This window comes from Neovison vison, chromosome 1, assembly GCF_020171115.1.
Source record: "Neovison vison isolate M4711 chromosome 1, ASM_NN_V1, whole genome shotgun sequence".
NCBI lineage: Eukaryota > Metazoa > Chordata > Mammalia > Carnivora > Mustelidae > Neogale > Neogale vison.
Window position 1 is genome coordinate 274,849,608 of NC_058091.1, and position 141,876 is coordinate 274,991,483.

A 141,876-nucleotide genomic window follows, 5' to 3' on the forward strand; every position below is an offset into this window, starting at 1 on the left:
CAGGAAAACCACAAGTATGTTGTGCTAAGTCGTTTCCCCCCTAATACACATTAAATAAATATCTAGTTATTTAAAGATACTTAACTGGGCACCGCCTAGAAAGAATTCTCTCACATGCCAGCAAAGGTACATACACCACAGGAATCCTGGGAACAATGGGGTGGAGGACATAAGGCGGGGCCCAGGGACTCCCTGAGGAGGCTGTGCACCAGGCCAGGGACAGTGGCAGTGATGTGCCTTTGTGCCAGGCTTTGAGCTAGACCCCCAGCCCTGCCCCCTGTGGAGCTGGCAGCAAGTCCCATGGCCTCTCTGCACCTCAGCTTCCCCATCTGTAAAATAGGAACGTTATTATCTCCAATGTGGTGTTGCATGGAGGATTAAGTGAGAAAAGGCATGCAGAGGACTCCGTTTGGGTTCTGAGATGTAATCTAATACACGTTGGCTGTTCTTTTATTGCACAAAAATGTCTTGAGCTTTTATTGCATGGCAGACTCCGTACAAGTCAGAGTACAATGGGGGAAAAAGAAGATAGGGTACTCTAGCTTCACGAAGCCTTAAAATCTGGTCGGGGGAGCTGTGAATGATCACAAGAACCATAATAATAACAGTGTGATTATTTATAAATGTTAACAATGAAGATGATTTCAGAGAGAGGGGACAAGGCTTCCCATAGGGTGTACGGGATGCGGGGAGGGATGCGTGGGAGAGGAACTTGGGCGGAAGAGCTGGCTGGGCTGGGCGGCAGATGGAGAGTGGGTGTAGAGGAAGAGGGAGGAGCCCAGGCTGCAGGCAGGTTTGTCGCTCTGGTGACAGGGAGACTTTGTTCATAGAGATCAGGAGTACATGGGAAGGAGCAGGTGTCCAGAGGAGTAGGGAGATGAGTTTGATTTGGCTTCCGCAGGAGGGGAGTGTGTGTCAGCTCCATGTAGGGGGCTGGAGAGCGGAGGAGAGCTCCAGGCTGGAGAGAAAGGCTTGAAAATCATTTGTGGAGGCACAGGGAGGGGGTAGACAAGATGCCCCGGACGGGCAAATAGAGCTTAAGACAGGGCCAGTGGCCATGGACACTGGCTAGAAACCCTGGCATTTACAGATCTTGGCTAGCAGAGTCCATCACTGCTTAGCTGTGTAATGCAGGCAAGTATGCACCTTCTGAATCTCATCCTATCGGGCAATGGAGAGAGAAGAACCCCCCCCCCCCCCACACACACACACAGGCTGGCCATGAACTGTGAGAATCCTGAGATGTGACGCAAGTCTGGGGACACTGGCGACCTCAGGGCTTACGCTGACCTCATCTGCTGTGGTACTTGAACTGGAGGTCACTCCTCCGCACCGCCCCCACCCCCACCAGGTGGGGTCAGGCCTCCCCACCCCCCACCCCAGCAAGCTGGCCCAAGGCCTCAGCCTCCGGTTGGCGCTGTGCCAATGTTTTGTGGTAGGCAAGAGGAAAGATAAAGGCATTACCAGGCCCTGGGGCAAATCAGTGCCAACCAGGGAAAGGCAAACAAGCATCAGGATCAGAAAGATAACAGGCACCTGTTACAGCAGCTCGGCGGCAGTGAAATGAGCACAAAGGAGCCAACCTTCTCCCGGAGAAGAAGTGAACACCTGTTCCACGCCGGGTTATTCATGGAGGGTGTTGAAATAAATCACCAAGAAACACTTCGAGAGAAGTACTGCTGTTAGACCATTTCAGAAGTGAGGAAACTGAGGCTCAGACAGGTGAAGTGACTTGGGCCTACGTCACGCAGCTAGTAAGTGGCAGGGCGCCATCTGGACACAGCTCTGGCACCTTGACCGTGAGGATGGGGTGGATACACAGAGACATGGGAGGAATGGCTCCTGCACCTCTCTCCTCTCTGGACTTTTTCTCACTCCTCAGCTGCTGCCAGATTTCCACACTAGAGTGTCACACAGAATCTTAGACTCTCATGAAGAGTCAGTAGAATTCTGAAAAAAACCTAACTGGCCATGTGACCTCGGGCAGGTGCCTTCTGTACTCCTAGTCCGTTTGCCCCAAGGCACGATGGCGGGGTTGAGCCAGATGGGGGCAGGTCTCATTGCAGGATGCCATGATTCTAAGCCCTTGGAGCACCGCTCCCCGCCCCCAGCCACTGCCACGGCCACCCACGCCATGACAGAGCCAGATGGCAACAGGCAGAAGTGGGCGTGGGGGGGCAGGGCTCCCTCTGATACCCCACAGGAGCCTCGCTGCGCTCTATCTCTGCTTCTGTTTTGCTGTATTTGACGGTGGCCACGGTTTCCAGGAAAGAAGAGAGAGGCGGAAGAGTTAACTTTCCACCACCCACACAAATATTTTTGGCCGGCTTTGTCTTTGGGCTGCCAAGCCAGGAGGGAGGGGTTGGCAGGAGCACTCCAATGCAAGTCTGCCTCCCAAAGAGGGAGGACTCCCAAGCCAGCTGGGGGGCCTGGGCAGGCCCCTCGCGGCCTGAGTTCTGGAACACCCACTGAGCTCGGGAGCCCCGAGCAGGGGCAGGTGGTCAGGACCCACAACAGGAATGACAGCTGCCCCTTACTGAGCATCCCCTAGTGCGTGGCCACACCTTGCACCCAACACTCCTAGATGGCAGGTATGTGGGTGCTGTCTACAGATGAGGAAACTGAGGCAAGCAGAGATAAATTCCAAATCCAGAAGCACACCATGGCTGAGTGGTAGAGCGGGACATGTGTCCAGATGCTGGGCTCTGTGCTCTTACCCTCTGCTCTCAGTGACTGCTGACTAACTCCAGGAACCCCCACAGAGGGCCTGCCTGTGTGGGAACATCTCCAAGGTGGACAGGCGAGAGCCTGCTCCAGTCTCAGCAGAAACAGGTGGGGAGGGGTCTTCTAATTCTGGCTCCCTCAGACCCACATCCCTCGTCATGGCCACAGGCTCCAAGGGCATGGAGCCTCAGCAGGCAGGGGTGACACAGAAGGCACAAATCTGTTGTCCTCTTATCAGGGAGGGCAACTTTCAGCCCAGAGCCACGGAGAACTCCCCCAGGTTGTCCAGCAAGTCAGACGCCAGGCCGGCACTAGGACTCAGGCGCCCAGGCACCTGCCTCCAGCTAAGCCCAGCTCCACCCTGAGGGAGCTTTCCCTGCTCCCTCCCCTGACCTCAGGGAGCCCAAACAGGGTACCCAGCTGAGCTGATGGTCGGATGCTCTACAGTCCCTGTCCACGAAGTCTGAGGGCCTGCCCAGATCTTCCGAGGGTAGGCCCAGGGAAGATGGCCTTGGCAGCCTCATGTTCTTTCTGCTGTTCGCTTTGTGATGGGAGGGAAGGGCACTGGCTTTGAAATCAGATCTGGGTTCCAATTCTGACTCTACTATTCAGTGGCTGCCTGACCCTGGGCAAGTCTCTTCATATATTCGAGCTTCAGCTTCCCCAGCAGCAAAATGGGTTAAAGTAGGGCCGACTTCAAAGGGTTGATGCCGGGATTTATTGAAAAAACACAGGCTCATTCTTTCCTCCGCAGGAAATGAGGGAGCACTGTTGTGTGCAGCTCAGCAGCTGGACGCTGGGGGTGAATGTTAGCACAGTCTGGCCTCCCCAGGTTCCCCATCCACAGTGCCCACAGCCTGCTGCAGGGGAAGGTGGAGGGAGTGAGGAATGGTGAGTTTTGGGCTTAAGTGGGTACATTGCAGGGGTCAGGGCACGGGGTCCCAGTTTTGAGTCTCCCATTGACTTGGTGAGTCATGTCGGGGGAAAATCACAGGCTCTGATTCCACAGTGGAGAGACGGAACTAGGTAGGAGGGGAGAAGCAGTCCAGAAAGACTAGACCCTCATTCCTCTGAAGGCCCTTTTGCCCCAGAAGTCTTCATACCTGGCCTCCCCACCTGCAGTCTTCCTGTCTCCATCCTCTCCTGGGTCTACTCCATTCTTCTAAAGTGCAGCCTTGAATGTGCTCACTTGCTCAAGGACACTCCATGGCTCCTCATTTCTCACAGAATAAAAGAAAACAAACAAAACAAAACCAAAAACCCCAGTTGCCAACAAAGGGAAATGCAGATTCAAAGGCAGATCTCATGATTCTTGGCTGAAGGCAAGGAAGGAGGGCTTCCTGGGGGTGACATTTCAGTTGGATTTGAAGGACCTTGACAGGAAGTGCTCGGCATTCTGATGGATGGAAGGTACTCCATCTACCAAGGCCCAGTGAAGGCAAAAAGGCAGGACCGTTTGGGGAGGAATCTGGAGAAATGTGATGGCCTGGATAGGCTGAGGCTAGGTCATGTGTGGCAGGGCAGCAGGAGGTAAGGTTGGAAGACAAAATCCCCAGGCTTCAGCTGCCTGGACGCTCGTTCCTGCTGGCTCCAGAGATGATGCAAGGGCAGCCCGATGGGATGTGGGGAACCACTGCAAGGCCCAGTTCTTGGGGGGTTGGGCTGGGAGGAAAAGGTGGGAGCCTGAAACCAGGGCTGGCGTGCAGGGATTCCTGCCAGAGGAACGCCTCAACGCCTGGCTCAGTGCCAGGCACATAATAACAAAAACAATGATAATAGCTGATGTTTATGAAGTGTTTACTATGTCAGGTGCTGTTCCAGACACTTAGTGTGCAGTAACCCATCCTATCTTCATCACAACCCTATAAGGAAGGTACTATTATTATCCCATTTTACAGATGAGGAAGTTGTCACACAACTAGTAAGTGGCTGAGTCAGGGTTCATATCCTGATGGTCTGGCTCCAAATAGCACTCTTATCCATAAGACAATACTGCCTCAGTAGTATGATTGTTACTGAATGAATGAATCAATGGGAAGGAAGGATAGGAGGAGGGAAAGTTGGAAGGGAGAGAGGGAGGAGATTATTTCCAACACCTGGTACATTGCCTGGCACATAGTAATCACTCAATAAATATTTATCAAGTAGGGTAATGAGGGCAGGGTGACAGAGGCATTAACTGTGTGCATAGCCTAGGGGCAAAAATGGAGTTCCCGTGGGGAAAGAAGTCAGTCAGAACTCATCCAGATGGCTCAGGGTACCTCTGCTCACCCCACCCTTGCCTGACAGCCCGTCAGCATCAGGAGTGGGTGAGGGGACAGTGTCCAGCCTGTCAGGAGCCGAGTTCCTCCTGTCACTGGAAAGAGAGCTTCTATTGTCCTCAAGAATCTGAGCTGAGAGTACGTTCCTGCCTTAACATTTCTCTCCCAATGAAGCGATGGGAACCAAGGTAGGGGGGTCCAAAGGGGAAATCCCAAGCACCCCCAACCTCTGGAATAGGTGAGCATGAGAAAGCCCAGCATTCACGATTACCCTGTTGTATGTTCTCAGAAGAGTCACTTCCTTACAGTGGGCCTCAGTTTCCCCAGCTGAAAAAGGCCTTGGGCAGAATGGTTGGTGGGGGTAGGAGCTGCCAAGATTGAAACTATCCCCGAATCCTCCCTGAACTGGCCCTGTGCCTGCATTTTCTGGTGAGTGAAGTCAGTTCTAGAAGGATATGCAAGCGTGACCACACATTACTGACCCTTCCCTTCAGTGCTGCAGGACAGATGGACCAATCCTGCCTTCCTTTCTTCCTTCCTCAGCCTCCAGCCATCACTGCCCTCGCTGCACAGCCTGCTCTGACCTCTCCTCCTGCCTCCCTACTTCTCTCCATTCCTCCGTTCCCGTCTACCTCCTGGGACGGAAGGAGCCAGTGGCGATGGGGAAGGGGTATCATGTGAAGGTGGGGAGCTCCGGAGGCATCAGGAAACCATCCCTTGGTGAGAAGGAAGAAGGGGCTGGGAAGAGCCCCCCAAGCTGGGCACACTGGGTGGTCCCAGGAGGGATGAGTGTCAGCCAGACCTCAGTTCAGCCTTCCTATAGCTGGGTAACAGGACCAGTCACATCATCTCACCGGATTTCAGTTGTTTTTTTTTGCTAGAATGGCGACTCAGTCATTCATTTGTTCCTTCATTCATTCAACACGTACTCACGAATGCCAGCTATGTACCACTGGCTATTTTAAGCACTGGTGGTACACAGTGAACAGAAAAGAGAAAAGCTCTGCCCACGGGACGCTCACATGTTAGTTGGGGTGGATGGGTAACAAGTAAATAAGAAAGCATGTCAGATGGTGATAAGTACAATGGAAAAATAATTAAGCAGGAAAGGGAAGCAGGGACTGCTCTGTATTAGGAGGACAGAGAAAACAGTGATATTAATATGAAAAACCTTGACAGATGCCATTCTGTGTTTTTATGGCATATGTATTTCAAGTTCACAATTATGTTAAATTCTCATACGCAATTATAAATACATAAAATCAACATTAGGTGGCAAACTCGGGAACAGAAGCCTTGCAAACCTCTGGGAGATTTATTTCTTATGCTAATATTTTGATTATGCAATTGTTCATTTCATCTTCCACTACGAACAAACCTACCGTTTAGGATTGAGTATTTTTATAATCCTGGATATAAAAATACGACTTTGCATATTAGCATTATCTCTTTGAAAACATTCTTTTCCAAGTTCATTAAATTGAGAGTGTCTCCTCCATGCAAAACACGAACTTGAGGATAACAATATTGATGTCACAGTGTTGTGAAGATTTAATCAGGTAATATGTGTAAGTACTTGATAAGATGCAACTATTGGAATCATTATTATTTCTGTTCGGGGGTGACTGCGGACATAATCAGAGCAAAAGCTACCATTTATTGCGTATTAACTATGTACTGGGCACTGAATTCATACATTATATCAATTATGATCTTATTTATTCCCCCCAATAACTTTATGAGGCAGGTACCTACTATTATCCCCATTTAACAGAAGAGGGTAATGGAGGCCAGGAAGATGAGTCTGCCCGTGATTCCAGAGCAGAAAAACCACTAGCCAGGACTTGAGGCTGTCTGGGACCTGAGCTGGCCACTGGGGGGCTCCCTGAGGGTCAGTGAAAAGAACCCCTCATTCTGCCTCCTGCCACGCCTTGTGTGACCTGGGCCACATCCCTCCACTCTGGGGCCTCGGTGACCCCCTCCAACCACACAGTTGCAGGGCTGAGCTTGGGGGCTCCAAGTGGCTCTCCTGCTGCAGATTGCCCATGGGTCCCAGCACCCAGGATGCTGGAGGACTCAAACCCGTTCCAAATGGACGCCTCAAATCCAGCCTGCTCACAAAATCAGCCAAATCCCATGCACGTCACATCTATTTCTGCCCTGCTGGGTTTATAAATATGTGGGCCAGGGAACCAGCTTGGGCAGAACCAGAGGGACTGAAGTCATGGCTATAAATACAGGGCCAAGGCTGGCTGGGGTCAGGAGGGGGATGCCACAGGGTCAAGGCCGGCCTGGAAAACCACACCCCGGGGCGTCCTGTGTGCAGTCCAGTGTCCTGGAAATGCAAGAGAACAGAGGCCCCAGGGATAGGTACTTGCCCAAGGCCACATGGACAGTGAGGGTCTGAGGTGGGTGGGCTTGGAGTACAAGGCTCCAGGCTCTGAGTAGAGCGCCACCTACTGTCCTCACTCGTAAATACCCCTCACCCCGCCCTGCAGCTCTCCCCGGTTCAACAAACCCATTATATTAAGATTTAAGCTTCGGCTTAAAATAAGCAGAAAATTAAAAAAAATAAGCTTCTGCTAATAACATACTTCTTTTTATGTATGATATATTGGGGTTCTCAAAAATTTCAGTTGAGAAAGAGTTCTGTGACTAAAAACTCAGGAAATGACTAACTGTAGCTACCTCCCTTTCCATCCGACTCTTCCCACGCAGCGTGGCCTAGCCCTGCACTGAAGCAAGCCATACCGACCCAACAGCCGACCTGTAATTTCCTCCCAAGTCTGCACTTGGCGACATAACTTTGATAGCTCGAAAATGGCTGCGGGGCGAATTGTCACACCATAGAGACAGGCAGATGCTACAGATCAGGCTTTTTTTTTCCCCCTGGAGAGCCAGTTGTCAACATTTATCAGTCCACCACTGCTTACAACCATGACTAGTGAATCCCTACTCTGCCTGTTTCCTGGCTGGCTGACCTCGGGCCAGTTCTCCATCGGAACTCTGCCAGCCTCCATTTTTTCCATCTGCAAAGTGGGAACAATAACCACACCGACAGCATAGCAACTGTCAGGCTAAATAAGCTTGTACCCCTAAGGATCAGCACAGCGGTTTCCAAACCTGTCTGCATGTTCGAATCCCCGGAGTACTTTTTACACACGCCAAAGCCCCGGCCATCCCCCGAGCCAACTCAGTTACAGCCTAGGGAGGTAGGATGGGAGCACCCGTGTATTTAGAAATTTCCCGGGTGATTCCAACATGCAGACAAGGTTGGGAACTGCTGGCTCACATTGCCTGCCTCTTGGCAAGCACTCAGCAGCTGTCCAGGAACTAGGAAAGAGAAGGGGGCAGTAGTGGGGAGTCTTGCTTATTTGTTTGTTCTATTTAAAGGCCCAGTCTGCCTAAAATGTGCAGGAGATGCTGCCTCCAGGGACCACGGAAGGAGGGTCTTGGCCCTCTCCTTTCCAGATGTGCTCTTGGACACCCCTCCACGCTCCAGAGCAGATGGGCACAAGCTTATAGACCCCAAGGAGGCCTCACTTCATGTGGTACTCAGCTGGCCAGCTGGGAGATGAACAGGCCTCAGCCAGGCCTCTCCCTCCCCTCCTAGGGAGGATGAGCCCAGCTCTTCTCAACCCACAAGCCAAGGATCCATGAAGTTTGGCTTAGCCTGGGAGACAGCGAGCTGCCGATTTGGAAGATTCAGATTAAGAATAGAGATATTCGGCTTATGCCAAGGGCTTGGGGCCTCAGCCCAGCTTTGCCCTGGACCACTGAAAATGAAAGCAGTAGTAAAATGAAAATCAGTAGTAAAAATATCCTGGCCATTATGTACTGGATTCGTCCTATGCACTAGGACGTACCGCATCAGGCCCTTGACAGACAGTCTGGTATGGAGCTGTGCTCTCCGATCCCGCGGCCATGCGCCACCTGTGTTACCGAGCCCTTGGGATGCGGTGAGTTTACCTTGAGTTGTACTGTCAAGGAAAGATACCACAAAGGTTTTGTGTACCCAAGGAAGAATGTAAGATATCTCACTGATAACTTTCTAAGGATTTATTACATGATGAAATGATGCTATCGTGGACTTTAATAAATGTGTATTATTAAAATAAATCCCCTGAGTTCTTTTTTCCCCACCTGTTGCTTTTTACTTGGGTAGCGTGGCTGCTAGGAAATTTACAATTACATAAGTACTTGCATTATTTCAATAAACAGTGCTGGCATGGAGGTCAGGAGGACATAGTCTCCCATGCCATGGCCCTGGGCTTTGAGTCCTATCCTGTACTCTGACACTTACCAGCTGGGAGGCCTTGAGCAAGTTATATAACTGTGCCTCGGTTTCCTTATCTGTCAAATGAGGATAATAATCGTAATTACCTCTTGTGACTTTGGTGTGGATTTAGCGTCCTGGCGCGGACAAAGAATCCATTAAAAATCAGCAATCAGAGGACCATCTGGCACTTGGCTAAGTGACTTCCTTGGATTATCATGCCTCATTAGATGCCGAACTCCCTGTCACTGGCGGTGACCAAGCAGAAGCTGGGAAACTCCTTGGCAGGCTGCTCTAGAAGTGGCCAGAAAATTGAGTGTGGGTGGGGGAGGCACTGTGAGATGATCTTTGAAGATGGCTCCCGGCTCTGACGCTGCCTCGCTCCACCATATCCTTCCCTTTCCCAAATTTTCATTCAACCCCACTAAATATACTAAAGACTTACATGTGCCCCTGGGGGCCAGAGTCCTGCAGGACACTATGGGGGAAAAAGAAGGTAAAGCAGACATGGTTTTGCCTACAAGCAGTCCAGTGTGGACAGATGGCCTGAGGCAGCTGGGCTATCACAAGGGCTTCCACAAGGGTTGTCAGTTTTGCTCACCGTTTGTTCATTCATTCATTCACTCACTCATTCATTCAGCAAGCCAGCAATTTTGGAGCACATACTGGAAGCCAGGGCTGCTCTGTGAGCGGCGAGCACAGCCAAGACAAGTCACTCCCCTGGACGTGGAAATGTTGAGAGCAGGGAATAGAGGAAAGAGCACCCCTTCTGCTCTAATGTGGCAGATATCATCCCCAGGGCCACAGGCCTGGCACCCAGTAGGGGCTCTCGCAATGCCTGCTGCGCAGATCTCAAATGAGAGACACTGTGGGGTGTGGAAAAGGGATGGATTGGTTCCGCCTAGAAACTTTCTCTGACATGGGGAATCAGACTGTCAGTCCATCAGTGGCCTGGCGAGGCAGGGAAGCAGGTACCTGGGTCTGGAGACCCGGGTACAAGCCAGAGTTATGATCTGCCATCTCCTAGGAGCCACTGACCTCAGGCCAGCTCTTTCTCCTCTCTTGCCTCGGTTTACCCCTCCCCAAAGTGAGGAGGCTGGACAAGATGCTTGTCAAGAGTTCCTTCAACTCTGGTAAGTCTGTGGGTCTTCCTTATCCAAGATTCTGTGCCTTGATCCCAGAGGGCAGTGGGTTGGGGAGGGTGGGGACTGTGTGGCATGGACACAGCTGGCTGCGGGAACATACCCAACCCCGTCTGGGGACCCCTCAGCTTCAGCATCCCCTGTGGGAGGAGCCAAAGTCACGAGACACTGGCGTACAGTGGCCTTGCTGGCGTACAGTCAGGAGCCTTGCTTTCCCTAGGGGAAGTTCATTCATTCCATCTCGAGTGCCCCTTTTCTGTTGAGGTGAAATCTCTCTTCCGGCAGCCCCTTTCACCCCACCCCACTGATCATAATCCCATCGTCTGAGCGTGATGGAACCACTTCGGCCCCCTTTTCTAACCTTCCTCCAAGCTAAACCTCAGTCCCGTCAAACACTCCACCAGGAACAAGTTTTCTGAGCCCCTCCCATCCCGTTCACCCTCCTCTACCATCAGCCCAGTCTATCAGATTCTCGGAAGTGAACTGACCCCAATATTCCAGGAAAACCAAACCAGTACAGACCATCACCGCCTTCGCTTCGAGCATTCCATCATCACCAACGCGGCCAAGCACATTAGCCTTTTTTCCCTTTCTTTCCATAGCCGCATCTCCACTGTGTCACACTGTCCTCATGGATCACAAAGACCTCCCTCTACAACTGCTACTTTCATGCCACATCGCCCAGAGCGTGGACCTGCGCGGGGCCATGGCGAGCCCAGTGGCAGATTCTGATCTGTATTTTGGCAAGTTTGACCATCCGTGGAAAGGTTTCTCTGTGAGTGGTGGAGTCAAGTTAAAAGAAAATAATAATCACCACCAACAACCCACCCCACCCCACCCCCCAGCTGCCAGCACATACATGCACATACAGGATAAAATAAAATAATGGAAGGGAAACATGTTTTGTCAACAGTTATCCAAAACTGTTATTAAGGAAACTCAGAACACGCTTATCGAGGCAATGGCTGGCTGGCTGAACAAGCGGGAGGTGTGGGGGCCCCGGACGTATAGATCTAGGGCAATAGGGCGACAGTCTCAGGGGTCGGGGCAGGTGGCAGAAAGGGAGCTGTGACAGAAGATGCGGAAGGAGGAGGCCGGAGGTGCTGAGTCTGACTTCTGCAGATGCGGTGGTCTGTCCCTCCCTGAACCCCCACTTCTCCTGGCCCCTGAAGCCTCTGCTCAGCTCACACCAAGTCATCCAGCCCCGCACCTTCCACTCTCTGTGACCAAGGGCAGGGGACTTCCCTTCCCTGGGCCTGAGAAAATGGGCCACCTCTGCTTGCTGCTTCACATGGCGAGGGCAGAGGGGGCCAAAGTGCTGAATACGGTGCCTGGCCCAGAGCCACAGCCTAGCACCTCCCAGAGACAGCGGGGGGTAGCGCTTAGCCAACGGGCCCCATGTGCTGGGGGTCTGCTTTGTGGGGGCTGGGGGTCGCTGGAAAAACTGCACGACGTTGTCTGAATCAGTTTGCCTCTCGCATCTGTTTTCCCATAGGCAAACCAGGACTAATTACAGTGCCCCCACCTCAATGGGCTGCTGTGAGGATTGAAACCAGTTCATATAAGTAAAGGGCTTCGAGCTCACCAGTAAGTACAAGGTATGTGTTATTGCGGCTGCCGCGAAGGGCTGAGCCAGGTGTTCCAGAAACTCTCTATCTCAGCACCTGCCCTCCAGCTCAGAGCTGCCGCACCACGTGTGTGCGTGTGTGCGTGGATCTGTCTCGTGTACATGTGTGCATGTCTCTCCAAGTGACTATATGCAGGGGTGAGTCTCCGTGTGTCTCTCTGTGCACGCCTGGTCTGCACGCCTGTGTGCAGCTGTATGTGTGTCTGTCTCTGTGTGTGTGTGCATGTGTGTGCGGCGGCTGGGGAGACCGTGTGCAATGCTGCTGGGAGTGGCCTAGGAGGTGGCTCCGCCAGACCAAACAACCCCAGTGCTCCAAGCTCCAGGTTTTTCTCCGACTCTATTTGCTTTCTCTCTCTCCTTTCCGGTTCCCTTTAGCCGGTTCCTGCTTCCAGGGAGCAGAGCTGGAGGGAGGCCCTGGCAGGGTAGGTACAGGGCCCTCCCCTCTCCCTCCTCACAAGGTTTTCTAGCCCCTGCTTTGCTGCTACAACCCCACACAGGCCCCTTCCCTCTCTGAAGGGGTTCTCTGTCTTCCTTTTCCCTCCTGGAGGAAGGCACCCCACGATCCTGCTGGCCATGCTACGGAAGAGCACGGCTAGCCCTGCCACTGCCCCGGATGGGGCACAGCGTTTCCCCAGGAGGGGTTTTTGGTAGTGTCTGTGGCTAGATCCAAGGCCAGTCCCCAAGCAGAAGCCATCCTCGGGCCTCCCCAAGCTTCTGGCTACCCACTATACTACCTGTAAAGGCTGTGGCCCCGTCTCGGGACCAGAGGGACTGTTTGGGGGCATTCTGAGGGACGAGGGCCCCTGAGACCAGCCAGGCCCCAGCCCCAGGGCTCCAGGTCAGATTCAGCCAGGGCGGTGGTCGCTGAGCCCTTATTACCTGCTGGGTTGGCTCGCTGAACCCCCACAGACATCCGGCGAGGCAGGTGCTGTCACTACCCCAATTTTACAGAGGAGGAAACTGAGACTCAGAGAGGTCAGGAGGCTGCTTGAAGTTACAGAGTGGGTACAGACAGGGCTGGGCCTGGAGCCCGAGGCTCCGAAAGAGTGAGTGCTCTCCTCTCCTCCCAGGGGAATCACTTGCGGTCCATTCTCCCCTTCGTGAGGTGGTGGTGACGCCCTCTTGCGTCAGCCAGCCGAGTCACTGATGGGCCCAACGACCCTGGCTTCTGCATCGTCAGCTCAGGTTCCTGACAACCCATTTCACAGATCAGGAAAGCAGAGCTGAGAAAGGAGCAGCGACCCGGCCAGGTCCCTCGGCCGCAGCAGGAGCAGAGCGCAGGCCCCCCTGACCCCCTTTCTTCCTTCTCTTTTCTCCTAACCCCACGGCAAATGCACGCTTTTCCCTCTGCCTGAAGTTGTGTCATTACCGGTTGACCTGGGCGCGACTCTGCTGGGAAGGAGCCTTGCTGTCACACAAACTCTGCCTCTAGAAATCAAGGTGAAGTCTAAGGAAGTGGAGTGCTCAGGGCCTCCCTGTGGCTCGGCAAGGGTTACGTGTCTGAGTGGACGCTGGTCGCATGAACAGTTTCGTCTTCTAAATGGCAATGTTACTTTAGGAAATGTTGTTGTTGAAAGCCCATTGCTCCCAACGCAGCAGGCCCCACCTCCCGCTCCCTGGCCAGGCAGATCTCTCTATAACGACGCCCAGAAAGCTGCCCAGTGCCTCATAAAGTAGGCTTCTGTTTGTCCTTGGCCTTGGGTGTAGCTGTTGGTAGTTCCGCAGGACCCACAAGGCCACTGAAGGCCGCCTGGGGAATGTGATAAGTTCTGAAAGCAAGGTCTGTGCCCCTGACCCTGGCCGGCTGCTTGTCCAGGATTTGAAACAGCTGGTCCAGGCCCCAAGCGAACCTGGTCCAAAGGAATGCGGAAAACTCCATGTGGCCCACCCCTGCTCCAGGGAGCCCAGCCCTAAAACTCCCAACCTTCCAGAGAAACAAGAACCCCCTAGAAGTAGATGGAGGTCGCCCCATCCTCAGGGAGAGCTAGGGAATGACTGCAGCCTTGCTGGGAGCAACGTCTCCTGAGGCTGGTGTGGATACTGAGGCCCTGGGAGTGCAAGGAACTTGCCCTGGGCTCCTTCCTCTGCACCTGCTGTCTCCCCAAGAAGGGCTCCCAAATCCACCCCCACCCACAGATGCTGTCCACATCCTGGAGCCGATCTGTGGGACCCTCTGCCTCTTGCAGGATGAGACCAGAAAGGACAGTCTCAGAAGCTGTGCCTCCTGCAGCCAGGCAGGGTCGTGCTTGCCTAGAGTTACTGCTGAGACCCATCACCAATGAAGCTCCATGGACAGATAGTCGTTGCCATGAGTAACAGTGAGAGCATCAGCCAGCCACATAGAAAGGAGGGGATATGCGGGGGCACATCCTTACTGGCACTAGCTCTAAGCACCCCAGCCTGGAGAAGTGATCAGGGGCTCCACCCACAGGCTCCCCACATGCCCTGCATCCTCCCAGGGCACCTCCCCCCCTGCCAGGGCAGTCCTGGATTGGCACATAAAACACAGCTAAGTAGCCAGGGTGTCAAGGCTGAATAGCAGGAAGGCTAAAGCCAGGGTGGCCCCTCGCCTACCCGCCCAACCCTATGATTCAAAGCAAGGCTGAGGCCAGATAAAGCCCTTGAAAATGTCAGTCAGGGAACAATCTCTTTCCCAAACTCTCTGCCTTTGACCTTGGGCACCCAGCCCTGACTTTGGGATGGGCTGATCTTTTTCCCAGGTCTGCCCGTTCCATTCCCTGTCCCTTCACACACACACACACACACACACACACACACACACACACACGCATACACAGTATGTGACAATTGGGCTTTTCACTCTTATCACAGAATTATAAAACTGCTAGTTTGTGGGGACCAAAGAATGGTTTATAAACAGATCACACTGAGTCCTAGACACCCTGACCAAACATTCTTCTGGGGATTTAAAATGAGAGAAGCACCAAGAGAGCTGTTGCCAAAATGAACAGGACCCCAGGAACCTTCCCCTGTCTTCGTTCACTTGAGTAGTTCATACTTTCATCTAATATGTTTTTATGTATTTTTCCCTCGTGTAGGTGGGAAATAACACACAAGCTTTGTGAAAACCAAAATTAGCGGTCCACGTGGCACTATCCACAGTCTACACTTGGGAAAATACTGTCTTGGCCCAAATCCGCCATTGTAGGGATGGGGAAACTGAGGCCCAAGGAAGGGAGGAGACCTGTCCAGCCTCCACAGCAAGGTTGTGTGGGGCCACCACCAGAATCTGGAGCCCTGCTTCCAGCAAGTCTCACTCTTTAGGGAGAGAGGATCCAGGACTCAGGTCACTGGTGCCCCCAGTGCCCCTTTTTGCCACAGCATCTGAGGGCAGCCCCCAGCCTCTTCCCCGAGGCCTGGCCCTTGTCCCAGTTATTTTCCTCTGACCCCTTCTGGAGCTGCCAGCCTCCACTACTCTCTCCCTGATGCTGCTGGAAAGCTGTCCCCTCTCTTGGACTGGCTTTCCTCACCTTCCTTGGCTACAGGGAGGATGCCACGTGGCTGGAACTGAGCCCTCTGGAAAAGAGGACCACAGACGTGGGGGAAGAGGCCGTTATCAGCCCCTTGCTCTGTGCCTCAGTCTTTCTCTCTGGCAAATAGGCAGAGGTTTGCAGGTGTGAGGAAGGCCGAACTGGGTAGGAGGAAAAGAAAAGAAGGGGATGGCAGTCACGGGGTGTCCCCCCCATAGAAGGACCAGCACCAACTCAGCTGGAGTGCCTCCTCACCCCAGGGGACTCCTCCAGGGGGCAGCTAGCAGGCTCCCCGGTGCTGGGAGATAGGTAGGAATCTGCCCAGGACTCTGGCCACAGCAGGCCAAGAGGGAGGCCAGTCTGGCCCTGTGAACAGGGCCGCACTGACCTACAGACGTGCTCGCACACACATACTCAGCCATGCAACAGGCACACACACAGAACTCAGACATTCACACACATTTCTTGACGTGCCCTCATTTGTACAGATGCAAATGACCCCAACCCTTCCTACCCCACCGCCCACCCTGGGCACACAGCGGGGCCAGTCTGCCTCTTTCCTCCCGCCCCCCCGCCCCCCACCCCCAGTCCCCAGCCCCAGGCTTGGCGGCGTCTCTGTCCCGCTGCCTGGGAGACACATGTGGTTTCAGTTAGCAGCAGAGCGGGCATTTCCGTCCCAGACAGCCGGGCCCTGCCAGGGCCCCGGCCCCACAGGCGCCCACAAGAAGGGCCACCTCAGCCCCCGCTCCTCCACTGGCCATGCCGGGGACCCCAGAGGGCCCTTTTCCCTGGAAGACCCCTGATCTCCTCTCCCACAGTCTCCCCCTCACCTGGAGCCAGAATCTGCACCCACTCGCGCAGGCACTAGCTGTGCCCGGGCCTCCAGCCACGACTGCCCGCCTGCCTCTTCGCTCTCGCTCTGCCTCGGAGCAGGCTGAGCGGGATGGAAGGAGGGCAGGGTGTCAGGGGGGCGGGCGGGTGGGAGGGGAGGGGGCGTGTGGAAATGAAACTTTAATAACAGAGCCCCTTTTGTTTCTGAGCATATGGGATATTTCATACATACTGAAGACATTAGCCGTCTATATTTTTAAGGGCTCCTGCTAAAGGATGGATAAATACAGCCCATATTCCACTCGGCAAACATGCACATGCCAAGTGCCGACTTCTGGAGCATTTCAAAACCCAAAGAGAAAGCCCCCAGTGACACCGGACACTTAAAAGTAAATATGTTTCCAAAACCTCAGGCTCGCCTTGCCCTTCTTATAACCACCTGGAGGCCTTGAGGCTCCTTTTCTCCCCCCACCCTCCCTGCATCCCCGCTACCTTCCACTTCAGAGCAGGGAAACAAGCCCCTGGAATCCAGCCTCCATTCCAGTTCTCTTTCCCAGGAAGCCCTACCCCCCCCCACTTCCCTCAACTCCCAGAAAGACCCCAGAGTGTCCAAGTTCCAAAAAACCTTAGAAATCTTTGCCTTGTCATTTCTGAGAAAGGGCACCAAGGCCCAGAAAGGGGCAGGGACTTGCCTGAGGTCACACAGCAAATCAGGATCTTGAGCACAGGGGCAGTGCCTTCTTCTTTCGAGAGAAGGGATCCCCCACTTCCCTACCTCGGGGTGGGGGTGGGGAGACCCCAGGACCCCAGAAGGAGGGCCAAGGTATGGGCTGGGAGCGTGCCCGCCTGCCTTTCCCACTGGAGCGCTGCTCTGGGCAACCCCCCCCAACTCTGGGCACGCATCCAGTGGAGACGTCAGCAGGGCTGGGAACTGGGCCGGCCCCAGGAAATCCCCTTCAGGTCGGCAGATCCCAACAGGCCTGGAGACCTCAGGTGAGGAAGACTCCCTCCCTGACAGCTCAGCTCTCAGTCCCTTGTGCCCTCCATCTGTTCTCCCCGAGGGAAAACGGAGGCCTCGAGAGGGCTGGGCCTTGGCCAGAGTCACATGGCAAGATAACAGCCGAGTGGGAAATTAAACGGGCCTTGAACAGGGCTTTCAGACCCTGTGCTTGCTGGCATGTTTTGCTGGTGGGCTGTTCCCCAGCTCTGGGACTGTTCTGCAGTCCCCCTGACTGATGTTTCTTCACCCCCAGCAGTGGCCTCTGCTCCCCGCTCCTGTTATGCTCAGTCCCTTCTCACCAATGGTCTCACTAGCCATTTAATTGAATACACAGAGCAAGTGCCCATAACAAACGTGAATGATCCATTATGATGACATTGACTGAGTTTCTATGGGGCTCCAAGCCCCCCGCCAGGTGTGGGGGCTATGACATTTACTGAGAGACGGGTCCACTCCCTCCCAGGGCCCATGGAAGAGAAAGAGCAGCCCCTGTGGCAGGCAGCTCAGCACCGAAGGGAAACTGCGGCCCAGAGAGGTTCAGATGTTTCTCCAGGCCACACAGCCAGTAAGTAACAGGGCTGAGCCTCCAGCCAGGATTCCCTGGTTCCAGAGTTAGTGCCTCTAACCCTCTAGGGCCTCACTCATCACCCAGACCCCACCCTGGTCCAAAGACTGCAGAGCTCAGCTGTTCTCGAAAGCTTCTACATTTAATAAGCATAGGCAGACAGAGCTCCCTCGAACCATCCATGAGGAAGGGGCATTGACGCAGGAGCTAGAGGCCTGGGTTCTTGGCCTCACTGCACCACTAACACCTAGACAAAGTCCCTTCTCTAGGGACATGACTTTTCTCCTCTGCAAAGTGAAGAGAACCATTTCGCTGAATTATGAAGATCACAGGATATAAAGGATGGGGTGGGGGGGCTTTGCCAAGTACGTGGTGATTTTCCTGTCTGGAATTTCATGCTGTGGATGGATCCTGGCATTAAATCCTGTCTGGGTTCCAACGGGCCCTGACTGGCTTCTTTGCCAGCCAGTGCCCCCTCTCCGTACCATGCGTTAGCCCCCAGAGTCAGCTTCCTGAAGAAGGCCTTGCGTCTTGCCACCCCCCACAGTGACCCCTCAGCAGTTCCCACTGGCCCAGGGCAGCCACTGAGTTAAGACTCCTGGGAACCTGGTCCTCACCTCTGCCTCCTGACTCTTTCCCAACCCAGACCCATGTCAGCCTGGCACCCTCAGGCCTCGGGAAGCTTCCTGCACCAAGTGATCTGAACTAGTACCACTCTCACTTCCACCATCACTTACTGGGGAGAATGGCCCCTGGACTTTGGTGCAAATACTTGCTACTTTACTGGCAACTGCTCAGGGGACTTTTTTTTTTTTTTTTAAGATTTTATTTATTTGGGAGAGAGAGAGAACACAAACAGGGGGAGGGACAGAGGGAGAAGCAGACTCCCCACTGAGCCAGGAACTCGATGCGGGACTCAATCCCAGGACCCCAGGATCATGACCTGAGCCAAAGGCAGATGCTTAACCCACTGAGCCACCCAGGCACCTCTCAGAGGCCTTTTTAGAAAGGAAGCTTTCTATGAGTTCTTGGCTGGGCTGTGGAAAGTAGGAGGGTTTCCAGGTAAGTGAGAAGGTCTTGTCGAAATGCTAATTGTTTCATCGGGTGATAATAAAGCGGCCATGCATGGAGCATTTTACTCTGCGTCAGGTACCATGCTGGGGTTTACCATGCATTGCCTGCTTGTTCCTGACAATCAGACAACCGTTTGAGGCTGGTAGGGAGGCTGAGCTGTTTGCCTGACGCCCTCCTCACTGCCCCCCACCCCGGCCGTGGCAGAGCTTGTATTCAAGCCTGGCCTGCCCGGCTCCAGCTTCTGTTCATAACTGGCTCTCAAGTCAATGTTTTCTATCCCCATCAACGGTGGAAGCTCCTGGGGGAGGGATATTTGGCCTCAGACAGCAGAACTGAACACAGGGCTGTGTTCTTAACGGGCATTAGTGATATTTGCTTTCTTGAACACTGGAGCGGTCCTGGTGAGATTCAGTGATGCAAGGAGGTGGAGCGTGGATGTGTGCACATGTGTGTACTACCCCCTGAGCCTGGCAAGCCCAGCCCAGGTCATGCGGAGCCCATGACCATGGTAGGTCACCTGGAGCGCAGGAGGTACTCATAGGCGTGATTCCGCTGCTGATACCCGTGACTCGCTCTGTTTCCAATCCTTCGGCCAATCTGGTGGCCCCCAACTCGCGGCCGTTACTAAACTGATAGGTGTAGCTCATTTCATCCCAGAACTCTAGGGCTCAGTGACCCCTCTGTGTATGTGGATGGTGAGGGCTGGGAAGGTTTGATGTCCAGGAACACAGTTCACTAGCAATGGGATCAGCACAGGAGGTTTTAAAGCAATTGGCTTTTTTTTTTAGATTTTATTTATTTATGTATCAGAGAGAGAGGGCGAGAGAGCAAGCACAGGCAGACAGAGTGGCAGGCAGAGGCAGTGGGAGAAGCAGGCTCCCTGCAGAGCAAGGAGCCCGATGCGGGACTCGATCCCAGGACGCCGGGATCATGATCTGAGCCGAAGGCAGCTGCTCAACCAACTGAGCCACCCAGGCGTCCCAGCACAGGAGGTTTTAAATGCAGACTTGAAGAAAGAGGAAACCCCAAAGCCCATTGCTTCCCACTTGCCAGCTTAGCAGAAGCTGCAGGAAGACAGCAGGGATCACCTGAATTTCCCAAGGTGGGCATCCTGGGACACAGCACTCCATCCCTGACCCTCACTGCCACAGCCTCACAAGTAAACACCAGCCTTTACCATCCAGGCTCCCTGCTAGTGATTGGAACGTAAGGAGAAGCCATATGGGTTAACACACTCGCAGATTCCACAGCTGCACACGGAGCCAGACCAATTGGTCTAAAATTCAAACCCCATCTTCCTTCACCTTCCAGCCTCTATGTTCTGACTCACGTCTTGAATGGACAGGGGCCTGATCCAGAGCGGGACGTGGCAGCTCCTTCTATGTCCCCAACCCCCTGTTCAGCAAGACACTGCTCCCTAGGCCCTGTCCTCCTATGGGCCCAGGCGGGCACCCCAGCTGTGAGAAGGGTGGACCACAGGTCCAGGAGCCCTCATTTTTGGCAGACCAACCTTCACCAGGGCCCCCTCTGACACATGAGACGTCCTGATCAGATCTCCGGTAATTGAGTTGCTTTGGGGGGTAAATTCCATCCAGATGTGGAGGGCGGGGTGGACTTCCTGAGCAAAGCAGGGGCGGGGTACTGAGACATGGGGGCCATGCAGCCAACTTGCCAAGCACCCAGGGGGCCTGGGCTAGAACATTGTTTTATGATAAAGCCAGAAGGAGAATTTCAGTGCCAGGACACGAATCTAACCCCCTCCCTTAGTGGATAGATGGGGAAACTGAGGTGTGAAGATCCTAGAGAGGAGAAGAGATTGGTCCAACATTGGCTGGTTGGTCTCACATCTCCTATCTAGCCTGATTTCTTAAGTCTGGGAGTTTTTATGGATGGAAGGAGGCAGAGTAGCCTCTTCCCCAGAGTTTCCCATCGGCCCTTGGATTAGAAGGTCAGGAACTGGGGTCATGGAGTAGGGAATCTGCAGGTGGGGGAAACTCTAATCACCTCCAGCTTACATCCCCAACCAGAAAGTTCTGTTTCATTTGCAGGGATTGGGGGGAGGGGAGGGCAGGAAGGGAGAAGGCTCCAAGGACAAGCCTGTAAACAACATGTCCCCTGCACCCCACCTGGCCCTTACTGGTGGTGGGAGAGCCTGGGCCTCTTTTCCCAGGGGAAGCCCCTCCGTACTTCTGTCCTTTGACCTCCTCCGGGCCACATACCTTCCTGGCTCCTTTGGGCTGGCTTACTGGAAAGCAGGAAGAGGCCAGCCAGGCGGGTGGGTTGGGTTGGGGGGGGGCATGAGAACTTGCAGAGAATGAGAGGAAACAAGGGGGGGGGTTAATGGGCTGGGGGAGGACAGATTAAGAAGGGAATTTTTTTCCTCCTGCCTCATGTTTTGGCTGCCTTAGTGTGAACATGTCTAGGCGCCTTATCACAAAGGCCGGCATGGTCTGCACGAGAAAGAAAATAGCGTACAGTGGGAAAAATGACATCTTGATAAACTATCCCTTTGGAATGGCATTGTGGGTCTCTTATCAGCAGGCGGCTGGACCCCAAATACCTCTTGTCTGACTGTCCCCAGGCCCCTAGACCCCTCTTCTTTTTCCCCTTCCCTGACCCTCTACCCCACTGCCTCTCCAGAGTGGCCTGTGCTGAAACTGGGACAAGTCAGGAGACCCGAGTTCTAGTCCCGTCTCTGCCACTGAGGCTGGGTGAGCTGCGCCAAATCCCTTCCTCTTTCTGGGCCTTGGTGTCCCTTCAGTAAAGTGTAGGTAGGCATGGATGGACCAGATAGTTTCTGAATATTCTTCCACCATGAATACTTCCTGATAACCACCTTCACACTTTGCCACTCTATGCGTTGTGAAAATTCCCAATTTCCACCCAAACACCATCACACATTAAATGTTTCTGATGAAACAAAAACAAAAACAAAAACCGCAGGGAAGTGGGTGGGGGATGGGGTAACTGGGTGATGGGCATTTGGGGGCACTTGATGGAAGGAGAACTGGGTGTTCTATGCGACTGATGAATCTCCGAATTCTACCTCTGAAACTAGTCATACACTAGATGTTCATTTAACTGGATTCAACTAAAAAGTTTTTTAAAAGTGCAAATCCCCTTCATTTCCATTAGACATGGGAAGCTCTTGCCTGAACCCCAAGTAAAGCTATGCAGCTGAGAAAGAGGGTTCTTTTCAATTCTCACCCAAGGAGTCCAAGGAGAGCATAAGGCTTTCATTTCTCTTTGGATGCAAATATTGTCCCCACAAAGTACTTCCTACATAAAAATCCTTGTAGAAAACAGGTAAGAGAAACGATGGATGGATCGTGTCTTCTCTGACCCATGCCCTCATCCCCCCTCCCCCCACACCGGGAGTGTGCAAACCTCCAGGGTGGTAGCTGGAGGTCTGGATGCAGCCACGGGAGCCTGGCTCAGCCACTACCTCCTGGTGTGAACTTGGAGGACCCCTGCCTCTCTGCACGCCTCCGTTTTGTCATCTGAAAAAAATTGGAGGGGAGCGCCCACCACGCCCACCTCACTAGCCACAGGCTGTTGGGAAGTAAACTAAGCAGGAAATAGGAAAGTGCTCTGTCTGCCAACTGTTAAGAGCTTCTTATCAATGTGGGACCTGGAGGACTCAGAGGGACCATCTAGCCCGTTCCTTCCTCACAAGGCTGGAGAAACAGAGGCCCAGAGAGATGCACAGGGACTAAGTCACACAGCGAGATAGCAGCAGAAACAGGGGCCAGAGGAGAGAGCTGGGGAGGTGGCAGGACCCTCTTCTCTGACCATCTGCCCTCTCTGAGGATGGCCTGTCCCAAGGCCAGGGGGCGGACTTGTGGGTTTTTGGAGACCCTGCCTGGCTTGAAGATTCAATACGAGCCCTCTGAGCTTTCCCTTCACTCAGCCTCCCAGTCCTGAAGGGACGGGGAGAAAGCCCCTTTGTGTAGCCGCTGGGCCCCAGCTCTGACCACGGTTTTGTTTCCTGAAGACCTTCCCCACCACACCCCCTTCACAGAGAAGCCGCATCTGCACCCCAGCTCCACCCAGCCAGTCCCCCTCCCCCGCTGCCTTCTACAGCAGCCTCTGGCCTGTGAGTCTTGGCCTGAGCTCAGCACTCCACAGAGCACCTCTGTCCTCTGGCTGTCTGGGTGGCAGGGTGTGAGCCAACACCCTGTGCAAGTGTGCAGGCTGGACCAACACGGGCCGGGGCCAGCTTACCCGCACAGGGTGCCTCCTTGCTCCCAGCAGGGACAGCCCCTCCCCCATATCTGACTTCACAGATCACCTTGTTTTGTCCTGCTTTGTGACTTCAGAGCAGAGTCCCAAACAATCAGAACAGCCACAAGCGTTTTCACCTATAAGAATAGATCTAGCGGCTCCAGGTGCATAGAGCAGAGGAAAGGCCCAGAAAGGAGAGGAGGCTGGCCCGAAGCCACACAGTGAACTAGAGGCTGAGCAGAGACAGACCGCAGGTGTCCAGGGATCTGTCTGCAATTCGGGCAAGCTGGGCCTCTGCAGGGAAGACACTTCCCTCCCGTCCCGGTTCTGTCCCCACCTCTGCTCCCAGCATTGCCCACGGGCAACCTCTTCCCTGCTCTCTGACTATAGATAGTGCACAAGTCAGGGCCACCCCAGTCAGTGTCCCCATCCCAGGTCCTAAGCCCTGCCCTGCAAATGAGGAAGCCAAAAATCAAGCCGTCAGATGTAGAGTTCAAAGAAATGGGAAAAGGGTCTGAACAGACTCTGAGGGCTTACCCTCATGACTGACAGATCTCTGAAGGACTGTCCTGGCCAAGAGCGGAGCACTTTGTTCAGAGGGCAAAGGTGAATCTACAGAAACCCAGCAGAAGGTCAGATTTCTGTTCAGGCTAAAGAAGGGCTTTCTCACCACCAACACTGCCCAAAGATGGAAAGAGATGTCTTAGGAGGTAGTGAGCACCCTGTCACTGGAGAAGTGCAAGTGAGTTTCAGATTCCCACATGGGGCAGGCAGAAGCTAGGGGAGGTATTGGAGGAGACTCCCTCAAAAGCCCTTTTGTGTCCTGAGATGGTGTGATTTGAGCAAACGCATAGTCACTCATGCTCACAGGCCACAACTACTCAAACACATGCCTGTTTGTGGGCTACAAGCAGGGTTAAGACTGCACCCCTGTGGAGGGTCCTCTGTCCTCCCAGCCCTGGGGGTCACGGGGGATGGGGGTGCAGAACTGCATTCATTGGTCCCTGGCTAGGACCCAGGCACCACACCCTCTCGCTCAAGGAACCTTCCAGAATTTCCCCCAAGGGCATTACTCTTCCCCACCTCCAAATCCCCATGCCGGTATGCTTGTTGCTTGCCCTCATTCCACCTGGAATCAGGACAGCTTTTCTCAAGATTATTTTTGGTGGCGCGGGGACACTGCATGGAAACAGCTAATCTCCCAGCAGTGAGAAAGTTATTCCTTCAAAAGCTGTCTTTCATTCATCAAGGAGAGGGTTGCCAAATTTAGCAAATAAAAATACAGGATTCCCCATTAAACTTGAATTTCAGATCAAAAACAAATTTCTTTAAGTATGACTATAGTCTATGCAACATTTAGGATATACTTATATGAAAATATTATTTCACTGTTTATCTGCAATTTAATTTTAACTGGGCACTTTGTATTTCTTCTGACGGCTCTAATCAAGGAGGCAGTCTTAGCTGGGTGCTAGCCTGTCTTTCTCTCACATTGGCTAATCTCATTTGTTTTTATCAAAGAGAGAGTATGTCTCAGGCTAACTAGAATTGAACAAGATTGTTTTGCTTTTATTTTATTCGATGTTGTCACTCTGAGGGGCAAGGGATGGGAGTCTTGCATTTGCAACAGCAGGACAAAGTTCTTTTCTAAAGAAATGTATTCAGATTTTTTAAAGGAGACAATTTAAAGAAAAATGTTAGATAAGTGGAATCACAGGCTAAACAGATATGACAAAAACCAGGAAGGCAGAGCCCAAGGGACTAGCTAAGAAGATGTTGACCCTCTTCCCCATCTGTGAGCTCCTAGGCAGGGTCCCTTCCTCCCTGCCTTGGTCCCCTGTGCCCTATGCCCTGTGCCCTAGAAGTCTCCAGCCCCCGGGGCAGGCCCTCAGGAGACGTAGAGGCTCAGTGGCCTGGGCCATGTGTTGCAATTCTTGGGGCGAGCCTTCAGCCTGTCCTCCATCGCTGAGGTCCCCCGAGCCCCTTTATATAAAACAGCCTCCCCAGCCTGGGCTCGACTTCAGAGAGGCTGTTTCTGAGGAGGCAGCCGCCAGGGACTTCTCAATGTGTTTCCAAGTCAAATCCAAAGCTTTTCAGCTTTGCCAGGAAACCAACCCCCCCTTTCCCACCCTGGCTGCCTCCGGGAGGGAGGGCTGCAAGGCCACATCCTCTCAGACACGGCTCCCCTGCCTCTTGAGCCTCCTGGCCCAGACCCCATCGGGGCCCCACCCCACGCCTGGCACGGTGTTTCCATCCGCCCCCACACCCTCCAGCAGAGGCTCCGAGTCGGAGGTGGGGAACGAGGGGAGGAGCCTAGGAGGATCTCATTCCCCAGAGATGGCCGAGGTCCCTGCTTTGAGCCCACTGGACAGCGGTAGGGCCTTGTGTCAGCAAGGCTACTCCTCACGAGCCTCTCCGCTCAGAAACCCCTTCCCCCACCCCATCACCAACAACAACCAGGATAGGAGCTGTTCTTTCTGAGACTCTGCATCAAACGCGATCCAAGTGCTTGCAGGAATCTTCTCGGTTCCCCTCACAGGGACCGTCGGGGGTGGGAATGTCATCACCCTGTTTTACAGAGGAGAAAGCTGAAGCTGGGAGGTGTTAAGTAACTTGATCGAGGTCACACAGCTCAAAGGGACAGAGCCCAGCATTTGAACCCTCCCAGAGGAACTGCCCCTCCTGCCTCAGTTGCCAACAACACGTTGGCCCCAGGAGGGTTCTGGGAGGCAGGGTGGGGAAGCTGAGGGACCAACATGGCCGCCATGTTCGGTCAGTCACAGGAGAAATCCCCTTCCTGGCCTCCCCCCGAGTCTGGACAGCATCTGAGAGGGGGCACTTCACCAATTTTGTGTGCAGCCTGGGGTAGCCCCTTGCCCCCCTCTGGGCCTCTGGTCCCCTCCCACCACAGGGGCCTGGGCCAGGCAGCGATGGTCTTTGCACTCTCCCTCCGGGAGCCTGTGGTCCCAGCACGCGTGCAGCTGGGGGAGCACGTCAGGTGGGCAAGGCCTGGGGACCATCGCAGCTTGACTCCCCTCTTGATCCTCAGCAAAGATGCTTCTCCCCGAGGCAGAGCCGGCTCGGCCCAGACATCAAAGGGCCTGCACGGCTGGTGCTTTGATGGGAGTCTTGTAAAGTAATAGGAAACATGAGGATGACACTGCCCCAGCCGAAAGCACAAGACTTGGAGAAATGAAAAGAAGAAACTCTTGGCAGCCCTCCGCACGGGTTTTGGCTGAACTCGGGCCCCTCACAGCTGCCGACAGCCTGTCCTCTCTCCACTAGGCTGCTTGTGGCCCCTGCGGGGTTGCGAATCCTGGGCCTGGCGGTGGGCCTGGCGGCCTCCCCCACAGCAAAGGAACACGTTCACTGGGGCCCCTTCCTCCCAGGATCCCTTGGGCATTGCAGGGAGCCCCAGCGCCCAGAGCTCACAGGGGCTTCCGAGGAACCCTCCCTTGAGGATCTTCTAGCCCCGCCTCGACCTTGAGACGGTGTGGCTCCTAACCGCATAGCCTGCTCTTTCCACCCCCTCCCTCAGAAACAATCGACCTGAGTTTAGAAACCTGTCACCCCCTGTTCAAAACTGGCCGGGGGCAGCTTGGTGCTGCCGTCGGAGTGCCGAGGGCTGGTTCCCTCCGACCCAGCACAACCACCTCTGGGAATGTAGGTGGCTTGTACCGGCCCACGGGCTCAAAGGTGGACGCACGAGGATCTGTTCATCCCAGGATTGTTTGTGGAACCAAAGGCCTTGAAAATTTGTCACTGTTAATTAGGAGGGACTGGGTAATGAAGAGCAGTGTCCACACGGCACAGCAGCGCTGGGCAGGAAACGACCTGCAATGCGTATTTTGCAACAAAACGGTGTGTCCCATAGGCTTCCATTGTGTCAAAAGGAGGGGTGGATCCATTGAATAAATGTAGCAGACACTATCTCTGGGAGGATCTACAAGACTTAACAATAAGGGTCACTTCTAGGGAGGGAACTTAGGGGAGCATTCAGTTGTACCAATTGCTTTTTTTTTTTTTTTTTACAAGGTATATGCAATAGGAATTTTTTTAAGATCAAAAAAAAAAAATGGGAAAGCCTTAACAAAAAGAAGTTTTCCTATTTTCTAGAGGATAAAGTCCAGAAGCTTCAGTCTGACTTTATGGCTCCAGGAGTCCCTGTGACTGCTAGTCCAGCTTCCTCTTCTGTCCTTTGCCCCCTTCCTGCACCCCACCCCATACCTGTGCCATGGCGCTGTTGCCTGAGTCCATCTCTGGCCTTTGATAAACACACACATACACACACACACACACACACACACACACACAAACCAGACTCCCCTCCTCTTCTGATTCCCACGGTCGGGTGTCCAGGGCCTCTGAGTACACTTAACCCCCACTTTCTTCCAGGGCTACCGCAAAGCCCCCTTTCTTGCCAACATGTAGAACCCATTTTCCTTGAGGCTGGGATCAAACCAGCCCAGGTCTGCCTCTGAGAGGCTTCTCCCCGACTAAACCTACCCCTCCCCAGCTTCAGGAGTTGGGATTACAGGTGTCTAGGCGGGTGTAAACGTTCTAGCCAAGAGATGAGGAGCCAGAAACGCGGCCCTACAGCCTCTTCCCTGGGGAGCCCCAAGAGTGCTAAACCAGGCCCAGAGGTAGACCTGAGGGCCAGCTGGCTCCTGAGGGAGATGGAGGCTGCTCTTCCCACTCCAGATCTGGAGCCTTAACTACCCTCCAACCCAGCGGCCTGGCGTCCGCTCCGACAGCTCCAACAGGCTTTGAGAAAGGTGTGGGAGGGTATCTGTACCCAGATCTGGCCTTCCCAAGAGCACACTCACAAAAAGAAAAACTTAGATTTTAAACCTTTTCTTCTAAAGAGGAACTGGAGGCCCAGTGACTTGTCCTGCATCACATAGAAACCATGGGAAAGACGGGGCTGGAACACGGGACTTTGACCCCTCCCCAGAGGCTGTTTTGCACAGTGTTTAGGAAACAGGGATCAGGGGTCACCTGATTTGCTGTGTGGTCTTGGACAAATCTACATCACTTTTCTAAGTTCGTCTGCTCATCGCTCATAAGAGGGAGCGGAGCTCTGTAGTTGCCCCTTCTAATCATGATGCTGAGCTCCTCTATTCTAACAGGATAATGCAATTTTTAAAAGTAGGACGTCAGCAACCTGGAGTTTTATGATTATTAATATTTTTAGAGTCTAACACTCCAAACTTCCACCCAGCCATCCTTTCACGTGCACCTCTGTCCCCCGACCCACCCACCCACCTACTCACCCATCCAACACCCATTCATGAACACCTTCCACACACTCACCCTTCTACTCACCTACCCATCTGCCCCATTGCACGTGAGCGCGCACGCGCTCACACACACACACACACACACACACGCACGCACCTGCCCACTCACTCATTTGTTCAACAAATAGCTCTTACTATACGCCGGGGCCTGTGGACCCTGATGAACGGGAATGACTCATCTCCCACCCTTTCGGAACTCGCAGTTAGAAGGGGCCCAATAGCCATCACCTAATCCCACAAATGAGAACATAACTACAAACAACGCTAGGCAAGGCCCCAGGTCTAGAAGGGCCATTCTGAAGGAGTTCCATCAAACCTCCAGTGTATGGTAGGAGCTGGAGGGGAAATACTGAGCAGCTTCCCCAAGGAGGGGTTACCCGAGCTGGGAATGGCAGGAGGAGGCGGCGGTGAACCAGAAAGCAGGGTGGAAAGGGAAGGCTTGTGTGTTCGGAGGTTCCTGACGTAATCGCTCCCCGTTCCTGCCACAGCGCACTGGATTCTAACGCCTATGATTTGGGGATTCGACTGAGCGCCTGAGACAGGGCTGGTCTCAGCTGCCCTGCCTACCCTAGACAGAGACGAGCGGCAGAAGTGGAGTTCCGCTTCTCCCTGCTCCATCTGCCAGCCTCTGGCACTCACCTCCACCAGCCTGGTGTCTTGGGCTGCAGTTGCCCCATGTGTCAGGGAGCTTGATGTCCACGGGTCCCGAGGACCTTCGGGGTCTGGTTCCTGCTCCTGTCCTGCCAGTGTCCCTCTCCAGGGATGGCGCAGTCACTAGGGGCCTCTTGGCTCCTCCTTCCACAGCACCTGGTTGATGAGAACTTTGCCCAGCTCAAGGTTTCCTGGGGCTTCTCTGGGGCCAATCCTGTACAGTTCTTAAGAGCACTCCAGTCCAGAGCACCAGGGCCAAGTTCACGCATTAGACCCTTCTTCAGGAAGGGACCAGAGGGATTTCAAGAGTTCCCCTCAGAATGGTCTGTTCCCTTGTTGGTGCCGGGGCTCACAGGTATCTTGGCTTTAAGCTGTACCCACAGGATGCTTGCCTCTCTCCTCCCATCCTTTTAAAAGCCTGCTTGAATCCCAGCTTGCCAAAGCCTTCACATGTTGGGTGACACAATCCCTTCTTCATCCAAGGCTGTATGGCCTCATGACAGAGCTTGGGTTTTGGAGAAAAAGGCCTGGGTTTGAGTTCTGACGAGCTGTGCGTCTTGGTTTCCTTCCCTGTAAAACGGGGGAAACACGTAATAAGAGTACCTATCTTCTTGGGTCATCAGGAAGAGTAAAAAAGAGAAAGCGTACAAAATGCCTGGAGCCCACAGCATCAATGGTAACCCAGCGGTGCGACAGTTCCTGTTCACGCTGCTCTGTAGGAGGTCCACGTCTGAGCCCCGTATCCAGGGTATGGACAACCATTAGCTCTCGTGGTTGGGCCCGAGCTTGTCTCCCCAAGCAAAGCCCTGACCTTGGCTTAGGAGACTTGGCTCTTAGGCCTGGCTCTGCCACCCACTCCTGGGGTGACCTTGAGCAAGGGTATCCTCTCGGCCTCATAGGACCCGCTAAGCTGCCGGTCCCTCGATGATGGGAGCCTAGGCTACTCTCCCCGCCGAGGCCCAGTGGTAACCTCAGTGCCAGGCACACGGAAGTAAGGCCTTAAGGCTGGCTTGAGAGGGCAAAGGAGGAGAAAGAGGGGAGATGAAGGGAGGGAGGGCGTGTCAAGGAAGGGACGGTGCCACCCCTTCCGGTTCAGAAGCTCCGGTCTGGGGAAAGTGCTTGTTCTCCCTGAGAAACCAAGACAGTGGTTAACAGCTTGGATTTACTGTGTCTCTGGCTGCCTGAGTCTGGACAAGCCTGGTCTGTTCAGCTGTGTACCAAGGGCTGGGTGAGGAGGCTTAGAGGGACTCAGGCGGCAAGCCCTCCCTTCTTGGCCCCCAGCAGCCTGGGCAGGAATACAGCGGTGGGGAGCCAGAGGGGGTCAGGGTGTGTACCCGTGGGAGTGTGAGTGCAGGAGAAGGGCCCCCTGTGTGCCCAGGGCGGGGCTCTCCTGCTTACCACCTCTGTGACCTTAGGCAAGTGACCTCACCTCGTCTGGGCCATGAGGGGGCCTGTTCCTGGGGGCATTAAATGGTGTATGGGAGGAGCCCAGGACCTAGGAAATGCTCAATAAATGTGCTCTTACAATAATTGTTATAGTGTGGATGCTTCGGTGACTCAGTGGATTAAGCCTCTGCCTTCAGCTCAGGTCATGATCTCAGGGTTCTGGAATCAAGTCCCGCATTGGGCTCTCTGCTCAGCAAGGAGCCTGCTTTCCTCTCTCTCTCTGCCTGCCTCTCCACCTACTTGTGATCTCTCTCTGTCAAATAAATAAATAAAATCTTTTAAAAAGAATTGTTACTGTGTTGTTAGTACTGTGTATTTGAGTGTGACCAAGGGTGTGTGAGGCCAAGTGCAAGATTCAGTTTGGGGAGAGTGGGGGTGTGTGAAAGGGAAGAGAATGCTGGAACGTTGTCGGGACTAGCTGATGGTCGGGTTTGCGTGTGAAGTTGAACGAGTGCGTACACGTGAATACCACAAAGGGTGCTGGTCCCGGGCAGTTCACAGGATTCTCGGGTGCCAGGAACCATTGAGAGGCCACCTCCAAATCCATTCCCCTCCATCGACGCTTCCCGCCGAGGTCACAACTCGGGCTGTGTGGTCACGCATCCTTCTCCCCAGGGACCCCAGAAGCGAGGCCTCTGAAGCCCCAAGGGTAACTGTAACCCTAACCCTAACCCCAGTCGGGTCTTCTGGCGCTGCCCAGTGGTAAGCAGGCCTGTCCCTGCACAGAACTGTACCTGCCGCAGTCCCCACGCCAGTTGTGAAAGTCTGTGCCACCAGGTGGGATTATAGAAGATGCGCTATCGTTCATGGTCCCTATGTCCCTGTGAACCGGAGAGAACCGGGGTGCTGGCTCCGCCAGTTTGCAGACGGGCAAAGTGAGGCCCAGACAGGATTTATCCATGTTCTCCTCCGTTCCAAATCAGGACTCCCCCTCTCTTTGGGGTCTGCCAGAGAACATCAGGGAAAGATGTGTCCCTGGGCCCGCGGTCCCAGCCAGGTATCCAAGTGGGGACCAAACACCTCCTCCAAAGGTGGGGCCGGGGCAGCATGGCCACGGAAGGCAGCCTCCAGGCTGAAGTGCATGAGCGGCGCTGGGGAGGGGGAGGGCTCACGTGTGCGAGTTCAATTGTTCAGCTCTCACTGGGTCATCTGGGACACATGTCCCTCAAAGCCCCCATATAACATACTCTTCAACCCACTGATTTTACTTCTTGGAAGGTATCCCAAGGAAATCATCTATATGTGTATAAAGGTAGAGAGGTAGAGATTCGGTGCTGAGTTGTCCATTTTAGGGAAATTCTGAAAATTGCCTAAAAGGCAAACAACCACAGGGCAGCTGTGTAATGAAGAGTTGCCAGCAAGGTTGATGGGGACCTACGTTTCTGAATCCGGGCAGATGTTCACAGCGTGCTGCCGTGTGGAGGAAGGCAGGTTACAAAGCCAGACGTGCATGGTGAACCCACTTATTTGAACAATAAGCATACATAAATATTTATATCCACAGATTCAGAATACCAGTAAAGACGAATTTACACCATGTTAGCAGTCAATCCATCATATACAGCGAATCTTGGGGTAATGTTTAGTTCTCTCTTTTTTAGTTGTTCCTTGTATGTTGTTTTTCTTGTTTTCTTTTAATTATTATGTATTTAATATGAAAAACATTAGAAGACCTGAGATGAGGCTGTGCTCTTTGTTGCAATCATGGTTCCTTTTTTTATTTTTTTTTTAAGATCTTATTTATTTGACAGGAAGAGATCACAAGCAGGCAGAGAGGCAGGCAGAGAGAGGGGGAGGAGCAGGCTCCCCGCTGAGCAGAGAGCCTGATTCGGGGCTTTGATCCCAGGACCCTGAGATCATGACCTGAGCTGAAGGCAGAGGCTTAACTCACAGAGCCATGCCCCGCAATCATGGTCCTTAAGAGGATTCTATGGGGCAATAAGCCTTGGGTGGATCTTAGCACCTGCAAGTGGAGAACCACCTTCTCGCCCAGAATCTGTCTTCAGATCTACTCCCTGAACCGCAGATCCGGGGACCTCTCTTGGATCTTCCCACAGAAGGTCTGGGCCCTGATCACATCTCTGTCTGTGGCTCTGGCCAGAATAACACAAGAGCCTTAGGCAGGTGAGATACTTTCCTCTCTGGAGCTTAAAGCTATTTTCTGGGCAGCTATGTGCCTCATCCAGTAGGACAGGGAGGGTGAGGACCGCCATCCCCAACTCTGAACTGAGTCAAGGCCCAGGGACACAAGGCCACTGGCCAAAGGTCAAACAATGGAACCAAAGCCACCTGAGCCCAGCTGTGGAGGAAAAGGAGGTAGAGGCTCAACATCTGGGCCGCTGCCCCTGGCCCACTGCTGGTCTTCCCTGCCCCCCGCTCCCAGCTCCCCAAAGGCCAAGAACATCTGGCTGCTGGCCTTCTTCCAGGAGGGGCCTCCTTCCGCCAGGCCTTGCTGCTGTGGTGCAAGGCACATCAATCAAGGCTGCAGGGCTGGCTGGTGCTAGGAGGGGGGCTGATTCGCTCCCCACCCCCTCCCCAGACATTCCTGCGTAATGGAATCTCCTTTCCTGTCTATTTATTACCAACCCACAGAGCTCCGCCAAGCTCAGTCTACAGATTGAAACTCCACCAGCCCTGACTTTTCTTGGGGAAAGGGGTACCCCACGGGGGACCTGAGAGGAGCACCAGACCCTAACCCTCACCGGTATGTCCCACCCTGCTCTTCCATCCTGCCCATGGGTTTGCACAAGGGGCCAGAACTGAGTTAAGCACTTCATGTAGCGGTTTTGTGTTTCCAGAGCTGGGAAATGAGCACTTTCTCATTATCCTCATCTTAATAAATGAAAAAACTCGGGCTCAGAGAAGTCAACTCACTTGCACGGAGTCACACAGCAAGGCAGAGTGCATCTGATCTCCAAACGCAAGCTCTTTCCTGGCTCTATATAGTATCTTCCTGCTGAAAATACTTATTCTTTCTCCATTAAATGACCTTGGCACTGTTGCTGAAAATCAGTTGACTACAGAGACATGGGTTTAATTCTGGAGTCTCTGTTCCGTTCCACTGATCTAAATGTTTAGCCTTGTGCTGGTGCCACACTATCTTGCTCACTGTTGCTCTACAGTGAGTTCTGAAACTGGGAAATGTGAGTCCTCCTACTCTAGTCTTCTTTTTCAGGGTTGTTTGGTTTCTTCTGAATCCCTTGAAATTCCATATAAGCTTTGGAATCAGCTTGTCAGTTTGTACAAAGAAGTCATTTCGGGTTTTGATAGAGATTGCGTTGAATCTGTAGATCAGTTTAGGGAGTTCCATCATCTTAAGAATATTACTGGAGTTGGGGCGCCTGGGTGGCTCAGTTGGTTAAGCATCTGCCTTTGGCTCATGTCATGATCCCAAGGATCCTGGGATCAAGCCCTGTGCCAGGCTCCCTGCTCAGCGGGAAACCTGTTTCTCCCTCTGCCTGCCGCTCCCCCTGCTTGTGCTTTCTCTCTTGCTGTATCTCTCTCTCTGTCAAATAAATAAATAAAATCTTTAAAAATAATAATAGTAATACTATTACTGGAGTCTTCCAATTCATGAATATATGATATCTTTCTATTTATTTAGATCTCCCCAGTCTATTTCAATAATGTGTTGTAGTTTTCAGACAGAAGTTTTGCACTTCTTTTGATAAATTTATTTGTGTGTATTTTGTTCTTTTTGGTGCTGTTGTGAAATAATTGCTTTCTTAAATTCTTTTTTGGAGTGTTCATTGAAAATGTATAGAAACACAACTGATTTTTTAATATTGCTCTTATGTCCTGCGACCTTGATGAACTCATTTATTAGGTCTAATAATTTTTTAGTAGGTTCCTTAGGGTTTCCTGTGTATGAGGTCATATCACCTGGAAATAAAGATTCGTTTTACTTCTCTCTTTCCAATCTGGATGCCTTTTTTGGTTCTTTTGCCTTGCAATTCTGACTAGAATCTCCATAACAATGTTGAGAGAAGAAGTAAGAGCAGACCCTTCTCTTCTTCCTGGGCTACATCTCACCCCTTCCTTTCTCATGCTTCCTTTTTCTCATCTCCCATCCCAAACAGTGGGTGAGGGGAGGGGCTATCAGGAGAGAAATATATACAAGGAAATGGCAAGAATAATATGAGAAAGAGGAAATCAATGTATTGGATATCTGAAAGCTCAAGAAATAGACCTTGAGCCCCACGATAGAACTGAGAAAACTGAGACCCCCCCAAAAAAGATGTAATGATTAACATTTATAGAGCACCCACGAGGTACCAGAGACCCAGGATAAATAGATGAAACAGACACTGAAGGGTTAAAGATGGAACTCAAACTGAGATCAAAGTTCAAGGAGACCCACACCGGTCATCTTATAATGGGGGAAGATACAAAACAATACTGTCACACCAAAACTTCTTTCAGTTTCTAGAAGTGGCAGGCTCAGAGTTGCCATAAAGGCAGCATGAGAAAGAGTCTGATTCAGGTTGGACCCCTGTTCCTTTGCTTCCCAGCTGTGGGATCTGGGGTGCACAGTGAACTTCCCTTCCTTTCCTTAGTTTACCCTTCTGTAGAATGGGAAAAATTCTAGTAGCGCCTGCAGTGGGCTGTTGTGAGAATCAAAGAAGTTAATAGTGAAGTGTTTAGTAGAGGTGTGTATTAGGGCTATGTACTGGTTCTTCTGTGCGTTTGGCCACCACAGATGCCAGCCTAGTTGTCTGGGAAGCTGGGAGGTGGGAGGTGGGAGGTGATGAGGCTACCCATGCTGGGGTCTTGGGAAGGGTCCTGTCCTTGCTGCTTGAATCCCGTAGGAGTCATGGAAGATATTGTCATGACTTCTGCTCCCATAGTGTTTGCCAAAGGCTCACTATGTCCAGACCTGCTGTTGGGGGCTTCTGAGAGAAGATGACAATAATCATCATCATTATTCTTTTTTCAGCTTGCTCTGTGTATCAGTCGGGGTTCAGCCAGAGAAACAGAACCTGAAGGGACACAGTAAGAGATATATTGCAAGATACTGGCTTATACAATGGTAGGGGCTGGCTAGACAAGTTGGAAATCAGTATGTGATGGTTCATTTTATGTCAATTTATCTGTGCCATGGGGTATCCAGATATCTGGTGAATTGTTATTCTGGGTATTTCCCTGAGAATGTTTTTGAATGGATTAACATTTGAAACAGGAGACTGAGTAAAGCAGATTCTCTTCCTTGATGTGGGTGAGCCTCATCCTAGCAGTTGAAGGGTAATAGAACCAAAAGCCTGGCCCTCCTGGGTGTAAGGGAGACTTCTTTCTGCCTGACTGCCTTTGAACTGACACACCTTTGGCTTTCTTCTGCCCTTGGACTTGAACTGAAGCATTAGCTGTCCTGGATCTCAGGCCTTGGGACTAGAATTGGAATTATACCAACAGCTTGTGTATATGTATATATCCTTATATAACCAATAGACTGTATATATACATACACACATATACATTCTACCAGGTGTGTTTTTCCGGAACCCTGTCTCACACAGTAGGGCAGACTGTCAGGGAGGACACACTCCGAAACTGCCAGGTAGAAGCACTTCTTCAGGGACACTTGGGTCTGCTCTGAAGACCCCCGACATGATTCAGTCAGGCCCATCCAGATCACCTAGGACCATCCCCCTCATGAAAGCCCAACTGATCATGGACTACAGCCTCATCTGTAAGCTACCTTCCTGGTAACGCCTAGATCAGCGCTTGACAGGGTAGCTGGACACTGCAGCCCCGCCAAGCTGGCACATAAAACTGGCCGACACAGCATGGGCCGAATGGGATACCAAGCCCACGGCTGCATGTCAGCCCATTTATTTCTCCAATAGTCCCACGAGGAAGGTTTTTAAAAACTTTTTTCTTTTTTTTTTTTAAGATTTTATTTATTTGACAGAGCGAGACACAGTGAGAGAGGGAACACAAGCACAGGGAATGGGAGAAGGAGAAGCAGGTTTCCCGCTGAGCAGGGAGTCCGACGTGCGGCTCGATCCCAGGACCTTGGGATCATGACCTGAGCAGAAGGCAGACGCTTAATGACTGAGCTGCCCAGGTACCCCTAAAACTCTTTTTTCTAGAATAAAGTGACTTGGGGTGCCTGGGTAGCACAGTTGGCTGAGCTCCTGACTCTTGGTTTCAGCTCCGGTAGGGATCTCCGGGTCATGAGATCGAGCCCTGCATCGGGCTCTGCTTGAGATTCTCTCCGTCACCCTCTGCCCCTCCCACGCATGCTGTCTCTTATTTAAAATAATAAATAAATAAATCTTAAAAAAAAAAAAAAAAAGAAGAGAGCGAGAGAGAGAGAGAGAGAAGAAAGAAAGAAAGCTACACACCCAAGGTCACACAGCAGAGAGGGAAGGAGCTGGGGTTTGGAGCCGGGTACCTCCCAGCAAAAGCTCTTCACTGCCCAACCCCCGCCACCCCCTTCCCCCGCCCCCGTTCAGGGACCCCCCTGCGTCACTACCTGATCACCCTTAGCCCTCACACGGCCCTCTCTGGGCTTCTTCTCGCTCCTTTAGAAGGAGAAGAAGGCTCACAGAGGGCAGATGGCCACCCTGGTCAATCAGTCAGGAAGTGGAGGACAGTTCCACCTCTGCTCAGACTTCGCTCCTCAAACAGCCGCCTTCTCACTGCCCTTACCTCAGCTGTCCACCCCCAGGGAAAACGCTGACCTTCTGAATGCTCTGTGTGTCTCAGGCACCTTCTTCCTCCAGGTTTTGGCATTGTCCTGTGTAAGGAGCGGCAAGGCTCTTTTGGGTTTGACGTTGAAGGGTCTGGACGCCTTGTGGAGCCCAGCCAGGGACGCCTATCTCCAGGGAGCTCCTAATCTAGGGCTAGTCCCACCCATGGGGATCCCCCAAGGCCATCCTGTGGGAGACATCCCGCCATGACCAAATGCCCTCAGAGTATCTCTGTCAGCAGCCTCAGTCTGGACAAGGCCTGAGCTGCCCAGTAGAAAGTGCATTCCTTGGGAAACCAGAGCGCCTTCTGGGACACCAGGACCCTGAAGGGTCCTGGCTCAGCCAAGACTGTGGTCAGTGCTGGCCACAGCCTGGCCTGCACACCCCTTCCTGTGGGGGCCTGAGTGCCAGGGAGGCGGCCTTGTGAACAATGGACAGCTCTGTTCTGGGCCTGGGAGGCGGTGGTTAGTTCAGTCACACCTCACACCAGCTGGGCATCCAACGCTCCCCTGCTCACCTCTACTAACTGGAGCCTTCAGGCCTCAGAGGAAACACAGACACCCCACACTTAGCTCCCTCCCAGCTCCCAGACAGGCCACGACTCCGAGGTCAGGAGTTAGGACCAGAATGACTTTGGGAATTCTAGAGAGGGCATCTCAGCCGAACCAGCCATGAACCCCTAAAACCCTACCCAACCGATGTCTTTGCTCAGATCCTCTGAGCAGGCCTCAGTCCTCATTTGGTGAATGAGAAGGGCTCCAAGAAGCTAAGCAGTTTGCCTCGGGTCACCCAGCTAGGAAGCAGTGGAAGTGGAACTCAAACCCAGATCCATGAGCCTCCAGAGCCTACGGTCTTCAACACTGCCCCAAACTGCCCTTTAAAAATCCCCAAGTGACAATGAGTCTCAGGGTTCAGGGTGACCTGCATAGATTTCAGCACACAGAAACACACACATGTACACACGTGTGCCCACACACATGTGGAAACACACACACACACACACACACACACACACACACAAGCACCTTTCTTACCAGACAACCCTGCCAAGGACAGCCTGGGAAAGGGCCCGGAGACTGTCCAGGCTCAGTCCCCGCCCCGCCCCCCCGCCCCACCTGGAAGGGGCCTCTCTTCTTCCCCAGTCCCCGGGTATGGGCCCAGGGGTCAGGGTCCCCTTGGTGTGTCACCAGTGGGGCAGGAGGTCAGTCCTGCCCTGGAGCTCCCCTCAGCCCAGCAGGCCTGGAGGTTGGCGGGACCTCCTCCCCCAATCCTCCCAGGGCCCACAGGCCCCCAGCCAGGCCTGGCTTCCGGAGCTGCCGCCACCTTGGCCGGCTGCAGCACACATGGTTTCAATCAGCAGCCTGCGGGATGAATGGTGCCTTGTGAGAGCTCCGCAGGGCTCACCTCGCACAGGGCAGCCAGGTGGGACAGCCTCGGGGAGGCAGGAGTGCAAGGGGACCTGGGGATGGAGGGCATGAGCTAGGGGCGCGGGCCTGTGGTCACACAGAGAAGAGTGGGGTCCCGGCCCTGCCACCCACAACTCACGAGTCATTTCCAGGCCCCCTTCAAGGGAGTGCAAGGATGCCGGGAGATGGTGCCCAGTGCTCAAAAGGGCCTGGCACCCACTAGGCTCTTTGTTACCTGGAATCCAGCCTAGCCTGTCAGGGAACCCCGGGGGCGGGAGACTCACCAGATCGACTTAATGGCTAAGGGAGAGGACCACCCCCCACCGCCCACCCACCGCCTTAGAGCAGGCGACTTCATTTGCAAAGGGAGAAGGCTGGCACCCACTGCTTCCCCCAGCTCCCTCTGCACCTTGAAGGGGCCTTGCAAAGGGAGCTTGGGAAGTGGGCCTCAGTTCCACGAGAGGGGCAGAGCCGTCTTATTACTCGTCCGTCCTCCGCCTCCTTCTATTAATGCTTCCATTTCACATATAATTTAACTATGACTCAGAAAGGGAAAGTAACCAGGCTGCAGCCACACAGCCGGGGAGAAGGCAAGCTGGAGTGCGAGGCTGCGAGATGCTGCCCCAGAGCCCCAGCTCTTGCCTTCTCCCCCACTTGCTGCCTGGGTGGCCGGCCTGGAGCACCCATCCACAGAGCTGAGAGCTCCTTTCCTGAAGGTCTCCAGCAGACAGGCCTGGTGGGGGCAGCACTCCTTGGTGACCCTACTCGGCCTCTTTCCCCACCCACAGAGCTTCCAGAGACCCAGTCCAAAGGGCCCAAGGACCCATGTCCTCCTCCCCACCTCTCTCCCACCAACAGCTGAGCCTGGCACAGAGAAGAGGCCTCTGGGCATTTAAGAACAGAGGGGGAGGGAGGACGAGAGGGAGGAAATGTCAGGGAGGGGCAAAAAATTCATCGTGTTTCTTTGTACTGAACCAGCATGCGAGTCCTGTCACCTGACAGTCACGTGCAGTCTCCTTACTCCTGGGACAAAGGCCCATGGACCCTGCAAAAGCTTCCGGCTTCATCACCCCTCCTTCCTTAACCACCACCACCCCCAACCCCACCAACTCTCCACTCTCCAGGCTGAGGCCCCTCAGGTGCTCGGTAGCCCTTAGCTCTCCATCCCTCCCCTCCAGGCTTTGCCCATAATTTCACCTGCCAGGAGCCCTCTCGTCCCCGGTCCTGGCTAGCTAGTCTTCCAAAACCCCTCCAAGCCCTCTATGCACCAGGGTGCCCAGTCCTCTGGGCTCCAGAACATCCTCCCAGGTGTTTCTGGGAGCACAGCCCTAGGGCCTCATGGACTTTCTCTGGAATTGGCCCCAAATTCAGAATCTATCTCTGCAGAGGAAGGAGATGCTTCCTCTCCTATCCGTTGGAGATAGGACACCACATTTTCGGCCTGGTTTTCTCTTGTTTTCAACAGTCTGTGAAATCAAGGGAGATGCACTCATGCGGCTATGTGTGGGACTTTTAGTGGTTCCACTGAGAAACCAACTCTGGAGCACAGTTTTAAGAACAAGCCCTTCCTGCTGTCTTCTGTATGGACAGAGTATCCCTCCTAGGCAGCACCAGCTTACCCAGGAGCTGGGTGTGCATGTCTCCCTGGATGCCCCTTGCCCTGCCATCCTCAACCTCCTTGCCCTTCAGTGTGATGGGTCAGGGAGGGCCTCTGGGGAAAGCAGTCCCGTGGAAATAACTATGGACATCTTTAGGGTTAAGAGGCAAATGTGTTCAGCATGGCTTTGTTTAGGAGACTAAAAATCTAAAATAATGCTTCTTTCAACTATTAAATAAAGTGTGGTATGTTCACAAGCTAAACCCCATGAAGAGGAATTTTTAATGACACCAGAAGATGGTCATCATTGATTACTAGAGGGGGAAAAAAAAAAAGCAGATTATGAAACATTATGCTGGAAGAGGAAACCCAGCCTCCAGGCAGATATGTAAATGAAGGAGGGGTACAGGGTAAGACACAGACTTGGAAACTAGAAGTCCTGGGTCCAAAGGCAGACTTTGGCACCCTGTAGCCAGGAGACGACAGATGAGTCTGGAAACCTAAAAGCTGGCCTTGCAGCGTGTGTCAAGTAGGAAGGACACTGGCCCTCTGGTACATGGCACTGAGGGCACTGAGACTGGGACAGACCAAGCATCTAATAAACATGAGCTTTAATGATTACTTACAGCGCTGCTCATTGCTTCGCTGAGATATTTTCATTTTTCTTAGGTTGGCCCATTTGTCTTTTTATTTTTTTTTCTATTTGTCTTTTTAAAAAATGTCTGCAACAAATGTGAATGACTTGTATTAAATAAGAAATATAAACAAACATGACTATATAAGGAAGCGGCCCCAAGGAACTCATGCCTGAGTTTGCCAGCATGTTCCTGAGAACGTCCGTCACTGTGAAGCACGGATGAGATTTTCTGGAGAAACTGATCTGCTTGTGGTATCCGAAAGTTTCCCGGAACACACTGGCTGCCTGTGGGCGTCAAGCCATGGCGATGTGCTCACCCTCAGTGTCCAGGGAGAGGGGGTCATTTACATAAACTACGACCCAGGTTCTGTCGCGAGCATAGGACAGTGTGTGAAGGAGTCCCACCAAAGAGTCAGAAGCGTTACCCCGGGGACCAGACCAAGAGTGACACTCAGGCTTCAGAGCTTCTGCACCTCACCGGTGATGTCAATTCTTTCGCAACAATCTCATGTCACAATAAAAATGGAACGGCATCATTGGATGTAGCAGAAAAATGTTAATAACACGTAAACGTGTTGACAACTTATTATGATTAAAAAGAGGTTTGCAAAACAGAACGTTGGAATATTGTCATGTCTACAAAAACATCTTTACGCATCCGACAGAAGGGCAAAGTCCTAAGATATGAGCAGCGGTGGGATCCATTTCAAAAATTTTCCTCTCATTTGTCTGGATGTTCTCAATCCCCCCACAATGGACAGCTATCACTTTTGTGATTTTTTTTTTTTTGAAGTGTGTTTTCTTAAAAGGAAGGATTTGGCCCCAAATGTTGCCAGCATTTCTTAGCCTTTGTCTTGCCTCCACTTTCTCCCCTCCCCCACGAGCCTGTTCTCTCACCTGATTTTAATTGACGCCATTTTGCTGTCCCTTCTGTGTCCTTGAAAAAGGCCTGAAATCCTAGTTGGAGTGAGGCAAGGCAGAAGCCAGGGCACAGGTCCAGCCCTCTGCTCCCCGTCAGTGGTCCCCCACCACCATGCGCCACCTTCTGGAGTATTGTTCTAATTAGCGGGGACGCAAAGCAGACCCAAAGGCGGAACTATAAACACCAGAGGCAAAGACCCATAAACAGCTGGTAACTGACTCCAGCTTGTGCAGATGGCCCTGGCCCTCTTTCGCACTAGGGGCTAGATGGGGGCTGGGCTGGCCACTGAGGACTCCCCTCTGCCTCCCCTCCTTAGACCACAAGCTGCTATGAGCCAGGTAGTTAGAAATTTGGGAGGTCTGACATGGGGGAGCTTATATCTACATGAACAGGCAGTATGGGGACAAAGGGTCTTCAAGATCATGAGAGCCCCATTACCTGCCCCGGGGCCTCAATTTACCTATCTGTAAAATAGGGAAGAGAAGAGCCAAGAGACTAAGTGAGCCTTCTTTTTTTTTTTTTTTTTTAATTTAATTAATTTATTTACTTGAGAGAGAGGAGAGCATGAGCAGGGGAGGAGCAGAAGGAGAGGGACAAGCATACTCCATGCTGAGTATGAAACCCAGCATGGGGCTCAATGTAGAGCTCGACATGGGGCTCAATCCCACAACCCTGAGATCATGACCTGAGCCTAAATCAAGAGTCAGATGCTCAACTGACTGAGCCACCCAGGTGCTCCCTAAATGGGCCTTCTTAGCTCTACTACATCAGGCCTAAAAATACGCCTTGGGACTAAATGCCTATCATCTACCTGATAGTATAATAGTATAATAACAATATATACCATTTGATAACATAAACATCCACTATAATAAAATTATCTGCAACATAACCCATACATCATACTATGTATTATTGTGTGATACTCTTTAATATTTCCCTTTTTTTTAAATGACCATCTGATCAATATCTGGGATCAGAGGCAAGCCAGGAAGACTTCCTGTATGAAGAGAGATTTAAGGGCTACAGATTTGACAGACAGAGGGAATAAGCCTCCAAAAATGTCATAATGGAGGGGAAGGGAGAGTCTTGAAGGAGAGGGAATTTATGGTGCTTCTTGGGAGGATGTCTGGGGCTGGGATCCACACCTATGTTCTACCCCAGAAGCACACAGACTAGTGCTGTAGAGGGCAGGAAGAAAACACACTGGAGGGGCACCTGGGTGGCTCAGTCCTTAAGCATCTGCCCTTGGCTCAGGTCATCATTCCAGGGTCCTGGGATCCTGCTTGGTGGGAAGCCTGCTTCTCCCTTTCCCACTCCCCCTGCTTGTGTTCCCTCTCTCACTGTGTCTCTCTCTATCAAACAAATAAATAAAAATCTTTTAAAAAAGAAAAAAGAAAAGAAAACACGCTGGATTGAAGTGACCAAGACTTGTCAGCCTCTGGTCACACAACATAATACCTGGGGAACTCGTTAAAACACAGGTTCCCGGGCCCTTCCTGGAGTTTCCGCAGCAGAATCTGGAGCAACACGGCCAGGTAATTTTAAAAATCCGCTCAGTTGATTCTGAGTCAAGAAGTGTCCATGTCTGGCACAGGTGGGTGTTCAGGAGCCCGGGGTCCAGAGTTCCCGGTGGCTAGAGATAGAATGTGGGGGAGGGTAGAGTGTCCTCTCCTGCCCTATGCCCGGTCACCAGCACAGTATAGGCCAGGGGGTTTCCGGCTGTGGAGTCTCCCAGACCAAGGACTCCAGCTGTGTGATCCTGGCAGAATTACTTTACCTTTCTGAACCTCAGATCCCTTATGTATATAATAGGAATGATACTAATACTTAACCTCGGAGAGTTGTTGCAAGGATCAAAAGAAGTAGTCCTCGACAAGCAGAAGGCCTGCCTGAGAAGTGAGAAACGCTTTTTAGTATTCATATAATTTAACTGATTGATATTATTATTTGTAATATTATTACCCCTCCACCAGCGACCCCCAGCTGCGGTGGAGGTGTTCTGTGGAGAGGTTCTCAGGGACCCTAGCTGTGAGAAGCTGAGGTCACACTGCCCCTTGCTGGACAAGTTATAGACTGCATCGAATAAGCCTAAATTCAAGCTCCATTTTTCTCCCTTTTACCCAAAAATACTTCAGCGTGCACCTAAGAAAAATTCTATTATTCTTAAATAACAGTACAATCATTAAAATGAGGAAATCTCACACTGATACAACACTATATCCAATCGACACAGTCCGCATCCGCATTTTGCCAGTGGTCCCTCTGGTGTCCTTTATAGCTGATTGTTTCCTGGCCCAAGACCCCTCCCAGGGTCACAGGGGACATGCGATTGCCAGATGTCTTCACTTTCCTTTAATTCAGAACCATTTCTCAGCCTTTGTTTTTCCATGACCGCGACATTTTTAGAGTTCAGGCCAGTTATTTTGCAAACTGTCTCTCAGCAGAGATGTACCCGCTGGCTAGATTCATGTTACACTTTTGTCAGAAACTTCACAGGCATTTGGCGGGGTCTGTCTCACACCGTGTGGGGTTGTCCAATTCTGATGATGTGGGCTCTAACTCCCCCACCTGTTAGCATGTGGGAGCTGGGCTCTGCAGACCAGACAGGGAGGGGAGACTTGCCTCTGGTCTCACATCGAGTCTGGATCCTCGGCTCGGGATCTTTTTTGTTTTGTTTTGTTTTGTTTTAAAGATTTATTTATTTATTTGACAGATAGAAATTACAAGTAGACGGAGAGGCAGGCAGAGAGAGAGAGAGGGAAGCAGGCTCCCTGCTAAGCAGAGAGCCCGATGCGGGACTCGATCCCAGGACCCTGAGATCATGACCTGAGCCAAAGGCAGCGGCTTAACCCACTGAGCCACCCAGGCGCCCCCTCGGCTCGGGATCTTGACGATAGCTCAGGATAGCTGTGACAAGGCAAGAACCGCCCCCAAGCTCCACTGCCCCGAGCTCTGATGGGAGCCCAAGGGCTGGGCCAAGGACACCTGTGCTGCCTTCATGACATCTTCCCTACAACAGTCTGAGCGCCTGGAGCTCCCTTTCTGCATCACCCATTTCTATGTATTTTTTTATGAAGACTTTCATTCCTCAAGTGATGCACAAATATCCTGTCTTTGTTTTTTAAAAAGTGTTGCAGCAAAAGCTTAAATCCCCTTTGAACCTTTGCCCTCTTCCCGGTCTCTTCTCTCTCTCCAGAAGTAACCAGTTACCAGTTTGGGGTGAGAGGGATGTTATCTACATTCCCAGGAAAAATACACACCATGTAGCATTCCTTTCAAAAATGGTCACACTGTAGGTCGGTCTCATAGAAATTTCCCTGGCAGGACTTGAAGACTGAGTTAGTTATTTTCATTATCACATACCAATGTGTGGCTACACTAGAAGCTATGTAGCTGATCCCCCATGGATGGACATCTAGGCTGCTTTCAGCATTTTGCTATTATGTAACACACTGCCCTAGGCACACGATCCATGGCTTCTGAGGGAGATGCCTACTTCTGGGAGCCTAGACTGCTCTTGGAATACCTGATTCCTTGAGTGGACTCCTCAGTTTTTTATGACTGCCTTTATTCACTTAACCTATTAGAAATGCAGACTCTTGGGGCACCTGGGTGGCTCAGTGGGTTAAGCCTCTGTCTTCGGCTCAGGTCATGATCTCAGGGTCCTGGGATCGAACCCCACATCAGGCTCTCTGCTCAGCAGGGAGCCTGCTTCCCCCTCTCTCTCTGCCTGCCTCTCTGCCTACTTGTGATCTCTGTCTGTCAAATAAATAAATAAAATCTTTTAAAAAAGAAAGAAAGAAAGAAATGCAGACTCTTGGCACGCCCAGGTCGCTCAATCATTGAGCATCTGCCTTCGGCTCAGGTCATGACCCCGGGGTCCAAGGATTGAGCCCCCCCATCAGCTCCCTGCTCAGTGGGAAGCCTGCCTCTCCTTCTCCCACTCCCCCTGGTTGGATTCCCTCTCTCACTGTGTCTCTATCAAATACATTTTTTAAAAAATATTTTAAAAAGAAACGAAGGAAGAAATGCAGACTCTTGGGGTGCCTGGGTGGCTCAGTCAGTTAAGTGTCTGCCTTCAGCTCAGGTCATGATTTCAGGGTCTTGGGATCAAGTCCTGCTTTGGGCTCACTGCTTAGTGGGGAGTCTGCTTCTCCCTCTGCCTTTCCCCTTGGCTTGCACTCTCTCTCTCTCTCCCCCAAATAAATGAAATATTTAAAAAGAAGAAGAAGAAATGCAGACTCTTGGGACCTCTGAGAACATCTGGGCTGGATTTTCACACTGTTTCAAGGATTTGGGGGTTCTGAGATAATATGGGGGACCAAGAGGAGGAATTAGCTGGTGAGAGCCCAGACCCTGACCCCATTCCAACAGGAGTACTCCTGCCTTTACCCGGTTTTCAATGTTTCTTTTTGAAAAACAAATACCGGCTATTTTAAAATTCAAGAATCTGATGTGGCCAGACTGGCCCTAACTGGCACGGGAACGCTTCTGTATCGTGCCTTCTGGAGCTGCTCCCATTACTGTAGCCTCCAGCCACGCAGTGTGGGCGATGCCACATGGCCCGTCCCAGGCTCCCGGCTGACGACCCGTGAGGTCTCCGCCAGTGCTGCTCCCGTGCACCGGGGCTGGCGTGTTGGTGTTCCCAGCTGTGTCCTCGCACGCCCCCCAGCAGCTGTCCACGCTCCTCTGGCCCTTCTCTGCCTTGCACTCAGTGGCCTGGGTCAGTGTTCCCAAATCTTCCCATGCATCAGGGACTTGGTTAAAAAGCACTTAGCTGGGTCCCACTCCCAGAGGTTCTGAAAGAGCACATTCTGGGGAGTCCGGGGAGGTACATTATTTTAAAGCTTCACAGAGGGTCCTGAGGGTTTCCCAAAGTGTGGTGCCTCGGCGTGGAGAGGTTAAAATGCAGACGGCTGGGTCCTACCTCACATCTGCCAGTGGTGACTCTCTGGGCCTGCAGCCTGGGGATCTGCATTTCCATCAAGTTCTCCAGGAACGGCCACTGCGTCCAACTTCTTCCACACCCCTCAAGGACGAGGGAAACGGGATCAAAGAGTAAAATGACATCCCCGCCATACACAGGGGCGGCCAGATTGGCTGTGGTGTGAACCTCCCTATGGCCGCCTTCCCTACAGGCCTTTCTTAAAGTTCAAAGACACACAGACATGACCAGTGCGTACAAATAGAACCCCACTTTATTAGCAGTTAGTTCGAGATTGTACATTAATGGAGGAAGGTTCCCACTTTTAACACAACCCAAAACGGCTGGTTCGAGAGCCCTGATCAGGTGAGCTGGGCAGCACCCCCTCTCCCCCTTCTCCCAACCCCCACAAGGGAAGGAAACCTGTCTGCTCCCCTAGCGTGCCCCCCCACCCTCTCCAGTCAGCCCTCTCCTCTCCCCAGGAAATGACATGAATTTCATGCAAATTACAAAAGGAGCCCTCTTGCTGATAATAAAAGCTAGCACAGTCATAGAAAGCCCTCTCCCCTCCTTCATTCTCCTCAAGGGCCAGAGAGAGGGAGAAGAGAGGGAGGGATGAACTTATTAGGATAAAACACAACCAGAGTCTCCCCAGAACCTTGACACTGACCCCTCACAAAGCCCACGCCCCTTCCAAAAATCTCTGGCTGGCCGAGGTGACAAAGACGAGCCCTGGGGGGCAGCTGGCCCAGGGTTGCACACCAGGCACCCAGCATTGCCTCGAGGGCAGGGGTCTGGGCCCTCCACCCTCACTTCCACTAGAGCAGACCTGCTTTCTTCTTGGACATTTGAAAACCCCTGTTACAGCCCCATCTGCACATCTTATAAATGGGGAAGTTGAGGCCCTGGAGGGGAAACTGTGACGTAGCTACTAAACGTACCCAGTTGGGACGAAATTTCACATCTCCTGCCTCTGGCCCCGGGCTCTCCTCCTCACACTCAAGCTTGGGGGAGGCAGTTCCCCGCTTAGGCCCTTCCCTGGTGCATCCCAGGGGCCTGGCTCTGTTCCAGTGCACACAGACCACGGGCCTCCAGGAAGTAAAAACCGGGAGGCCACAAAACAGAGAGACAGACAGACAGACAGACAGACATGCTATTCGTTGCTCGGTGGCCCATCGCCAGGATCAGAGTGGGCAGCACAGGCTCTTCTGGGCCAGAGGCATCTCCTTCCCAGCAGGCCCAGCTGCAAGCGTTGCCTCCCTTGCCCTCCCCTGAGCTCCCGGGGCTCCACCGAGCCCTGCTGCTGGTTTGGCACTTGGTACAGGGGACAAGAGAGAGGCATCTCAGGCTGGAGTGAAGATGTCAAGTCAGCACAGAAGGCGGAAATCCATGCAGCCTAAATCACCCTGGACAAGACAGGGGCTAAAGGAGCACATTCTGTGACACCATGAAGAAATGATCACACAGATCCAGATGCGGGACTTCAATAGGACGGGGGCCTGCTCTCCTCAGAAATAACATCATTTAAAGAACCAAAGCAACCAGAGAGGGGAGAGACTGAACAAAAACCGCAGTTACAAGATGTCATGTATGCAACTTGAGCGGATCCTGATTCTAAAACCAGGCCTAAAAGTTATGGGGGTTGGGGAGCAAACATGGATTCAACAGCAGATGTTTTTAGGAAATCACTGTTGTCGCGGGTGTGATACCGGCCAAGACATAGCATGATGTCTTAACTCTCTGGGGATGCGGGCCGAGGCATTTTGGTCCAGTCTCATGATATCTGCAACTCACTTTAAAACTAGTTTGGAAAAAAATTCATACGTACAGAGAGAGAGAAATCAAATGTGGCAGAATGTTCATTTTAACTCTAGATGGAGGACAGTAGGTGTTCATAATAAAATAACTGGTACGTGTTTTCACTTGCTCTTTCCCTTACAAACCGGTGGGGACCATTCCCTCCTAAGGGCACCCATCTCTGTGGGTCAGCCTAGTCATCCTTCATGGGGAACAGATGGCTGCTCCCTCAGCAGGGCCCGAGGCCCCGGCTGCTTCTCCTCACGGGCCTGGAAGAGGCCCATCTTGAAACCTCAGACTCCTCCACACGCGAGATGTGCACTATGGGCAGTTCTAGCACCCCAAGTGGCTGAGGCAGTCACAGGGGACATTCCACCTGCGCCTGCCCCAAGCAAAGGCTCTCGAGAGGGATGAGAGAATGGTCGGCAGCGTCCACTCCATGATTTAAGCTGTTTCTCTCTCTCTGGCCAAACACAGTGCATTACGGGACACTGAGGATGCAGAGATGCCGTACCTACTGCCCTCTGGTTTGCCCTCTCGTGAGGAAGATCTGTGTGCTCAGTAGTTGGGGGCCCCTAGAGGGATTTGTCTGTCCCCCTCCTCAGCAGCTACAGTTCCTGGCAGCGGGTCCACGAGCAAGATTCATGAGTTGGAAGGGAAGAAGTAGCAGGGACCAGACAGACTCAGAACATGTGGCAAGTCAAGTGCCCAGCCTTCCAGAAGGACCTAGACAACATGCCCCACCACCTCCTCTGCTCCCACAGGGGTCCGCTGGGGCCTCCAACCCACCTGCTCCTTCCTCGGGTCAGAGGCAGAGAGAAATAGAGCTGCCAGTGCACCGGCCATTCCAAGCTCCCAGAGAGAGGGGCAGGTGTCCAGACACAGAGGGTAGATCTCAGCAGTGGGAGCTGTAAAGGTCTAGCATAGGCCACGGAGCCCAAGCCCCTTGCCGCAAGATGGGAAATGAGGCCTGGGGTCTGCACTGTGGAAGATGCTGCCCCCTTCTGCGCGGGTCAGGTTCCACGGCACTGGCAAGTCTTCACAAGCATACAAGCAGGCGTGCCACCCTGTCCCCAGACACTGTTCCTCATCCCCTGCGGGCTTGACGCTGGGTTCCCAGCCTCGAAGGCCCCAATGAGAAGCATGGTGGGAAGGCTTCTCTCGGAAGACAGTGAACCCACACGCAGCCGTCCCGCTGAGTATCCCCCTTTCTTCTCCACTGCCGGCGAAGAACTTGAGAAAAGGGCTTGGGTTCAAAGGTCAGACAGACCCAGCCTCCCCCCCCGACCCCCAAAGACCAGGGGAGGACCTCTCAGAGAGAGCAAGGCAGACTGCATGTGCAGACCAGGAACGGAGAAGGCTCAAAGGCACCCTGGCTGGGAAGGAGTGGTTTGTCCCCTATCCTGGATGACCACGGGTGTGACTGAGGGAGGGACAGGAAGCTGGCACAGAGTAGGGTCCCCAGGATGGGCTCAGAGGCAGTGTGGCATTGAAAGAAGAGCACTGGACCCAGAATCAGGAGCCTCAGGTTTAATTCTCCTCCCTGCTCTCACCCAGTTCTGAGACGTCGGCCAAGGAGGCCGCCTCGCCTTTCTGTTTCCATACCCGTCAAAGGACCCTTCCAGCCCCAAGATGCTAGAGTCTTCCTAATAGGACAAGGCTCTCCAGAAAGGGTTTTCTGGATGTTGGCTGGAAGCTGACGGGCAGTGGGAGGGGCCGGGGAGAGGCACCCAGCCTTAGTCACTTCACATTGTTAAAGAGGCGGTGGGAGCCGACCCTAACCGGAAAACAGCCCCGAGATCCCGTGGTCTACAGGGGGCCTGGAGACAGTTCTGTGGGTCCTGGTGGGCAGCCCAGCTCCCAGGGCGGCACCCAACCTAGCACCATGTGACAAGGAGGGGACAGGCCGGCCTCAGCCCCCTGGCCTCCCGCCCCAGCCCTGCTGTCTCCTTTGGCCAAAATTCCTCCAGGGTCACTAAGCTTCATGAGACCAGCTGTCCCGGAGAGAGCGGGTCTTCCCTGGGCGCTTCACCACCTCTGTTCAGCTGCAGTAGCCCCAGGGTAGCCACGACACTTGGGAAGGGAACAGACACCTCTCCAAGAGGCACCTGCACAGTGTCTCCCCAAGGCCCAGACACACCAGGACACGCCCTCCCCTCCCTTCCATCTCATTCTTGAGCACTGAGATAGGACACTGGGGCTTGCCACCATTTTGTATGACTGAATTAAAAACAAACCCAACCAAAAAAAAATATAATATATATATATACACATTATATATATATATATAAAAACACAGTGCGACCCCAGCACCCAGGGTATAAACTCTGGCACCAAGAAAAAAAAAAAAAAAAAAAAAAAAAAAAATATTAAAATACTTTAGCTTCTTAGTATTTGGGGGTGCGGGTTAAGGGGGTCTAGGAACCCTTGGCCACAGGTAGCTGGGACAAAGCCATGGATGGCAGTCTCACCCACGCTGCCCAGGGTCTGCCCAGGGGCCAAGGTTGGGGGTGGGCATGGGGACAACATATGTACATTGGGACATGTATACTGGCAGACTCCTGAACCGCCTCAGTCTTTTACCACAGGAAATACCACACGTCATATCCCAGGATGAGGAACAGGGCAGGGGGGCCTGGGTCTCTGGGTCCTAATGGCATGGCAGTGCCCCGGGGTCCCGAAGGAGACCCTGAGGACTGGGTGGATACTGTAGGAATCAGCGGTTCTTTCCCCAGAAGGGAAAGTGAGATGTGAAGGTATTAACCGGAATGCGTGTAGAGGTGCAGAGTTCTCTTGAAGGCCCCCCACCACATCCAGCCCAGTGACTTTGGGCACCCAGCTGGCCCCTCTGAAGTGCCTGGCTCAAAACAGTCAGGGAGGCATCCAGTCTCTCTCCCTAGTTTGGCAAAAGGCCCAGCTGGGCTCCTCTCCCTGTAGTCTGGAGGACAGGGCAAACATGGCAGCTAATACTGAGGGGAGACCCCGCCGGTGCAGGGAGTGATGGGATGAAGGGGAGGGCATGGTTGGTAGGACACAGTGAGGGACAGAAAAGGGAGTCTCATGGACTCCCTCTCACCAGGAAGTGGCCTTCCACCAACAGGGGGCGGCCTCCCCACGGAAGGCCGTGCACGGAACGGACCTCTGCTGGCGAGGGAGGTCCCGGAGGCCACAGACCCAGCGCTGGATGCTCTGAGGCGCTTGTGGACCCGCCTGGGCTCTTCTCCTGGCCCTGCCTGGGCCTCAGCGGAGTATTGCTTGGAAGTGCCCGGCCAGCCCAGGCCCAGCTCCCCACTCTGCGGGTCAGTCTGGCTCAGCATGCGGCGGGCCGTCCAGGCCGTCACAAACGTTCGGTCTGGCTGTGGTGGCCGCGGCTACCTGGTGTTCTGGAGGTCCTCCCGCAGCCAGGTGGGCAGCGTCTGGCCCATCTTGTACAGCAGCTTGGAGAGCTCGATGTTGTGGTCCCGATAATAGTCCTTCAGGAAGGCGCGGGACTGGAACAGGAGGAAGAGTTCAGACCTCAGGGAAGTGCTGGTTCTAGAGGGACCTCTCCCCTCTGTAAATCTACCACTGTCAGCGTCAACCCACACACCTATCATTTATTCACCACCATCCTCAAAATGGCAGCCTCCGAAATAAAGTGAGATGGTAGGACACCAAAACATAGTCCACAAGGTCAAAACATACTTCACAAGGTCAAGATTGGGAGAAAAGAAGGAATTCGTTAAAATCAGGACTGAAAGGCAGGATGTGTGACCTTTGACCTATGTCCTTCGGACATGCCATTCTCTCCCGCAAGAAGGCTTATCCCCCATCCATCCATACCTTGGGCCAAACGCTGTCCAGGCCCAGCTCCGAGCCCCTCCCCCTCTGGCTCCCCTCCTAGCTTCAAGTGCCATCTCTGGTTGGAAATCGCATGCAGCTCTCTAACTGCAGGAAGCACGTCCTGCCTTATATTCTTCCTGGTGTGTGTGACTTATTTCCAACCCCCACCCCTCACCCAGTGAAGGCAAAGACACGTCTGATCCATCCTCAAAGCCCACAGCATTCAGCCCTAGGCAGAAGATCGTAAATCGTCACTAGACTAAATCTTTTCTAATCCACCATGTCCCAGCTTCCATTCCCTCCTTGTAAGAACATCATCCAAGAAAGGCCAAGGCCGTTAAGGTACTCAGTGCAGGGTCAAGAGGAGAGAGGATCCCCGCTGCTCAGGGACACTCCCTGCCCCCGGGATCCAGCTGCCACAGGTGGTGTGTGCACTTACATCCAGGTCCATCTCTGGGTATTTCCGGCCCTTGCTTTTGCCCAGACACTTGGTTTTTCCTCCTTCGAGCAGCTGGCACCAAAATCCTTTCTTTGGATCAAACCTGCGGATGTGGGGAAAGCCTATGGATGGGAGCCAGCCCAGCCCATCCCCTTCCCACCTTAAGGCCAAGTTCACAGACTCCAGGAGTGGCAGAGCCTGGACCACAACCCACTCCCCTAAGCACACTCTGGAACCCACAGATAGATAGATGTATGGGGGCTGGGGTTTGCTGCTGCTGGCCCTGGGCTACACTAAACACGCCTGCCCCCTTCTTCCCAGCAGAAAGCAGCTCACGTGCTGAGTTGCTCTCATCCTGGTGGGGCAGCCCGAGTCCCTCCAGCAAGCAACCCAGAAGAAGAACATCTGCCATTCATCCTTCGGGATTCAAGGAAACCTTCCCTGAGCGCTCTCCTACTCGGGGCCAAGCACCTTTTTTCACCCAAGAACCCAATAGGGAAGCAAAAGCTTAGTGGCATTGTTGTGGGTGTGTGTTCTAATAAACTGTCGATTTTTCAAGAAATGCAATGTCTGCACTAGTACTTAAGCATAGCCATCACTGAGAAGTTCTGGCTTTTAGAGTAAACTTCAGAAATGACAGAGCCAGACTGCCTTCAGGATGCAAAGTCATGCTGGGCCTTCAAAGGTTTTTTTCTGAAGGGAGGGAGGAGATGAGATCTGAAGCTGCCAAGGGGAGGGGAGGCACACTGGCATCAGAACTCAGCCCTAGATTAGGGCTGAATGCTTCCAGCATGAGGACAGTGGGAAAGCAGAATTCGCATTTGGCAGGTGTAGGAGACAGGGAATTCTGACTGGGTCACAGGGCAGGCATAAAGGAGGAAGATGAGGATGATGAAGACTTAAATGATCTCTGAGCATCAGTACATGCCAGGCACGGAGCTAAGAGCTCCACATGCATGCCTCATATAATACAGGGGCCCTCAGGAAGCAGGAGTCATCACCTTTATCTCCAATGTACAGATGAGGAAAGTGAAGCTTGAAAGCGCTAAGACACTTGTCCAAGGTCATACAGCTAAAGACATAATGGTTCTCCTAACCCAGGCGTCTCTGATGCCAACAGCCCCACACCCTTAGCTGCTGCTCCTGTCTGCCTCGAGGTAAAGGATTGCTTCTCTTCTTCCCCTTCTACCTCCAAGACAGTGAAAAGGGGACATTCTTGCTGCATGACTTTCCCAGGAAGGTAACCAGGGAAGGTGATTTTATTCCTCCCTCTCTTGAGACCACCTCCTCACTCCATACAGCTGTGTGAGTCACTTGTCTGTGACATGGTTAACACATAACTCCCTAGCCCTGAGCTTCTGCCACACAGGCTGGCCTCTATCCGTCTTGGGAGGGCATTCTCAGTGGACCTGTACCAGGTTCTGCATGAGTGCTATTATAATCCATCGACAATTATCTGTAGCTTCCTTTTCCTAAAATTATATTTAAATCATGACCTAATGCTAAGAAGCCTTTGTGGGAACTAAAGCTGCCTAATATTAGTCAAAGTTAGTTTAATAAAAGATTCTAGAAATGTTCAGCACAGACTAAAAAGAAAACCCCAGGGGCGGGACTGACCAGAGTGAAACATATTTACCACCTCCCTTTTTTATTGAGTTGATACCTTTATTAATATGACCCAAATCATATTAATATTAGCTTTTCCACTAAAGAGCCATTGGGAATATGCACACTTTCTAACTCTGATTTATCTGTGTCTCCTCCATAATTATTCAGGCCTTTTGCTTTTGGGTCCAGGTCCCTGCTCAGAAAATCACCCCACTGAAAAGCCAAGACACTCACGCCAAGGTTTTGTGGTAGTCAATAGTGTTGGTCACCCCAAGGAACTTTTGCACTGTGTCCATCACTTTGGCAGGTTCTGTTCGCAGCAGTTTGCCATCCAAGACCAGAATCTGGAGAAAAGAGAGAAGAGACAAGGATGATCTGAACCTGTATTTACTACAAGGGCAAACAGGTTCCCGGTCTTCTGGTCAGCAGCCATGGTTACAAACTGGGGACTCTTCACTCCATAGTCTCTGCCTCCTCTCCCACCCCTGCATGGCAGGTGTCCCTACACCTCGGGCTTCTGCAGTCCAACTCCCTGCTCTCTGCCGGCTTCCCTCTCCTAGAGAGGAAGCTATCACTCCACTCCTTCCTGCCTGTCACAATCCTACCATATCCCTCTCTGCCTCTCTCTAAGAATCTGGCCCAATGTCACTCTCCCGCCTCAACCCTCCAAGAGGTTCCCTAAAATGCCTCATGTGATCTAGCCCTGCTTACCTCTCCACTCAGGTGCTCCACATCACCACACCCCTCTCAGGAAGGCAGCCTACCCCAGGGCTTTTGGGGTCCCCTCAGGGACACAGAGCCTGGTGACAGGACATGGGCTCAGGGAATTTTCACACATTAGCCTTGGGATGAACAAGAACGAAACTTTCAAAGACCCCAAAGATCTAGCTCGCCAATGAGGACATTTTGGACCCCATGACAAAAGAGATTTGAGGCTCTCTGCCAGCTTCCACAAGCCAGAACTGTTGAGTGCCCCCCCCCACAAGGGCCAGGGATAGGCAGCTACCTGGTTGGCATGAAAGGCGCTGAGCCAGCGCTCAATGTGGGTGGCGTACCAGCCGGGGACCAGGCAGCGGCTCTGGAGGGCCCGCAGCTTCAAGGACGCATCAGGCCCAGCCGTGATCACTTCGTGGAAGGTATACTTCAGGGCCACTGGGTCATCATGGGCTCGCTGGTGCTGCAGGTAAGGGAGGAGGGTCAGTGTGTCACATGGGGGCACAAAACAAGAGGCTCTCTTCAGCAGCCACGAAGGGGCCTGAAGACCCTGCCCGGAACCAGCAGCCCTGGGTTCAAGTCCCGGATCTGCCTCTCACTACACTTTGACTTTGGGGAGTCATGACCTCTCAGAGCCCTCGTTTTCCCATCTTTGCAAGACAGGAGTCGAACTAGATCAGAGTTTCCACATACTGACTGTCTTCCCGTCTCCTCTCTGATGTCTCCCATATCCACAAGCCACCTGTGTGTGCCGAGGTCCACACACTTTATTCCCACTGACTCATCTTTCTTATTCACATAAAACTATTTCAAAATAAAACTCACTACTGCCTCCATAAATAGAAGACCAGACTCAGCTGTCACATAAAGAAGGTGATCATTCATACATACAATAAAAATAAAGCAATGTTCGCAAATGCCAGCCAGATACAAATAAATGTCTGCTACAGGTCCTGAGCCCAAAGCTTGCACTCTTTTTGTTGAAAACAGAGCTTAGCAACGTTAGAAAGGACTTATACTAAACTGAGAATTTGTCCTCTGTAGAAATTAGAACGTGTTATTATGGATTGAATGTATATGTCCCCTCCCCAAAATTCCTACGTTGAAGCCCTACCCCACAGTATGATGGTTTTTGGATATGGAGCCTTGGGGAGGTACCTGGGCGGGGAGATGAGGTCATGAGGGTGGGGCCACCACGATGAGGTTAGTGCCCTTGTAAGAAGTGACACCAGAGGGAGTGCGTGCTCCCACTCTTGCTCTCTCTCTCTCCCTCTCTGCCTTGTGAGGACACAGTGGGAAGGCAACTGTTTAAAGCCAGGAAGAGTGATCTCATCTGGAACCAAATCTTCCAGCATCTTGATCCTGTCCTTGGAGACTCCATCACCATAAGAAATAAACTCCTGTTATTTAAGCCCGAGTCCATGATACTGTAATTATGGCTGCTTGAACAGACTAAGACAGGATAGGAAAGGAATCAGAAAATGCCATGTTTGAGCCACCTGATAATGCCATGGGCTGGTCCCATCCAGAGACCAGGAGCCTGCCCTCCAGGGGTCACACTGTTAGGCCTCCCCACTGCACTGAGGCTCACATATCCCTCAGGGTGGGCAGTCTGTGGGGAGCAGAGAGCAAGTAGGATCTGTACCTGGCCCGCCACCAGGATGGCAGATGCAGTGAGGCCCCAGAGAGGAAGGGACAGGCTCAGAGGGCTGCAGGGAGCTGCTGAAAGTGGCCAGGCCTGAGGAGGCCTTCCGGGACCAGTGGGTGGACAAGCTATTCACCCCCCACATCCTGGACCTGGACCAGAATCCCAGGAAGACTGGCAGGCAGGGGAGAAAACCTCCCAAAAGGCCTGATCCTAGGCTTTCCTGTAAGCCTAGTAGAATGGGTGCTCAGAAGAAATTAAGTCAGGTCACTGAAGTTAAAGAAAGTTCTAGTTCTTACATTGTTGAGTGGGGATGAGGAGTCATTACCTTCTCTAGCTCAGACTTTGTTACCTGATCAGGTGTCTGCATCCCCTACTATGAAGGCGGAGACCTAAGCCTTATCCCCCTCTGAATCCCCACCCCCTCCACCCCGTGCCTACCGAGGAGGCCAGTTAGTAAGATCACTGTTCACTGTTCACCCAATCTCACTTTCATCAAAGTGGAACCAGCCTCCACCCCTTGCTGGTGTCAGAATCAGAGGCAGGACCCCAGTGAAGCTAGCAGGGTGGGCAGGTGGGCTTAGTAAGTACCTGTTGAATGAATGTATGAGTAGCTGAGTGGTGGACAGAGCCCCATGCCCCTACCCAGGGCTCCACCCCAGCCCCAGCTCACCTGGTACCAGGAATAGGCCCGGTCCGCTGGGTTGATGAGGATGGTCAGGACCTTGGCCTTGGGTAGCAGAGCAGCCGCCCGCCGGGGCGCCACTTCCGAATCGAAGTAGTTGGCACTCTTCTCAAAGTAAAAGTCAGAAGTGGTGTTGGAGGGGATGGGGAAGAACTCCATGTACCTGCAGGAAGCCCAGAGGGAAGAGCTCACAGGCAAGACTCGTGAGAAAGGGGCCAGAGGAATGCAGCGGGAGAGGTCGCTGGGGTGGGAGTTCAGAAAGCCAGCAGGCACATGGATCCCAGTGACCCGCTCCTGGTAGAGATTCTAGATGGTCAGCCACTGGGCAGTCCCCCTTTGTGCAATCCATTCCTTTTTGGGGGACCTTGGAGTCAGGAGGATAGGAAGACTTACGGAAGTGATATGGGTTGTAAGGCATGGGATGGTGCGTGGTGTGTTTGACTCTTGAAGGAGGTATTCCCAGCTAAAATGACGGGGCATTAACCCAGTGCTCTAAGGGGGAAACTGGGACACCTCTGACCCCAGGAAGAGCCTGAATGGTCCCAAGAGATGCCCCCTCCTGCTCTGCCCCATCCCGAGTACAGGGCTTCTTTACTGGCCAAGAATATCACTTTCTAGGCTGTCACTGCAGACCAGGAGACAAAGCCAGGGGGAGTGTGTTACCTTTTGCCAGTCACACCCCTCCCTGGCCTCACGTAGGTCAGTCTGACAGCCTTCCAGAGGAACCTTCCATATCTCAGCCCAAGGGATGCCCATTCCAACCCTTTGGGACCAGCTCTGCAGGACCACTTAGGAAGCTAAATGAACACTCCAGAGCCTTCCAGGGGCTCCTACTCATACAGAATAGAGGGACAACTTCAGGGCTTCATGGAAACCAAAGCCCACAGGCCCACATTAGGTAAGGGTGTAGGATCCCTACTGGATCCTGGGAGACAGGGTTAACTCCAGACACCCCTTCGTCAGAACCGCCCTGGGGCTTCTGAGGCTCCTCACCCCGCCCTATACCTACCTACAAAACCAAAATCTTGGGAATGGGGCTGAGGAACTGCTAGCTCTCTCCTATTTCTGAATTTTATTTATTTTTAAAATTCTAATTACAACATACAGCATTCTGTTAGTTTCAATTTCTGAATTTTCTTTATGAAATAGCATCTGTACACCCACAGTCCATTGTCTGTAACACCGAAATTGAGAAAGCTCTGAAAACAGAAGCGTTTTCCCTCAAGTTTAGAGCAAAGCCATTTGGCAGCAAAACCGGACCTATTAATCTTAGTGTAAATAGTCACGGTCTTTGCTAGAAACGTGTTTGTGCGTGTATGTGCTGCTGGGGTGCTTGCTGATGGGGCGCTGCCCCAGGCCCTGCTGAGGTTAAATGTACGGTGTTATACCATGTCACCTCCCTAAAACCTGACAGAGGGCGGCATTCAGGGACCCCAGAGATAGTCCACGTGTTAGAGACAGAGACAGGTAGGCAGCTAGGCAGGCAGATGATAGACAAAAGAGAAAGAGAAAAAGTACAGAAACCAACAGAAGAAGGGCCATAATCTCTCCACCCAGGCAAACCACTGACATGAAAATAATAAGAGTAATACACAGATAGGGTAAGAAAAGGCGAACAGTCGAGAAAGATGCAAACTGAAATGACTGGAGCGTAAAACTATCACCACGTGCCCCACCCCCAACCCCTACTGCCATAACCTCTGGTGACAGGTTCTGGAAAGAAGCTGCGATTTATACCACCTCCCACCTCCCACCTCCCCAGGAAACTCCCCATAGGCTGGCAAGCCGCCTCTGACGGGCTCACAAGAACACCACCTGCTCCACGGTGAGGCAAGCAAAGTTCGGCCAGCACTCAGGGTCAGAACATTTGGATTTTAGCCCCTGCCCTGTCCCCAGCTCTTGGGACCTTGGTCAAGTCACTGTCCTCCTCTGGCATTCAGGTTGTTTTCCCATAAGCAAAGGAGGTGCTGGCTCCCACCTCCAGCAGCCTCTGACCCCAGGCGGTGACGGAAAGGGGCAAAGGGCTTCCTCATCAAATGTCCCGCCCGTGACAAGGCTCCAACATCATGACTCAAGGGTCACTGAGCTTTGTCCCTGTTTACAGAACTTCAGCTGTGTGTGAGCAAGGGCCAGCTGCTTCCTGCCATGAGCACGGCAGACCTCCTCTGGGGCAGACGCCATGCCAGCAAGCTCCCATCCAGCCCTGGATGGACAGGGCCACTCACCAGTCGATGCCTTTGTGATAATTGTGGCCGTTAAAAAACTGGATCTCCTCAAAGGTCTCTGAGCTGGGGTAGTTGCTGCTGAGGTCCGGGTGCATGCCCAGAAACAGGTAGAGGGCCGTGGTGCCTGCAGGGATGGAAGAAAGCTGAGACCAGGGCTCTGTCCCCCCAACAAACATGGAGGTGGGATCATGGATTCTGACTCCACCTCTCCATGACTCATGGAGAGATCCTGGGAAAGTCCCTTGTCTTCTCTGGGGCTTAGTTTCCACACCTGTGCAATCCAAATTAACTTCATGAAAGCCAGGACAGCAAATACGGGGCATGCACGTGGGAATCGCAACTCCTGCATCCACTGCAGACATCACTAATCCATCACGGCATCCTAAACACTAACCAAGAACTTGGCCTCAGAATCCTTCCAACCCCTCTACTCCAGGAGCCATGCCCAGTTCATTAGGGTCGTCTCATAATCCCAGAACTAGAAGATTTCCAGGTCTGGGCCTCTGTCCTCTGACACATGGGAGGAGCTCAGAGAAAAGGGAGCTCTAGACCCTGCAGTCTGTTGACGGGAAATTCATGAAGGGCTAAGAGATCTGGCTCAATGGCTTCTCCTTCTGGGAGCCCTTCCCTCATTCACACTGTCTGTCCTACTCGACAGTACAGTACCTACCCCTTCCTTCAGAGAGTTCATTCCTTTCCTATGCTGAGGCTATAATAAGACATCTTGGAGGAGAAGGAAACTCTAGAGTTTAGTTTCTTTAAGAGTATAAGCTTGGGGGGGGGTCAGAGAGATAAGGGTTCGAGATCTAGATCTGTCACTGACTAACTGAGTGTGTCAGGGGAGGTCACTTCACTTCTCTGATCCTCAAGTTATTTTATCTGTAAAATGGGCATACCCATTCATGCTTTACAGTATGTGTGGATGGCAAACACTTAGCGAGCATATCATTGCTCCTCCCCCTTATACCTCTGGCAGACATGACTAATTGATTGCCGTCCTCTTTGCCCTGAACCAGTTTTGCCTGGCACTGCTCAAACGTGTGGAACAGCTGATCTGGGCTTCTCTGCCTAGACTTAGAGACGCCCAGGAAGAGAGCTCCCTGAGGCTGTGGTTCAGGGCTGATAAGCAAATTCTACGCCCGTCCTCCGCCCTCTCCCCACTTTCATACTGACAGGCAGTTCACGTTCATCCCAACAATTCATATTCATTCCAACTTCATTCTCCCTTCTTGGGAAAGAGGGGGGCAGATTATCGGGGCCTGGAACCAGGGCAAGGTGGTCCCGAAATTCTGTGGCTGAGACAGCAAGTGGCGAGGGACCCTGGCCAAGAACAGAGAGACCTGCCTGTTTTCTGGGGGCCAATGATGAGGAGCTTTGGGAAGCGGTCACATGTCTTCTCCTTGGACCAGATGTCTTTGTGACGTTTGTCCTCACAGGGGTCCTAAAACAACAATGGAAGGAATGTGAGGCGAGAGGCCCAAACCCAATGAGCGGACTCTCACTGCACACAGATATGTGGCTCTTACAGCACTGGCAGGAAGGGTAACTATGTGTGTCCTTGTCACACCCCACCTCAGGACACTGAGCTGCTCGCAGGCAGGGACCACGTCCAGTGATTCCTAGCAAACACTCAGCCCAGTGCTTGGCACACAACAGCAGCTCACAAACATCTGCTGAGTTTAACTGGGTGAGCTGCGTCTGAACCAGGGGTCAGCAAACTTCTTCTGCAGAGGTTAGTAAATCTTGGGTAATTGTTTAGTAACTACTTTAGGCTCGAGTACTACCTGGTCTCTGTCCCAACTACTCAATTCCGTTGTTGTAGCATGAAAGCAGTCCTATATAGTACGTCCGAGAACGAGTGTGGATGGGTTTCAATAAACCTTCACTTACAAAAACAGACTGCAGGCCCCATCTGGCCCATGAGCCCTGGCCTGTAGACCCCTGGTCTGAGCTATGAGATGGCTTCCATTCCAACTTAGCTTCTCTTTCCAGATTTTGACAGTCCCTGGGGCAGACCCCCCCAAACCCTCCCATCAGTCCCCTTTCCCGTGTACAGAGCCTTCTAGCATGCGAAGGGACATAAAGGACTGAGTCTAACCAGGCCAGGCAGGTGCTTTGATCTGCCCTTGATCTACACTCTGCTCCTTTACAGCCTTATCAAGCATTTTCAGAAGGTGTGTGTGAGTGTGCACACATGCACGTCTGTGGGGGTGTGTGTACATACCTGCGTGTGAGAACATGTGAGTGTGCCCATGTAAGAGCACACCTGAGTTTGCACTCAAGAGTGACTGAGAGCGTGGGGCCAAGCCCACGCCTGGCATGTGTGCCTGGCAGTGGTGGGCCTTCCATTTCTGCGACAAGACACCCAGGCGACCCCCCGCCCCGCACCCACGCACCCACCCACCTGCCAGAGCGGGTCCTTCTCCTCGGAGAAGATCTGGAAGTACTTCTGTGCCAGCTGCACGGGGGGCAGCGTCTGCAGCCGCAGGTTGGTCCAGGAGTGCAGGAAGCGCACCAGGTGCTTGAAGGTGTACAGGCCCAGGCGGTCGTTCCCATAGTTGGACAGGTGCGTCATGAAGATGCTGATCTGCTCCGGGGGGGGGGAGGCAGGGCTGGTCAGCATCTGAGCCCCCTCCACTCCACTTTTGACTCTTCCCGTCAGGCCACAGCTTGCAGAAGTCACTCTATGACCATTCTGAGGCTCCCTGGGGCCTTTAGCAAACTCGCTGAGTGACCTTGGCCTAGGCACAGCCAGGTGAACCCAGGTCTGGCTGACTGATCACCGACTAGCACAACCCTGAAATGGGAAGCTGACCTATTGTGCAGTCATATGCGTGTTCTGTATTTTTTTCAGTGGAGTGTTCACAGAAGACAAGGAGGGCTCAGTTATCCCATAAAGCTGAATAACACCACTGCTTAGTATCTACTTAATGGTATTCAAGCATGGATGATTATTTCCATTTTACAGATAAGGAAAGAGAGGGCCAGAAAGCTCAGATGAATAGTTTAAAATATATGTACTTCAAAATAAATGTATATATGCAGATATAGTTTATGGATTAATGACTTACTATTTTTGTTAGTACCTAACATCCATACATTTATACACACATGCAGAGACTGGAAAAAGAACACAGACAAAAACGCTCACACTACTGCACTGAAGTACAAGATTCTGGAAGGAAAAAGGAAAGACAACTCGGATTCTCTTCCCAAGGTCACACAGCAGAGCAGGGTGAGAGCCAGGGGTGTAGGGCAGATTTCCCCACTCCCGGCCCTTGTACCGGCTGCCGCCCCCTCCTCCCCAGGCCCAGGAAAGCCAGCCCCGGCTGCAGACAGGCTGTCCAGCAGCGGCCCCTCACCCCCAGCCAAGGGCTATGAGCACTCACAGGATTGAGGAGCACGGTGAGGAAGAGCTCGCCCCCGTTGATGATCTTGTCCAGCTCGCTGGAGCCACCAGGGTACTCATTGTAGAAGATGGTGTGTGTGAAGAGGCCGCAGGTCTGTCGCGGGAGGACCTGGGGATGGGGCAGGGGAGAGCTCTGACCCTCTTATGTGACCACACAGCCCCCACCCTTGGGGTTCCTCTCCTCCAGTGACCTTCTGCAGCCTGCAACATTCCCTCAAGTGAGCCCGGGGGCCCTTGCCATTTTACGAACTTCGCCGCTACTCTCTGTTAACAAAATGAGCAGGCCCCAGAGTAACAGAGATAGGCAAGTGAGAACGCTTGCCCAACGAGGGTCCCTGACCTTCTGCAAAGCAGTCCTCCCGGTCACTCTCATAAGTCCCTCACAGCATTAGAACCTGCCCAGGGATGCTCCCAGTCACCGGCTGGCTTAACTGTCGATTCTGACTCCTCTCTTAAAACGGCACCCCACGAGAGCAGAGAACTTGCTTGTCTGGTCACCACCTCCTCCCCAGAGAGAATACGAATGCCTTGTATTGAGGCAGCCAGTGGAGGAAGGGAAAGAGAGAGGGGTGGATGGACAGACAGACAGATGGACAGATGGACAGATGAAAGCATGGGCCTTCCCACACATGCCCCATCTGGACTGTCAACAACTCATCTTTCCAGTGGCTCAGGCCCAAAACCCTGGAGTCATCCTGACTCATCTCTCTCCCCCACACCCTACCTCCAATTTATTAGCAGATCCCGTTGGCTCAACCTTCTGATTAAGTCCAGAATCTGATCACACCTCAACCCTGCACCCTAATGGAACCACCACTCTCTGATCTGGAAGACTGAAGCGGCCCCCCCCCAACTGGTGTCCCTGTTTCCCACTTTGTCCCCTGCGGTCTCTGCAACTCAAGGCAGCCAGAACAAGGGAAACCTTTTTAAAAGTATGAGCCTGATCATAATAGCACTGTATGCAAAAACTTCCCATCTCACAAAAAGCTAATGTCCAGCCAATGGCCTCATGTAGCCCTACATGATGTGGCTGGCCCATCACCCCTCTAACCTCCTTTCCCCCACCCCATACTCCCCTCTAGCCATACTGGCCTCCTAGTTGGCCCTCAAATACACCTAGCACAGAGCCTGCCTACCTCAGGGCCTTTGCCCTTGCTCTCTCTGCCTTGAAAGCTTTTCCTCATATAGCAGCATGGCTCACTCCTAGGAAGGCCCTTCTTGTTTCCCTTATTTAAAATGACTTCTCCTCTTCCCTGGCACTCCCCTTCCCCGCCTAACTCTTCTCCATGGCTCCATCACCAACTGGCCTCGCATTATGCATGTCACATATCTGTGAGTGCACTATCTCCTGCCACTAGGACGTCAGGTCCACAAGGGCAGGGACCTTCACTGGTTCTGTACACTTCTGTGTCCCCAGTGCCTTGAACATTGGAGCAGCTCATTAAAAGTGTTGAAGTAAGCAAACGAACGAGACAGAGGCCTGTTCCCAATCCTCACCAGAGGCCCCTTTAGAAAATGTTCAGCTCCCAATGCCCTGTCACAAAAGCTAAAAAGGAGCTCAGGAAAAGGGCCAGCCCAGCAGCCGATCCTCCCTGAGATGGAGAACCTTCCTTGGATGCCCGAGGGGACAGCAGAGCCTGGCCTGCGACCCTAACCCGAGCCCGTAGGCCATACTTCCCCAGATGGGCGGCGGGAGCCCACTTACCATGATGCCGTTATGGATGAAGCCGCGGCGGTAGCGGGCTGGCTTCAGGTGGGGGTACTCCTCCGTGCTGGTCACGCGGATGCTCCACACCTGCTTCCAGGCCTCATACAGCTGCACGTGCACGGGGTACACACCCGAGTGGTGGGGGGCCACCGCATAGCCCATGTCTGTGGGGATGCCGTGCTCCTGGGGAGAGGAGGCCCAGGCCAGGGTGAGCATGGGGCTCCTTCCCCACCGGGTCTCATTTCCCCTTTGTAGCACAGGAGAGAGAAATCAGAGGCTAGAATGGCAGGACAATGGGTCCACGCCCTCGTGGTACAGATGGGAAAGCTGAGGCCCAGGGAAGGAAAGGACTGGGCCCCGAGTCTCGGAGTGAGGGACTGAACAAGCTGGGGAACTCTTAACTCTCAGCCCCATGTTCATGCCCTCCAGCACCCCGGTGTGAGGAGCAAGGACAGGGGCTCTTCCTGCCTGTCGCACGGCCTGACTGGCTGGTGGGCCAGGCTGAGCCCGAAACTGGGCCTCATTCCCTCCTCTCCAAGTACCAGCTCCAGCTTCCCTGAGCCTCCCACTCTGGCCTGAAGACAGAGCTTGGGCTCAGGAAAGAAACTGGCCTGGCTTTAAGCCCTGTGGGCCCTCCTCTCAGCTGTTGGGGGTCCCCGCGCTTTGGTGTTTTAGCTCAAAGGGACAGTATCGATAACCGCCTCTCGGGGTCTCTGCGAGGCTTTAGAGAGACAGGGGCTGCAAAGACCCTGACAAAATGCTCTGCGATGGAGCTGCAGGACAGCGGCGAGAGGCCAGTGGTCGGGACCCCCAGCCCCCAGCCCACGCCATCCGCCCCGTGGGGAATCTTACTCACGACAGCGAACTTCTTGTTCAGAGCCATCTGCTCGGCCAACACTGACTGGTTGTGGAAAAGGTGCGGCTGCATGTGGCTCCACATGTGGGGGAACCACCAGAACTCCTTCACGTACGACAGCAGCAGGTCGTCCCCGGCATCCTCGGCGTCGGTACCTGCAGCCAGAGCGCCGGCCGCTCAGCCCGGCCCGGCCTCCGGGAGGCTGCGGCCCAGTCCTTCTCCTCTCTGGGCCCTGGGATCCCATGCGTGCCATCCGCGGTCCCAGCACTTTCTCCCAGCTCTGGGAGGCCTGCTCTGATCCGCTTCCTGTCTGCCTACTGGGCCGCTGGTCATCTGTCTTCTACGTCACGATCTGAGCCGCTCTGTATACAGACAGGACGTCTAGTCCTGTCTCATACTATGACCCAAACTACCTCTGAAATGCTGAGGACCAAGAATCCAAAAATGCGTTCAGATGACGCAGGATTGCTATGTGGCTTTGGGAGCCTGTTGCTGAATTCCCCCCACCCCCCACTCAGAATTGCAAAGTATTAGGGTTTTTCCTAGAATTGCAGAGAGGCTCTCCACACCGTGGCCCAAGCGGAAGGGAGTCTGGCCTACGGATGACAGTCTTTCCCTCCTGCTCAGACAAGAAGGGCAGCATTTGAGGAACTTGGGAGAGCCCAAAAGAAGAGGGAAGGCATGAACCTTGCCACCTGCACCCTCAACCTCAACCCTTAAGACTTGACAGTGAAATGGCAGTGGCCATCTCTGGGGCGGCAACAATTATACGGCACTCTCACTGTCCATGCGATGTATTCCTGCGGTGTTCTTAAAACTCACCCGATTACCTTTTTAAGCAGGCATAGTACAAATAATTTTTAAAGATGGAGGAGGGGGGAGACAAGAGGGAGAAGATGACCCCAAAGACAGCACAAGTTGAAGGCAGGGAGGGGTAAGTGAGGGCTTACATGTCTTATTGCGGCCCCCAAATGCCCTCTGCCGGGGGCTGTGACTGTCTGTGGGCTGTCGGATCAGGGGGAGGTCACCAGGGTCAAATGTGGCCCTAACATGAGCCCATTAGCCCCCCAGGCACAGTTCTCCAAGGATCCAGATGCTGAAGGCCCCTGGAAGTTGCTCCTGGGTACACAGCCAGGCCCGCTTACCTGTGTGGAAGAATTTCCCTGAGTAGCCCAGGTTGAAGGTGAAGTTTGGGATGTGCGTGCGTAGTTCATTCTGTGTATCAAACAGGGCCTAGGATAGGCAGAGGAGGAAGAAGAGGGTGAGGTGAAAGCCAGGGGCTCTGTTCTTCCCACTGAGGGCCCAGAAAGATCCTACTATTGTAGGACCAGCTGCAGAGCCTGCAGGGCCCAGCAAAAAATGAAAATGTGGGACCCTTGCTCCAAAATCGTTTCAAATATCAAGGCCAGGGCAGAGCACTAACCTTGTACAGGCCCCTTCTGTGTGCGGACCTGTGTACAGGTTCCATACCCAGGAAGCCAGCCCTGAGCTGCCACCTGCCTCAGGCCTCCAGCCAGAGAAGAACTGTCGCTAGCCCAGCTCTACTATGTGCCCCTAAGAAAGCTTCATGACTACTCTAGGCCTCAGTTTCCCCAAGTATGAAATGAAGGTAATAATTCCTCTTGGGCTGATTGAATGAGACCCTGCGTGTCAAACTGCCTGACATTTTAGTCAGCAGCATAAAATGGTGGCATGGCTATGTCTTTGGTCATGGCCTCTGTAAGCCTCAGATCCTCGTCCGTCAAACGTGGAGGGTCTCTCCTGGTGAGCGCCAAGACTGATGTCACAGGATCGTGACTTTCCAAAGACATATGGCATCCCCAGCCATGCGATGTCCCCAAGTATGGCGCACCCCACGCTGGGCAAGTCAACAAAGGGAAGCTGACGCTTGCAGAACAAACATACACTTGTACTCTGGAATCAGGACTCCAAAAGTCCCCACACCGCACAAAGCACACAAGGCTGCTAAGACACCTGTGAGAGCGTGCTGTCAGACCGTTCTGCAGACGGACAGTCTTGGGGCCCCCACTAGCATTTCACCAAGGCCAGGCACTGCCTTACAGACACGCATGCTCTAACCGTGTGGCCCTGGGCAAGTTAAGTCACCTCTCTGAGCCTCAGTGGTCTCTTCTGCAAAATGGGACTTAGGATGATACCCGCCTCAAGGGGCTGCTATGAGGATCCGCTGTGGCCACATACAGAAAGGGCTAAGCACAGAGCCTGGACTGGCCAAGCCCTGCATAAGCAGCTGCTGTCTGTGTGATTTAACCCACACCGTACAGCCAGCACTGTCCAAGTTAACCGGGTGACACTCATGTCTCTGGAAGAAAGGCTGAGTTGTAGCCTGTGCTTGGGATTAAGGGACGGGGGAAAGAAGGAAACCTCTGCCCCTTCAGACTCACAAGATGTTTAAAGCAAGTGGGACCCTGGCTGGCGAAGCAATCAGCAGTGTGCTCAGAGCTGAGCGCACAGAAGAGGGTGTCGCTATTAGTATCCTGGGACAGTTATAGCTTCGACCTGCTCTCTTCCCTCACTGCCAAAGTGGGGAAAATAAGAAGCAAGCAGGGCAGCCTCGGGGCTGGTGGGGGACGCCGCGAGCCTGATAGCCTGGTTTCCTCATGGGATCAACGCTGAACCAGTCTCAAGGACTCACCTGGACAGCAGTAAACACTAAGGGTACAGGAGGAGAAAGCAGAAGAGCGCCCTAAGCAGCAAACAGAGCGATCTACTTTGAGAGGTCGGCAATGGCACCGCATGAAGCCTCAGAGCCAGAAAGCCTCAACAGGCATCACCTCAACACTTGCTTTCAACAGGACAGCCCTTGAGAAGATGAACTCCCAGGAGCAGACACAATGTGCAAAGCAGATCAGAGCAACACAGCCCCATCCTATGAGATGCAAGCTGGGAGAGCTCCAGGCCTGCCCCTCTGTAAACTAATACCCCTCACCCCTGGTGGGGAAACAGCCTGAAAACTTCCTATCTGCCCCTCTTGGGAGTTCCCCACTGAGGCTCAGACATGGGAAGGGACTTGCCCATGAGTTCCAGTCAATCAGGGTCCAGCGGGTCTTGACTCCCCACACAGGGCCTGCCTCCCAACCCCATTTGCTGTTCTCCTCCGGAGGTGTAAGGAAGAGTAGAGCGTTCGCTCCTGCCCCTCTGCCTTCCTCCCAGGCCCCAAGGCCAACCCTAATTGTGACTTCAGGAGGACAGGGAACACAGTGCCCACAACAGGGCTCACTTGGGAGGAGAGCACTAAGTCTCTTTTGCCCCCTGAACATCAAAGCAAGGTCTGGATTTGGTGCTAATATGTTCTAACGCCTGCTAATCTCCTAAGGGAGGACAGGGTCATCAGGCAGCAGTATCTGTAGAATTGAATCCCCTGGCTTTGTTTTCCCTGGATCTGCTGTTGTGCCTGCCCTCTATTTATGGCAACCAGTACTGATTTCTAGTGATGCCGTTCTCTTTGCAAAGAACTCTGAGTAAAATAGAGGCTAGATGAAAGTGCACTTTCAAGTTTGCTTAATGGTCTTCATTTGTAGGCTTCTCTTCAGCAGTGATGCGTGTGTGTAAAATTTCGAGGTCTGCAAAATGCTTTTACATACAGTTTAGTTGGGTAAACACTTTTTGAAATAAACACATCCATTCTGCTATTTATACAGACCTTGGTTAGAATATGCCTGTGTATGATTCAAGCTCTAATTCTTGTTTTAAAAGTTTTGTGGGAACTCTAGGACTGACATAAACATTTTTGAGAGTGAAACATCGCATCTGGATTAAAAGGCAGATACAAAACCCTGCAGAGCTCCCATCCCTTGGCTTCGACAGTGGAATCTCTCCCACCGCGAATACCTTCCTGAGCTCCACACCCCAAAATTCAAGGCTTCAATATCATTTCCAGTGACACTTTCGTCTAATCGCTAAAGCCGCCTGGCCAAGGAAGGGGGATGCACGTAGCACCGGGGAGAGGAAGACCGCGAAGTCACGACAGGGAACCCCAAGGGTCGAAGGTGGCGAGGCCCCACCCGACCTCTGGCAGCTCCCCCCCATACCTTCACGTCCTCCACCTTCATGCGTGTGCCCTCCTTGCCCACAAAGATGTCATCGATGTCCACCAGGATGTAGCGGTCCAGAGGCAGCGAGAGACGCTTGCCTGTGAGGAAGGCCACGGCGTCGACGAAGACGAGCTTGTGCAGCCAGAAGTTGAGGTTGTTGCCAAACAGCACGCGCTGGATGCCGTCGTGGAGGCCCAGGTCCTGGACCACGGTGGCGTGCAGCGCAGCGTGCAGGCCAGCGTCCGCGCCCAGGTGTGGGATGGACTCGGACGAGCGCGTCTTGGCCAGCAGCACAGGCTCGTAGGTGGAGTGGTTGGACTGGAACACGGTCCAGTCCTCGCCAGGCAGCACGCCTTTCTCCACCTCGCTGGGCCGGGTCACGTAGAGCAGCGGGGACTTGGGGTTGATGCTGCAGTCCTTCAGGCCCAGGTTGGAGTGCAGGAACAGGGGGAAACCTTTGAGCTGCGCACTCAGCAGGCTGTTCTCGTTGGCCTGTAGCCGGGGCAGAGGGCAGGGAGAGGGCAGCAGAGCCGTCAGATCCAGAAGCCCCCAGGGAATGCACAATCTCAGGTGGGGACTGGTCACAATAGTGTCAATGGTATTCTCGGACATTCAGGGAGGCCTTATCGCATCCCTGGCCCTGTGCTAACCTAGCTGCACAGACCCAGCTCCGTCGGTCCCAGCAATATACCAGCAAACATGCACCACGTACTTCCCAAAGCCAGAAACCCGGTTCACGCCACTTGGCACGCAGGGATGCTATTAATCATCACAGTGACCCCACAACAGAGGCATCTCTGTCATTCCCATCTTACAGGTGAGGCAACAAAGGCCCAGAGAGGTTATGTAACTTACCCAAAATCACACAGTGGAAAGTCTAGCAGCTCTGAGCCTAGACTCTGCCCCCAGACTGCCTGGCCTCGGGCAAGTTATGTACCCTCTCTGTGCCTCTGTTTCCTCTGCTGTAAAATGTTCCTCATGGGATGCTAGAGGGTGATGAGTGTTCACCCTGGCAAAGTGCTTGGGTCCAGGCTGGCAGCACCACAGCTGCTCCTCTGGCCCCCATACCAGCCTCAGGACATGGTGCCTGTGTTATCGCACCTCATGGGGGTGGAAGCTGAGGCTACCCTCGGACGCATGGGGCCAGGAGGAGCCCCAGTGACCAGCCAGACCATCTGCCCCTGGAGCCCACACGCCCAGCCACCAGGTCCCTCTGCCTGGCTCTCCCTACACCATCCTGGCTCTTGCTACACCATCCTCTCCTTGGGAGAAATCTTAGGTGGATGCCAATGTAGAAGAGATCAGAGAGGAGGCATCTGCTGGGGGTGCCCCATAGCATCCCCAATCCTCCATATGTACTCAGCACTCCCAAGGCCACCACCTCACAGGAGCCCAGCTCCCTACACCTCCCTTCTCCTCTGGGGCCTGGTGCTGCCCAGCTATGTGGGATCTGCAGACAGTACCCACAGCACCCCTTCTCCTGTTCCCTAGACTCACAGCCCCCATCCTTCATACCAACCCCTGACCCTTCCTAGCCACCTGCTCCTGGATATGGTACAACTGGCCTTTGTCCCTGTGCCAGTTTCATTCTGTTTCCTTCACCTGAAAAACTCCTGTTCATCCTTCAAAACCCAGTGCCAAAAACCCTCCTTTGCACCGGCCTCCCTGGAACCAGGTTAGAGCCTCATCCACAGTACTTTTCACCTTGGCCGCTGCATTATCTGTTCAGGGTCTCTCTCCCACCAGTCTGCCCTCTTGAAGGCAGGCACTATATCATTTCTATCTTTGGAACCAGGTGCCCCTAAACAGGCTTGATACCCAGAAGAAGCAAACACATTTGATGAGCAAACTGGATTTTTATTTTTATTTATTTTGTTGCGGGGGGGGAGTAAGGGAGAGGGGTAGAAGTAGAGGGAGAGAGAAGCAAGACTCGATCTCATAACCCTCAGATCATGACCTGAGTGGAACTCAAGAGTCGGATGCCTAACGGACTGAGCCATGACTTAACTGGATTTTTTAAAAGAATAGAAAGGGACAGACAGATCCTTAGTACCTGGCCCCTGACAGTTGTTCAATATGGGTTTCATTTGTTGATTCCACAACTATTACTATGTTTCATGCCAGAGATACAGCGAGGGAAAACAGACACAGCTCCTGATCTCATGAACCTTAAAATCAAGCAGGGAAGAGAGAAAGCAATCAAAATCACAGAAATAAATACAAAACTTCAATGAGGCACATGCTACACAGAGCAAGTTCATAGTTCTAGAACAGTCAAAAACTGGCCACAGTTGGCTTAAGGAAGACTTTCCAGAGAAGGGACTTTCAAACTAAGGTTTAAAGAATGCTTAAGTATCAACTAGGGAAAAGTAGGGGCCACATTCAAAGGACAGCAAGCGCAAAGGCCCTGAGGAAGAAGAGAGCTCAAGGAATAGAAAGAGGCCAGCAGAGTGATCAAGAGGCAGAGAAGAAGATGAGGCAGGAAGGTCAGCTGGGACCAGACCTGGGATCCTGGAGGCTTCAAGGGGCAGCAGGAAGCCATCAAAAAAACACTATCAAAAGGTTTCAAAGACAGATGACAGGTTCCAATTGGCATTTTTAAAAGATCCATCTGGCTGCCGTGTGGAGAATGAGTGGGGCAGGGAAACACAAAGGGCACCACATGAGGGCCCCCAATGAGTCTGGAGAGGAAGTTAGGAGGGTAACCCAGGGCCACCCAGGAGAGCTGGCCAGGTGAGCACTGCACAGGACACTCAGCTTAGGACAGAGCCACGTGCCCCAAGTGGAGCTGTCTGTGCGCAGAGGATGTCTTTTGCTAAGAGCCCTCACAGAGGACTGCTTGTTTCTAATTCCCACAAAGGCTCTGCAGGGCTCTGGCCTCATACAATGCAGTAAGGACCTGCATGCACTTCTCCACATACCAGTACCTGCCAAGGCCCACCCTGTCCTCAACTAGCCTCGAGAGTCGAGACCCAATGCAGAGAACAAGCCCAAGAGGCCGCTCCACTCAGCCCCGAGGTCCACAGGACCCCTAAGCCAGCACTGGCCAAGGATAGGAACTACTTGGGCTACGTGGGGGCAAAAGCAGGGGGGCCCAGTGACACTCCGGGCCCTGTCCCTCACCTGCTATGGCCTGGGAGGTCACACTGGCTGGCAGGCACTGGGGGATCCCATTTCAAAGCGCCATTCCTGAGCTGACTGCCAGGCCCCGACAGCTCAGCCAGCAGCCCAGCTGGGGAACGTGGAGGAAGGCAGAAAGCCAGTCAGCAATGCAAAGGAGCCAGTTGGGGAAGGGAATGGAGAGCAAGACTCAGCATTGCAGGGAATGACCCCACCGGGGTGAGGTCTCAGCCCACCGGAGGGGACCCCCTCCTGTTCCTCAGCACTGAGGACCCACTCAGGAGACACCAAATCTCCCAACAGAGTCATGCAGGTAGAGGGAGGAAGGGCCCTGACCCGGGAATCAGGAGGCCCAATACACACTCTGTTAGTAACCAGATGGATGACCTTGGGACACCCCCCAAAGGGGTCTTCTGTGGGTATCAGTCCCCCAGTCCATCTGTCTGTTTGCACTGACATGCCCATGCGTGGCTGCGTTGGAAGGCAGGAGTGTGGTGGTTTAACCTCGGCCCTGACTTACTGGCCATGTTACTGCAAACAGCTACTCTGCTTGGAGCCTCAGTTTACTCCTGAAAATAAAATGCCTCCTTCACAGGGTGGTCACGAGACTTACCCAGGATAAGGCCCGCAAAGCAATGCATTCAGCATCTGGCACATAGTAAATGTGCGATAAAAGAGGTTGGGCAGACCTTGTCAGTCCCCTGCTAGGATGTGGTCAGCTCCAGGGCCCCTGGAGTCATGAGGTTGAGATACAACGATGTCAGGAACCAAGGCTATCGATGAAGATCAGCCCTGACCCCCCAGGGCCTCCCAGAGGCGTGTGCCCGTCAGAGCCACGAGACAGACAGAGGCGACCGACTGCCAGCTGTATTTGCTGAACATGATGATGACAAAGCAAGACTAGATGCCATTTAATGGGTGGCTCAGGGTGCCACCCACTGTCATCTTCAACACGGCCCCACTTCACAGATAGGTTGAAGATCCTGTCCCAGGTCCCTCTGCTTATAAATGACAGAAAGATGTGAACGAGGGTCCGGACTCTTCAGCCCCTGCTCTAACACTGATCTGGGAATCCAGCACCTGTGAAATTGGCAAGCGAGTGTCTCCAGACCTCTGGAGTGCAGAGACCCTTTGGGTTTGACAGGCCCAACGCACAGCACCAACGCAAGCCTTGTGCAAAGAGCCAAAAGATGGAGCCTGACCACCAGAGGGCTCTGTTTGAGCAGAAAGTCACAGGCCCCGGCTCAAGACCAAGCAGCAGTCTTGTCTCACGCAATATGGTAGAAGAGCAAGGAGACTGGAACTTCCACAGAGAGACAGTGAGCCTGTCCCTCTGCTCCCTGGGGCCCCATGCCCACCTTCTGTAGAGCCAAAAACTGGGGCTAGACAGGACCCAAGCTCTGATGCACCAACTGTGCCCCCTGCCTGGTCCCTGAAGACTACGGGAGTTCTGTGCTCTGATGCAAATTCTACTCCAAAAGGGGCATTTGAAGCCCTGGATTCATCACATGGTGGTTACGACTAAAGCCTCTGCAGCCAGACTGCCTGGGTTCAAATCCTGGATCTGTGCTTATTAGAGAGAGGAGTGGAAGCACATCTCTTCACCCCTCTTTGCCTCAGTTTCCTTTTCTCTTAAATCAGGACGATATCCACCTCCCCTAGAGGATGGCTGGCGGGTGTTGGGTGAGTTCATTCTTCACACGAAGCGCACGGACAGTGCACTGGGCTGAGGCAGCACTCAGTAAGTACCAGCCATTGTGATGTTCTTCAGGGCTGGGGCTCTGGATCAAACTTAATGAAGTTCATGGCAGGGAATGGAAGAGTCCACGAGAAAAGAAAAAACAGACAGCAGAGGCAGTCTGAGGTTCTGGCAGATGAAAAGCCATAAACCAGGCCAGCGTTTCCCAGAGGATGCTCTGTGAAATAAAGGCCTCTGTGATCAAATCAGCTGGGGAACAAATCTCACCAGGTTTGCTCCACTGCAGGACTTCTAAGGGCCTTCAATTTCTTGGCCCATAAAACCTTCTTTTAGTGTCAGAGCATCCTGCTGCACTCATGTGGGAAAGGACACACCGTGGGAACCTCCTCTGGACCAGGCTCCTCCCCACACCGGGTCCAGGGCACAGGGGTGCTCACGAACACCTGGGGACAGAGGGTGCCCTGCCGGCAGACACGTGCCCCTTCTGACCCACTCCCGCTCCTCTCCTGGCTCATGCCAACAAAGAACCTGCTTCAGGACCTGCATACTTACTAATGTCACCTCTGCCTGGAGGTGCCGAGAACTATGTGACTCCTTGTCTCCCCTCCTTCCAGTCTCTTTGTCAAAGTGGCCCTTCTATCAAAAACAGTGTCAACTGCCCATACCCATGACTTCCCTGTGCCCTTTCCTGGCTTTATTCCTTCTCGTACTTATCGCCATTTGCCACATGGTGTGTTTACTTGTTCATTGCCTATCACTGCCCCCACCCCACTGCACTGAAATGTCAGCTCCGTGACAGCAGGGACTCTGCACGCTTCGATTACCCCCATGTCCCCAGTGCCTAGCAAAGGACCTGGAACACAGTCAGCATGCAGTAATGTTTGCTGAATGTCCCCAAGCACCTACCTAGAGTCCCGACTGCCCATCTTGAAGCCAGAGCCTCTAGATTCCCCCAACCAGCTGCTCCCCATGGACAGCTTCTTCACAACACTTTCAGCAAAGACTCTGATCCCAGCAGTCATTCTGGGTGCCCCCATGGAGCCCAGAGCAGCTCACCTGCCCATTGGGATTTCTTTCTCCTCTTTCCTCCAATGCAAAATGGCTCTATTCAGGAGGTGCGTAAATGCCACAGCCCACCAGAGCCAAGAGGAAAGAGCACAGGATCCAGAGCCCAGACCACCTAAATTGGAGTTCAAATTCTGGCTCTCCCACTTCCAGGCTACCTAGCCTCAGATACATAACCTTCCCACACCTTGGTCTGCCCATCTGCAAAATGAGGGCACACCTCGTCCCTTGGGAAGACTGCCATGATGTTCACGGCAGCAAGCCTCTCCCACCTCACAACTGTTCCGGGGGCTTCCTTTAGGCAAGTCCCTGCTGTGTGCCGGGCAATCCCCCTGCCATGTGCTCCTAATAAAAGCTAACATATTTTTTTAAAGATTTTATTTGAAAGAGACAGAGAGTGCAAGCGCGAGCTTGCGCAAGCTGGGGGGAGGGGCAGAGGGAGAAGCAGACTCCCTGCTGAGTATGGAGACCAATGTGGGGCTCCATCCCTGGACCCTGCGATCGTGTGACCTGAGCTGAAGGCAGACACTTACCCAACTGAGCCACCCAGGCACCCCGAAAAGCTAGTTTTTAAAAAGCACTTAGTAGACAGCAGGCACTGTGTGCTCCAAGTGCTTTACAGATACTCACCCACTTCTCCTTCATGACAACCCTAGGAGGTAGGCGCTACCATTATACCCATTTTACAGACGAGAAAAGTCAGACACTCAGCTACCGAGTATAGATCGAAATGGGGACCCAAACTCAGCCAGACCTATGAACTGCTCGGGGCCCCCCCAGCCCCACATACCTTGAAGAAGCCAATGATGCCCACACCGTAGGCCACACAGTACTTGTCCAGCAGCTCCCGGTTCCAGGCGTCCAGGTTGACATACTTAAGGATGTTCTCGTAAATGATGAGGGCAAAGCGGCCACGGCCCTTGTCGGTGAGCGTGGGCATGTCCCCCTTGCCCGGTGCAATCTCCGTGCGATACTTGAAGCGGCTAGACTCCAGGATGGCCACAACCTCCTGGCCCAGCTGGGAGTAGAGGCTCTCCACAAACACCAGCACCAGTGGGTCCGTGCGGGAGGGCGTGGCTGCCTGTATGGGTTTGAGTGGCAGCAGGCGGCTGGGGGCCACAGGGGGCGGGTCCCCACAGTCTGGCTCAGGGGCATCCGCCGAGGGCTCCAGGCCCCGCTTCCAGCCATACAGGTAGTAGGCTGAGACGAAAACGCTGAACAGGCAGAAGACGAACAGCAGGAAGAGGACAGCCTGTGGGGACACGTGCCGACACAGCCTCCGGAGGCGCGCCAGGGCAGGCATCCTGGCCCCCGAGACCTTGGCCGCCGGAGGCCCACCTGCCCTGGCCACCCCCAGGCCCCACGCAGGAGGAGACACCAGAGTCGTCCACTGAGCAACAGTTTCACAGACACTGAGCAAGCGCAGCCCTCGGTGGGCAGCAGGAGTGGAGGGTCTGGGCCCCCGGCCCTTCCTCCCAGCCAGGGGCACAGTCCGCAGGCCGGTCGCGCTCCTTCCTTCCTCTGTGCCCCTTTATGTCACCATGGCAAACCCCCACGTGGTCCTGTGCACAGGAGAAGTGCCCCCAGGGCGTCAGGGCCTCCTGGGGGGGCTGCGCCGTGGGCCAAAGGACGCTGGGCTGGCCCGGGACTGCCACATGTCGCTCGCTCCGTGGGGCCCCCGGGGCCAAGGCTGTGGAGAAATGCGGAGAGCCGGGGGTGAAAAGTCAGAGAGTGGGCTCTCGGGGGTCTGCTGACTGTGGACACACAGGACCGGACCTTGGGGGGCCCACACTCAAGCACTGTTGCCCAACCTGGCTGCACAATGTCATACAAGCCTCGTAATCTCTCTGAGCCTCAGTTTCCCTGCTTGTGAAACTGGGCTGACAACGGTACCTGCCTCACAAGAGGCTCAGCGTGGAAGCCCCCTGTCCTAATGTGCATAATGGGGACAACACGGTGTCTGCGATGGTGGTTGCTATTCACTGTAATTACAGAGTCCAAGACCAGACCAAGAGACCCCCAGAAGCAGGAAGGACAAAGTGAAACAAACATCCGAAGGCCTGGGAGTCAGAGGCGGAATTCTAAATCACAGCTAACACCCCATCCTCACCATCTCCTCCTCACCCACAGTGCCCCCCACCCATTTCTCTCTCTGAATGGGCTCAGCCGCCTCATCAGGCAGCCAGAACTTGGGGTTCCTGGGTCCCCTTCAGCTCTATCCTCCGCCCAGAGCAGGCCACCCGTATTGGTCTCACTGGAAAGTCAATGGAGACCACACACCTGCACCCCTAACCTACAGCCCCCAGTCCCCCTTGCACATGAGTGGAAGCAGCTGCTGAAAGCCAGCAGGAGAGAGATGGGGACAGAAGGTGTGAGGGTCTGGGTGGGCACAGCCAGGGAGTGACTAGAAGCCTCAGGCCCAGACTAGGGGGTGAAGATGTTGAAAATCCCTCCCAGGCCCAAGAGACTATCTGGTGTGCTGAGTGTTGGCCCCAGCAAACCAGAGACCCAACAAACGCAGTTCTAGGAACTTAACGATCGCAGGGGTTGTAACTGTAGGCATGTGTGATGATTTCCCCACAAGAATCTGAATCCCCATGCTGCTTGTAATACCAAATGCCCAGCAACAGGGGACTGTCCTTAGCAACTATGATGCAAGCATCAGACAGAATCCCAGGCAGCTACTTACCACTTCTACAAGATGTGGAAGAAGGACATTTACTGACACAGAAATATAATTGCCACACATGTTGTTAAAGAGGAAAACGTTTATAAAAACAGTCTGCGTGGTCACATTTCTGTTAAAAATTGTTATGTGTAAGCCAGAAACTCGTACCAAATCCCAACAACAACAACAAAAAGCCCAAAATGTTAACGATGATTATGTCCGAATGATTTTTATTTTCTTCTTCTTGTTTCCTAAATTTTCTACAATCATCACTTACCACGTTTGTGAAAATTTTTTTTAAAAAATGTTTTTAGAAGATGTGCTCAGAAGCATGAGGCAGGAGTGGGAAATGAGAATGTGTCCCACACACCCGTGCCGCTCCCAGTTCTGCCAATGACGTGCTGTGTGACTCGGAGCACGCCCCTACCCCTCTCTGGGCCTCCTGCCTGTCAGAGAGAAGCTTGGGTCAATCTCAGAGGGGCTCTCCCACCTCCCATATTCTGCAATTCAGTCCCTACTATATGCCAGCACCATGGGGAACCCAAGGTAGCCAAGAAAACAGACACCTACAATGCAGGGGAGGAGTGTAGTAGTGGGAGAAGGGCATTTGAGAGAACTCAGGGGGACTTAACTCTTCAGGAGAAGTAGGATCGAGGAAGGCTTCCTGGAGGAAGTGGTACCTGAACTGACCAGGAGAACAAGTTGGGGGGAAGGGGGGTTCGGGTGGAATAGGGAGAGGCACATGCCTCAGCTTGGAGATAAGAGACCCAGCCAAGGTTTCCAGGGACTCCTTGTCACTCTAGCCGAGAGGAAAGCAAGAGGGAACAGGTTTCCTGGAACAGCTGGAGGGCTGGGGTGATAGTCCTGTTTATTCCCATTTTGCAACTTCATCCCATTTCCCACTGATAAGGGCAGCCCTCTGCCCTGTGGTCACAGCGAGCCCCACCTCTCGGCCTTGGGTCCAGGACCACAGCACAGTGGGTGGAGAGGTACAGCAGCCTGGCTGGTGCCCTGCCAGTCTACCACGCCTGGGGACATCTAGCCACTCCAGCCACCCAACCGTGCTTCCCCTGCAGGCCTGGATGCTATGATCACTGGCCCTTGGTCGATTGCGTGAACAGACTTACAGTGTCCCCGTTAATGATGCAACCAGCAGTCTCAGGCATCTGGGGGTCCTAGACCCCTATGGGAATCTGACAAGATTTTCCCATAAAGAATACACATATATGCTGCAAAATCCTGTAACAATTACAAGGAATCCAGACCCCTACCCTCAAACCCACCCGAGGACCTAAAGCACTACCGTAAGAAAGCCTTGCGGTTACACGCAGACTGGAAACAGGCAGCTTCATTCACACTCACGCAGCCTCCCAGCAGCCGTGTGACTTTGGGCAAGTTATTTAACTTGTTGGTGCTCCCAGTTTCCTAATCTGTAAAACAGCAAAGTCTGACATGCTCCCAGAGCTGTGAAAATTAAGTGAGTTGACACATAAAAAGCACACAGACCGTGCTGGGCACACAGCACCAAATTGGGGTCAGCCCCTCTCCCTGTGCACGTTAGCTGCTTGGTGAATGGAGGCCCAGTGTGGACAAGAACTAAGCCCACAAAGCTCGGTCAAGTCAGCTCCATGCTCTCTCAAGCCTCTGACAGCAAGTCCTCAGAAGCCCAAATCTCCATTTTCAGAGGCTGTGGCCTTTCCCTGGAGCCACATGGATGGGCAAAGGTCAGATGTGGTAAGAGGCCAGGAGGCCAGGGAGGAAGCCATGGCGAAGCCCGGGCCCAGGAGAGGGTAAAGGGAGAAAGTAAGTGGGTTGACTAGCCCGTCCCCAGAGAAGCCAAATACTCTGAAGTGGGGGGCAGGGGAGGGTGAGACGCTGCTGGCAAGAGGAGCCTCCAGCACTGGCCCCCACCACTGCAACCCCCATGAGGGCCTGGAGCCAGTCATTCGAGACCCTCCACATGCGCCTGCATTCCAGGGCCCCTGTGGTTCAAGGATGGGGAACTGGGGGGCTTCTAATCCCCTTGGAGCCACCAAGTCCTCCAGGACAGCTGAAGGCTGAGGTCTCGATGCCCTCCCTCCCCTGCTGCCCTAGCCCTGCCTGGGTCTTGCCGACATTGCCAGCGGTTTTCCTGAACTCCAGCCTCGCCCAGCCAGTCACCAGTCTTGGTCATGCATCTAAGCCTGTGCTCACCAAGTTCCCATTGCCGGAATGCCTCCCCATCCCCCTTGGGATACTTACTCATCCTTCAAGACCCCAGTTCCAATGTCCTCACCTCTCTGAAGTCATCCCCATGCACCACCCCCTTTCCTGCCCCCAAGTCCCATTCCGCAGGCTTCTGCCTGGCCCCATCCCCTCTCCACAGAGTGGACCTGGAAAGCCAGGCCCCTCAGGCCAAAACAGGATGCAAATGTGCATTCTTTGGCTAGCACAGCATTTTTCTTAAATTTGAGATTCATTATCAATATTTCAAAATCAGGAGATTTCACATATAAATTAGAACTTCTAACTTTCCTTTAAAAAGAGCATGTTCTGCTGACACTGGGCACTCATCCCCATAGGCCATACAGTCCCATAGCCGACCTCCTCCTTCCCTCATTTGACTTCCTGCCCAGTCCCTGGGTGCACCTGGGTGTAAGGTCCACACAGAGTGGACTCGAGGTGTTTCCATATACAACTCTGCACCCTGGAGCCACCAGATCCTGGAGCAGGAGGAGGACTTACTGACCTATGCTGGGGCAGGCCCTGCCTGGCATCTGGCAGCTGGCACACGGAGGGCCCCCTACAAATACTAATTTCATTTCTCCTCTTTCCCCACACGCCTGGGTGCCCTGAAGGGCAGGGACAAGTCTGACTCATTACAGCAACCCCCACCACTCTCCCCAGGCATAGGTTCTAATTAAGTATTCAGGGTATGAATGAGGCATAATGAGCTGTTATTACTCCCAATTTACAGATAAGGAGACTGAGGCTCCAAAGCGAAACGACTTGCTGTTACACAGAAAACCGCTAAATCTTGACTCAAATGGGTTTCCTTCCTAACTTCAAATTTGGTCTTTCATTCCTCCATGTGGAGTCTCCCTAAGGGCCTTCTATAATAAAAATAATAGCAACAGTGATAACGTCACAATCATCATCATTGTTATTTTTACTGCTACATGTTTCAAGCACTTACCACAAGCCTGGGCACTATGTTTAGCGCTTTTACACACCTAACCTCATCTAAGCCTTGTAATTACTAGTGTCATCATTTACATTTACCGTCAAGGAGAATGAGGCTCAGAGCGGTTAAGTCACTTGCCCACAATCACACAGCTAGTCCCTGACAGAGCTGAAATTTGAACCCAGACCTGGGGAGACAGAAGCGGCCGGCTCCAGAGCCTGGCAGGGACACCTTGCCTGCAACAGGGGACAGTGGGAGGGGGCCTCAGCGACCGAGACCTCGAGCCCTGAGCCAGGCTCCCACTGTGCTCTCCCAACCCTAGGCCCAGCTCTCTCTGCCAAGGTGCTGGGGATAATGAATGAGATGCTCTGGTCGTCATGGAGATGCCATGGCAACGGTGCACTTTCGGGAAATACCACGGTAACTGTGGCCACTGCTCTGGAGTTGAAAGTCACTCCTTACCCCTCACCCCCCCAACTCCAAAATGCTCTGCTTCCCCCACAATCCTCTCCAGGTCCTGGAGAGAAAGGAGGCAGAGGCCAAGGGCCTTCCAGAGACCAAGCTATCAAGAAATTAGGGTCTGGCTCTGCCCTAGATGGTCAGGTGGACTCCAGGAGTGAGAACGCGAGCTCTCTGAGGCTCAGCTTCCTGTGCCTTTCCTGGGGCAGGCGTACCTAATAAGCAGCCTTCAAAGACTCCACGTCTACTGTGTGCACCCAACCTCCTGGGAAGGGCAGCACCTGTCATTCCCTGTTGCATCCCACCCATTGGGAAAGGTGGCAGTGTGCTAGCTGCGGGCTTTATGGTGAAGGGCTCCAACTGGAGCCAGCCTCCCTGGGCTTGAACCTTGCCTCCGTTATTTACCAGCCTTGGGATCTTTGAGCAAATCCCTCCACCTCTCTGAGCCTTGGTTTCCCCAGGTGGAAAACAGGCTTCATACCAATTACTGTCTCACAGGGCTGCTGCCAAAACTAACAGAGACAATGTGTGTCAAACAGCTCAGGGCCTGGCGCAGGGTGATATGGCTTAATACAATGACTAGCCATTTCACAGATTTGGAAACTGAGGCTTGGGAAGCACCTGGCCCAAGGCCACAGATCAAATCCACAGTGGATCCAGGCGGAGAAGAAAGGAGGTCAGGTTTGGGAGCACACTGGAAGGTGGGGACAAGCAAAAAGCCCAGTCCCCATCCCCTCTTTTCTGTACTTATTAAGCGGCACGAGGCACCAAGCATGGTACTGGACACTGAAGATGTAGGCTTTTTGGGGGGCCCCGAGGTTTTGTGTCTCTGGTGTGCTGCTGCTGCTGGGCAGACGCAGGAAGGTTCCTGCAGCCCCGCATATTCACCAAGCCCCGATTTTATTTCCCGCCTCGGGAATTCCCAACACTGCCCCCATACCCCCATACTCACACGCACACGAATGCACAGACTCACAGGGTGCCGGTATGTTCAAGCGGTGTCATCTCAGCCATCTGGGCCACAGGCGCCAAGTGTGGGGTGGGAAGCAAACAGCTTCAAAAGTCTGTGAATGGGCACCCGGGCTTGGGGGAGGAGGGGTGGCTACCGGCCCAGGCCCGGAGCCCCACAGGCAATCCCAGGGCCACTCCCCACAGCTGACCCGGCCCCTCCCAGCCTGTCACACCCCCAGCACAATCACACCACCACCCACCACCCGGCCACACCCCGCAGCCACCCAGCTCCCCCAGCCACCCAGTCTCGGCCTGCCCCACCCACCACATACAGCGCAGAGAAAATCCTCCACATTTGCTTCCCAGCTGTGCCGGAGTCTCTCCAGCCCAATGACACCCCTGGGAGGCCGAACCAGAAGCAAATCCCTTCCTCTGCTGGAATTCACCGCACACCCCATCCCCCACAGGCCCGCAGTGCTGCCTGGCTGCGGGCCAAGCTGCTGCCCATCAGTCACCCCGGAGTCCAGGGCTGCCACCCAGGGACTGTCGGCAGTCTGGCTCCGAGTCTCGGGGTTGCAGAGTGTGCAGCCCACCCTGCTGTGAACACGCAGGGACACAGAGACCCCCCCCCAGAGAGGAAAGGACCCCCCTGCCAACACCCCCACCTACCCAGACTCATTTTCTTGTCCATTAAAACCCTGCCCATCCTCCTCCACGGCCAGCCTCAGCCACGGAGCTGGACTCCGCCGACTGTATTTCAAAGTCCTGGTGAGCTACCCCGCTCTGTGTCCCACCATGCAATGCTGGACACATGCTGCCAGATGCCGGCTGCTCCCCGACTACAACACAGGTCCCCCGACTTCACCAAAGGCTCTCCAAAGCAGAAGTGCTCTCCTACACACGGTGGGTGCTCAAGAGAAATGGGCCCCTGCCAGTTCCCTTCCCCGTTTTGGATCTGCCATGAGCTATCTCCAAGCTAAATGGCATTAATAATATGAACTTTCATTTATTAGACACAAATACGTCTGTGCTCTATGCTATTAACCCATGCCACAGCACCCCGACCTACCTTCCCCTCACATTACAGAAGAGGACAGTGAGGCCTGGAGGGGGCCTGGGACTTGCCCCAGCTCACAGAGCTAACGAGTGGGTGACTGGGATCCCACACAGGCCGCCCGGCTCCAGAGCCCGGTCCTGCACGGGTTCACCTGGCACGGCTCTCACCATTGCCCCGCACATCCCACTCTCTGCTCCCTTTGAATGGTGCTCTTTCTGTTTTTGTTTCCATCCATTTTATGTGTGTTTTAACATCAAAAGCAGCCTCTCCTGATCCGTCTTGGAAGAAGACTCACAAATCATCCATCAATCAACAACCGAACAAAGCATAAAGTGCTGGTTCCCTCCCCGGTTCCCAGCCTGGGATTTGTTCTGAGTTCCCCACAGCATGGAATGCGCAACAAAAAAGACCTCAGGAACTCAGACCCCACTTGTTGAGAATTTGTCTTTCCGCCAACAAAGCCTGAGTTGGGAGTTTACCTTTGCACTGGCTCTGAAGAAAGAAAGGGTTTACCAAGCGAACAAACCAACCAGCTTGTGGGGAGGGGCGGAGTGAGGAGCGAGACAGGTCAGGACCCACTGGCCTCCAGTTCCTGCTGAAGCTCCTAACACAGACGGGGGTGGGCAGGCCATCACAAGGCATGCTCCCCCCAAGAAGCTTCCCCAAATAGGGCTCTCTCCCCTCAACCCCCAAATCCATCTGTGACAGCGTCAAATCCATTCCCATTTTTCTTAGGCTCAGATCATAGGCACTCAAAAGAAATGGAATGTTATTTCCTTGCGAGTATCATAACCTCCCTCGCTGACAGCAGCCAGTTCTGGCTGAGCTCCTGGTAACTCACTGGGACTGTGCTGAGAGCTTCCCCTGATCTGTTACACCCAACCCTCACACCCTGAGAGGTGGGGTCACTGATACACAAACTTTATAGACCGGGAAACTTGGGCTCAGAGAGGCTAAGCAACTAACTGAAGGTCCCACAGCTGGGCAGCGATTAGGATGACCCCAAGCCAGCTCACCTTGGGGCCCCTGTTTGTAGCCCCTCTATAGTCCTCATGCCCAGCATTCCACACCATTCTTAACCCAGGTCTGAGGCCTAGGTTAGAGCACGTCCAGAGAGAGGCACGTCCAGAGAGAGGCCTCCCGCAAATCACCAGCCCCAGCTGTGTAAACACAGGCTGACCCAATTTCTCCAGGGATGGGAAAGCCTTCACTGGCCAGGAAGGACACCACAGGCTCCCAGAAAGGCAAGAAGACCTCAGCCAGAGGGCCTTCACCTTCCTTGTCCCCGGGGGGCCTCTGTCATCTCTGACAAGCAGGTATCTACATGAGAAAGGGGCCTGCCCCAATACCCCAGGCAAAGGTCTCATGAGAAGGAAGAAGAGAGAGAGGCAGGAGTGAGAGTCAGAAGCAGGAGATGTCAACTTGGAGAGCGAGCTCAGAGGGTAACAGTGACCATCTCACTTCACAGGTCTGGTGCGCACCAGGTACTATCATGACCTCATTTATTCACCATTTCTTCCCAGTGAAGTAGAAACAAGTTTATCATGCCCCATACACCTGCCCCACCCCGCCTGCCTCCCCAGCAGGAAAGCTGGGCAATGCCAGGCGGCCCCAGCCTCCGTCCTTCCGTGTGCCCACCCCAGGTCACTGGATGCCCCCTAAGAGATTCCAAGAACCAGGCAATGTCCGGCGGGTGGTGGGGTGGGGTGGTCTTCCATCTCACAGACGCAAAAGCCAAAATCCACATGATTCCTGGAGTCCACACCGGCATCCCAAGCCCTCCATGTGCTTCCCCATGCACCTCTGGACAAGACCCTTCCCTACTTCTAGCCCCTGCTCCCTCTGGACAATGAGGGATGTGGACTGAAACAGACATTTGTGACATCCTGGAGTTACAGAACCCTCTGAGAATCTGTAACAACTCTTAGTGAGCTCCCCCTAGACAGAGACCACACCATGTTCCAAACAAATCAGGATGGCTGTGACTGTCACCCACCACACAACAAAACAAGGACATGGGAACTTTCTCGGAGGTCCTTCTGGCTTTGACATGCCGTGATTTGCACAGTGCGGACAGGACCAAAGTCACGAATGTGACTTCCTGAGCCCCCTGGGACCTCACTGTTTCAGCTACGCCCCACAGCCCTGCAGTCAGCCTTAAGTTACCTCTCAGACCTACTGGCTTCCAGGGGGCCCACGGACTTGTCCTGCTCCAGTGAAGCTACAAGGTAAAAGCTAAATAAAGATAAACGGAGTCCTTCCTTCCCACCACTTCTTTCTACTCCATCTGGAACCCACCCCGTCGGCCCCGAACCATCTCTCTGGGGCGGCCCTGGGGGCTGGGACACTTGAGGAAGCTGCTCCGGTCCTAAACGCAGGCAGGGTCCAGTGCCCGGCCTGGAGGCCAAGCGGCCCCCTCCCCTGTGGCTGTGAACATGCAGGCGCACACACATCCTGACAGACCTGGGAAGACTGAACAGGAGGGAGGAGGCGAGAGGCCCCGGTCAGAGGGTACAGGAAGGCCGGGGAGAGAATGACGAGACCCACCAGATGTCCAGGGAGCAGCGCTGGGCTCCGTTTCTCTTCAGTGCGCCCTCTTAATGGCCACACACTCCTCACTTAACACCACCGCACCTAATCCCTGAGCTAGGACAAATGGCATTACTCTCGGCCCAGCCCTCACCCTGGGAGGGAGAGAGGGAGGGGTGGCCCTGGGGCGCCCTGAGCCCAGCCGCCAATGGAGATCCCCGCCATCCCTGCCAGAAGCCTCCAGGCCCCTCACTAACCAGTTTCTGGCTGGAGGCCACCAACCCCCCTCCCTCCTGGACTTCAGGAAGAGGACGTCCTGCCCAATTCTGCCCCACACCCTGGCAGAGCCGCCCTCTCCCCAAGAAAGGCGCCTTACATGGAAGGGGAGAAGGCACGTCCCTGGCCCTCGGGCTGATGGGCCCTCCAGACGCTCTCAAGAAAGGCAGCAGCCAACACCCGAAGAGAGAAGAGACCGTGCCGGTGCAGCTCTGCCCGGCTTCCAACGTGATCCAAACAAGGCTCTTCCCCCTTCAGACCTCAGTTTCCCCACGAATCCTGAAAAGGAGAGGAAGAAGGCCTGATACGGTCTACTGGCACCAGATGGCGGTCAAAGCATTTGTGACCCCGGCTTCTGGGCCTGGCCCCCATGCCAACTTAGCTGGCGGGTTCTTCCTACTGCCCCGGCCAGCAGAGGGAAGAAGCAGGGTAACTGCCAGGTTATAGAAGGCCTAGAACCCACGCCAGCATGTTGAGGTGTGGGGTAAAAAGGGCCTGACATAGCCCAGAGAGGAGAAGCAACAAGGCCACGGTCATACATGCAGCTGCAAAGGGGCAAGGCTAGCTTGGCTTTGTTCGGCAGCAGCAAACATGTGAGACTGCCCACCTGTGAGGGAACCTGCCTTGTTGGAGGACACCAAGGAAAGCACAAGGCTATTTGCTAACAGCAGGATTTCAGGCCCTTTTTCCAGTAGGGAAAAAGATGGAGTGTTTTATGTGTGGGCCTGGGATGGAGGCTGGGCTGATTATCCAGGTGCCCCCATGTCACCTCACAACGGTGGCCCAAGACCCTTCCAGCCCTGCGTGAAAACTGAGAACCCCTGCAGGGAGAAGAGGCCTTGACTACCTCTTCATGGCTGCCCAAGGCCCAGCCAACAGGCCCAGCAGAGGTGATGGGGAAACTGCCCCCCATGGGGGGCATGGACTAGGCTGCCCACAAGACAAGAAAGCCTTAGGGAAACCGAAAAGGCTCCAGGCCCTGTGGCCAGAGCCGAGGGCAGCTGGATGTGTTGGGGGCAATAAAGAGGAAAGGAAAGCTCTGAGTCACTTAGCGTGGCACATGCTCCCTGATCTCCTGGAGGCCTGGTGGGCACAGCGCAGGCCTGCTGAGACCCAGGAGGCTTCACTCGGGACACACATGGAAGTGGCCTCGTCCCTCTAGACTTGCTGGGGCTTGTCACCAGCAGTCCCCCACCCACATGCTTCCATGGAGGCACAGCTGGTAGGGAAGGGAAAGGGAGGGGAGCCAGGTGGGAGGGCCTCACTTTCTCTGGAGCCCAGAAACTAGAGAGCACAGACTGAGTGAAAGCGCCCAGTGACCTACTTATTGCAGATTCCTTTTAAAGGGGCCCAGGGGGACTCAGTGAGCCACTTGGAAGGTGCCTTACAGGTGTCCCCGCACTTCCAAGGCTCAGGAATCAGTTCCTGGTATCAGGAGACTGGAGGTGCAGTCCTAGCCCTGGCTACGGCGAGGCTGGCGAGGCTGGCGAGGCTGGCGAGGCTGGCGAGGCAGCAGGCATAGACGGGCAGGTAGCACCCATTCTCAGATGTTGCTGTGCACCTGCCCAGGGCTGAGCATGAGCACCAGCTCCCAGGGGTTCTTGAGAGTGAGGGTTCCCTACGGTGTGCCTCCAGGTGTCTCACTTGCCTGACCCCAGGCCCAGCTCCCCTCTAACCCACCAGTGACCTCAGCAAGCACCTGCTCCTTTCCAGGACTTGCCTCAATCACCCGCAAAATGAACAGTTCCAGCTGGCTCCAAGCTAGGCGACTGACCTCTGCAGCTCATCCCCAGAGGTGGGCACAGCGGCCCCCACTCCCCACCATCCATAAACCCCTGAGTCCATAAACTCCAGGCAGAAAACACCTTATACAACCCCCTCCCCCGAACCCAATATAACCACGTGCTGGTCCTCTGCTGGATGCTTGGCCTCTACTTCATTAGCGCCTCCTCTCCCAAGTATGGAAACTGAGGCTCACGGAAGTTAAGCATTGCTAAGGCTCCCAGTGCTTTGCTGAGATTCGAACCAGTGTCTGGCTGTAATCCTGCATTCCATGGCATCAGCCACAGAGAACCCAAAACCCACTAGGGCCTGGAAGATGCCAGCGGGTCTTTGCACCTCCCACACCTCTTAACTGTGCAGTGATGAGGCTACTGTGAAAGGCAGGCTGGTGGGGGCCAGGAGCAGGCGGGCAGGGAAGGGAAGCCTGTGTGGGCGCTGAGCATTTGCAGACTGACCAGTCTCCGGCCCAGCCAGTTGTCCACCACCATCGCTGCAGTGTCTTCGTCACTGACAGCACACTGTGGCCCCTGCCGGGCCATTTTTAAATCATTGTACACATGCAAAGCTTTCTCACAGCCATTGCTTTAGTGTCACAGGACAACCTCGTAAAAACACAGCAGTGATCTCCTCCGTCTTTCCCCAATGAGGAAAATGGGGTTCCCGGGGGAGGGGTGATATCCCCACACGCACATTGCGAGGCAGTGTTTGAGAGTGAACTTGGAGCCCACCTCTTGTGCCCCCCGGTCCAGAGCTTTGTCGACTCCTCCATGCCCTTGACTTTCAGTTCAACCAGCACTTACAACAGTGACCATTTCTGAGAGTTCACTCCATTTATATCCGTTTATATCTCATTTAACCATCCTCATAAACGAAGTACTACTGGTTTCACTTCACAGAGATGCTGGGGCTCTGAACATGGGCACCTTGCCCAGGTCACCATGCTAGAAGGGGGCAGCACTGGCTCTGGGGTCTAAGCTCAGAACCTCCACCCTGCACTGCTCTGTCTGGGACCCGAGGGGAGAGGACACCAGACACAAACAGCTTGTGTGCCTGGCAGGTTAAGGCAAGAGTATGAGAATAGGAAGACAAACAAAGCTCTCAGAGAGCCCACAAGACAGAGGCTGTTACAAACATCTGGGCAGGAGGCCAGGAGTCTCAGCAAAGGACATGGGAACAGAGGGAGGTGACAGTTAGTAGGAAGGCGGCCATGTGAGACCTTGGTCAAGTGCCTTGCTTTCTCTGGATCTCAATTTACCCGCTGTAAGCAAAGTCCCTGGAGTATCTCCAGAGCTCCCCTCCAGCGCTAAAATCACTCGGACCCTGGGAAAACAAGCAATGCCTGGTGACAGCCTGGCTGTGAGCCCTGGGGTCTCTGAAATGTCCTTGGCTGTCCTGGCATGGCTCAGCTGCCGAGAAACAGGCTTGCAAAAGCCCAGGGCTCAGCCGGCATGCCTGGACACCAGTGAAGTGTGGGTCTTGAGGGGCCGCATTCCTCCACCCGCCGTCAACCTCTCCACGGCTCCAGCGGAGCAAAGCACCACCCAGCCTGGACCCAGACCAGGAACTGAGGGCACAGTCAAGTGCCCCGCGGAATGCCACTCCCAGCCTTCCCTGTCCCCACTGGCCCTGTCCAGAGCACTCCGTGTAACTCAAGTCCCCTTAATGTCACCCACCCCTCAAAGCCCCACATTCATATTTCCTTGAGTCAGCCACTGGGAAGTACACACAAAGGGTCCTGCAGGAGAACTTGAGAGAAATAATCATCCCGTCCCCGAGTGACCTATGCAAGGCGGAGGCTGTTCATGCCGTCCGTGAGGACCCTCAGCTGGGGAAGGGCAAGCAAGTCCAGTGGGCCTGGCCCTCAGTTCTCACTGGCAGGCAGGAGGAGTCAGGGACTTAGCAAGAGGACTCAGGCCAAGTCCCCACACTCACGGCTTCCCTAAAACCACAAACGTCGCATGCTCCTACTCCATAATCTTCCATGGCTCCTAATGCCACCGGGCAAAACCCTTTAACCTGACCCACCACCCAGGTCACTGGGACTAAAAGCCTGTGTTTAACAGAGTTTGGGATATCCAGAGCCTTAGCTAAGAGTTTTGTGTGGATTTTCCCATTTAACTCTCACGGCCACACCGACAAGTTACTGCAGTTGGCCCATTTTCACAGAGGAGGAAACTAAGACTCAGAGAGGTTCTATCACTGGCCTAGAGTCTCACAGCCAAGTGGCAGAACAAGGATTCACACCCGTTATCTGGACTCCAAGCCTGGGTTCTAAGGTGCCGTGCAATCCGGCCTCCTCAAGAACACCCTGTCACCCTCAGAGGCCCAGCTCAACCCTTCTGTGTATAAGAGGGGAAACCAAGGCACAGAGTGAAAGCTCTCTCTACTGGCAGCACAGCGAGGTCAAGGCCTGAGGCCTGAGGCCTCCAGAGCTCCCCTCCACAGCACCCCCACAAGAGGCACACTGGGCAGAAAGGCTAGGACCACCATGACAATGAATCCTCAGAAACTGCCTTTTTCCTCAGAAGGGAAAAGCAGGAGCAGATTTGCAAAGAGCGAAAGAACATGAAGGGCCCAGAACATTTGTTCTTGAGAGATTTTCAGAGTCTGGGAGGGCACCCCGCCACGCCCATGCAGGGATCACTGGTGCAGGGACCAGCCACATGCCCCACCACTCCAGCCAGGGCTCCAACTTAATACATCTGACCTGAAATCTCCATTTCTCTCCCCAAACCTGTTTGTCCCCTGCAGCCTTCCCGGTCTCGGTAAATGACAACACTAGCCCTCCAGTCCTTTAGGCCAGAGTCTTTGCTGTGGACACCCTCTTCCTCTCACACCCCACACCTAATCCATCAGCTTATCCTAGAAAATCCATCCAGAATCTGACCTCTGGTGGCCTCTGCCCAGTGGTCACCCCGAGCCCTTCTTCATCCGTGTGACTACAGAAGCCTCCCGGCCAGGTACCCTGCTTCTTCTCAGGCTGTGGCCCAGTCGATCCTTCCCCGATGTGTGCTGAAGGAGTATGACCTTAGCCCCAAGTCCTCGGCAGCTTTCCCTTTCCTCACACAGAACAGCAAAGACCTCTGCAGGGGCCACAGGGCCCAGCAGTCTGCCCCTCCACACTCCCTCGGGCCCCATCTCCTGCCAGGATGGCTCTTCTTCTGTCCCAGGCACACCAGCTCCTTCCTGTGCCTCGAAGCCTTTGCGTGGCTGTTCCCTGTGCCTGATATGCTCTTCCCCAGAAATACCGTGGCTTCCCCCACCCTCGTGGAGCCTGCTGTCCGTCTCTCTGGAGACCTTCCACTACCACCCAACACAGCAGAGTCACCTGCTCAAATCACTCTTTCTACCCCCAAACCAAGCTTTATTTCTCCTCCTGGGGCCTCTTGCCACCTGACAAATAGCGAGTACTGAACCAGTGTTTGTTGCTTTGCTGATTCTACCTCACCGCCAGAAATGTCAGCCCCGAGTCCCAAACACGGACTTGGTCTGTTTTGTTCGCTGCCATGTCCCAGGATAAGAAGAAACTGCCTGAACAAAGTCAATGCTTGAAAAAAAACATTGTTGGATGAGGGATTACTGCCTCCCTCATCTGCACATCTCTTTTGGCTTCTGCAGCCCCTGGAGACCAGTGTCACTTGGAGGCTGATCACCTGTGTCAGCTGAAACCCTGACGGTTGTCACAGGAACAGCTCCTGGCCAGACCTCCGCCCTGTGCTGGGACGACTGAATGCCTGGACCAGAGCAGGGCTTTACTTTGATTCCTGTCTGATACCTTTGCCCACCCTTTTGGCCACTGGGGGAGAACTTCTGGGCTTGATGGCGGGGCCCCTGGGGTGGATCCCCGCTCTCCCAGCCCCCCAGTGCTGCCAGGTCCTGGGTCCAGCATCTGACAAAGCCCCATGCTCCCAGTAAGAGGAGGCGGAGGAGGGCCTCCCAGTGCCACGCCTGCCCTTTCCCTGTCCCAGCGGGAGGGCCATCAGAAGGAAGCTTTGTTTTCAGAATAAAGAGCATGAAGCCCGGTGCCAGGCGGAAACGAGCACCAAGGGGGCTGGCCCATCAGAGACAGCTTAAGGAAGAAAAAAATGGAATGGAGAATATATGAGGGATAATTTGCACATCCAACCGGTTTCATGCCTCTGGGGTGGCTGTGACGATGGTGGCTTCACTTCTCCAGGCCCTACCGTGGAGGTCAACACAGACAATCAGACTATTATCCCGCTTGGTGATCTGGCATTGATCCTGCAGAGAGAGGTGGGGACATAGGAGTGTAGCCTTGCCTGGGAGTCAGATCACCTGAATCTGGGCCCGACTTTCTATGCTCTCATGTGCGACACTGATAGAGTCCCTTCTTCTACGTACCTCAGTTTACCCACCTGTAAATGGCTTATCGAGGCCTGCACTTGAAGCCCTGGGTTGCCTGTCACAGGACCACACACTGGGGCATCCCTCAGCCTGTGCCAGGTCACTGGGCCACACAGGCTAGACCTCCAACTTCCCTGCACTCGGGCCTCCCTGTGGGGCCTGACAGCCAGAGCACAGGCCCTGTCCACTCTGGCTCTGGCTTCTAGCCTCCCTCTTCCCATGATTACCTGAGATATGTGAACGCTCTCTGGGCCTGGCCCAGTGACGGGGGCCCTTAGCCCCACCCAGACACTGGCTCCTATGCTGATCCCCGCTGTCATCTTCTCCAAGGATGGCTCATAAGGCTCTTTCAGCCACGACAACTGAAAGGAGCCCAGTATGTTAGCACAGAGGGCAGAAGAGAAGCCCAGAGCCGGAAAGGAGCATGCTGACATGAAGCACAGCTGCCTTCCAGGAGTCCTCCCTACCAGCCTGGGGCTTTAAGAGTTAAGACCAGGTCCTCAAAAACCTGGCTGCAGAGCCCCGTGTCTGTGCCTTCTGGGGAGAGGGAGGCTGTACCTTTGACTGAAGGAACCAAAGACGGGGGACTGAAATCTACATGCAATTTTTTAAAGTTCCGCGCTTTTTCTTGTACCCAGAACAATTACCGCCCCTCAGCCAAGAGCTCATCCAAAGGGAAACAGCTTAGCTGGCCTCGGGGCTGGTCAGGATTTCAAATGAAAGAGTGAAATGAACCTTGGACAGACAGACAGCTGGACAAAGGAGCTGATGGATAACACATGGACTTGAGCAGCAGAATAAAGCAGAAAAATGCTTGGAAGAGGGCCCGGCTGGTAAACACCCGAACGGACGCCCTGCCTTCCCCCTTCTCGTCCCCCCAGGACACAGAAGTCTGCACTTGGTGCCATCGAAGGGCTGCTGCTCCCTACCTCCCTGTCCCCCGAAACTCCTCCAAGTCCTCCGGGGGAGTGAAGTCTGGGACGGTTGCAGGTGAGATGGTCCTCCCCGTGGCTGCACAGCGTGGGGACAACAGTTCCAGCGACTGTTCATCCACAGCTTAAGAAGCTGCCTGGGTCAGTGGCTAAGCAGCACGGCTTATCTGGGAGGAGGATTCGAGGGCCACAGGCCAGGCTGATCCGGAGGCCTCGATTAAATGGAACCTTTGCAGCTGGCAGGGAGCACCACTGCCAGAGTGCTTCGCTCAGAGAGGAAACACTTAATTTGCTCCTGCTGTGTACAGGGCCCTGAGCCTTAGCACGATGCTCTGAGCAGAGAGGAGCCAGCCCCCCATCCTCCACCACTCTTAAAGAGCTCACAAAGCAGAGAGACGAGGAGCCACACCATGTAGCACAGGAGAGAAAGCAGTCCACACCGTCAGGATAGGGTTACAAACTCAGACCTGGATGGCCAGAAAGACCAGGTGTGTGTGTGCAAAGAACTCAGGCTCGAGGGGTTCTGATCTTCCAAATTTGTGAAGTAAAGCCAGAAATCAGGACTTTTAGGTAAAATCTCCTCTTGGCAATTGGTTCAATTTTCATCATGGGCTGAGCAGAACTTGCCCATGGGGAAGATGTGGCCTGCTAGCCTGTGGCCTCTGTTTTCTGGAAAGTGATACACTGTGCCACAGAACATGCTGTGAAGCTCAGTAGAAGCCAACTTCCCCATAGCGGAGGGGCCCAGGAAGTCTTCCGTGGAGAGAAGGAGGGGTGTGGGCTGCAGGACAGATCCTGCAAGAGAATCCTGGGGAGAGGTAGGCACACCCACTGGAAACATAGGGGCCATGGATCAAGGGGCCCCTAGCCTATGGCCTTCCTTTCCCCCTAATGAGGAGGCCCTATCTCTGCCCCCAAAGCAGGCAAGAGGCATCAGCTCCCTCTGTCCCCAGGTGGCAGGGGGAGGGGCCCCCATGCCCAGCAAACCTCCAGATTAAATCAATGGGCAGCAGCAGAGCACAGGTTCGATTTCATCCCTGTAGCGTGAGGAACGGGTCAGCTAATGCAACAGCTCCATCGGAGGCAGAGACAATGGAGGACAAAACGAGGTTAAGAATCATGTCCTGTCTGGCCAGGCCTGGCTGGTTACATAAGCCTGCCTCAGGACAAAGCCATGTTCAAGGCACCAAGCGAGGGCCTGGGCCAGAGAATCCCAGAAATACAGAGAGGGTTCTCCCTCCCTCCCTATCTACCCTCTACTCTCCCACCTTGCCTTGCAGCTCCTGGAAAGCCCAACACAAAGTACAGAGCCACAGGTGGGGACTAAGACCCCTACGGTAAGGCACTTAACAGGATCACAGAGCTGGGACTAATAACAACAGCACCCTTTTACCAAGCGATTGCTTTGTATCAGGCACCGGGATAAGTCCTTCCCCTGGATTACCTTATTTTAAAAGCCAGGGATACCACGAGATAACTATTGTTACTCTTCCCCTTTGACAGAGAGGGAAACTGAGGCACAGTCACAGCCACTTCCCGACGGTCACATAGCTCCTAAGCGAAGGATTTAGAACCCTACACTGGCCTCCGAGGCCACACTCTGAACCGCCGTGCTCTGCGGCCAGAGGGCTACCGTCTCCTAGAATACGACAACCTCAGGGCCTCATCAGCACCCTGCTCGCTGTAGTGCAGGCCCATGGCCTCCCGCCCTCCTGTCAGCACCTGGGGGGACACTGGGGCCTCTGACAACCTGATGAAACCTCCAGACTCTCTCTGCAGAGAAAGAATGCAGAGGAATGCCGACAGAATGTTGTGCGTGATCTCAGGGGCACACAGACTCCTGCATTGGTGAGAACAGATGAGTCAAAGTCATAGGATCCGCAGGATTGAGAGACAGGAGGTGGCAGAGGAAGAGGACTCCCCCAAGCCCTTCGAGACACCTCGTATCTGTAAACATGAAGCCTAAACTCACAGCTGCTTAAGTTCCTAGGCGTGGGCATGAATCGGGGCTCAGGGCCTAGTCATCCCTTCAGGGCTAGGAGAACAGAAGAAATCACGACATACAATAGCCCTCGCCTCTGCACCCACTGGGTGTGACTCAGCTCCCAGCTGCTGGGCAGACGGTGCACAGCTGGGCCGTGGCATCTGGACGGGGGTGGCATCACTAAGCACCCCATCCCAGCCTTCTGCCTGCCCCACAAGTCAGCACCGAGGGAGCCCACCTCAATAGAAACCAGCCCCGGATCTGCCCTTTCTCCACGGCTCCGAGTGTTTCCCAAGGGGGCTCCTATGTAGCCACTGCCCAGCTTCCATGCCAGCCGGGGCCCAGGGAGTAATAAGTCAAGACGACAGCCCCCTTGCAAGGCACCAGAAGACCCCGGCTCCAGGGCCCAGTCTTCTGCTATCTCACTGCATGACCTCCAATAGGCCCCTCCCACCTCTCAGAGCCTCAGTTCCACCAACTGTAAAACGGGGAGACCACCCTATCAAGCCCTTCCCACTCCAAGTCCCGAGTATATAAACAGCAGCATGACAAACTTCATGGAGCCCTGGAAGCTTGCTTTCAGGAAGTTACATAAACATCCTTCAGAGAAACAAAAGTCAAACTTAAAGACCACTTTTTTTTTTTTTTAAAGGATATCAAGAAGCCCTTTTTATAGTCCAGCTTCCCCCATCCTACTTCCATTGTTCCAGATATCCTCTCAGGACCTAGAAAACACACTTGGTTTCCGTCTGGGGTTTGGGCTTCTTGGTGTTCTTCCCTTGGACGCTGCCCTGCCTCTCTTTGGCAGCTTTCTCCCCAGGACACACCCGTCTCTGCCCCCAGCAGCGCTCTGGGCCACCCTGAGGGTGACGGCTACCCAGACTGCCTGAGATGGGGAGAGGGACGGTGTTTGGGAAACAAACCCTTCCCTGGTCAGAACGGAGATCGCTCTGGGTTCTGGGTCCCAATCATGATACCGTGTGTGGCCCTGTGCGGGCAAGTCCCTGCTCCTTGGATCCCCGCTGGGAAAAATGAAGAGGCTGCCCCACTGTGTCAGGAAAGCCCTCCAGCTCCTGGGATCCTTGGGGACACCGAGGCAGAAAAGAACAGCAGGCTAGACAGTAGGCTCTGATCCTGACCTCCATCCCCAGTCCTCCTGCTAGAACCAGAGACCCACTCTTTTCTCTCTGATTTTCTCCCTTGCCCTAGCTGTGGGATCCTGTACGCAGCGCTGAGTGAGTCTGTGTGCCCCAAATGGTCATCCAGACAACAGTAAGAATGACAGCGTCTGCAGTGGAGGCCCAATGGGGAGGCCTCCGCCCGAATCACCCCAACTCAATCCCATCACCCCTGCCAAAACCTAATTCACTCATCTGATAGTATGTATGTTTCTGCATCTTTAAAAAACCAGTCTAAGCTCTGGCCTGCTAAACAAACACGCCAAGACCACCCCCACCTCCCATCTTCCAAGGAGATCGTGCTTCTAAGCACCCCTACAGAATTCTATGAAATTCCTACATCTACCACCTTATGGCTGTATGGCCTCAGTATTTTCATCTAAGAAAATGGGGACAATAATAGTGCCTGTCTTATAGGATTATGCCTAGTAAGCACTGATAAGCCCTCAAAAAATGCTGATTGGCAATTATATGATCATCAGTAAAATTATTGAGATGCTTAACACCACTGGGCTGGTGACAGCTAGGACGCCTCAGCCCTCTCCCACCACATCTGACCACGGTCCTCGCACACCCATGCATGCGCCTTCAGCCCGCAGCACACGCTTCTCTGAAGCAGAACCCACACTCTCCACCTGACTCCAGCCCCAGAACATGGCTGGCTTGTTCCTGGCCCCCATTTCTGCCACCCACAAAGCTCCCCACCCTCCAAGCCCCCTGATCCTGCCTTCCTGCAGTGGCCCTGGCACTGTCTCTTATATCTGTGTTGGGGTTCTACTGAACCTCATTACTGTGTCACAAGGTTGCTTCCTGGAGATGGAAGGCTCTTACAAGATGGTGGCTCTTTGAAGCCAGGGTAGAAAGAAACTGGGCTTTTCTCTGGGTCTTCCACATATACTGGGTATCCGAGTATGCTGAGAGCCCAAGGAGAGAAGCATCTTATTTTTCCTTTTTTTAATTATCTAACCAAGTGTTTCTTGAACTTTAGCAAGCACCTGAATCCCTTGGAAGCTTCTTCAGACTGCTGGATCCCTCCTTCCCCCTTGATCCCAGCTTCTGATTCAGTAGGCCTGGGGTGGGGCCACATAGTTGGCATCTCCAGCAAGGTCCCAGGTAATGCCAACGCCTCTAGTCCAGATACTGACTTTGAGGACCACTGACTTAACCTGCAAGGGAATCGGGAAGAGCTCTCTCAAGTACGTGATGCTGAGACTCCTGTAAAAAGCATGAGCAGGAGCGGCCTTGATGTAAGGACAAGAGGAAGGGAATCTGGGCAGAGAGGGAGGCATGAGCTCAGGCACTGTGATGATGACACCCATTTCCCCTCACCTGGCCTCTGCCTGGGCAGGCAGCGCAGACCAGAGGTGGCTGCCACAGAGCAGTTACAAGCGGACCTCCGCCGCTGGAGCGCCACCACAGACCTGCCCAGACAGGTGGCTCCCCTGCCGGCTGGGCAGGTGAGGACGATCCCAGCCCTGCTGCACGCAGTCAGACCTCAGGTGTGAATGAGGCCAGAGTCTCCTGGCCGGGATGCTGTGCCACTCCTCCAGACATCTTGGCTGGCTCTAAGTGCTGCCTCTCTTCCCGGGTCTCACAGATCAGGTCCGCTTCAGCTGGCCAGAGCAGCTCCTCAGACACCAGCCGACCATGATGGTCACCCCCCAAGTCTGCACCTCCCCAGGCTGCGCCATCCGCTCCGGCAAGCCCTAGGTGCCACACCTGCTTATGGGGGGCAGAGGGGCGGGGCGGGGGGATACTAGTGCCTGATTCCTACAGCAGTTAGGAGGACAACATGAGCTCTGTGCTCAACAACAACGTCGCCAATTACAATAACAATTACAACTACAACAATAACAACGTTGCCAATGACAACAACTAACATGGACTGAGCTTCAAGCTAAGCATGTTTCCTGCATTATCTTTCTAGACACTGAAGAGCTTGCCTGAGATCCCACCAGTGGAAGACAGCCCAGCAAGGATCTGAACTGCCAGAGCCTAGCTTCCAGCCTCTGCTCTGTCTGTCTGTGTTCTACTCACCGGCTTCAAGACCTACCCCGGAGTCACCACTCCCTGCCGTCATCCTGTCCCCGTTCCCAAGGCAAAGGGAAGCTAGGCGGGAGGCCTTTGGGGGCTCCAGCCCACGGTATGCACAGCCTGGGGTGTGGGTCCCTCATCCTGAGGACGGCCACAGGACCTGCCAGCCAGGCCAACTTATTAGACACAAGTTTCAGACACCATTCCACATGGCCACCAGAGAGGAAACTGGGCCTATAGAGCTTGAGCACCTCAACCTTGATGAAAGGAGAGAAGAGGAAAAACAGGTGTAACCAAGAGAAGAAATCCTGTCAGGCTTCCCGGATGAGAATGCCAGCACCCACACCCACTGCCCTGAGTCTCTGGGCCTGTTTCCTCTTCTGAACCAGCCTTCTCAGGCTATTAGACAGAAAGGTCAGGAACTCAAACCCCAAGGATTCCTCCCTCCATCTCTGAAAGGACAGACCACCCCCCAGATATAAACAACAGTAATACCCACTGTTATCTCTAAAGAGTTCCTACGGTCTGGGCTCTTACCCAGGGAAAGGCATCGAACTCCCCTAGCAAAACAGGGCAATTATTACCTCATTTTGCAGCTGAGAAAACCAATGCCCAAAAAGGGTTTAAGATTTAGGTAATTTGCCCCAGATCCCACAGATAATGGTAGCAGAGCTGGGATTTGAACCCACAACTTTTGACTCCACTGTGCAATGCCACCCACTCCCACCAGTGTAGAAATGATCCACAGGCAGCACCCACCTCCAAAGCACGGAGCCTAGAAGAAATGAGATGTGTCCTTAAGAGATCTGAATTTCCAAGCCAGGTGTGTGAAGGGCCAGGTGAGGGGGCCATGTCACAGGCTCTGACTATGCAAATGCAGGGTGCAGGCCACGCCAGTTCTGCGGCATGAGGGCTGACTGTATGGAAGTTGTAGCACTGGAGCTGGGCCCTGGTTGGGGAGGCCTGGTGGGGGACCGGTGAGGGGAAGTGACTGGCGTGCAGCTCCTTCACTAGATGCAGAGATGACCACGGTGGCAGGGATGGCTGCACACAGGCAGGGGCAAAAGGCAGGTTCTGCTTGAGGTTTGAGGGGGAATGGGAGATGGGGCATAGAGTCACACAGTGGGCTACTCCCCAGACCTAGCCCACAAATAAATAAATGCGCATTTGCAACATAGATTTTTTTTTATTAGATTAATCCAGTCCCTATCAAAAAATAGAACAGGGAGAAATATGAAGGGCTAGGAGGCAAGTTAATATAAACTCTCTCCATCTAGAAAAGAGCTTTGGTCCCCTCCGTGACTCCTCTGGGGGGACACTGGCTCTTGGCGAGAGGCCACACAGTCCTAGACATCCACGTCCTTTCCTTCTACCAAGCTCCAAGCCTCCAAGCTAAAGCAGATGGGCAGCACTTTCTAAGCCCCACAAGCAGGAGAAAGCTGGTGACGCCCCCTCTCCAGGACCAGGAGACCCTGCTTTAACCTTTACTGCAAAGAAGGAGGGGAACAGCCCTGCCCCTACCCCAGCCTTCCCACTCCTCACTTTCTAACTCACAAGCCCTTTCCTGCAGCTCCTCCTGATTCAGATGATTCATGATTCAGCCTTCTTTCCACACATTTTGAAAAAAGAGAGACTGAACCCATTTCACAGACTGGAAAATGGAAGCAGAAGGCTCCAGTCCTCTGGGAAACCACAGTCCCCAGCCGTTCGGGCTCTGGCAGCTGATCCAGATGTCCTGAGGGGCCCCTGGAAGGCCAGCCGTGCTGAGTGTGTTCCACAGGGTAAGGACTCTCCCAGGCGGAGCACTGCAGGCCAGGCAAGTATGGGGAACTTCCCAAGAAGCATAGGAAGGGGCAGCTCAGTAGAGAGGTGAGAAGAACAGGGGGCGGAAGTGGGCCGAGCACCACCCCAACTGCTGAGATTCTCGAGAGAAAAGGGAACTGAGAGAAGTCCTCCAGACCTGACCCTACCAGCACGCACCCTCTGCATGCTCTCCCCCATACCTTTAACAATGCTCACCGCATATCTTCAGCAATGGAGACCCTGCCTCCTCCCCAGGCACCCTAGTCCCCTGTTAGCCTCCTGTTCCCTTGGTGCTTTCTCTGCCCTCGGCAGGCATCGGACAAGGCTATGTCCTCTGCCCACAGATAGCCCTGCAGGGATTCAAAAGTGGTGGCACTGCCACTTAAGGGTCCTAAACCTTAGGTCACCTGCAATGATCCTGATCCCCAAAGCAGCTACCAAGTCCTGTGGACTCCTCCTCCTTTCCTCAGCCCCATGGCCTGAGTCAGGCTTTGGTCTGCTCTCTGCTGGACCACAATTAGCATCATTTCTGAGTAGGTCTCAACGCCACCAGTTTTGCCATCATCTTTGGCCAAACGACTTCTGGGAGGAACAGCCACTAGGGCAGACACAGTTCTGGCCCGTGTTCCAATACAGTTCTGTAAGTGACTCAAGCCATCTGAGTCTCCACTGCCCCATCTGATCAGAGCAGGAAGAGAGGCCTCTGGGAGAATCAACAGGTGAAGGGATGGAGGTGGGGGTCCCAGCGGCAGAAGCTACTTTGCAGGGGTGCTGTGAGATTTCAGCGGAGCGTCCGAAGGAGCCTGGCATGAGACAGTAACAGGCATCGACTCAACGAGCTGCTTACAACTCTCCGTCCTCTACAGAATACAGAATAAAATCCCAACTCTGGAGCAAGACGCTGCAAACAGCCCACAACCGAATCTTGCCTCCCACTGCCCCCCTTCCCCTAGGCTGCATCCTCGAAAATACTTCCTCCCCCAGGAAGCCCTGCCGACGTTCACAACCGAAAGAGCTTTTCCCCTCTACTGACCTTCCAAAGCCCATCTCTCACTGACCACGTCCTGCCTCTTTACCATCAGTAATCCTCGTCTTCCCTCCCCCATCAGACCAGCAGCCTCTCCGCTGAGAAACAAGCACCACCTCACCCTATTTCATATCCCCATCACCCCACTCCGCAGACACTTTCCATACATATTTAGCAAATTACCCTAATGTTCCATTTCACGTAAAACACGTCCAAGTCCTCCAAACAGTCCAGATATTTCAAGCCATACCCAAAACCAAATTCCAAGCCAGCAGAAGTCTGCCCAATCTCTAGGGACTTGCAGGCCTGGCTTTGGTCCCAAAGTATGGAAGACAGGTCGAGCAGGCCCAAAGGCCGAGGGCAGTCAGAGCTCAGGACTGCTCAGACTAGAGCCTGTTTCTATGTTTCTCAGATGCAGATCTCTCCGCTGGCCTCTGGGCCAACCAACCCCCCATCTGCGATTCGATTCCGTATTCAACCGCATCCTCAGCTTCTGATTTCAAACTGTTTCTCGCATGCCTCTTGCCATCCTGTCTTGCTTGCTGGCTCCATCCCTTCACCTGTTGATTCTCCCAGAGGCCTCTCTTCCTGCTCTGATCCGGATGGTAAGGACCATCTAGCCACATGCCAAGGGTTGTCCCCATCCCTCAGAACTCCTTTCAGCCATCCAGCCCCTGCCCTCTCTGCCCTGCATTTCTGAGTGGAACAAGAGTGGAAATTCCACTCTTGTTCCTACAGGCTAACAAATCTGTCCACCCAGGAAGATCCCCTATCCGTGCAGTCTAGCAAAGGCCTACAGACCCTCAAATCCCACATCTAGTGTTGGCACAGCCCTCAGAACAGCTAGAAAAGTAATGCACAAACTTGCATCTCCCAAGAACTTTCATTACCTACCGCACTCCATTGTTTTAAGATGTCATGTGTTAATTAGCAAGTTGTTTTCCATTTGAAAGAGATTACTCAAGGCTCCCAATCAGAGCCCAATCAGCAGTCATGAGATGGTACCCCCACTAAAAGACTGGGCCAGCACAGGTCATTGAAGCCCATGGAAATCTGGGTCACCCCAAACATTGACTCACGGGCCCACTCTGTGTCCCAGGCTCAGAAACCCCATATACACATGCATTTTCCAACAATTTTCTGTAATCCTGACACTGGCTCAAAGTCCACCCACCATTATTGTCCTCGGGGACCTTTGTGGCTGGAGCATCTAGGACAGCCCATTAGCTTAGCAATAAGGACCCTGCCACTGATTCACACAAGAGGACACCTAGGCTTAAATCTCTTGGCCTTACGTCTCTTGTCACCCCAAGGGCTCCACTTCTTGGCCCTACCTCTGCCCTCTGCGGATCTGAAAGTGACCTGGTCTGAATGGAGATGAAAGGCTCTGCCATCCCCTGGGTGCTGGGGAGAGGCCTGTTGACAAAGCCACCAGCTGTCCCTAGCTGGAGCCAGGGAGACCGGCTCCTCCCTGCACCACCCGCACTGGGAGAGCATCCGGCCACGGGCCCAGCCAACAACAGAAGTTGGACCATCATTGGGCTCCAGTGGACGTCCCTTCTGCTCCAGCTGCCCACAATAACAAGAGCCAGGACACCAGACCTCACGCTGCACCAGCACCAGGCAGAAGGAGCATCACCTAGGGATAAGGGTAATGGGTAAATGGGACAAGTGTCCTCATAATTTGAAATAACATGAACTCATAGTCACAGCAGGACCTTATAGAGCTCTGAGGCTGGGGGAGGAGAGTTAAAGCCAGCTCCTCCACGTCCCACCTGTGTGACCTTCACCATCCTGGGCCTCAGTTGCCCCCTTAGCGAAATGCAGCTAACAGTCAAGTGGGAGAACTGAATAAAATAATGTATGTAGAACTATTAGCCCAGAGCCTGGCACATAGTAAACATGCAGTAAATACTTGTTGAATATAAACATGCCACCGTTTACTGACATACCACAGGCTCTCATTTCATCCTTATTCTAGAAGATACTATATTTTTCCCATTGTACAGGTAAGGAAACTGAGGTGAAGGGAAGGTAAGGAACCAGCCCAAGGTCACAGAGCTGGGAAGCGATAGACACCAGGTCAGTCTGCACCTCAGACCAGGGGGCAGTACAGCCAGAGGCCATTCTGAATGATTGGGGGCTGGCGGAGAGGAGTACAGGGCCAGGGCTAGACTGGAGGTAGGGTTCTGAATCCCCTGGGCCTGGCGTGGCTCCTGGCTGACCCGTGTGCTCGAATCCGGGAAAGCCGAGCCAGGAGGTCAGTCCCCAGATTCCCGGCCTGTCCCAGAGCCCAAGTGTCCATCCGCGCCCCCTCCTCACCCCGTCCCAGAGTGCTCAAGAGCAGCGTTCAACACGGAGGCTCCTGGCTCCGTAAAGCTGGGGGAGGAAGGGAGTTAGAGACCAGGCCGCGCACAGTCCCGAGAAAACCGGTCCGGCTGCCTCTACCCTGCCCGGAGCAGGGACCCGGCCTCTAACCCCCCTCCCTCGCCAGACAAAAGTTTCCCCTGTTCGGGAGGAGGGGAGGGGGAGGGGGCATTCCTCGTGAGTGACATTATCCGTGACCTACAGCTGCCGCGCTGCCCTCGCCCGCACCCTGGCCTGCCCCCGGCCCCCGCTTGGCCCCCCACCCCTTTGTCCTCCACCCGGGTGCGCCGGGCCCCGGCAGACTCGGCTCGCCCGCCCGGCGCCCGCCCGGCGCCCGCCCGCACTAAACTTGCGCCGGCGGCCGCCTGGGCCCCGCGCGGCCTGCACGCCCGGCTCGGGCCCCGCTGGCCCGGCGACAGGGGACTGGCTGGCCCCGGCCCTCCCAGCGTCTTACCTGCCCAGGCTGGGGCGCCCCCCGGGGGAGGAGGCGCTCCCGGAGAGCCGCGGGACGCCTGGGTTCTCCCCCGGCCGTGCAGGCGCCGCGGGGCTCTGGCCCCGGCCGGGGTTAACCCCTCGCCCGCCGCCTCCCGCCGCTCCCACCCCCGCTCCACGCCGCAGCCGCCGCCACCGCCCGCTCCGCCTCCCGCTCGCTGTCCCCCTCCCCCTCCCGCCCGGTGCCCAGCCCCCCGTCCCGGCCCCCTGCACAGCGCTGGGGCAGCTCGCAGTCCCTCCCCGCGCCCCCCACCCCGCCCCGCGCTCCCGCGGCCAGGAGGTGGGGGTCTCCCCGAAGACTGGCAGTTGGGGCGCGCTACCATGCGCCCCGCAGCCCGGTGGGGCACAGAGGGGCGAGCCCGCGCGCCCAGGGCCCCCGGCGCGTCTCCCCTTCCCCTCGCCCGCCGCGGTGCCTACCTCCCCGAATCGCGGCCGTGGGAGCGGGGTTCGATCTCGTGATGGAGCGTGGGTGCCGGCCGGAGATCTTCTCCGGAGGCCCGGCGGCCGGCTGGCGTGCGGCGAGCGCCCCGGGGCGGGGGCCGGGGCGGGACCGGGCGCTGCTATCGAGGCTGGATTTCTCGGCTTCCACCCGGATTCTCCCTCGGCTCTCCCGGCCGATTCGGTGCTGCTCGGCGACCACGTGACGCGGGCTGCCTTTGACCCCTGTCTCCGAGCGGGTAGGGGGCGGGGGCCGGAGGGGGTGTCAGATGCGGGACCCACGAGGGCCCTCGGCGGCTGCCCGGCGTCCCGGAGGCGGTGACCCCCGGGGAAACAAAGCCCGGGGGAAGCCAACAAGTTATTCGAGGTCAAAGAGGGAACAGCGCTGGGGGTCGGAGAGGCTTCGAAGAAAATGAGGGAGACAAAGACCCGCGCCCGCCGCGCCTCCGGGGCCCCCGGGGAGCGCCCTGTCCGGGGCCTCAGGACTCTGACGCCGCTGGTCTTATGACAACCCTCCAGGACCTCCCCAGACGGCTCCCCCCCGACAACCCCGTCTCTGACTGAGTGACCCCTCCTGCGCTCCTGGGCAGGCCTCCCCCCCCCCACTTCACCCCACCTTTGCCCCACTCTCGAAAACCCCTTTATTTCCTTTATCATGATTATCTGGTTCATTTACTGGTCTCATTGTTTATGAGGATGTCATCTCCCCCAACAAGTTGTTCCCAGCTGAATCCCCAGCACCTGGCCTCGAACTAGCAGATGAAGGGGTGGATGAAGGGGTGGATGACCTTTAACAGATTTCTTCTCCCACTAAGCCTCAGTTTCCCATCCTCAGTGTCATTTCAACCATCTCAAGGACCCTGCAAGTTTCGCAAGACTATAGTGGCCATCCTCATTAAATGGATGGGGACAATGAGGCCCAGAGAGATGGCATGATTTCTGGGAGTTTCAGAGAGAGCTGAGTGGAGTCTGTGTTCAGATCTGACTGCTCTAAGCAGAAGCGCTTTTTGCCCTCTGTGAACCAATCAGAACAAGGAGAGATAGGTTGGGGGAAGAGGAGATTTGATTAGTGAGCCTTGAGGATCTCCTCATGTTGGGGGTCACTAGGCCCCTTACCTGGAGATCCTGTCTCTGTGGACCTTGGGCGAGGCTGGGGCAAATTTGGAAAACAATACATTGGTAGTTTCCTAAGGACCTTCTGAGTTTCAAGACTGACTGCAGGAACAAAGGTGAAAAAGCATATAAGCAACCAGAGCAAAGTCAAGAGAGGTAGAAAGGACGAGCTGCCCATATGACAGTAGGAGAGACTTGTCCCCATTCCCCTAAGGAGTAACTTTGTCCTGGAGGAAACAGGTTTTCAGCCAACCCACTTATGTCAGGGGGGAGGGGGAGATGCTGAGGCCTGAACAAGAAGCTGTGCTCAAGTAACAGCTTTGCAAGGAGTACCATCGGAGAGGAATGAGCCTATAGTGGTGGTCCCAGGCCCCAACTGCCGGCCATTGCAAAGAGGTGCTTGTGCACATTCCAGTCCTGCCACCAGTCTGGCCAGGGAAATCAGCATCCACCAGCAAATTATCCTGTAGAGTCTATATTTCTGTCTTCAATGATCTAAAAGTCCTGAATATGCTCTGAGTCTTAGGCAGGTTAAACAAGCCCCCTAGTACCTTACTCATGCTAATCTCTGCTTTAGAAGAGATTTCCATTTAGAAGAGATTTCCATCCACATGAGGTCCTGTGAGCATCTTGTCTGTGCCAGGCACTGAGGTCCTAGTAAGGGAGAAGCAGGCTTGAAAGAGACATGGGTCTACACTCAAGAGGGATATAGACATGTTTGGAGGTGCCCCTCCCTGTGTCCAGGAGCTGGCTACACTGAGTGCCTGCTGGAGAGGCCCAGGGCAAGAAGTGCAATGCCTTACCAGTAAGAGGGGAGCAGAAAGAGGGAGCTTTGGGGAGAGGCAGTGTTGGAGCAGGGTCGGGAGGAATGGGTGGGATCAGGGTGGGAAGAGGAAATGCTCTACACAAGGAACAGCCTGTGCAAAGGCCCCATGGAAAGTGCTGGGGGAAAGCTGAGTGTTGTGTGGGTGGGAGGTAGGGGGCAAGAGGAGGAGGGCAGAGGTAGCAGGGAGGACAGAACCAGCAAGAAAACTGGAGAGGTGGGTTAGGAGCAGATTATAGGTGATCTCTTGGGAAAAGCTCCACAGATCTGACATTCTCTTGAGAGCCTTGTGGAACAAGAAGGCTCTTAAGAAGGTGAAGGAGGTGATAGCCAGGCTGTGGGAGGCCCAGGGGAAGGGAGGCGAGTCAGGTCGCAGTCCTCTTCCTCCTGCCCAGGCCGACTGAGATCTGGCATCTCATCAGTGGAATAAAGCACTTGGGAGGCAGCAGCGAGCTGGGGTAACTCCCCATCACTGATAGCTACGTCTTCCTACTCTTGTCATGTCTTCAGAGTTGCTGTTGACCAAGATGGCCTCAAGGCCCTCTGGCTCAACGTCACCCAGAAAACCTGTAAGGAGGCAAGGCCCAGGCCCCACCCAGAGAATTTACCTCCATGGGACTACGAGAAGCTGACCTGCATTTCTAACTACACCCAGGAAGTCTTGAGGAAGACTGTCAAGATGCCAAAGATGCCGGTTCCTCCATCCCTTCAGGATCCACTCACACCTCTCAGAGTTTCCAGGATTTTCTCTGCCCTGACAACTCCCCCTGCCCAGATCCCCTCCTCAGCCCCAGGTAACTTCTCCACTGCCCACTTGTTATGTCCTCTGGTTGTCCCAAGGTTACCTTTATCCGATTCCACAAGTCCGAGGCTAAACTCATTTCTTCCACCCAGACCTGCTTCTCCCCCTTCTCCTGTGGCCCCAGCTCACATTTCCAGTCCAGAAATCTGACACCAGCCCCTTGTCCCCGCATCCCATCCGAGAGTCAGTCCCTTGGTTCTGCCTCCAGATTCTTTTTTTTTTTTTTTTTTTTAAATCTAATGCAACCCCATTTCTTCTTCTTCACCATTCCTGCCCTAGTCCAAGCCGCCATCTTGTCTCTGCCATCGTCCATGTTCACGGTCTTTTTATCATTCTCTCCCCCTCCCTCCCATTTTGCTCCCTCTGATGCAACCTCCTCATTCTCATTTCCTACTTAAAACACGGCTTACCTGCCCTGATGTCCAGCCTCACCTCTCATCCGAAATGGTACGCCCCACCTTCCCCTTTACCTGACTAATTCCTTGATAAGAGCAGGGACTCAGCCCTACTGCGGGCTTTGAATGCTGCCCTTTCCACTTACAAGCTGTGTGACCTTGGGCCTGTTTGTCAAAGTTTCTGTGCTCAGCTTCCTTATCTCTAAAATAGGGACAATAATAGTATTGTAGTTGGGGGGGGGGGTTAAATGAGTTAAATATGTCAAGCCCTCAGGGTTGTCTGTGTTCCAGGATGACCGGCATATACAAGTGTTAGTTTAAGTGTTAATTGTGATCTTTTAGATTTTAGGCTAAATGTCCTTTCTTCCTGGGGCTTTCCCTACACCCCTAATCCGGACCTGGTCTACACGCCACATCCCCTCTTCATCCCCTTAGCTACTTGTCCCCTGCCCATCCCTCCCCCTAGAGTATAAGCTCTGTGGGGCGGGGCGGGTCCTCGTCTGTCTCACACCGCTGAGCCCCATGGCTCTGCTCAGCCCAAGGCACAGCGTAGGCAACTCACACACATTGGCGAACAAAGCAGAGGAAATGAAATTCAGCAGATATAGCACCAGATACATACTGTCCACCTACAAAATGCTCATCAATGGGACTTTATTCATTTATTTATTTGACTTTTTTTTTTTTAAGAGGTAGAGGGAAGTGGGAAGTGGGGAGGGAGGAGTGTAGAAGAGGAGCAAAGGGAGAGGGAGAGAATCTCAAGCAGACTCCCGGGGCCAGAGGCAGGGCATGCTGTCAGCACCCCAGAGATCAAGACCTGAGCAGAAATCAAGAGTCAGATGCCTAACCGCTTAACCAACTGAGCCACGCAGGCGCCTCTATTTGACATTTTTTAAGTACATCTCCTGCAGCCTTCCTCATCCCATTCTTAGGGGGGAGGACAAGCAGAGGGACATAGAGATGAACAAGACAGAGGTGGCTCCTGCCCAGGAGGAATGCACAGTCCACTGCAGAGAGGACATGTCAATACAATAGTCGTGTGTTGTTACACGAGCCCGTAAAAATTTTGTTCCCCTCCCCCCACCAGAGCTCTTTGAAACAACAAAAAGTGAAAAGTAACTAAAAACACACACAGTTGCTGATTGTAGCCAGCATCCCCAGTTCTGAGCAGGGCTGTCTTCAGAGTGGGAAGGGTAGGTAGGTCCTGTCCTAAGGGCATTCAGGCCTCCCCTCCTCTTCCTCTGTCCAGAGAGGTCTCACTCTGCCTTCAAGGCTCCTCTTAAGCAGCAGCTCCCCCAGGAAGTCTTCCTGTTCCTGCACGGGTTCTTTACCGGCCCCCATGATGGCTTTAGTGATTTTCTAGGACTGTAGTGGGATTTGTCAAGGACAATCCAAATTCCATGTCATTTGCTTCTTTAAAAAAATAAAAGGTGATTCAATGAATGTGTAACTACATGTGATTTCATGTTTGGACTTCAGTGGAGGCAGAAAATAGCCTCTGTCCGACCACGTGACCTGATTTGTGGTTTGGAGAATACAGTCACCGTAATTACAGCATTGACCACATGGTGTAACAGTTTCCTCCCTCTCCCTCCTCTCTTTCTCTCTCTCTCTCTCTCTCTCTCTCATACACACACACACACACACACACACACACACACAAGTGCGCGCGCACACACGCATAGTTGAGTTCTTCCTGGCAGATCCCGATAATCTCTTAAACAAATAATGGAGAAAATCTGTGAAATGGGCAGATTATCCATGCTTCAGATGGGCAATGGACATAAAATGTTCTGGAAACCGAGCAGATTGTCTGAGGTGGGGGATAGGAGCGGTTAATTACTCGTTCTGGTGCATGCCACCTGCTTTCTGTTTGTTACTCAGCAACCCAGACAGCCTGAAGCTCAGAAAGGTGAAGCACCTTCCCCCGAGGTCACCCGGACAGGAGTGGCAGAGATTTCCAATCCAGGGCCATCCAACCAAAGACTGAGTGTCACTAACCACCCCACCTCGCAGGTGCCATGAGCCCCCACATTGTCCACGACTGCCTAGGTTCTGTGCTCCTTCCCCTCACTTCCAGGTGTTAAACTCCCATGCTTCCCCTGCTGTAAACCCTCTTTCACCGCAGCTGCTGCTGCTGTTTGAAGGGTGCTTGCAGCTGGTTTCCAGAGCACTCCCACCTCCAGGGCCCGGTTTCTTTCCTGTTTCAAGCAGAACTTAAAGACACGTGTCACGCCTTCCCCAGATCATCCCTCACTCTCTAGAGCAACCACTAGCCCAGGGCTCACCTAGCACAGTCCCTTTCAAATGAAGTACCTTTCCTTTGTTTGGGAGACATTCTGAAAACCGAGTCCTGGGGATCACGCAGTAGTCCTGGGAGGTAGACCTGGTAGAGATTTTTCACCCCCATTTTGTAGACGAGAAAATGGAGATTTCGCTAACCTGGAGGAGATGTCCACAGGGGGCAAAAAGGCCCACCAGTCGCTACACAGGACCTGCAGACCACCTGCCCGCAGTCTTCCAAGTCCCTGGAGGGTCCGTCTGGCTCGTACAACAGATAGAACAACCCAGGAGGGTGAACAAACACCTTCACAATGCCCACACCAGGCGGTAATGGCTTCTGCAAACAAATGTAAATCGCTTAATTTCCTTTTCACTGTGTTCATTGTGATGCACCAATTACAACCTGGTGAAAGAAAAACACGCAAAGACTTGTGGTCTCTAAATGATGTCACTGCAAAGGCTCAAAGTCCCCTGAGGGCAGGGCAGGGTCCCGCGCTGAGTTCATGCCCTGTCAGCCCAGTGGAAGGCTCAGCCACCATCAAGATGGCAAGTGCAAGGGCCTGGAGGGACTGTTCTTTCCCAGACTTCTCTGCTGCTGGTCAGAGGTGCTCTGCCTGGCCTTGCCCTTACCCCGAGGCCCCATTTCTCATCCACTCCTCCACTCTCTGGCCTCCTCATTCTTCAGTTCTCTTCACTTGATCCCCTGGAGCTAAATACTTCTAACATCACTCAAATCAAAAGATTGCTTTAATCAAAAGTGGGGAGGGGGAGCATTTCTCCACAAGATTCCCAACAATTATCTTAATTTATTCTCACCACCCCCGGGGCGTAGGGTTAAGCATTACCATGGCCATTCTCTAGTTGAAGAAACTGAGGCTCAGGGTCCCAGTAGCTGCTCCCTGCAACCCTGCAGCTGGGCCACCCGGTTTGGAGGCTGCCGTCTCATTTTCCTCGGTCCCCACCAACTCCATACACTCGCCCAGCCCACTTTGTTCATTTGCATTATGGGCCCCTTTGACGTTGTAGTTTACGATCCTGAGCTGATGTGATATGCCTCCTTCCAGAAATGGAGAAACTGAGGCCGAGGGAGGAGCAGTGACGTGGTAGAGCTAGGACCACCTGGGGAAGACCCAGCCCTGCATCCTTCCCCATTGTCCCACTCTATGTGCAGGAGAAACAGGAAGGGGCACCAGCAAGGCAAGGTCTCCTGGGATCAAATGTAGCTACCATTCCTGGGCCCTTGCAAACGTGCTGGCATGGGGGGGTGGGGCTGGAAGTTGGCTCGATGCCTGGCATGGTGGTCAGGGTCATGGTCTTGTCTGGGGCTGTCTGCACCAACAAGCGTAGAAGGTGTATCCTTTCGAGACCCCTCTTCACACCCACCTGCCCGGGCTGGGTCTGTTCTGAAAGGCAGCCGGGGGTAGAGAGGCAAGAGTAAGGGAGATGCAGGGATACCTTCCCCCATGTCCCCCCACTGCGCACACTGCACACAGTCCCACTCATTCACAATCATAACCTGTGCCCCCCTGCCCCAGGTACCCCCACCCACCACCCTCCTTCCGGTGCTGAAGAGCTTCGGAGCCAGACTGTCCTGTGTTGGAATCCCAGGTCAGCCTCCTCTCACTGTCATTTAACTAGCCTCCCATTGTTTATTTGTAGAACGGGGATAGTTATATTGACCTCATAGGGTAAATGAGATATCAGGAAGCTGCTGCACCAGGCCATGTGCAGCTAAGGTTGTTGCTGTGACTTTCTGCAACGTTCGCCTATGGCTCTTCAGAGTTGCTTTGCTCTCTGTGGTATACACATATCCCCCAAAGACTGACTCACAGGCTGCCCTTGGGCCCTCGGGTCCATAGCCCTCCCACCTCTGATCCCTCTGCTCCAGGCAGCCTGGGCCCCTTAAGGCCTGAGCACAAGCCATGTCTGCCCAGCATCCCTCTGCCCAGAATGCCCTCACCTCTATCTCTTCACAACTCCAACTCCCACCTCTTCCTTTAAGTCCCACCTCCTCCAGGAAGCCTTCCCTGACTGACCTCTGCTCTTCTTCTTCTGTATTGACGAGGCCCTCTGAGTCACTGGCACTTAGTCCTGCCTTGGAATTCCTGATTCTACTGGGGGGTGGGAGGGAGGCTCTTCCTTCCTCCTCTAAGAGTCCCTTAAGATTGAAAGCAATTTCCAAGCATATTTGGGGCACTCTAAATCAACCCCCTGATTCTTGTGCCATCCCATGTCCCCATACCTGTTTCCCACCTACCTAGAGCTGGAAATAGGGCAGATGGAGACCATAAGCTACAGGCCAGTTATCCAGGTGGACAGACAGGGTAATCTACAAATTGGGGTAGGCTGGAAGGACTCCCCCTCCTCTGTTATTGGGGCCCCAGGACTAGTTCTGCTGAGGGGTGGGGAAACAGAGAGGGTCATCTGGAGCTGAGGGTCCCCACTGGGGGTGTTTGAAGCCCACCTTTAGGAACAGCTGTCAGGGTAGGCCCTGCAGCCTGGCGAACAGCAGCCTGGGAAGGGGGAGGGACAGGACCTGGAATCCCAACCTTTCATGGGGACCTGACCAGCAGGCCCTGGAAGGTGCTCTGGGAACTGATCTCAAGGACGGAGAAAAGGGGAGGAGGTAGATTCCATCCAACGTGAAGAAACTGAGCATTCAAGAAGCCCAGCAGTCTTGGCTCCAGTGAACTTTCTGCCAGGGAAGGTGTAGGCAGAAGCATGTCAGCACCACTCAGGGTAGGATAGAAGCATCCCTATATTAGGTGGGAGAAAAACCAGGATTCTTCTCAGATTCTTCAAGGCTCTGAGAGTTACTAAGAGTCAAAATCCATGATATAAAGATCTGGAAATCTGGTTCTAAAATTCTATCACTTTAAGGTTCTGAAATGTCACAATTTCATGATTCTGAGATTTTAGAAAAGATTTTATTCATTCATTCATTCATTCATTCATTCATTCATAGAACATGTGAGCAAGGGCAGGGAGGGGCAGAGGGAGACCGGGAGAATCTCAAGCAGACGCCTTGTTGACCACAGAGCTGGATGTGGGACTTGAACCCACGACCCTGAGATTGAGACCTAAGCTGAAATCAAGAGTTGGATGCTTAACTGACTGAGTCTCCCAGACACCCCAGATTCTGAGATTTTTTTTAATGTGATTCTTAGGTTCTAGAACAGCTCTATTAGACATATAATGCAAGCCACTCACTGAATTTTAAATTTTCTACTAGCCGCATTTTAAAAAAATACAAAGAAACAAGTGAAATTAATTTCAGTAACATATCTTATTTAGCTCAATATACCCAAACTATTAGCATTTTGGCATGCAGCTAATATAAAGCAACTATCAATGAGATATTTTAAATTCTTTTTTTTTGTATGAAATCTTCAAAATCCATGGTTAGTTTACATTGACAGCATATCTCAGTTCGGACTAGTCATATTTCAAGCACTCACTAGCTGCACATGACTAGTGGTTACAGTGTCAGTCAGCAGTTTAGAGACTCAAAATCTATGCCTCATTTTTCTAAAACTCCAGGATGCTATGCATCTAAGATTCTAGAATTCTAGAATGGTTCTATAATGTTACAAGTGATTCCACCAGATTGAAATGTTTCCCCAAGTCTGTGGATAAGGCTTCCCCTCTACATGTGTGGAAAGAAATGCAGGCCCCTGCAGAGTCCCAGGAGGTGGGAGCCAAGGAGCCCTCCCCTCGGCTGCCCCCTCCATCTGGCCCAGCCCGTGGAAGAGGGGAGTGGACGTGCCCGTGTGCGCAGGGAGCTGGCCGCTCTGTGCAGAGCTGCCTCACCGGCCATCTCTCGGGCTCATCACCTCTCCATCCATGCGCACAAGCCTGGAAGTGAACCTCCTGCCTTTGAATCTTCTACGGGAGGGGGCATGCCCCTGCCTCCCTCCCTTCACTTCTGTCCACTCTGGAGAGCATCTGGGGACTACTGGAGCAGATGGAGCTAAAAGTGTGGTTGAAATCCCAGATGGAGGCCAGTGAGGATGGAACTGGTCTCCATTTGCTGGAGGCTGAAGCTGGGAGCCCCGGGGAGGGCAGAAGTCAGAAACCTACTATCTAGGGTTAGGAGACCCAAGAGGGCTCTCTGAGGTCATGTGATATATGCCTTAAATTGTGCAGATGGGGAAACTGAAGAAGGAGAGCAGAAAGGGTTTCCTAATCTAGGCATAACGCAAGTGATGTGCTCTGCCAGGAGGATGTCTTCTGGTTAGCCACAGGGTTCCTCTTACTCCCAAACTCCCTTTCCTGTCTCCGCTTGTGGGGAAAGTCCAGGCGGAAAGCTGGCATGGCAAGAGGCAGAGGGAGAAGGAGAAGCAGATTCCCCACTGAGCCGGGAGCCCTACGCGGGGCTGGATCCCAGCACCCTGGGATCACGACCTGAACCAAAGGCAGACACTTAACCAACTGAGCCACCCAGGTGCCCCTACTGTTCCATTTTCTATAGGTGGGGAAACTGAGGCCCAAAGTGAAGCCATGATCTGTCTCAGGCAGCAGAGCCAGAGAGGGACAGGGTCTCGGCCACTGGGGAATCATTGGTTCAACACCCATCCAGGCAGCCTCCCACCTTGCTCCGCCCACACCCCACACCCCACACCCCCCGCCCCGGCACCCAGCCGCTCTGTGAAGACAAACAGTAGGAGTCACCCACAGCCACATTTTCCATGGGCTGCTTCCAGGCCGGGTTTCCCCTCTGAGGAAAGTCCCAAGGTTGTTCTGCCTGGTCAGGAGAACCAGGGAGGAAATGACAAAGATCCTCCTGCAGAGGGTGACAGAAAACGGCCCAGCCTTTGGCCCCTAGGGATGCGGCTTTGCCAAAGCCTGGGCAGGGCCAGGTGTTGAGGGGAGGGGCAGCAGGAAGGTAGACCTGGAATCTAGATTTGGAAAAGCACAAACTTTAGAGTACGGTGAGCTGGGGTTTGAATCCCAGTGCTGCCGTGTGACCTTGAGTCTGTGATTCTCTCTCCGCTATCTGCTGGCGAAGGCCCATCTCTGGGCTCACAGCAATCTGAGTGCACAGAAACTGTGCCCATGTTTCCTGCTGAATAAATGTTAGTTCTCACTCAAATGCCCCTCCAGGAACCAATCAGTCCTGGGTACCCCCCCCCCGCATCTGCTACTGTTTGCTGCCATAACTATGCTCCATAAATACTTACTGAATAAACAAATGAATGAAGGATGGTTGCCAAAATACAGCAAAATATAGAGGAGGGCTTTGAATTAGTCTATCAGGATATCTGACTATAAGTCAGATAACTATAAGTCACAACTTCCTGGGTAGCCTCACATTTTAGAGAATATGATAACAGCCAATGTGGCTAAAGTACTCACTGTGTGTCAGGTTTGGCTGAGGACCTTAGAGCACTCAGTTCTCCCAGCAGCACTGAGAAGGTGTGATGTGTTCTAGATGGGGAAACTGAGGCACAGAGCAGCTAAATAGTCCCAAGGTCAACTTGCTGGTTGGTGGCCACCCCTAGGCATGGACCCAGAGCTCACAGTCTTTACTCAGGAATGGCCAAGGGTTCTTTCACTCTCTTTTCCGGGTTCCCCTGACTAGGACTCCACTGGAGGAGGGACTCTCTTTCCTGGCTGGTGCTGGTGCTGCTCAGGGCACCCCATGAGTTTTGGAGGCCTCTGCAAATCAGCTGCTGGGAGTGTATGTGGGAGATGAACTGGGGGTTGGCCCACCCCAAAACTGTTCCCCAGGCCCTTTGTCAGAGACAAATTCTCATAGCTTCCCAGTGGGCTTGTTGCCCAGAGGGAGGCAGGAAGCAAGGCCATGGGGTTTGGGCTCCACCTCCTTTGTCCTGCCTCAGCTCATCCTCCCCCACCATTGCTGCTGCTTTGTGACCTTCCTCTTCTTTGCCCAATGTGGACCTTGAACTTGAGGTTCACTGTCAGGCAGACTTTCCAGCATGAACTCGGTAACTCTGGTCTGGGAGTCCAGGGACAGAGTTTTACGTGCTGCCAAAAACCCAGGGGTGCGTGTCTCTCCAGGTGAGCAGGTTTGTACAAAACCTGCCCCCAAATGGGTTGGGAATGGGCCAACAGGCACACATGCACGCATCGGTATACAGAGAAGCTTCACGATGATCACGTGGTTCCGCCTGACCTCTGTGCTTAAAGATGAGTTAGATGGTCATCACTCCTATTTAAGAGAGGAGGAAACCAAGGCCCAGGAGGATTAGGTGCCTATCCATGATTATGCAGACATATAGAGGCAGAGGCAAATGTTTACCTAAGGCTCCAGAGGCTGTATGGTAATAATAACTACTATTGCCAGTGTTTACCAAGCTGACTTAGCCAAGAGCTCTTTTCTCATAATCTCCTCAACACTTCAAGTAGTGACCCTCATTTTACAGATGAAGAAACTGAGGCTCAGAGAAGCACATTGCCTGCTCAAAGTTCAGTTATTGGCCACCACTAGACAGAGTGTCGAAGTCACACTTGAACTCATGTCTGTCTGGCTCCAAAGTCTCAAAGCTGGCAGGCGAGACAGGGCTGCCTCCACCGGAAGTAGAGGAGACATCCTGTTTCCCAAAGTGGGGCTGGGGCCGAGCCCGGCCTCACTCCCTGTACATGGTGCTGCTTCAGGCCTGGGACACACAGCTCCTGGGAGCCCCTTGGGGGACAGGTTCTGGGAAATGTAGCAGGTGCCTCGGGACATTGGGGCATGCTGGGGCCACACCTATGTGTGAGCCCTCCACATGTAACAGGACCCCTGATCTCAGCCACTGTGGCCCTAGGACAGCCTCACAGATGAGCCCCCATACGTGTGCACAGATTCCTTCCTTCCTTCCTTCCTTCCTCCTTTCCTCCCTTCCTCCTATCCTTCCTCTGTCCCTCCCTCCCTCCCTTCCTCCCTCTCTTCTCTTCTTTGTTTCCTTCACCAAACACCACCCAAGTGGCCTTTATCTTTCTACACACAGACACATACTTATTTTGCCGACCTCCCCAACCAGAAATAGCTACACAATTGATGGGGCCAGTGCAAAATGAAGATGCAGAACCTCTTGTTCAGAAATTAAGAATTTCAAGATGGTGACAGTGGAGCTTTCAAGCAGGGGTGGGGCCTGGTGGGCATGCACAGGGGGTGTGAGTGTACAGAGGGCAAGCCCACGTGCCCACCCCCCCAGCTCAGCACACCCCCCTACTCTAGCTCCCTGCTCCTGACACAAGGCCACTTTACCCTCCTATCTCACCCCAGAACGTTCCAAGCTCTTTCCCACCTCAAGACTTTTATAAAGCTCATTCTCCCTGCTGTAGACCCTTTTCTCGATCTTGTCTCATAACTGAGTCCTTCTCACCGATCAGGTCTCAGCCCGAATGCCACCTCCCTGGTCCATCTGTGTATCCCTTCCCAGTGTGTGTCACAATCTGTGACCTCACACATACTTCTCAGTTCACTATTTATTGTCCCTCTTCCCTCCTCAGATGTTGGCTCCATGGGCAGGACCCAAGTCTGTCCTGTTCAGCATTGAATCCCTGGGGCCCAATCCAGTGCCTGGCACCTAGTAGGTATTCAATAACTATTTGTAAAACAGTCAATGAATGGACATAGACACCCTAATACACACACACACACACACACATACCCCTTCTCCCACCCTCCTTCTGCAACCCTGACAAGCACAGGGATACTCCCCAAATATCCTGGTGCCCCAGACACCCTAACACAAAGATCCAATGAGACCCAGAGGGGCAGGATCCCGAGACCTGGAAACAAGGACACATAGAATTGCCAAGGCCTGGAAAAAAAGAGAAAGAGAAAGAGGGAGAGGGAGGAAAAGAGGAAAGAACAGAGACAGAGAGTCAGAGGAAGGAGAGAGAGGTAGACAAAGAGGAGAGAACAAGTTAGGCTTGGTGATAATCCTGTTTCTTCTCTTTATTAGTGAAACTAATAATTACTATTAATACCTGGCCCCTCCCCTGGCCCTTTCATCCAGGCTGGTGGGGAGGTTTTGAAGATCAAAGTCCGGGGGTGGGGGTGGGGTGCCCTCAGATGCAGTTTCCAAGGCCTCACAACCACTAATTAAACTTGGCAGACCCCTCCAATTACCCCTCCCCACGTCCCCCATGCTGTGCCACCTGACTCAATGCCTTTCCAGGTGGGAAGCAAGCTGAGGAGTTGTCGCTGGGGAGGAGGGACTGGCCGCAGAGCCAGGTGTGGGGAGGTGACAGAAAGAGGAACCTCACACCAGGTGGCCCTGAAATTGAGAAATCCTGCCCCCAGCTGAAATTACAGCTCATCCCTGAGGCTGGCCTCCCCACCCCCACCCCAGGGTCTCATCTCTGAGCCCTGCCAGATGGCGGGGTGTGTGTGTGTGTGTGTGTGTGTGTGTGTGTGTGCCACCGAGGAGACTCTAACTGGACAAAGAGAGTGTCCGCGCATCCAGCTCCTCCACAAGGCTCAGGGCCACCCGGTCCTGGTCTCAGACATCCTCAGAGAGGCCTCCCCTTTCCCGCAGCTGTGACTGACCTCAGCCAAGCTCCCCTGCGCATCTACAGCTACCTTCCGGGCCAGAGCCACCTGGACTGTGGGCTGGGTGACCTCCCCCAATCCCTCGACATTAAAACAATCTAGAAGCAGCAGCGCTGACCTTTCCAGTGAGCCTCAGCTGCCTGCCTCTTCTTTCTGCTGGGAGGTCCTACAGCTAGCTCCAAAAATAACAGGGCCTGAGCTTCCCACCCTCCACTCAGATCATGACCTCTCCCAGGCTCCACCACATTGATAAATGGCCCCACTATCCACCCACTGCTCCAAATCCTACAGATGCTACTTCCAAAGTATCTCTCAAGTCTGGATTTGGTCCTCCCATCGCCACAGCTTGAGCTCCCATCTCTCACCTGCATGACCACCTCCACCTGATTCTCCAACAAAACCAGAGTGAACTTTGAAATACACAAATCAGAACATGCCACGCCCTGCTTCAGGCTCCTCACTGCCTTCCCAGGGCATCCACCCTCCATGGCCCACCAGGCTCCTGGCCTTCTGGATGTTCTTTTCCCCATTCTTTGCCTGCCCCCTCCTCCAGGCAGTCCCTCAGGCTCTTCTCTGCCTGGGCAGCCCTTGCACTAGCTATACCCTCTGGCTGTTTGCCTTCTTTTCTTTCAGGTCTGAGAGTCTGGTCCCCAACCCCCTCCAAGAGAATGAGCCCAGCCCTGTGGCCTTCTCGAGTCTGAGTCAGCCTGTTTCCTTCACAGCACTGGGCCAGTATATTCATGCATCGTCTGGCTGGTTCCACTCCTAGATTCTGCCTTTGGGTCTGCAATATCCATTGCCTTATGGTCCCCCAATGTCTGGCACAGAGCCTGGCACGTAGTAGGCACTCCACAAGCATCTTGAATGGGTAAATGCCTCAGAATCTGTGTCCTGCTACCACCACCCCATTGGGCCTTGTTCTTCTCAGAGGACCTACGAACCTGAGCAGATTCTCTGGAAGCCGGTCCTGCAGCGTGGGGACGGGCAGAAGCCCAGATTCAGATCTGGGAGTCCTGGTGGCCACCTCACCTCGGGCATGTCCCTGGCCTTCTCCAGTCTTGGCTTCCTCTCTGGAAAGTAAGGATAAAAATCTGAGCTCTTGGGGGTGAGAGGAGGCACAAAGAGAGAATGTATGCCAAAGCCACCTCACAACCATGTCCCAGGGGGATGTCCTGACTGAAGGGCACACACACAGACTCACACTCACGCTCCCCAGCCGACTTCTGGGCTCAGAAACTGCAGAGCAGGTCCCCAGCACAAGAGCATCCCGTGCCCACTCCCACAGCTCCGCCAGCCTCAGCCAAGGCCTGGCCTCCCACCCAGTGTGGGGATCAGGCGCCATCTAGTGGGGATCACGGGTGGGAGCAGGCATTCTCAGCCCCTGTTCCCATCTCTGCCTTGATCTCCCTCTGAGGGCAGAGCAGGACCTAGGAACAAACCCAGGGGCTGCCTGTCCAGGTCCTTAGCTTCTCATCTCGGATCTGGGAGCCCACGTCCCACTATTACCTACCCTCCAGCCGCACAGAACTTCTCCATGAATGATCCTTTTTCTACAGACTCAAGACCTTCCCACAAGCTCTTTTCTCAGCCTGGGAATTCTCCCCCACCCTCTTCTCCCTGTCCTGGCAGATCCTGAGCCCCTACTTACACCCCTGGCCCAGCTAGGTCTGCCCTCTGTTGCCCCCCAGGCACCCTCCCATCCTATTACTAAGCCTACTCCGCATATATACACCAGGCTTCTTGCCCAGACCCCTCCTTCAGCAAAGACCTTGGCAGAGGCCCTGTCATGCTTCCCTCTGCAGGGTAAGGGTTCAGAGGGGCCCATACACTCAAGCTGTGAGTGAGTTCTAGGAGCCTCAGAAGCAAGCGGCTCACAGCCTGTGGAGGGTGGACATTGGGGGTTTCCAGGAAGGACTCAGGGTGCTGCTTCAGGCCAGGCGCCACCTCCAATCCTAGTGCCCACTGGGCCTCCATTGGTCTCTGACTCCTGGCTGTGTGTCTGTGGTGAACTCACTCACCCTCTCTGGGCCACAGCTTTGTCTTCCCAGGTTTCCCTTGCTCCCCTTCACAAAACTTGCCTCCAAGAGGATCAGAGGATGGAAGTCATGAGCAAATTAAGGTCTGACCTACTGCTGAACGTGGGAAGTTTGGGGCATTCCAGCCTGGGCTTGAGGGCCCAGCAAAGGGCTGGGTGGGGGTTTGTCAGATGAATTCCCTGTTCTTCACTTACGCACCCAACAGATGTTTAGAAAACCCCTAGATCTGAGATTTGAAATGTCGTGTTCTGGAGTCAGATCACCTGAACTTGCGACCCTGCACCACCCCGGACGGCTGCTGACTGCTTACTTGTTTGCTCAGTTGTAAATGAGGGGACTAAAACAGTTCTGCCTCCTAGGGTGATGGCAAGGACTCCACGAGGAGACACCTGCACCCGGCTTGGGACAGGGTCTGGCGTGCTGTAAGTGTTCCAATAACACAGGAGTTTGCGCCGCTGCTGTTGTTCACTGGTGGCTGCTGGGCTCAGTTATGAAGCTCTGCTGCCTTGACCTCCCGCCCCACACTCAGGCCTTTCTTGTCTCTGGCACTCTGGTCCCTGGTGTGGCCCTGGCAGCCCCTCCACAGTTCCCAGCCTTCGATTCCCCTTCAGTTCCTTAAAGCCTTCTGGAAGTCTGCCCTCGGGAATTCCAGGCCATCATCAATGGAACTTCCTCTCTCTCCATCTCTTCTCTGGACTTTCCCATCCTAAGAAATCCAACCCCCCTCCAACATCTCCCCGCATCCCTCCCCGTGGCTTCCCCTTTTGCTTCCTTAGCCTGGGGGTGGGGGTGAGGGAGGGTAGGAACCATAGGGTCCGAGCATGTTGTCCTCCTACTCCTCATTGTTATTTCCAGGCCATTCTCCACCTCCCCCCAACATGCACACAAAGGACCCCAGTTTTTAATTTTGTCACGTATAGCTAACATACCTTACTTCACCTCAATGAAGACATCTCCACCCCCTGGGTCCCATCTTGCCTCCACCCTTAAGGCCTTTCCCCTGGGCTCGGTATCCCTCTCCATCTGTCTATCCCTCTTTTAGTTCTTGGTCCTCTCAGGATTCCCACAGAGGATGCTGCCACCATGCTGGTCTCTGGCCCCTTGATCTGCTCCTCTCTGCGAAGAGCCACTCACTCCCATGGTCATTACCAATGCCTGCAACTCCTCTTTCCACCAGTGTCTCAATCCCCTGCCCCTCAGGCCCTGACCTCCAGCCCAAAGTATCAGCTGGTAGCTGACTACAGCTGTCCCCTTGCCCCATCAGGACCGCTGACCTATTGCCCCCACAGTCTTTATGATGTCGCTTAGCCCCCTGATGCTCTCATGATGTCAGTCATCCAGCTTCAATGTCATGCTCTGTCATGATCCTTGCTCCTGTGCTCTCACCCCAATTCTCCTGCCCCTCTTTCAAATTCTCTTCCCTTGACAAAACCACGGCTCTGGTGTAATCCAAAGCTCTGTTATTCCATGGCTGCACCCATGCAGCTGATCATGTCTATGGAAAACACCAACCACTAACCTCAAGTGCGCCCTTCATGCTGCCCCAGAATCACCCTCTAGTGCCCCAGATCTCGGTGACCACTTCAAGACTTCTCTCGCCTCCAACTTTCCCTATCCCCCAACCCGTCCCCAGCCTCATGCTACTCCCCTCACGAGACTACTCTGGAGCTCACCCCTGCACATGCTTACCCTGCATACCTCCCTTCTCCCCCATTTACACAGATGCGCTTCCCCCACCCCTACCTCAAGTCAATTCCTCCCTGCGGGCACTAAAACCCACCAAATCTCGTCTGTTCAAAGACACAGTGCCTTCATCAAATTTTCATGGTACTAGACCATTCCCATCAGTGTCCACACATCTGTTACTGATACAACCTTTAAAAAAGAAAAAACAATAGAACCTCTAGTTCTCATTTCCTCATTCTCTCATCCTGTCCTTTTCACACATTACCTTCATTTCTGTCTTAAATCGACTCCGTTCAAGCTTTCCCCGATACACATGCACCCTGAAATGCTCTTGTCCACGTCCCCAGTGCCCTCCATGTTGTTACCTCTGTGCACATTCTAGCTTCCCTTACATCTGCCTTTGGGTGCTTCGGCATAGCGGCCCGCTCCCTTTCTTCATTTGACTTCCTGGACACTCTTTCCCCCTTGGTTTTCCAACCATCTCACTGTTCCCATCTCCTTTTTCCTTAGCTATCTCTTTCTCTAACCCCCGCGCTCCAGTGCTCAGTCCCTGGACCTCTTCTCCAATTGCACTAGCCCCTCAATGATCACCAAGAGACTCATGATTTCAAATACCGTCTAGATGCTGAAGACCCCTCTCCTCGATTCCAGACTCATCTATCCCTAAAACCTCCTTGGTGTCTCCACTTGGATGTTCACTAAACACCTTAAACTCAGGCCTACGACTGAACATCTGATCTTCACCCCAAAGTCTCCTTCATTTCCGGCCTTCTCCATCCTAGCTCATGGCAATGCCATCTTTCCAGTTCCTCCAGCCATAAATGCTGGAATCATCTTTGACCACTCTCTTTCTCATGTGCCTCATGTCTAATCTATCAAGAAATCCTGTTAGATCTACTTCGGAGACATAGTCAAATTTTGATCGCTTCTTTTTGCCCTCACCGAAGCCCTCTGGGTCTCAGCTACCAGTATCTCTCCCCTTTAAACTGAAACCCCTCCTTCTATGTTAGTCCCTCACCCTCACTCCCACTGAGAATCTATTCCCCACAGAGCATCTGCATAATCTTATTAAAACATAAGTCAGGGGGCGCCTGGGTGGCTCAGTGGGTTAAGCCTCTGCCTTCAGCTCGAGTCGTGGTCCCAGGGTCCTGGGATGGAGCCCTACGTTGGGTTCTCTGCTTGGTAGGGATCCTGCTTCCCCCCTCCCTCTGCCTGCCTCTCTGCCTACTTGTGATCTCTCTCTCTCTCTCTCTCTGTCAAATAAATATAGTAGTAGTAAAAACATAAGTCAGATTCTGTCACTCCTTTGCTCAAAACCCTCTCATGGCTCCATTCAGAGTAAAAGCCAAAGTCCCTCCAAGACCTAAAAGCCTACATGATCTGCCCACACCAGCCATTAGCTCCTATCACTGCATCTTCTCGTGTCCTGCCCATCTTCTCCCCCTCACTCTACTCCAGCCACACTGGCCTCCTTACTGTTCCTGGAATATGCCAGTGGTACTCCCACCTGTGGGCCTTTGCACATGCTCTTCCCTCTGCTTGTTATAATCTTTCCTTAGATATTGGCAATACTTGCTCCTTTTTCTGCCTCCCACTTCTGCTCAAATCTCTCAACAAGACTACCTTGTGCTCTCAGTTTAATCTTGTCACATGCCCCACCCCTTCTCCGGGAAGCCCCCAGACCTACAATATCCTTTATCCCACTCAACTTTTTCTTCTTTCCATAGTAACTGATCAATTACCTTCTAACATAATTGAAATTTATTAAATAATATTACGTCTGCCCTTCTGCCAGAATATAAACCCCAAGAAGGTAAGGATCATTATCTATTTTGATCACAAATGTACCCCAAGTATCTAGAACAGTGCGAGACATATACTAAAGGCTCAATAATAAACGAATGAATAAAGTATGAGAGGTCATGGAAAACATACTCCCTGTGTTTACAGTGTTGATGGTGCATGGTGTGGGGTATGATGGGGAAAGCAGGCAAGGCAACAGAGAGGTAAGACCCAGCAGGAAGTGGCTCCCGCCATTCCTCCCATGATCTCCCATGCCTCTTCCCTCGCACAATACTGCAAACATACTGGCCATGTTTTTAATCCCTTGAACACTCCAAGTGCCTTCCCACCTCAGGCCCTTTGCATAAACTGTTCTCCCTGTCCAGATCATTCTTCCCACCTTCATTTAGCTAACTCCTGCTTTGTTTTTAAGTCTTAGCTCATATTATCATATCTCAGAGTTCGGCACAAAGCAAGTGCCCAGCAGAGACACATGTTTCAATATGCATGTTTAAAAATAGTTATTACCTTATTTTATAGGTGAGAAAACTAGAGTGCAGAGAGATTACAATTTTTGCCCAGGGATTCAAAACTAATAAGTCTTGGTAGGAATAATAAATATGTTGACTAAATAATCGAATTAGAGTTTGAAAGCAGTGACTTCTGATTTCTGATATGAAAATAAGACTTCCTGGGGCACCTGGGTGGCTCAGTGGGTTAAAGTCTCCGCCTTCAGCTCAGGTCATGATCTCAGGGTCCTGGGATCAAGCCCCACATTCGGCTCTCTGCTCAATGGGGAGCCTGCTTCCTCCTCGCTCTCTGACCACCTCTCTGCCTACTTGTGATCTCTGTCAAATAAATAAATAAAATCTTTAAAAATAAATAAATAAAATAAAATAAAATAAATTTTTAAAATTATTTAAATTTTTAAAATTTAAATTTTTAAAATTTTTTAAAAAGAAAGTAAGACTTCCCTATAAAAAATGTTCTTTTTAAAATATTTACCTTGGGACGCCTGGGTGGCTCAGTTGGTTAAGCAGCTGCCTTCGGCTCAGGTCATGATCCCGGCGTCCTGGGATCGAGTCCCGCATCCCCGCATCCGGCTCCTTGCTCGGCAGGGAGCCTGCTTATCCCTCTGCCTCTGCCTGCCTCTCTGTCTGCCTGTGCTCGCTCTCTCTCCCTCTCTCTCTGACAAATAAATAAAATCTTTTTTAAAAAATAAATAAATAAAAATAAAATATAATATTTGCCTTATTTTATTTTTTTAAGTAAGCTTTATGCCCAGCATGGGGCTTGGAACTCGTGACCCTGAGATTAAGAGTTCCATGCTCTACTGACTGAGCCAGCCAGTGCCTGTAAAAAAAATATCTTCTGAGATGACTGTATAGATTACCTTCAGTTGTAAGACCAAGCCATGCTCCCTTCATGAAATCTTCCCTCACTGAGGTCTGTGTGTTTAAAAAAGTTCTTACCCAGGGGTGCCTGGGTGGCTCAGTGGGTTAAGCCACTGCCTTCAGCTCAGGTCATGATCTCGGGGGCCTGTGATTGAGTCCCGCATCGGGCTCTCTGCTCAGCAGGGAGCCTGCTTCCTCCTCTCTCTCTCTGCCTGCCTCTCTGCCTACTTGTGATCTCTCTGTGTCAAATAAATAAATAAAATCTTTAAAAAAAAAAAAAAAGTTCTTACCCAAAGCAAGAACTCACTCCACAATGCTTCAGTCTCTACTATCATACCTCTTCTTCTTTTCTTTTTTTTTGAGGTAAAGTATGCAAACATTTGCTGAGATACATAACTACATAAATGTTAAAATAATTAAATGCAATACTGTCAAATATTCTATGCAAATAATTTTGAAATTCATAAAAAGAAAGAAAATTTCTTTTTTAATTTAAATTCAACTAATTAACCTATAATGTTTATTGATTTCAGAGGTAGAGATCAGTGATTCATCAGTCTTATAGAATACCCAGTGCTCATCACATCACATGTCTTCCTTAATGCCCATCCCCCAGTTACCCCATCCCCCCACTCTCCTCCCTTCTAGCAACCTGAGGGTTACCTCTTCTATTGAGGAACTCACTACTAGACAACTAAAAAGCCCTTCCTTTTGAGGACTATAGACAACTGACAGAAATTATGCAAATGCTCAAAACAAACCATAAAGAGATATCTCACCTTACTAACCATGGAAGAAATACAAGGAGACATATTTAGTCTCTCAGTTGAGCAAAAGTGGAAATTGATAAGAACTTCCTGAGGGGCAGTTTAGCAAAATGTATTAAAATTCCAAATATATATTCTTTTTGACTTCTGGCATTCTACCCTGAGGGAAAAAAATAACACAAATGTGTTCTTGACAATTTTGTGTACATTTATAAATTCTGTTCCCAACAGCAGAGAACTGGCTAAATAAATAAGGGGTCATCTATACAAAGGAATATCCTACAGTAGTTAAAAATGATACAATACAGCTATTCCTGGTTGCTTCCAAGGAAGAGGATTGGGTTGCTGGGGTCAGAATTGAGAGGACTTTCTTTGTACATACTTTTTTCATATCTGTAGTTTTTATTTTTGTGAATGCATTTAATATTCAAAATAACAAATGAAATTAAAAATATCTGTGAAGAAGGCACCTGGGTGACTCAGTCGGTTACGTGTCTGCCTTCGGCTCAGGTCATGATCTTAGGGTCCTGGGATCGAGCCCCACAGAGAGCTCAACAGAAAGCCTGCTTCTCTCTCCCCGTCTGCTGCTCCCCCTGCTTGTGCTTTCTCTCCCTGTCAAATAAATAAATAAAATCTTTAAAATAAATAAATAAAATAAAATATTTGTAAAGAAATGTTTAAGACCCCTACTAGTTGTTATGGGAAGATGTCCACAATGTTGAATAAAAGAAAATTACCAAATGACATACAGAATACAATTTTATTTACCTAAGGCTGTGTATTATACAATAAAAATATAGGCGTAGATAACAGAAGTTTTTTCTGGAATGATGTTCCACCTCAATAACGATAATTTGATAATGATGGTATCATTAGAGGAAAGAATGTAGAGATGATTTTTACTTTTTTCTACAAGTTTTCCTTTGTTGTGTAGATTGTTTATATTGAGCACAGATTTTTTTTAAAGCATCAAGGAAAGGGTGCCTGGGTGGCTCAGTGCGTTAAGCCTCTGCCTTTGGCTCAGGTCATGATCTCAGGGTCCTGGGACCGAGCCCCGCATGGAGCCCCACATTGGGCTCTCTGCTCAACAGGAAGCCAGCTTCCTCCTCTCTCTCTCTGCCTGCCTCTCTGCCTACTTGTGATCTCTCTCTCTGTCAAATAAATAAATAAAATCTTTTTTAAAAAAGCATCAAGGAAAGATACTATAAAGTTATTCTCTTTTCTTAAAAAAAAAAAAAAAGAAGTGCCTCTTCTGCATGTATTTGCACAGATTATGTTTGGAAAGGACATATACCAAGATGTTAATTGTGGGGGGTAAGACATTTCTTTTTTCTTTTTTCTCCTTTCTGAATGTTTCTATTTTGTGGGTTTTCTGTAATTAATTACTTTTGTAAAAGGAAAAAGGAGCATTACTTTTCAAAAAAGTTCCCTAAATTGAGCTAAATCTATTCAAGTGGCACCAATACTAGAGAAGAAAGGGATCTGTTAATCTATATAATCGCTCATCTTGTTAAAAAAACTTTCATACATATATGCAATATATACGGTCCACTACATGGGCTTTATATACAAATCTATGTACACACACACACACACACACACGACCTACTTCTCAGCTGGTCCCCATATCTCCATCTATACACTATCCCAACACTTCAAGGTCCTTCAGTATTAGAGGGATATATGGAAGTGGCTCTTAAACGGATAGATTTTGAAGTAAAAATTCCAAATCAGCCACAAACATGTGATTTCAGTTAACATCCCCTATCTGTATAAAGGGAAATCAAACTAGTTATCTATTTGATAATTTTGTGAGGATTAAATTAAGCAACTGCTCAGCCCAAGCTGGTATGTAATAATTTGAATAATTTATTATGTAATAATGTAATAATATTGAATAATTTATTCGTATTTTACCCAGCACATAGTAGACCAAAATCTGTGATGATCGCTGTTGTTATTGTCATTGCCCTCCGCGCCGCGAGGAGCGCAGCCACCTCCGGGCTGACCAGGCCCGGGGTCAGGCTACAGGAAGTCCATCTAGCTGCGGCCGCCGCCATCTTTGCACACTGGCCCGCCTCACTGAGTAGATGTAGCTGTTTCGTGTAGTCTCAGAGGCAGACCCGCTCGCAGCGACACCCTGCCCTTGTCTCCTTTGGTGCTCTCTTAAGTAAATCGCCTTTGCCGAGGGTGATTCTTCAACTCCTTGGAAACACTAAAGCCGGCATCTTCCGGGAGCCGGCCTCGCTCCGTGACCTCGGGCGTACACTTCCGGGGACGTGAACGTGTCCCGTCGCCCCGCCTGCTCCCGCTCTCTCTTTCCGGTAGCGGAGTCTGGAGAAGACGCGCAGGTAGGATGCCTGGGCGAGAACAATCGAGCGGCATCCTGCGGCGGGGGTCACCCGTCGGGGTCGGGGACGCGGGACTGGGGTGTTTCGGTGGAAGCCGAGTCAGTTGTGGGCGGGGGGCGCGGCCGGTCGACCCCAGAGTCAGGGGCGTGCCTTGTTTCGGAAGGTGGCGGAGGGGGAAGCCTGTGAAATGGGGCCGAGTGCGGCCACAGCCCCTGAAGGCTCTGGCTCCGCGCTGCTGCCACCGCTACATGTAAGGGCCCGCACGGCTTGGTTGAGAAGGAGCGGGGCCGAGCGTGATGTGGCCTCTCCTCTACTCCGCCAGGCTCTTGGAACGTCGCGGGCCCGGCCCCTAATCCCCAGTTGGTTTCCTGGTTTGGGAAATGGGATTAACTGTCGCTCCGATCCCACAGGGTTGTAGTGAGGATTCACGGAGAGAATCAGGAGAAACGGCCCTATGTTGGGTGCTGCCTAAGTCTGGGTGATTGCTAAACCTGGCACGTTGCAAATATTGGGCGCTTAGGGCGCGCCGCGCGAACCCCGAGTCGGGGCGGGGGAGTGTGCATCAGTCTTTGCTGAGCACCTTTGCTGTGCGTTTATAATCTGTTCTCCAGGGACCATTGTCATCACCTCAGGGCGACACGACACGGGGTGGGGAAACGGCACGTGGGCATTTGTTAAGGGACCGGTCACCGCAGGCATCCGTGATCATGCTTCTTAGTTCAGGTCTGCCGGAGTCTTGCTGGGCTTCATCAGGCAGAACTTAAACTTCTCTTCTGTGAGCTGCCTTGGCACCTTCCTCACAGTTCTTACTCTGTGGGACCTGATCTGAGTTCAGGAGCAGTTAACTTCACACACCCAAGGCCTACACTTGTGCGCTTACTGTGATCGCTCCCTGGACTGTACATAAATAAGGAAGGCACTGGGGAGATCCAGGGACCGGGAGACGTGGACTTTTCCGGGTGTGGAATTGTGGTTATTCGTGGAATAGAGGCATCTCAACGCAGGCCAGAGAGTGCTGGGCCGGAGGTTGGGACACTGGTTTTTAGGTTTGGTTTTGCCACTCTTTACAAACCTAGGCAACGCTGTGTTTTCTCTTCATCTGGAAGGGTATAGCCTAAGTCATCGTTATCTTTAGTGTCTTCTGAAGGTGTTAGGAAGCTGTTCGGATTCTTGAGTCTCAGGAGGGCCGGAAGGCCTGGGGCTTTGGTCAGAAAGTAGGTCCTCTTAGTCTTCGCGTTATTATCCTCACCTGCTTTCTTTCTGTTAGCGTCTCCCTCCCCTGGAGTCTGTGACTGTAATGGCACTTCCATTATGTGCTGTGTCAGATAAGAGTTACCTGCTTTCACTAACACTGAGTTTTTGGGATGGGGCTTTTCTCTTAGCCTTCCAAGAGGAGATGTTTTATTGCCTTTAATGCTTGATTCTAGTAAAAATTTTAAGAATTTGGTTTTAATGAGTTGTGGAAGGATAGCAGGAGAGCAGTCGTCAGAGGGTGGGAGATGGCATTTAAACTGGCTTTTGGGGTGCCTGGGTGGCTCAGTGGGTTAAGCCACTGCCTTCAGCTCGGGTCGTGATCTCGGGGTCCTGGGATCGAGTCCCACATCGGGCTCTCTGCTCGGCAGGGAGCCTGCTTCCCTCTCTCTCTCTCTCTGCCTACTTGTGATCTCTGTCTGTCAAATAAATAAATAAAATCTTAAAAAAAAAAATAAACTGGCTTTTGGAAGGATCTGGTAGAGCATGGGATATGTAGTGAGAGATGAAGCTAGAGGGATATGTGGGAAGGGACCCTTGAGTTGTTTTTTTGTTTTTTAAGAATTTAATTATTTGAGAGAGAGAGAGACTATGCGCAGGGGGAAAGGGAGAGGGAGAAGCAGACTCCCCGCTTGAGCAGGGAGTCCAGCATGGGCCTCGATCATGACCTGAACTGAAGGCTTAGCCAACTGAGCCACCCAGGTGCCCCAAGGCTCAGGCAGCAGGTGCCTTCCATAGAGTCTTCAGGTGTCACCAGTTCATAAGTAGGTTGTTGGCCTTAACTGCCTACTAACCCTTTTGGATGTGGTCTTAAAGTCTTTGAGCCTAACCTGTAAATGGTACTTGGGGGCCAGGAGACCAGAAACACTTCCTGTGGCATTGGAAGTATTGTGAGATGTAGACAGGGAATCTCTAAATAATGTAATGTAGTATTTGCCCCAGGGGTACAGGTCTGTGTATCATCTTCACCGTAACACATACCCTCCCCAATGTCCATAAGACAGGGAATCTCTTAACTTGGTTTTCCACTCTGCTCTGCAGCTGACTTGTTGTGTCATCCTAAACAGATCATTAGAAATTCCTCAGGATATGTATTGGCATCAATAAAGCCGAGGGATAATGGCTTTGCCCAGGTTTGCAGAGTGGTCAGTTGAACTTGGAGGTCTCCAGAGACCTAAGCCAGTGTGTGTTTCAAGTTTTTGAGTCCACTTGGTAAAAATTTGAGGGATACTTACGATCTGCTTAGAACTCTAGGCTCCTTTCCTATAAGTGCGAAGAGGTGTGCTTTCAGTGGATTCAGGAAAAAGGTTATCTCAAGGTACTTTGCTTTTTTTCCATCAATCGAAAGCCCCTAAATGCAGGGAGAAAAGAGTTTAGGCAGAGATGAGATCTCACAGACTAGATAGAGGAAAACAGGACATAGAAGAGCAAAACTTGGGAGATTTCCTTCAATAGCTGGGAAGAAGGGGCTGTGGAAACCTTGTCCGTTGCTAATCTTGGATTCTTTTCCTTCTTTTAGAAATGGCACCTCGCAAGGGGAAGGAAAAGAAGGAAGAACAGGTCATCAGCCTTGGACCTCAAGTAGCAGAAGGAGAAAATGTATTTGGTGTCTGCCACATCTTTGCATCCTTCAATGACACTTTTGTCCATGTCACCGACCTTTCTGGCAAGTGAGTACTTGGGTGAAGAGGCATAGGCCAAACTGGTAAGGTCTGGAGGAAGAAATGGCCATGGAACTGGGTGGCAGTTTAAAGAGTCTTGAAAGAATTAAAAAGAATGTTCAGATAAGAAAATGTATTTGGTTGTTCAGCCACAAATACTGGGATTTCCCAAGCACTTTGGTTAGAAAGAGACACATTTTGTGCCCTTAATGACCTTAAAGTATAATCCTTGAATCTTCAGTCTTGGTATTTTGTAGGAGCGGGGGTGGACAGGAAGTCCTCTCTGTGTACGGGTTCTGGCTGCTGTTAGCCAGTTTTTTTGTGACACGTGAAATCACTCAAATTCGAAGCTTTGGTTTTCTCATAATATTTGTGGTGAGGTTAATTGTGCCTGCCTCCTGGAACAGTTGGGAGGATTAAATGCAAAAGTAAATTTATATTGTTAATACAGTGTTCAGTTACTTTGGGTCTTCGTGCGCCATCAGGTGGTCCTTCATCCTCTGCCATACCTGACTGGTACCATTTACTCAGTAAGAATGTGATAAGCATTCACAGTCCTTGGTGGATAAGAGAAGTCACTGAGCTTTTGTTCCCAGGGAAACCATCTGCCGTGTGACTGGTGGAATGAAGGTGAAGGCTGATCGAGATGAGTCCTCTCCCTACGCTGCTATGTTGGCTGCCCAGGATGTAGCCCAGAGGTGCAAGGAGCTGGGCATCACTGCCCTCCACATCAAACTACGGGCCACAGGAGGAAATAGGTACATGAGGCAGGGGCTGGGTGGTGAAATCCCTGGGCTTGGGAGCCAGAGCACTTAGATTTGAGGCTTGGTTTTTCTCTTGTGACTTTGCGCAAGATTCATGAGTGTGTTCAGATTCAGTAGTTGACTGCTGCACCACTGCTTCTACTTGCCACCCCCCCCCAAGCTTACTGTTTATTAAGCACTCAGCTGCATATAAGTATTGTGTTCTAGGTGCTAGGAAAGAAGGATGGAAAAGGATAGCTATACCCTCTTCTCTTCCTGTGTAGAGGTGCCTAGACTGGTAGGACAGTCTGATTTTATTTTTTATTATTATTATTTTTAAAGATTTTATTTATTTATTTGACAGAGACCACAAGTAGGCAGAGAGAGAGGAGGAAGCAGGCTCCCCGCTGAGCAGAGAGCCCGATGCGGGGCTCTATCCCAGGACCCTGAGATCATGACCTGAGCCGAAGGCAGAGGCTTTAACCCACTGAGCCACCCATGTGCCCCAAGACAGTCTGTCTTTAAACAGCCCGAGTAGGGGTTCCTGTGCTTTCCATTTGTGACAAGTGCTGGGAAGCAAGTACAGTGTTGAGGGATGGGAGTTATAAAGTTTAATTTCATCTAAGACCTAAATGTGCCAGGAGTTGGTCCAGTGAAGGAAGGGCAGAGGGGAGAATATTCCAGCCAGTTAGAATTGCAGGGAAAAGGTCTTGAGCAGGAATGAATTTGGCACATCTGTGGGAAAGAGTTGCATGTGGTATGATCAGAGAGATAGGCAGGAGCAAGTTTCTGCCAGGTCTTAGAGGAAGCAGTAAGGATTTAGACTTTAGCCAAAGTGGGGTGGGGGCATAAGAACTTTTTAATAGTAATGACTAGATGAAATTGGGGTTTTGTCTTGATGAGAGAATGTGAGTGCAGAGGTGGGCGGGGGTGAAGCAGTATAGAGGGAGAGAATCTTAAGCAGATTCCATTGCTCAGCACAACCCTGAGATCATGACCTGAGCTGAAATTGAGTTGGATGTGTAATTGACCGAGCCACCCAGATGCTCCAGAGATTGGGGTGGGGGGGGTTTCTGTTTGTTTGTTTTTTAAGATAACTCCTGCTTCAGGGCATCTGGCTGGCTTAGTTGATAGAGCACAGAACTCTTAACCTCAGTCATGAGGTTTATGATACATATATATATGCATGCTATAAGCATATAGCTTATATTAAAAAAAAAAAAAAAACAACCTGTGCTGGGGCGTCTGGGTGGCTCAGTGGGTTAAAGCTTCTGCCTTCAGCTCAGGTCGTGATCTCCCTTTCCTGGGATCGAGCCCTGCATCGGGGCTCTCTGCTCAGTGGGGAGCCTGCTTCCATCTTCCCTCTCTCTGCTTGCCTCTCTGCCTAGTTGTGATCTCTGTCTGTCAAATAAATAAATAAATAAAATCTTAAAAAAAAAAAAAAAACCTATGCTTTGTGAGCAGCAGACCAAAGTGGTCCTCTGGGGAGATATTAGTGTTTTGGTTTTGGGTCGGGGAGCGGCTAGAAATGGACAGATTGCCCCCAAAAAATTACAGCCTTGGCAAGAAGGACAGTCCGCTGCAGGCAAGAACAGAGCTTGAACTCTGATGCATGGGCCAGAAAGTATGCAACAAAAACCATACGTAGCCCACTAAGCCTTAAATACTTATTTTTTGGTCCTTTCTGAAAAGGTGCAGATTCCTGAACTATAGAGGGTTGTGGAATCTAGAAAGAACCCATAATGAGTTGGACAAAGCTTTTCTTAATGTAGGTCCTCATTTCCCTAGAACCAAGACCCCTGGACCTGGGGCCCAGTCAGCCCTCAGAGCCCTTGCCCGCTCAGGAATGAAGATCGGGCGGATTGGTAAGTGCCTCCCTCTAGCTACCATTTGGATTTGCTTTGAGTCATTGACCCTAGAAAACTTGTGTTGAACCCAGTAGGATACAGAGCCTGGTCCGGGGCCTATTGGCAGTTAGGGTGCCAGAGGTAATGGGGGTTGCAAGAGGCATCATACGACAGAATTTCTTCCAGAGCACCCCTGTCACGTTGATGTGAATGTTGACCGCGCAGTTTGATTTCTGAACCTTTGCCCCCCACTGCCTGGTGTGCAGGGCCTGAGACTGGCTTGTGGAACTGATGGGAGATGAATTGTCTGTCCTTTTCAGTGTTTCTTAAGGGAGTTGGCATTTTGTGTGGTCTGTCCCCTGAATTGTAAGACTGTCCGCATACTTGGTTTTTTCCTACTATTAGAGTGTGCTAGTTATTGTAACAATGAAAAATGAATGCAGGGAGCAGCAACTCCCGTGGCTGAGAATCATGGCGAGTCCCCTACATCTGCCTAGTGTCTGCCCCCTCAAGCCCATGATCTCCTGGCCCCTTACTCCTAGGAAGGTATTAGTTCTTCCCTGTTTCTCTGCATGTAATAGCATCATACAGTAACCCCCTGGTTTAGTTAATGGTTTAGCTTTTTACCTTTTGAAAAGGCGGTAGGTAGTGTTCAGTTGCCCCTGTTTAGAATAATCTTTCCGCTAGAGAGTCCATGGGCTAGATGTCAGAAATTAGATATCTCACCTCTTTGATCTTGTAAGTTGAGTGTCTTTTCTGAACCCTGGTTTTCCCTTCAGAAAAGTGAGTTCAGACCAACTCAGAAATTTTGAGGAAGCAGCAGATGGGGCAGTCCATATCTATGTGTTACATACTGAGGATTCACGTGGGGAGCAGTGGGATTCACTGTTGGTCTGTTTTCCACTGGTTTAGGGAGGCTTGGACTCTTTCCCATCCAACTCTAGGCAATGATGTTTTTTCTTCCTACAGAGGATGTCACCCCCATCCCCTCCGATAGCACCCGCAGGAAGGGGGGTCGCCGTGGTCGCCGTCTGTGAACAGGATTCCTCAAATTAATGTTTTCTGTTAATAAATTGCCTTTGTGTAAGCTATTTCGACTCTAGTCTTCTCTTTCAGGAATATTAGATTCTTTCCTCCTAGCTACACTTCACCAGGGTGGGAGACTCACTGGTGGTCACAGGTGCAGGATAGAGGAGGAATTTAGTAGATAACGCAGCTTCAGAGGATATAGATAACTTGCCAAACAGGAACACAGGAGGGATTGGTTAGGCCCCTGACCTGTGACAGGGTGAGCCTGTGTTCTGTGAAGTGACTTCCTGGGAGGAGTCCCCTAAGGAGAGGTGAGATGCCTGTGCTACAGGTGGGTCTTTTCCACACGGCTTGTTGTGGCCGCCATCTAAAGCAGGCCAAGGCCTTAGAGACCTTGTTTTGAAGGCGGAGATGTTGGTTCCAAAAATGGACTAATTCTTAAAGAGCTGGAGCAGAGTGGAAACTGTTGAGCCAAGTGTAGTCTGAGCAGAAGAGGAGCCTTCCAGACTTGAGCCATATATAAACACATGTGGGTGTGTACTCGCCCCCCACACCTTCTGTGCAGAATTGGGAGCGCACTCTGCTGCGTCTTGCTTGTTCTCACTTGGCAGATCTTGGAGATTGTTCCACATCAGTACATAAAGTACATAGAGATTTGGTCACCCTACAAATACACACCAAGCCCTATTTTCATCAGTGATTAAAAAAAGTTTTTGCTCTCCGGAAGCTTGCATCCACCTCCAAGGACTCAGTGGCACCAGATGGTATGGAGTGTTCTGCGAGAGATTAGCATAGGGCCCAGTGATGGTGGCTGCTACGAAGTTGGGTGGTTAATAAAGTAAGCTGGGGAGAAGAAAATGTTATTAACGTAAGGAGGAGAAAAAACATGTACTTTCCTGTATTTATTGAAAAAATCCACACGGGTTGAATTGCCCACGCAGTTCAAATATGTTGCTCAAGGTTTCAGCTATAGTCATTCAAGGAGATGGGAGCATTTCAACTCTGTAATACTGTTTAAAAACCCATAACCTAGTTGGAGGACATTCTACAAAATACCAGTGCTTAAGTTGTCAAAAGTGATGAAAAACAAGGACAGAAGACCAGAAGAGATTATGGAGACAGAACTAAATACGGCGCTGGATCCTGAACCAGAAAGAGGGCGTTAGTGTGAAAACATAAAATCCAAGTAAGACCTGAAGTTCAATTAGTAATGTACCAACATTCGTTTCTTAATTTTGACAAATGTTTTGTGGTCGTGTAAGATGTTAACATTAGGGAAAGCTAGATGAGTGGTATATAGAAAAGCCATATATAATCTTTGCAACTTTTTGGCAAATCTAAAATTAATCCAAAGTAAAAATGTGAAGGGGGAAAAAACGAGGGTATTACTTACAGTCAGCCTGGTTTCTGAGGCAGGGTATGTATAGACCCTCATGTGGTAAACAGTGCTGGGCAAAAATAACCCAGTACCCCCAGCTTCAGACTGTAGTTTCGGCAAATGACGACTCAGCCACTGAGTGAAAATTTCTGTGATAATGGCTGCTTCATAGGGTATCCTAAGAAATAGATTCAAGTGTTCAGCACAGTTCCTGGCTCTGAAGAAGCTACTGCTATTCTTACGCCTGTTCAGTTCTTCTGCCGAGGAGCATGAATGACAGCTGGCTGGAATCCTGGTGGAAAAATGCTGGCAGTTGCTAGAGCATTCTTTTTATTTCCTGTGATGGGACTTTGCAACTTGTCCTGCTGTTTCCCGGTAACCAGGGATGCAATCAGGCAGGTCTTTGAAAGCAGTTTCTTTCAGTGGTTTGCAAGGAGAGCCAATTTGCACAGCTTGGGTTGGAACAGAGTAGTTTGTTGGGCACAGGCACGCAGGGCAGGAGGACTGGGTGAGCAGTTGCCCACCTGTGACTCGGACCGTGGGAGCCCAGCTTTGGCAGGTGAGCCTGATGACATGGGCTACAGTTACAACCCCAACCAAGCCCCTAGAAATGGTCTCTTCTGCCCTCCTGCCTCCTTTATCTGACCTGAGCCCCTGGACGTCTCCTAAACACGCCTCCCTGTCTCCGCTCTGGCCCCTGCCTAGCCCTAGACCACAGGTTTTGTTACTGGTCCTGCCACACACTTCATCCTCTCCTGCCCAAGCCAAACCTACTTCCTTTCACTTTTAAGTTCTCCGAGGCTTCAGTCTTCTGCTCATGTTCCCTCCTGGCTTGGCTCCTTCAGCATCTTCTCTCCCTCACTTCACCTCACTATCTTCTCATCTGTTAGAATCAGTTCTTCATCCCTCTCAAAGTCACCCTCCTGGGTGCCCCTCAAACGTGCTTCACTGAATTCCCATGGCACCCCTACTTCCCATGCGCCACCACTGTCCCCTGTAACATTCTAACTTTCCCTACAAATCTGTGAGCTCTGAGAGGGCAAAGCGGGTCTTGTTCACTGTCTTCCACCCCAGCCCAGTCTCCCAAGTATGGGCTCAGTAATTAATGAATCACTGAAAGAATAGGTGAATGGGCTTCCTCCCTCTGGAAACCAAATAGGTTCTATAAACTAGATTTTTTTTTTTTCATAAAATTTTTTTGAAGATGTTTATTTTTTTTTCGAGAGTGTGCATGGGCAAGCGGGGGAAGAGTGGAGAGATTCTCAAGCAGACTGTACACTTAGCATGGAGCCTCATGCGGGGCTTGATCCCATGACCCTTAGATGACTTCAGCTGAAACCAAGAGTCAGATGCTTAACTGATTGAGTCACCCAGATCCCCCTAAACTAGATCGTTTAAAGAGCCTTGTAGATCCTTGATAAATTAAAACAAACATGTGTTCCTGTGCTTCAAAGAGATAAAGGAACTCCCCAAGGGCACTCAGAAATGAGGGGGGAAAGTTCAAGATGAAATGGATTAGGGAACGCAGCTGTAGGCAGAGAGAGTTGGGGTAGCCCTTCTGGCAAATACCAAATCAGTGCCAGGAAGTTAAGTCTAGGCTATGCCCTTACCTCTCACCTCAGGCCCAAAGTGAGGAAGCGGAGCTTGACTTTCACAATAAGCCAGAAGTGCTCAGATTTCTGGGCTAGTATGTTCCTAATAGAGCTGTTCTGGGTCCTTGGCAAAAGCAAATCCTCTGGAAAGAACCACAATTGAGGCCTTCTGGTTTCCTACAGATAAGGTTCAATTGAGTAGAACCTCCCCCCCCCAAAATACCGAGACATGAAAATAGGCACCCAATGAGAGTCAACAAAGTTTTTTACATATCCCAAGGACTCCATATTAGAATTTTTAAAATATTTTACTTATTTACAGAAAGGGAACATAGGAGAGGGAGAAGCAGGCTTCCCGCAGAGCAGGGAGCCCAATGCGCGACTCTATCCCAGGACTCTGGGATCATGACCTGAGCCAAAGGTAGGCACTTAACGGCTGAGCCACCCAGGGACCCCAACTCCATATTAGAATTAACAAAATATAACCTTATAGGAAATGTTTAAAGAAACAATGGAACAAAAGACTCAGCAAAATATGAATAATTGGATGCCTTTAAAAAGGAAGCAAAGAAAACTACAATAGTTATTGAAATTAAATACTCAGTGGATGGGTTCAATGGCAGATGAGAGCCAACAGAAGAAAGAATTACTGAACTCCAAAGTAAAGAAATTACAAAATTTAAAGAAATTACAAAACCAAAAAGTCCAGTGGGATTGGAACTGAATATAGTCCTGGATTGCTCCCTTCCCATTCTGCCTGAGTGAGGGCACTAGCCTTCCAGTTAATCTTCATTGACCTGGGTGATGATGTGTCTCCCTGTCATCTAGGAGTTTACTTTGAAGGTCATTTTTAATCTCTAAATGCAGAATCAGGAAAACTTCCCAAGACATGACTTCAGGGAAGTCATTGATCTTAGTAGTGCAAAGAGAAGATAGGTTAGGAACTTAAAATTGGTCAATTCTGTCTTGGAGAGAAAGGGGGCAAGCAGCCTTGTTGCGTGTAGTCCTGAGGTGGTAGGATTTGGCCATCGGATGGAGTTGGGAAGAGGTAGACTTGAGTTACCAAAGAGTTTTCTAAAAGAGCTACTTGAAGAGGGAATACAGCTGCTTAATAAGCTAGAGATCTCCCCATCATTGGAGGCATACAAGTATGAACCAGACCCCCAAAGCTAGTTACATCAGAATCTCTTAGTGTGGCAGAGGTCACTGTTTCCCAATATGCCTTTTCTTCATTTTCTGTTATAAAAAGGAGTCTCAATTTTTAGCTGGTTGTATGGTTGATCAGAATAAAGAATCAGTGGTGCCTGGATGGCTCAGTTGGTTAGACATCTGACTTGATCTTGGGGTTGTGAGTTCAAACCCTGTACTGGGCTCCATGCTGGGCATGGAACCTACTTGAAAAAATTAAAAAAAAAAAAAAAAGGGGGTGCCTGGGTGGCTCAGTGGATTAAGCCTCTGACTTCAGCACAGGTCATGATCTCAGGGTCCTGGGATCGATCCCCTCATCAGGCTCTCTGCTCAGCGGGGAGCCTGCTTCCCCATCTCTCTCTGCCTGCCTCTCTGCCTACTTGTGATCTCTCTGTCAAATAAATAAATAAAATCTTTAAAAAAAAAATTAAAAAAAAAAAAAAAAGAGGGACACCTGGGTGGCTCAGTTGGTTGAGCAGCTGCCTTCTGCTGGGGTCATGATCCCAGCGTCCTGGGATTGAGTCCCACATTGGGCTCCTTGCTCGGCAGGGAGCCTGCTTCTCCCTCTGCCTCTGCCTGCCATTCTGTCTGCCTGCGCTCGCTCTCTCTCCCTCTCTCTGACAAATAAATAAAAATCTTTAAAAAATAAAAAAAAAAATAAAAATAAAAGATTCTTCAGGCAGCTCATTGTGGTCCATATGACTTAAGTTGTGGTCAATGACATGTAAGGATAATTTGTGTATGCAATTTGCAGGAAGTATCTTGGAATTATTAACTATAGTCACCTACATTATATCCCCAAGACTTATTATAAGTATAGGAAGTGTCTTGTAGGGGAAGAGGCATACCATTTTAACATTTCCTTTATATAATTGCTTTCACATCCCTCCTGGAACCTTTCACCTTATCAGACAGGCTCTCCATGACCATCACAGATGAATTAGTGTTCATCATCTATCCCCCACCTAGCCATTATTTTCAAGATATTTAGCCATTTACTTGCCATATTCATAGCACTTAACTCCACCTGATATATACATCTAAGTGTGTGTGTGTGTGTGTGTGTATATATATATATATATATATATATTTGTGTGTCTAAGTCTGATGGTCTTCCAACTCTGAGCATGCATCAGATTCAGGAGGTCTGGGATGGAGGCCTAAAAATTTGCATTTCAAACAAGATGGTATGCTGCTGCTGTCAATGGTCTAAAGACCACAATTTGAGAACCACTAGACATGGCTTTTTAGGTTCACTGCTCTATCCCGGTAGCAGGAAGGGTGCATAAGTGGTGGTCCTTTGTAGATACTTGTTGACTCAAATTCCTGGCATTACCTCATTTAATTGCTTTGAGGTAAGTACTGTTATTATCCACATTTTACATATAGGGAAACCAAGGGTCAGAGATAAGTGACTTGTGCAGGGGCACAGCTAGAAAGGGGCAGAGCTGGGATTTAATGCTGCACTTGTCTGTAACCACAGATAGTGCCCTTTAATCACTACACTGTCACACGGGCAGGTGGGGGCTCCTGGGGCTCCTGGGCAGGTGGGGGCACAGTCTGACTGGCAAGGAGGTACAGGAGGGGGATCCGCCTGTCCTCACTTCTGTAAAAGACAGGGAAGTAGATGGCAGCAGTCCTGCTCCTTTTTTTTTTTTTTTTTAAGATTTTATCTATTTGACAGAGACACAGTGAAAGAGGGAACACAAGCAGGAGGAAGGAGAGGGAGAAGCAGGTTTCCTGCCAAGCAGGGAGCCCCGACAGGATCATGACCTGAGCCGAAGCAGGCACACCTAACGACTGAGCCACCCAGGTGCCCCCAGAGTCCTGCTCCTAAGGGAGCCTAGCAGCTGCCCTTACTTGTGGCACTCACTTATGGGTGAGCACTAGGTGGCGGCATCATTCTGATAGGAAGCTGCCTGCTTGGGATGGTGATGGTGTCTGGGTTCTGATCTGAGTTCTTGCCACCATTAGTTCTCCCATCCTAGGCATATCCCATGGGCCTATGGGTAGGTCTCAGATTCCCCATCTTTACAGAGAAGAGATCAGATCTCCTTCATCTCCAAAGCACCCTTGCAGCTCAAATACCACCTCGAAGAGACAGGTA

At 52.5% G+C, this 141,876-nt stretch overlaps 2 protein-coding genes across 5 annotated transcripts; one reads left to right on the forward strand and one right to left on the reverse strand.

The window, feature by feature from the left end:
• Positions 1–47,049: 47,049 nt before the first annotated feature.
• NDST1 (N-deacetylase and N-sulfotransferase 1) lies at positions 47,050–105,243 on the reverse strand. Of its 4 annotated transcripts, none has more exons than XM_044231373.1 (16): positions 105,122–105,243; positions 86,841–87,019; positions 76,428–77,327; positions 69,751–70,245; positions 66,847–66,934; positions 65,702–65,856; positions 64,843–65,028; positions 63,118–63,246; positions 62,133–62,315; positions 61,073–61,169; positions 59,729–59,852; positions 57,492–57,666; positions 55,466–55,636; positions 54,694–54,803; positions 52,852–52,954; positions 47,050–52,081 (listed from the first exon to the last, which is right to left on the reverse strand). In XM_044231373.1, the coding sequence occupies exons 3-16, from the start codon at positions 76,938–76,940 to the stop codon at positions 51,962–51,964; spliced, it is 2,649 nt and encodes an 882-aa protein (XP_044087308.1). In that variant the 5' UTR covers positions 76,941–77,327; positions 86,841–87,019; positions 105,122–105,243; the 3' UTR covers positions 47,050–51,961. The 4 variants fall into 4 exon arrangements, with proteins under 4 accessions (XP_044087308.1, XP_044087309.1, XP_044087302.1 ...); XM_044231374.1 differs by lacking the exon at positions 105,122–105,243 and adding an exon at positions 104,667–104,767; XM_044231367.1 differs by lacking the exon at positions 86,841–87,019.
• Positions 105,244–128,988: 23,745 nt separating this feature from the next.
• On the forward strand, positions 128,989–135,673 carry RPS14 (ribosomal protein S14). The gene is made up of 5 exons (XM_044231381.1): positions 128,989–129,080; positions 131,851–132,001; positions 132,589–132,750; positions 134,524–134,600; positions 135,552–135,673. Exons 2-5 carry the CDS (start codon positions 131,853–131,855, stop codon positions 135,617–135,619), a joined length of 456 nt encoding a protein of 151 aa, XP_044087316.1. The 5' UTR covers positions 128,989–129,080; positions 131,851–131,852; the 3' UTR covers positions 135,620–135,673.
• Positions 135,674–141,876: the final 6,203 nt, after the last annotated feature.

What these genes read in the sequence shown, in the direction of transcription:
- NDST1 (XM_044231367.1), bottom strand. Translation starts at nt 76,940, where the DNA reads ATGCCTGCCCTGGCGCGCCTCCGGAGGCTGTGTCGGCACGTGTCCCCA. An exon ending in AGGGAAATTCTTCCACACAG is followed by an intron (nt 65,857 to 66,846) that starts GTAAGCGGGCCT and finishes CTCTGGCTGCAG; the next exon opens with GTACCGACGCCGAGGATGCC. An exon ending in GGGCCTATTCCTGGTACCAG is followed by an intron (nt 55,637 to 57,491) that starts GTGAGCTGGGGC and finishes CCTTACCTGCAG; the next exon opens with CACCAGCGAGCCCATGATGA.
- RPS14 (XM_044231381.1), top strand. Translation starts at nt 131,853, where the DNA reads ATGGCACCTCGCAAGGGGAAGGAAAAGAAGGAAGAACAGGTCATCAGC. An exon ending in GTCACCGACCTTTCTGGCAA is followed by an intron (nt 132,002 to 132,588) that starts GTGAGTACTTGG and finishes TTTTGTTCCCAG; the next exon opens with GGAAACCATCTGCCGTGTGA. An exon ending in CGGGCCACAGGAGGAAATAG is followed by an intron (nt 132,751 to 134,523) that starts GTACATGAGGCA and finishes TCATTTCCCTAG; the next exon opens with AACCAAGACCCCTGGACCTG.